This window comes from Astatotilapia calliptera, chromosome 6 (assembly GCF_900246225.1).
Source record: "Astatotilapia calliptera chromosome 6, fAstCal1.2, whole genome shotgun sequence".
Taxonomy (NCBI): domain Eukaryota; kingdom Metazoa; phylum Chordata; class Actinopteri; order Cichliformes; family Cichlidae; genus Astatotilapia; species Astatotilapia calliptera.
In genome coordinates, this window is record NC_039307.1 from 37,713,233 (window position 1) to 37,817,091 (window position 103,859).

The following is a 103,859-nucleotide window of genomic DNA, read 5'->3' on the forward strand; positions in this document are numbered from 1 at the left end:
AATTAAACCACAGAAAAACTCAAGGCAACTTTTCTTGCCTTGTTCATAAAGTACAAAACTGGCACAGAGGACAACCTTTTTTTTTTGTTTTTTTTTTTGTTTGTTTGTTTTTATACACAGTAAAAATGCAATAAAATTAAATTACATACAGAGGAGACAAAAGTTCTGTAAACCTTTCCCCTTTACAGCAAAGCTCAAATAAAATCAGTATAAAAACACACCAAGAAAAAAAACCAAAAAAAAAAAAAAAACCCACCAAGCCCACTCACCCACCCACCCTTTAAAAAAAATGTGCTGTAGTCTGTACTACTTTTTCTGCTTTTCTTCTTTATTTCTCAAAGGAGATGTTGGCTCTGCGTGGAGTCGCAATCTTATAATGCGAAAAGAGCGGCGGGAGCCGCTGAAGCTGGAGAAAGCGTCCGACTGAACATCGGCAGAAGGCAACAAACAGCAGCACAAAACCAGCAGAAGAAGAAGAAACATAATGAACAGGAGAAAGTTTGTTTCCTCTGAGCTGAAGTCAGACGTCCATAGCAGAGAGAAAAGGGGGGGAGGGAATTCAAGATATGGCGGTGGTCAGTTGATGATGTCATGAAGAGGGCTGGCCTTTAATAGAAAGTTTGGTAACAATGGCAATGGTGGCTTCCACCGTCCTGTACAGCATGTCCAGCGTGTCAGGTGGGGGGCCAACGCTCTGGAACATCTGTGAGGAGGAGGAGGAGTGGCTGCCACAGCCATCTGGACCCTCCCCCACCAGCCCTGATGGGAAAGCAGCATCCTCTGAAAGGGGTGGGGCCGGGCTGCTGCTGGTCTTAGAGCTCATCTCCTTCTCTTCCTTCACCTCCTCTGAGCAGGTAGACACGGCCTCATCCCTTCTCCCCTCCCGTTGATCTCCCACCTCGTCGTTCTCCTCGCGTGGCACCACATGTTGCTGCAGCTCAGGCTCCTCCCCCTGGACAAACCCCTCTCCCGTCTCCTGCAGCAGGGAGGAGGAGGAGGAGGAAAACGAGGAGGATGACGACGAAGAGCCCTCCATCTTTTCCTCTTTGGGAGAGGAGTCCAGATTTCTAGAGGAGGTGGGCATGGGGTCAGGAGAGGGCGGATCCTGCTCAGTGCCTGGGTCGATCAGTGATGAGGAATCTCGTGTTTCCGTGTCTGAGGTGCTTGTGGGTGTTAGCGCCTCCTGTTGGTCAGGCTTTGGATCACTGCAGGGCGGAAGAGTTGAAGAGGAGGTGGAGGCGGCGTAGAGCTGGGCTCCTCCATCTCCGGCTCTGTCGTCATCACCGCTCACCCTCCGCCGCTTCACCGGGGTCGCCCCTTCATCCTCAGCTGACAACAAACAGACTGTTACTGAAAGGAGCCACTATTCTACATCATTTACAGCACTGACTTTAAATTTTTCACAAAGTCTACTTTGTTGAGTCATACTCCAGATTATTCTGCCTAAATGGTCAACCCAAAGAAATGTGCTCAAATTGAGGTTGTGTTTTGGTTTAGTGATTGAATGGCATGTTATACCTTTGCATTTGTGGTCTTTGGCCTCCAGCTCTAGAGTGCTGCGTTGCTGGAGACAAGCACGACAGCAGCTCAGAAGCTCTTGCAGGGCTGGGAGGAAAGCTGGGTCAATGGCCTGAGAAGGCTGCACAGACAACAGCAACATCAATGCCCTCAGGTCCTGACAAAGAGAAGAGAGATCAAACAATGAGAAAACAGTGGCACCATGTATCAGGAGGACTGTTCTATGAGTGTGTGCATGCATGCATACAGCATTGAGCAGGCTGCTGGTCTTGTTAAGCTCCAGGCGATGAGCTGCCAGTTCAGGCTGCAGACTGCTCCGTTCACTCAGCAGGTTTGTCACCAAAACACCAATGAGGTTGGAGCAGCTGGGACCAGACAAAACCTGGACCTACACATACACAAATTTTTATTCTCCATTTAATTACAAATTAAAATGCAACATCATTTGGACAATCAGTACAAACTGGGTACAACCTTGATCAAATGTAGTGACTATTTAGGATTCCTACAAGAAAAGCTGAAACTTTTTATACCTTGTGCAAAAAGCAGTTAAGGAAGGTGTAGGCCACGTTGTTGTTCAGAAAGGTCCTCTCGTCCATTAGGATACATTTAATGTACTCGCTGAAGGCTGGGTCTTCACAGAGCAGCTTCACACACGTTTTAGCCATAACAGACTGAAAGAAGAGCGAGATGAGAAGGATTTACCATTGTGCTGCTGTCCATATCCAAAGAGCCCGAGTCTATTAACAAGGCCTGACCTTAAAAATGGTTGAAATGAGTGAAATCAGAGGAACGCAGCTGTACCTGTGACTGACAGAGCTCTGTCCACAGTTTGGGGAAAAGCGCAAGATGGAGGGGAAGTCCTTCATACGCTATCAACACACCTGAGAGGGAGGCAGAGCATTAACATGGAAACATCTATGTTTCTGTGCAAATTCATGTGTGCTTGCAGACAATTTACGGTTTGATCAGTATGCTATAATGATAACAGTGGAAATACAAACACGTACTTAGCTTGACAAGTGTATCTGTGAATTTCTCACAGTTGATGGCAACGCGACACAGCAAGTGAATGAACTTATGGTAGGACAGGAAATAATCCAGCAGCATTCGATCGTACACCTCATCTTTACCCTGAGATGGACACAAACAAATATTACCACCAACACCAAGCCTCTGCAGGTACTGAAGGTTTTCTGTTGAGGTTTCTTTTACTGCTGACACAAAACGATTTGGAGCAGGAACAGATAACCGTACCTTGCTGCTCTCCACCAGTGAAGGCAGCAGACACATGTTCAGCTCCGGTCTTGGAGGTCGGATGTTGTTTTTGGCTCCCATAAGTTTGAGGTTCTCTCTGCATGGCAGGTAAGGACCAAACGACACTGCACAGGGACAATTAAAAGTCAGTGAAAAGAAAGCCAGATTTTTAATTTAATCTGAAAGAGTTTAAGTAAAGATGAACCAGAGATTTTTAAAAGTCGAAACCACTGAAGGTTTTACTTAAAAACCTTTTGGATTATAAAAGCTTAACTTGAAGAACATCAGACAGTATATTTGTCAAATATGTACTGTTCAAACGGTGGATGATTATCATTAAAAATGGCTCAAGTTTCAAACACTGAGACAAATGTTCATGTAAGTAATCTCTGTTCTACTCTTTGGTTACCGTTTGATGTCACTGTGAGACAACAGGCCTCATATACTGATGTTTACCATTAATATTTTGTTGTTACCACGGTGCGTATGCTAGTAAATCAAAATTGAAAAAAGAAAAGAAAATATAGAAAAAGGTTTGGAAACAAAGCTGATATGAAAATGACTAACAGTCAAAAAGAAAAAGAACATTCAAGGAGAAGCTGTGACATCTAGCAATGAACGGCATCATGCAAAGCTACCATGTTCTTGGGGATCCATTTTAAGCTATAAAACAAGAATGCAAACCAAAAGAGGACAATCAACATGAATAATGAGGAGAAGACTTACTGGGGATATTGCTGTGGTGGTATGTGCAGTGGTTGTGTTGTAAGAAGGGGACTAGAGTGTGCAGGAAGTCATGAGGACTCAGCAGAACGAGTTCCTTCAGCACATCTGCAACAAGAACATCACGTTACAGGACACTTTCTAAAACTTCCAATTATTTCTACATCTGACCCGTTACATTTTTAGAGAGACGCAGATATGTATTCTGCTAGCCAAATTCTACTCTGTCTCAGCTGGAACAAAGGATGATTTCTGTTTTCTAGAGTTTGGCTACAATAGTTGCCAAAAATGTACACACAATCACACAGAGTCAAAAGTGTTCATAATACTCAATTCAATGTGATCACTGGTCTTTAAATTGTAAGGCAGAAACCCTTCAAAAATCAGACAATCCCCTGTGAACAAGCACTTAGTGAAGATTAAGAAGGAGCGCAGTAGTTTTTCCTTCCCACGCTGAGCTCTTTGGACTTTCCCATTGTTCTGAGCATTGGTGAGTCCAATGAATGCTGTCAAACAAATCTTTATCATCCTGGCAAAGACAAACTACCAGTTGTAGCCAATCACAATCACTAATGAGATCACAGGACTTGGCTTTATCAAGTTAGCACGTTGTAGGAACAGTTCAAATAAATGTTTAAAAGCCCCAAATTACCAGGACATACATGTCCATAATAAGTGTATATAAACATCTGACCTAACTTAATATACTTGAATGTTAGCTGGTGGGTTATCAAAGGTGAGTGTTACCCAAGCAGGCGTTGCGGAGCTCAGGTGGGCTATAAGAGTTCAGCAGAGTGAGAAGCTTGTGGGCAAAGTCAATCCTCTCCTGCCACTGGATCAGAGCCTGTTTCACATCTGGGTAACAGGAGAGAGAAAAAACAAAAGATCAGCACAAATACGAGAACACACATCTGCAGATATTTTACTCTAATACAGCCCTTTGTAACCAATGGAGTTGGTACACTGTACCAGAGCTGCTTCTTGGATGTTCAGAGTCAGATTCAGGGACATTTCATGTTCACTGGTTAAAGTTTGTGTATCATAATTTCTAAACACAAAAAAATTGTCATTTTATAGGAGCTAAAAATACAAAGTGGCTGAAGTTAAAGCTATCCAGAGATCAGAGCCAGCTGTAAGCCAGCAGCCTCGGCATGAGCAATGGAAGAAAAGAAAAAAACCAAAGCAGTTATGAGAAAAATGAAGACTATTAAAACGGTGAAGTCTGGTGAAATGATGCAAGTAGTTAACATTTGTATTTACTATATGAATCTGTAGCTGCCAAATAAAGAAGGATGTACAGCAACTCATTTTTTCCAGTATCAGAGCACTTTTGTTTCACTTGTATCTACTTGTTGAGCAGATACTAAAGTCACTGCTCAGTTTTGTTATGAAAACAATATTTCACATTTGCAGCAGTAACTGCCCAAGAAAAGTGCAATCAGTGCATCTCCAAATATGTTTCAGGCATTCGTTGTTTTCCTGACATCGTTGTATTATACTCAGTCGTACATAGCATTTGTATTTTATTCTATTCTATTGTGTACAGTTGATTCTTATCCTATTCCAGTGTTTTTCTAATTTTTGCTATGTAACTTTGCACTGTCCACTTTCTGCTTTAACAAAACACATTTCCCACCAATAAAGGTTATCTCATCTCATCTTCCCTAAGGTCACATTTTTTGCACATTCATTTACTTCATGCCAGACAGATCAACTCTTCTGTAGTGTAATGCTGTCCTGGGGTTTTATGTCTTAGTATGGTCATCTCCTTTTTAATGGCAAAAATCAAAGTAGTGATCGCACAACAATCATCCAACTAACCACACCTCTTTATGAACAAGAGCACAGCAACTTCAATTAATAAGACTAAAAAACTACCGGAGCCAAAGTGACACTCCTGTGCTACGAGTCAGTGTAGCTCACTGCTGCACTATTTCAAATCTGGCAGAATAACCACAAACAGCTTCTAGCTCTGCATACGTACTATCAACAAATTTCCCACGTGTGGGACTAATAAAGGTTATCTTATCTTATCAAGTGAAAACTGGAATTCACCTACAAAGCCTAACTTCTTGCTAACATGTTGCATTAACTACAGTTTCATTTTACAGCGCCACATCACAACAGCAGTGGCCTCAAGGGCCTTGATATTGTAAAGATCCTGCAATTATAGAGAAAACGCCCAACAATCACATAACCTTCTTTGGGCAAGCACCTGGTGCCAGTGGGAAGGACAAACTATTAGTTTTAACTGTTTAACCTGTGTTACTATTACATGTGTTCGCCCTGTTAAACAGTAGGGGATGGTGCACACCTTTGCGCTGCAGGTATGGCCTGGTGGCTTTGAGGACAGAAAGAAAGATGGAGAGCAGCTCCACCAAGTCTCCAGTGACGTGGCATGCTGTCGCCTCATGGTACATCATGTGCAGAGTGTTGAAGGACTGCAGGGAACAAACAAACAGTGCACATAGCTTTACTTATTAGATTTGGAAGGGTTAAAAAAAAAATGTAGTAAGCAATGAAATGCAAATTTTATTTTCATGTACATATACATATTTTAAATGCACTTGTAATATACTATATTTAATTTTATCTTTTTAAATCCAGATATTAATGATTCCCTTTGGCCTGTTTTAAATATAATGCCAAAAAAGGCAGATGATGCATGAAAATGAATTGGATTATGGCAGCATAGAAAGATGAGACGATAGCTTAATTTAGCAATTCTTTTTGTAATATTTAGAAGAGACCTGGATTGTACCTCAGTCATTAGGATAAGTCCTCTGTTGAAGACTACCAACAGTCGGTCCTCGTCATTCTCCAGCAGAACTCTGAAGGCACTGAGAGGAACAGCACAGAGAAAGGTCAACTTAGAAAGTAACGTCAGTAAACTTTCCAAACTCTGATACAAAATGGACAGTTTCTGTGACAAACATCTTCACCAGGTTACAAAAACAAGCTTCACAAGACCTTCAGTGATAAAAGTGTGTGTGTGTTCTTACCTGATAAGTGTGGTCCAACAGGAGCGCCCATCCAGACAGCGGAGGTAGCAGCTAATAGTGGTCTTCTTAAATTGTTTAATGTCCTCCACTTCCTCTTCCCTCATCTCAGCTCGCTGCGCCACAAACAGCTGCATCAAATTGAACAGTTCCTCCACTGCCTGCAGGGAGAAGCACATCAGCGGTTATGATTTTTACATTATCACAAATAAACATAACCAAGGCAAGATCTTTAACCCTTTAAGACCTACCATAGAACCAAGTCCGCCAGAGCTTACTTTATATTTTTACATGCTGTAGTGCCATTTTTGGGAGCATTTCAAGTTGCTATACATCAATACAACTGTTATAGCCCAGATTTTAATAATATGTCTGCATTAAGTCCATAGTAACTACATTAATTGCAAAAAAGTGCAATAAACTACAAAAAAATTGAAAATTGTTTTTGTTTTTTTTACATATATTTCTACTTGGAGAAATTTAAGAGGCTTATCCCTCAAAACTTTAAATACAAAAAAGTTGCAAAAAATAGAATAGAAATTTATTTTTAGTGTCTTCATAGTTTTATTTTGGAGATACACCATTTTTTATATACTGCAGGAAAAACGAAAAACAATCCTATGATGCAAATTTGCAAAGAAAACAGCATGTACATCAAAATAAACTATTTCCAGCAGTGCAAATCGAGTTCTAAGCATCCCAGAAACCATTCAGAAAAGCATAAAGTCAAACATGACTTATAAAAACACCAGTATAGGCTCTTAAGGCCTACAAATAAAAAACTACATTTTCCGCGAAAATGACGTCACTTCTGGTTTCGGCCAGGAAATGGTGGACATGCGATAGTTTGCGCTGACGTCTGTTTCACTGTGGGAAGTGTTACGAACGCTGATAGGATCGGCAAAGCGTGTTTCTGGAATATTATGTTTTTGTTCCTGCAAGAGCTTTTTATGCAATTTTTGCAAAGCTTTATGTGGAAGGAAACCGTGACCGAGGACAAGCTGATGGCATCAGATGTAAGTACAACTCCTCCGGTTTCATATGCAAAACAAATTATTGCGCTAGCTTACACGGTTGCAGTGCTACTGGGATTTAAAAATGGTTACGCAAAAAGGAGCGTGCCCGCTCCAACCGGCTTTAAAGGGTTAACAATTAAAGACTTCCTTTATGTTTTGCTTTTAGGTGGGGAATTTTCAAAGTGCTATGGACAATAAAGTCACATCACTGCTAGAAGTCTGACTGTCCTCTCACCCCTGGATACTGGCTGGCATGTGGAGTCAAGTTCTTGAAGGCCCACTGGATGTTTTGGTGTGATGCTAGTTGGCGGGTGAAAGCAGTCGACTGCTCGCAGCACATGCGCAGGATGCCATAGTAGGCAGGGAGCATGCCGCGGTTGAATAGCACCACCTCCTGGTCATCGTGGTCAGCCAAGATATAGTTGAAGGCAATGTTTTTGGTCACCACAGGGTTCTGCACCACTAGCCGGACGTTCTCCGGACAATCCACACAAACGTTGTACCAGAAGGACAGCAGTGCCTGCTTATTGTGGTTGGTTGCAATGGCTGGCTCTGACAGTTTCGGCTGAAAACGTGAAAGAAAAAAGTTCTAAATTCTGCACCTAAGACTCGGACACGCACATTGAAGTGTACAATCGGTACAAATCTTTAAAAATATCTTCGCAGTCAAAGAAAGATGTACCTGGAAGAGGTTCCAGAGGTCCATGAAGTAGCCAGAGAACATGAGTTTCTCCGTCTTGGAGATGAGGCAGTAAGTCATGAAGCTGAAATACTGCACCAGTTTGGTAGTACCATGAACACTGGCATCCACATACAGCTTGGCACGTCCCAGCAGCCCTAGCAACAGGTTGTAGACCTGGTGGAGAACCACGGTGGTGTCGGGGGACAGTGGGAGCTCACGGGTCGGCAAGTGGAGGGAGCGTGTGGAGCGGAACATCTGTCGAAAGGAGTTGCTGGGGATGAGGGAGACCAGGAGGTATGCAGCAGCTAGAGGGAGAAGAGAGAGTTAACTGCTATCATAAACAAAGGACTACTGTGGCTGCAGTGGTACCTCATGTTAATTTAAACATGTTGTTTTTAAAGGTGGTCTTTTCATTATTGACAGAATGCTCTGCTCTTATTAAACAGGCTTGAGTTTTTTTGGACTTGAATGGTCTCATAGTTTGCAGATTTTTTTTTGGTCATCTCAGACATCGCTCTGGTAGTCAATACAGAAGCCCAATCAGAAGAAATTTAGCTTACAGGGAGCTAAAACCGCTCATTTCGACAATGGATGAACTTAGTGCTGCAGCAACAGCCACTGTAAGACTAATGAGGAAATGTGAACCATGCAAATCTCTTTAACCATCTTTATTTAACCATCATATTTAATCTTGAGATTCTTTTCTGTGAGAGCCCTGGCTATTTTAAGAAGCAGGTTACACTATTAGTAAAGTTCTATTTACATTAACAATAAAGGAAGAATGTATATCTATATAGTCAAAGTAAAAATTGGGTTGTGTACACTAAAGGGCTGTTTAATTTAATAATTAGCATTTTTTTAAAAAAACTTAACGTTATATTTGTTTTGGCTTCTAAAGTTCTCAGTTTTCAGAATTTAATCCACCTTTTTAAACACTGGCACAATGTCTTTTCATTCGTAGTTGGTTTAACTCCCTGTTGAGTGTTTGTTAAAAAAAAGAACATGAAACTAAATACAATGAGACAATGCAGAGGCCCTTACACGTGCGGACTCGGGGATAGTTGTGTGCCAGCAGGAAGCGTTCTACCCAGTTCTCCATGTTCTGCAGCACCCAGCTGTGGGCCAGTTTGTTCCTGGGAGTCTGCACAGCCAGCCAGTCCAGACATTGGGATGGATTGTACTCAATCACCTGACAGGAGGCACACAGATGAGACAGCATATATTTAATAAGGACTTTATAAGCAGTATATTCATTTTAAAATGGCAATCCTAAACACTGACCTAATTTTTTCTGTTTGGTTTTATTGACTTTTGATCCTGCATGTGGTGCAAGTTTACTTTATTGATAAATAAGATGTAAACCAGTTGCAACTACATGTATGGATCTCATTCCATTCATCCATCTTCCACCACTTATCTAGGGCTGGGTCACAAGGGCAGTAGCCCAAGCAAAGAAACCCAGAAGCCCGTGTTCAAAGTCACATCCTCCAGCTCATCCAGGGGAACTCTCTCCAGGATGCCCTGGGCCTACACTTCAGGACCTTATCCTGGTAGGACATGCCCAAACCACCTCAGCTGGGTCCTTTCAATGTGGAAAAATCGTAACTCTATTCTGAGTGCCTTGCAAATGACTGAATTTCTCACCCCTCCTTGAGAGAAAGCACAGCCACCCTTTGGAGAGAATTAATTTCTGCTGCTTGTATCTGCAATCTCATTCATTTGGTCATATACGTGAGGGTGGGGACATAGATCAACCGATAAATCGGCAGTCTGTCAATCTCCTGCTATACTCTACTCTCACTCGTGAACCAGAAATACTTAAATTGATCTACTTAGTGCAGCAACTTGTCCCTGAGCCAGAGTGGGAATTCCACCCCTATCCAGCTGAGAACCATTGCCTCAATCTGCTATGAAACGCTTGGTGCAAGGTGGAAGCCCCAACCTGATGAAGCCAACAGAACCACATCATCTGCAAAAACCAGAGCTGCGATTCCGCCATCTGGCTACGCCTAGAAATTAGGGGCAAAGGGCAGCCGGAGCAAAATCCCACACCCACCGAAAAGAACGAGTTATTGCCAGTAATGCAGATCAAGCTCTCGCTGCACTCGTACAGGGATCTAATAGCTCCTAAATATGAGCCAGACACCCACTATTCTGTAAGGACCTTGTACAGAATCACCTGAGGGATGAGGCTCAAGTCTACAAAGCACGTGTAAACTCCCACATGACCCAGGTACATCTTTCTTTGACACATCCATGCATGGAATTATGGTTAAAAAACCCCAAATCATTAAAATAGTGATTTGGGGTTATAACAAAGCCAGAAACAGAAATTTTCTGAGCAACCTGAAATGTTGAAATGAACGTTGGAAGCAACTATTGAACTATAAACAAAGGAAACCATATTTTTATGCAGTATAGTTTTGTCCAGCCTAAAAGGATCAAATTTTGGCAAAGCACCAAAATTATAACTAATATTATTTCTAGTAAATGACATTTGATCAACTTTTTGAAGACCTGTATTTAACAAAACCCAGAGAGGTTTTCTTTTGATAATGATAACTACATATTACATTAAATCCTTTTATTAGATCTAAACAAATGGAAAATATTAGTGTGTCAGGGTTTACCTCCCAGATCCTTTGGAGAATGTAGGAAGCAAAGGAAGGCATCCCCGGAGGTCCACCCGCAAACTCCATCAACATTGTTAGCAGCTTGAAGAAAGGATTGGCAGCCTAACAGAATTTAAGGGGGGGGTCATGAAAAATCATTTTTGTATCACTACACCATATTTTTAAATGGTTTATTAAGCGTTATTACAAAGGCAAGTTAACAAACGTGAATAGACAGAAGTTCAGTTTCTATCTATTCAGGAAAACAAAATGAACAAAGGCTAGATTCGATTGTTTTTTCAAATAAAGATGATTTTAAGCCCAGTTTCATTTCTGTGGTGCTTACCTCAGGAGTCAGCTTTGCAATCGAGGTGAAGAGCATCGACACAATCTGCAGAGAGAAGCATTCAACATGAGAAAATTTAAATGGATGCATTTTACACTTGTATAGGTGGCAGTCATTGCAACATTTACTCAGTCCATTTCCTACAAACATACATGTTCAGCCAGCCGGTTATTATAGCGACAGAGGCTAAATATGAGGTTACAGGTCTGCCTGATGTTGATGCCATCTCTGATGTGCTGGAAGAGGAAAGGGAAGCCCTTCCCTCCAGTCAGCGCTGCCATGTCGCTCTGGGACAGAGTCAGATGTCTGGACAGAGAGGAGAGGAGAACGCAGTGGCTGCTTGAATGCTTAATTCTAATGAGAATGAATCTAAACAGAAAAATGCATGCATGTTGTATACTCGCACCTCTCAGAGCGAGACTGCTCCACCAGCAGAGCAATGAGTGCGATCATCTTCTCCAAAGCTGCAGGACGATATTTTTCTTCAGCCAGAGACAAGATGTCTTCTTCCTCGTCCTCCTCCTCTCCTTCCTCCTCTGACAGCACCTCTACCTGAGGCTGAGAAGGACGTTGGTTAGGTCCTTCTTATAATTAGGTCATGTCTTCTAAACACAATATAACTACAGGCTGGGTGTTACTTCATTTAAAAAAGACAAATAATATTACAAAGAAACAGAACCATTCAGATTAAATCTCTCTTTGATAATATTACTGTAAATAAATGAGTTGTGAAATATAAGCAGTGTGTAAGCTTACATTCTCAGGGCCTTTTGTTCCCATGTAGAAATGCACCATGATAGAAATGGCTTGTAGTGACAACAGGAACTGACTCTGTGGACACAAAACACAAAAAATATTAATTGTTTTTAACAAGGAAGGGGGAAAATAACCAAACCACATTTATGAAACTAAAAAAGGACTCAAAATCATGCTGTGTCAACTGTTAGCTGAGAAGAAAGACCCAAAGAAAAAGCAAAATAGTGTCAGGTTTCTTTTTTTTTTTTTTCCACACTAAGTGATTTCAGGCTGCAAAACTCAATTTACCTCCTCCTCGCCCATCTTGGCAAACTCATACAGAAAAGCGAAGTACTCAGTCAGGTGTTTGCTGTGAGGCTTGACGCCGTGCTCCATGATAGAGAGGAGGGTCTTAACAAAGCGAGTGACACAGGACCGGCTGCCGATATCCTCCACTGGCCCATCCATGTCGTCAGAGCTGAACAGACACAGGAGCAGAGGTTCTGAGACTGAGGTATCTAATGACACATCTAAACTCTTTAGTTCATGTGGAGCCACAAGTTTTTTTCTCAGAGTCTAGTGTGGCACAGACACTGAGTGACACGTAGCTCCTGCTTGGATCTGTGTGGCCATCTGATTTCACAGACACAACACTGTGTTTGTGCTGCACACCTTGCATGGCAAAAATGTACCACATGAGATTTAAGTGGGTTGTGTTGCTAAGCAATAAAGATAGCAGGGATGAACTGTAAAATTCTGGGCCAGTGTTTTAAGTAACAGTGTGGTCGATTTTTTTCTTATTTTTGCTTTATTTGATCTTTATCCCAGTAGGAAAAGAAGTAAAATAAACAAAATGATACAATCTTAAAGGCTTTCGGTTCCTTCCGAAAAGCGAGAAGAGGTTTTTGAATGACATTAACGCTATGTCAGCCTATTATACAGGGAGGCACTAGTCCCTCCTGACATGGGTGTCACTTAGCCAGCCTGTAAGGCATAATTTAGCCATTTCAATCAGCTGTGTTGGATCAAGGACACATCTAAAACCTGCAGGACACCGGCCTTTGAGGCCCAGAGTTCCCCCACCCCTGCGGTAACGTCTGGCGTAATGGCATTTAAGCTTCTGATGAAGTCTCGCAGGAGGCAGTCTCATAGTGAGACACGAAATGAATGCTATGAAAGAGAACTATCAGTGTACATTCAGTACCGATGCACGAATCGTCATAGGAGCGCACTTGCTGCCAAATGCAGTCATCCAGTTGGTCAGATCTATTATTTGGATAATAATAATAATAATAATAATAATTTGTCTAGTGAATTTACATGAACAGCTACATTAAGAATGGTTTAGTTGAAAACTATTTTTAATGCACAAAATATTTGCACAGACTTTGCATGTTCGGTGTGAAAAGGCCTTAATGGAAGACTTTGAGACTCCTAATCTTGGAGAAAATGTTTTGATCAGGGAAACCTGTCCCACAATAATGAGTGACATACCCATCCTCCATGCCAGGCTGCAGGTAGAGATGAGCATGAACTGGCCGCAACCTCTGGATAACGTGAATACACAACCTCTGGAACATCTGGAAGACAACAAATTAAAACAAGAAAATTTACATTTAAAAGTCAATTTAAAGACAAACTTCCACTGACAATAAGTTCAGAATGACGTAAAAAGAGTTACAATATAGCTATAAACATTGGGAAAAAATAAAATATAAGTACTTATGAGTCGTTTTGGTGTAGTACTGTCTCCTCCACCTCAATCTAACCCTTTTCTTAGAATCACACATCTGCCTGTGTCTTCGTTCACTACATAAATGAACCTTCTGTTTTTTCCCCTTTAAATCCAATATATCCACTGTCCCATATGTGCACATGTCTAAACATTCTCAGTCTTGCCTGTCTAGTTTTCTAATCTTCCACTACGTCGAGCTCTGCCTGTCTTTTAGGTCAGAGCCACCTTCTCCAAACCATACATCCTTTCACTCTTGCTGCTCTCCTTCCGTCGTGCCACATCATTTTTTTCCCCTTTAGCTACACAATTAGTATTTTTGAGCACATTAGTCCAGTTTCAGTATTGTGAATGTTGTTGTTTTTTGAGGTTTGTTTTGTGTACAGTGATGTTTTATGACTTGTCCCTGACCTGTCTGACAATCTGATTGGGACACTTTATTAGGATCTGCATCGGCCACCAGTTGTCATCAGCCATCCGGTCTAAAAACCACTGAAACAGAAAAATAATGATCAAAGGTTGTGCAAAAAAAAGAAAAAAGTTTATTCACAGTATCCATTTACTTTGCTGTAATCACCAGAATAAAAAAGGTTTAAAACTCAAACCTCGCAGGCGGCCTGGCTGTTGTTGAACTGTTTGGTCAGCAGTTCAATCCACTGCAGCATGGTGGGCTGGAGGTAGCAGAGCAGAAAGGATTAACAGTCTATCAGTAACTTCCTTCCTCCTCCCCTTTCTTTCCACTTATCTTTACAAATTAACAACACTCAGAAAATGATAACAGTGATAAGGATGAGTAGGGATGGGTATCGAAAACCGGTTCTTGTTGAGAACCGGTTCCCACTGTTTCAATTCCTTGGAATCGTTTGCCACTTTTATAAACGATTCCCTTATCGATTCCAGTCGCCCCGAATGACGTCATCACGTTGAGTAGCGTCTTTTACCCAGTAGGAAACACGGCGCCTGAGCGGCACAAACGCTCAAAAGTTTGGTTACACTTTATGAGAAAGGATGACAACAGGGCAACGTGCAATACTTGCAAAGTAGAGATTTCATCAAAGGGAGGAAACACTACGAACATGCAAAAGCATTTGCTCAAAAAACACGCGATTGCATTCAACGAATGTCGTGTTTTTGATCCGCTCCGGACTAGCGAAGCTCAACCCAGCAGCAGCGGTAGCGTTTCCACGTCCTCTCCCGTTAATACTGCAGGTAACTAATCAATTAGCATTGCACATTATGTTAGCGCGATTTACCTTATTACAAAACCTGCTATTACTGTGCGTTGCATTTAGATAACCATGATGAGAGAGACAGAGTCTGGCTCAGATGCTGGCAGTTCTCGCTGCAGTCTACCGGTAGCGTCTCCTTTCAGGCCAGGATAGACGAATGTCACCGAGCAGTGTCTAAGTTTGTGGTCAAAGGCTTGCACCCATTTGCCACAGCAGATGCCCCGATTTCACTTTGGTAAGTGAATGTGTTTAATTGTAGGCAGGGACATTACTGGATATTCTTGTGTAATTGCTACAGAATAATTTATGTTAAACTTTGTTATTGCTACAGGAGAATATTTATTTTATTATTTTACATATACATTTTTTTTCCTGGGGACCCTGTGACACCCCATTGAAGAGCCGTAGGCTGTGGATCTCTTAAGATCTCACTGTTGGGTTTGTAAGGCCATGTTACTCCTAAATTTCTATCTTGTTCAAAGAGAAGATATAAAATAAAGTTCTAAGCTAATCGACTTTAGTGTTCTCCTTTTAAAAAAAAAAGAATCGATAAGAGAATCGATAAGGAATCGAATCGTTAAACAGAATCGAAAATGGAATCGGAATCGTTAAAGGCTTATCAATACCCATCCCTAAGGATGAGTGTGCATTACCTTCTCCTTGGAGTGAATGAAAGTCTCAAGGACAAAGGATGTGCTGAGCTGCAAATGAAAGGGGAAAAAACAACAGTAGAAAAGCAAGTTTTAGTTAAACTAATTAGCATTGCAAATCAGTGACATCACGCAGCATGGTATAAATATTTTTAGAAAATGCGGTCAGTTAGAAAATAGATTAAAATAACATCTTTCTGAGTAAAAGATGCAGAAACTTTTACCCATTTTCATTTTCTAGATTGGGCTTCAGCCAGCTGTTATTCCAGTGTGTTTTATCCAAAACCCAAAGTAGCTAGGAAGTAGCTAGTTTCCTTATTTTAAGAGAGAACTGTTCCATTTTTAGTACTTTTGTAGTAGTAAAGTGAAAACAAAAAAGTCTTTTTATTTTAAAAAGTAATTCGCACAATTACAGTTTATACATTTTCTCAAAAATCCAGGTTTCAAGTCAATAAAAGCCAGAAAATAATAGCTAAATGCTTGTATTACTTCTCACCTTGGCAGTCATGAGGGAGACAGCTTTGGGGTCTGGCAGGGTGCTGGGGATGCTGCTGCAGAGCTGCCACATGAAGCTGAAACAATGACAAGTCGTGCCATTGAGTGAGTAGTGATCAAAAAGGCCAATAAGATGTGACCAAAAATACAAACTGATTTATGCTCACCCAAAGTAGGTGTGTTCAAATATGTTTTTATCCTGCAGAAACTGCATGTTGTCGTGCCAAATCCACTGAAAGAGAGAGTTGGACATTAAATGAGGGATTTAATAGGAGTAATGCACAGAGATCTGCTACGTTTAAAAGAAAAAAAGCACAGTCAGTACCTCAAGTAGATCAGGAGAGACATCAAAACTAAAGTCCTTCCCATTGTCATCCTCCGGTTCCACTCTCTTGTAGAAGAGCATGTAGGCACTGTGTGTCTGAAAGTTTGATTATCATTTCATTGTTACCTTCTGGATCAAACACAGAGGATAAAAACTACAAAAATGGACCAGAAATTCTCACCTTCTCAAAGGAGAAGTCCATAAACTTGTCAGTGACAGAGTCGTAGGTTTTAGTCTAAAAGATAAATAAAGTAGGTGAAATTAGAGATTACACGTGGAATTAAGTGGTAGTATTTATCTTGCAACTCTCGCTCATACCGTCATCTCTCCACCAAAGCACTCAGAGGCCAGCTGAGCTGAGTCAAAGGGTTTTACCTCTGCATCATTGAAAAGGTACCTGGAGGACAAGATAAACCTTTGAGATGGTGGCGTCCTATGACAGTCACTCACTTTTTGGGTTTAAAGACTGATTATTAAAACTTTAATATGCATCATCCATCACCATTTATTGTTCTTGTAGGCATGGGGGTTGACAATGTCCCGGATGAAGCTGTAGTAATGGCCGCCATCTGCTGTGCCCGTGTGCACAGTGACGCCAATGAGGTCATACTCATAGCTCTCTGTGACCTTTGCTTCACCCTCCTCTCGAAAACCTGAGGCCCATGGAAGGCAACACTTGAAGAGTCAATTACAATCATCAGTACACAATAAATGTCCGACTGGGTGAACAGAAACTAACCCTCTTTGCGCTCCCCTTTGCCCATGAGGAAATCCTCAGTGTAAGGCGTCATGTCGAGGCGCAGGGGGAAGGAGAAGTGGGTGTTGACCTTCTCCTTCATCATGGTCACCATGTTAAAGGTGTATCTCATTGTGTTGAAGCTCAGGATGCGAGGCAGTTTCTTAAAGCAGGCCCTGTGTAAAGAGACACAGTGAGACATGGTGAGACACTGTGTTGAGAGAGGGGCATTATTTTTTTCAGGATTTTAAATCGTTCTGACCTTTTCTCTGCGCGGACCTTCTTTCCACACTGTGAGCAGGTGTACATGTTGTCACCCTCCAGGGTGTCTTTGATGGTCACTTCATCCAGAGACTCCTGAGGAAAGATAACAAAGCACAAATACATCAAAGAAGGAAAAGTCTGCAGTGCACTTTGGTTTAGAGAACAAAAGACAAAAGTTTGTGTTTTCTCTCTTAGTTGGTAAAAGATGCATGTGACATCACTCCTTGTTGAGCAATGGCTTTTTCTAAACCCTCAAGATGAGCATTTAACTAATTTTGGGTCTGAATATGAAACTGATGGAAGCTGAACCATACTGCATCGGTATATGGTAGCAACCCTGCTTTATTCTTCTTTTTTATTCTAATGAGTATCATTTACATACAAGATTTCTGTATACAAAAAAACAAAACAAACAAAAATGGACTGCACTTTTCAGAACCATTGTGGTTTGTGCAGGACTGTTTATGTGGCAGAGGTTGATCTCCACTGAAGCTGTAAGAATCACAGGTGAGCTTCAAACTTGCGTAACATTTTCGCCCCACTCACATAGATGTTCTTCATGTCTGCCACCTGACATCTGACTGTGTAGAACTCCTCTGCAGTCTGACTGACATGGTCACAGTCCTGTGGGAGACACAGAACAGTGAGAAAAAACAATGGCAGAAAATGTACCTCACGCTGAGTCTGTGGAACCCTTAACTCATCTACTGTAACCTTTGTAGTTTTAAAAATAACTACATTTGTGTGAGGTATTAAAATAAACACGAAATTCAGCTGTGCTTTGTTGTTCTCAAAACAGTTTTCCTTCAATTTAATATTCCTCCTTTCAAAATCAATTCCCGCACTCACCAGAGACACCACATTGTTGGTGATGACACCTCCAAACAGAGTCTTCACTGTGTTTTTCTGTCAACGTAGATAATTAAGATACATCAGCTTATTAATCAACTTTAACATGTACTATGATGCCTGAACTATTACTCATGCTCTTAAAATTATCTTTAATATTGCATAATATTTGTGGTCATCATTTGTATAATAACAACATCTTATTTGGATATGTACTTTTTATACAAACAATCTACTTCTTAATATGTATAGTGCTATAGAGAGATTATTGTGATTTTCTGAATGGCAGAGATGAACACTAAAGGTTTTATGAAGATCAGTAATAAGTGGCACCTGCTCCAATCTGGAAATTAGTGTTTGAATCCTTTAAAGCATTAAATATATAATTTGTGTGTATGTAAAGATGTATGCTCACCAGCTCCTGGGACATCTCTTCTATCTTGGTGATGAGGTCGGTGAAGAACTCTGTCATGTCTTTCTGCTCGCCGGTGTTAAGAGGCTGTTTGTCCATTGTGTAGGTTTTACAAAATGGCCGGGGGTTGTATGCTTTTCTCTCACTCTCCTGAAAACACACAGATTAACACAGATAATCCATCTCACCAAACCTTCTGATTTTGCCGTCTGTGGTGCTCGGAAAAAAAGTCCAATCGTCCAGATCTTCAGAAACTGAACGGGTGTTAAAAGTTACTCTACTAGTGACTGTAGTTTTAAACAAATACGACAGACAGAAGGGAAGGACTAAAATCAAAACTCACCATGAGATATGTGAACATCTTCTGCAGCTCCAGCAGTGTTGTCTTGTGTTTGATATCTTCAGCGTACTGCACGCAAACACAGAGGGTGAGGACCTGTGTGCCATTTGAATTTTAATGACGTTATTGTAACAATCTTTCAGATACTGACCTTGGCAGTGAAGACAGCCTGGCGGGCCTCAGGGATCATATAGAGCTGCTGAATGGTAGAGGCCAGGTAGCATGTTGCTCCCAGGTTGGTCAGACCCACGAAGCGGCACTCAGCCCGGACGTCGTCATGGGGCCAGTAGTCCCACTTGTATGGAGCATGAGAGCCTAGAAGCAAAAGATTAAAAGAAAGTTTGAGTTCTGTGTCACACCTGTCCTTTTATTAAATTATTCAAACTGGCAGTTGCATTATTGCAGGGGTGTCAAACTCAAATACACAGTGGGCCAAAACTGGAACAAAGTCGCGGGCTAACGTTAATATTTATTGGGGGGGGGGGGGGGGGGGGGGAATCTTCCTCCAGATATAAGAATGAATCTTTTCTTATGGACTCAAACAGGTTTTGCTGAAAAACTGAATATGGAACAAGCAAAGCTTAATACTAAACTATATATATTAGCTGTATAATACCAGTAGGCCAGCTCTGATAGTCATTTGGTGTGGCTTCGCAGGCCAAATGTAATTAGGCTGCGGGCCAAAGTCTGACACCTATGTATTATTGGGTTGCAAATGGAATTTCCAACTCGCCCAAAACCTTTTCCGACATAATTACAGATGGCCTTAAAACAAACTAAACTTGGAGAACAGTCTGGTAATCTGGTTGTTAAAGCTATGATTAAAATTAGGCATGGTGTAAAAACATATCTAAAATTAAGTTTAAAATAATGATAGGATTCTGCACTTCTGTAGAGCTTTGTAGTTTCAGCTCATAGTGCTCTTTAAAACTCTTTCACAACAAAAAGTGTCCCAGTCTCTTCAGCATTAGTCCCAATTGTGGGTCAATGTCTTGTAGAAGAAGACTGGATTCACTGTGGCAAAGCTTACATTGAGTCAGATCACTGACCTAGAGGACTACTGACACAGAGTGTAGCTTGCATATACAGACAGAAACAGTACACAGAAGTAAAATAAACTACAGAAAGAGCACTACCAAATAAAAGTAATCAAAAAGTGAAGCTCTTCACCCTGCATGTGCTGAGACATGACCCAATTATGGAGCAGCCGATAGTTTTCTACCGAGCCCTTCACCGTCTCCACCAACAGATCATAGGCGGCGGCCCTTGCAGCGTGGGACTTGCACTTGGGCTGAGCACGGTCAACCAGACTGGGGAGGAGGAAGAGGAGGTTGTAGACATCCCTCAGAAACTCCTGCCCCTCACGGGAGAACTTAAAAGGAGGCTTGTGTTTGAGGACGCTGGTGGCAAGACGAAGGAGCCCTGTCAGGCCATCGTCTTCGATTGTTCCATCTTGTTGGTCCAAGATCTCACGGCTGGAAGTGAAAGAGTTATGTTTACATCAAAGCAGTATCAATTGTAGAAATTTGCCATTTGGTTTAATTTTAAAAGCCACTGCCATCAGTAATATTGTCAGCATGAACTTTCAGCAAAATGCAAACATCCTTTAAATCTTTGTATACGGAGCATAAAATTCAGTTTGTGACAATCAAACCTCCTAATGCAGTCGGCAAGATGTCGGGCAAGAGCATCCAGGTCCAGCAGGGTGGTCTGCATCGAGCCGGCCAGCGACAGAGAGGGAGAGACCTTCTGTGAGTTCAAACAGATCAATACTAGCAGCAGCTCAATACAAAAATCAAAACGTTACTACAAACTCAAATCTACTAAATCAACAGGTTGGTATGATCATCAGCATTGTGGTTTGACGTTCCCACCTGGCTCGCATCTTTAACGTGGATGTTATCGATGAGTTTGCAGAGCAGCCAGAAGTATTCCTTACAGCCCGTCCTTAACAGAGGCTCCTCTTCATAGTCTTCGACCTGCAAATATAAATGCACAGTTACTGCTTAAGAACATCCCAATGAAACGTTAATTCATCAACTCTTAAAGTCTCATGATGTGATCTAATAGAGTGCATGTCAGGTTCTGCTGCATTAAACCAATGTGAGAAACAAGGCTTAGTAGAAACAAACCAGATTCAAAGTAGCAAAGGTCAAACTGAGTCCAACGTTGCCTCTGAGGAGTACTGACAAGCGTACCGCTTCCAGTACTTTAAGAGGCTGAGCTACTTGAGTGCGAGACCTACCCTTAGTGGTTTGAGGGCCTGGGCGTCAGGCAGGAACTTGAGCAGTGTGGAGGCGGCGAGCAGCAGGAAGGATCTGTTGATGGACTCTCCTCCCTCCAGACCTGACAGAGACAACTTGTACAGGCCATTACATGCCTCGTGTCTCACTGCCGGCTACAAAGAAAAACAACGCACCTCAACAAAATGATGATAAAGTGAAGCATACTGACATGCTGATTAAACGACTAAAGTCTGAACCACAATCTTGCTTGTGCTCTACTGCCCTGCTGCTAATACGGCGAGGACCCGACAGAAGTATGAAACAAACTTGAAGCATTCAGGTATCAAACAACTGAATTGCATAAATTATCCTCAAAGAAATGTGAACTTGTCGCCCTCATCAGGCTGTAATAGTAATTACAAAAACAACTGAATTGAGTGTTAAAGATTTCTAAAACAAGTCTGGAACAAAATTCATGAACATTTTAACAGGTGTGACTGGGACCAGTTTAGATGTGAATGATTTTTAAAGTCCACCTGAGGATTAAGGATTAATATTTTTGACATCCATTGTCCCGGTAAAATGCTACTGAGAGCTCAAGAAAGCACAAAAATGATCCATCTATACGGTCATACAACATCACAAGACCATTAAGAAAACTTCTACCTTTTTATGGAGTAAATTAATATCTCTTGACTTGTGATGGAGCTGTGGATGTTAGACTCACCTCAGGAATCAGGAGGGTGAGTTTTTTCAGCCAGTCGTGCAGGTGGTCGCTGTCAGCCAGACTGGATTTCACTGTTGAAGAGCAGTGAGCCCAGCTCACCAGCAGCCACATGGAATAGTGAGTCACTGTGGGTAAAACATTACTGTCACACTCCACCAGCTTACTTCTTTTAACATTTTTAGCATGATCACCGTCTGAAAATGTAAAATCCTTACCTTCGTGTCGAGACCTGTGGTCAGACTGAGCCTTCAGAACTCTGCAAACAAAAACAAACAAAAACAACAACAAACATGTCAACTATGCTGTCCATTTAAAAGTAAAGAACACATTTTTGAGCTTTTGTATGGCAAACCTGTGTGCAAGGTTGTCATAAGTGTAGGCCACATTGATTAGTCGCTGGATCAGGTTGGTGCCTTGAACAAGGCTGAGGAACACCTGCGAACAGACAGAAGAGCCGATGATAAAGATCCAGAAGTCAGAAACGTCCTGTTGGCAGTTTCTGCTACAAAGCATTACAAGTCAGCTGGAATAGTTACTTCAGTCAGTCGAGGGATGTGCAGGCCTTTGCCATGATCTACAGTGGATTTGCGCGATTTGCCTGGCCATGCCCTTTTACGTTGGCTGTCGGAGAGGCCTGACCAGGAGAAGACATCGTGGTAGGCTAAATCCAAGTCTGCAGGGTCTACAGCAAACTGGCAGATCAGCTTCAGCAGGCAGGCCAGACAGTCCAGCAGCCACTATAGATAAAAGGACATCAAACCAAACACTTACTTATATTAGTCTGTCCAATAATATGCTCATAAAATACATCTACTATCTACTGAAAATGTAGAAAATGACAAAGGTAGACTAAACTGTCTCACCACTGTCCAGGATTCTTGGTCTTTGGGTTCGAGGATGCCCGAATTAAAAATTTCCAAAAGCAGCTGTAAACCTCCAGATGAAACAAACTAAAGAAGAAGAAGACAATTAAAGCCAGGATTGAGAGGAATTTGATTTCCATCCTGCTTGAGTTAGTGTTGTGCTGTACCTTGCAGCTCCAGGTGTTTTTGCTGTTTTCTATCTGATCCTCACTGGAGTCGTCCGAGTCTGGATACAGGTCACTATAGCTGCCCTGGGAACGAACAAGCAAGAACTAAGTAAAATAGTAATACTGTCACTAACACAATTTTACGTTTTTGAAACGATGATGCCAAGTTCTCCATGAAACACGCATTGCACTGTAAAAGCATCATTATTTATGGAATGTTTTTAATGCCGGCTTTAGTCCAAATAGGGGGAAAGAAACTACCCAAACTTTTCTGGATTTAAGGGCCAATTACTTTTTTACGTAAGTCTTGTATAGCTTTTTTCCCTTCAAAAATGAACTCATGATTTAAAAAATTATTTTTATATTTTCTTGGGTTATCTTTTTTATCAATTTATCAATCTGAAAAATTTAAGTGTGACAAATATTTAAAGAAAGGGGCAAAAACTTTTTTCACTGTACTGTACAGAGCACCCAGCATATTGATTTTAGTGACTTTACATTTAAATATATTTGGGATTACAAGTTGTACCTCAATTTAAAAAACAAAAGTGTCTACAGTCAGACTATAGTCGCAGTAATGGTGCTACCACTTAGTTAATTTGTTTTAACTCGACTCGTGTCCCTATATTAACATCTACAGATTCCACACTTGGCAGCGGATCCTGCGGACAGAAAGAGGCCATCAATCCTTTATCTGTCTTACTGTTGACTCTCTGTGGATGCGTCGATTGGGCTTTCCCAGAGCCTCAATGATCTCTAGAGCGTACAGCAGCTTGTGAGGACTTTTAATCCTCAGCAGCTCCTTCCAACACAAACCCTCGCCATTCTTCAGACAAAATAAAAACACAAAATTAAAAGCAAATTTAGTTATTCTATGTTTGTGCGAACAACAACAAACTCTTGAAGAGCCCTTATTTAAACAGGATGACTGACCGTATCATCTGAGATGTTCTGGAAGGCCTGCAACATTTTGGGACAGGTGGGAAGCAGCATGAGCAGCTCCCAAACTCGACGAGACAAATTCTCTGCGTGAAGGTGAAGCTCCTCGCATCGTGCGCTCTGAGTTTAACAACAAAACAAAACAAAACTTTAGTTAGCAGGGATGTTCCTGGTGACTGTCTTGATGCTCATCCAGGTAACTAAATCCCTAAAGGTTGATTCTATTCATCTGGACGTAGCGTTCTCAGTGGGAGAAAGGTTTCGTCACTCATCGAAGTGACTGAGTGAACAATGGGCTGGCAGTTCAGTTCCTTGATCATTAATATGCAAATTGTCATCACCATTGATCAACAAGCACAGATCAAAGACCTTGAATATCATTCACAGAGAGTTGGGGAATGGCTGCAATGGCTGGTGATTAATTTACTTGCAGATTAAACAGAATTTATGTCAAGCAGTCTGCGAAAACTGAAAGAAAATAGCCAAAACTGAGTACAGCCCTCATGGACAAAGTTAGGAAAGGACATATTCAAGAGCCTTAAGAAATCAATGATTCTGATCTTCCAAAATCAAACAGTGTTTTAACATTTTGTTATTTGTTATTTTATAAACACATCTGTACTGAATTTGGTTATGCTTTGTTCCAGTTAAATGCTTTTATATCTTTTCATGTTTGTCAGTTTATGTAATTTCTCCTGAACACCTACATGCAACGGTTCATTTTTTCAGCCAAAGAACTGTCGAACCCGTCTTACTTTCAAATTTGTCTGTTTACAACTTCCTGTCACAGAAACACGCTGACAATGCTGCCTTCAGGCGATGGAGTAACCAAGGATGACACCAGTGAGTAGTAGGTGGCAACATAACATCTTAGACAACATGGTGTTGTGCATTAATTAAATACAAATAAATAGTCTAGCATATTTCTAATACTAAGGCAAGAAATGTTAACCATTTTGCATACTTGAGGCATCTCTCTTACCCACAAATGTAGTTATACATGTGGATGAACATGACTGTGAACATCAACTAACATAAATCAAAGGTACACCTTAAAACAGTTTTCTGTGTTTCAGTGACCTCACCTCTCAAACTGGGTTTCAGTTCATACCTGCTCTTTTGCATTATTACATGTGGTCTAATATTATACCTAGTAAATACAATTTTCCATACATTTTAGCCAATATAACAGCCATATGATGTATACATCCCTTCAGGAGTTCTTCCATAACTAATACCCACCTCTGGGCTCTCCTGGACCTTCTCTGTGTTTGGGCTGGGTGGTTTGAAGCAAGCCAGCATCTCCAGCAGGTCGAAGAGTGTGGTGAGATGTGGCTCCTGAAGGAGCAGTAGCATAGGAATGTGCTCTTTCTGAGGAGGTGGAAGACAGGAGGCAGGCAATTGGATGCCCTCGCCCTTCCTCTCCCTCCGTGGAGCTCCCAGAGACACAAATACCATCTGGGATCAGATAAGAAGATGGTTCATAAAACTCATCTGCACTGAACAAATGTAATCAAAATTTACATGATTAGACAACAACGTTAAAAGATGTAAAACAATCTTTCAGACTTGAGCTGAACTGCAGTCTGTCCTACTGTTGGCCGTTTCTTATACAGAAGAGAAGTCAAACTGTTACCTGCATGTCTTTAAAGCCCAGCTCATGCAGAGTCTTCTCATCATAGTCTGTGGTAAGTTCATGACCAGAAGAGATCATCCTGACCGGTCCCATCAAACCACCTGCAGAACACGAGACAACATTTCACTAGCAGACTCACTCACACATTTACACACAAACAAAAGCAAGGGAGAATATTTTATGGAGGGACCTGACCTGGGAAGTCTCCTGGCTGCCGGCCACTCTGGCCAAATTCCTGCAGCTGAGCCTGATGGTTCATCTGCTCCTTCTGCAGGTTCTCGTACCAGTGGGTCACCTCAGCTCGCAGGTCAGCTACTTGGTCACTGGGATACATCTCAATGGTCATCTGCAGAAATATGTAATGGGTAGTGGGTCCAAACATTTGACTTGTACTGTAGAAGCACATTATAAGTATTTATGCAATAAGACTTATTTGCTTTTAATAAAGTGTCACCTTGTCAGGCAGGCCGGCGGGCTGACAGACGATCCTAAGAGGTAGAGACTGTTTGTCACTCAAAGCTTTAAGGTGGCTGCTGATTCCCGTCCCCTCGATCTGCCACTGTCGCAGGTGGTAAGCAAACCTGCCACAGACCAGAGACGAAACGATGTGCTGCAATACTGTTTGTTTGCTTTTTTTTTTTTCCCATATAAAATGATTTTGACCACTGAGTTTTTCATAATGTAAACATTCCAGGTGTGTGTACCTGCGCCGGAACGCCTCCAGGTGTGTTTTGAGCATGAGCAACCCCCTCTCAATGCTGGTCAGACTGGAGTGGGCATCCTTCTCCAAGTTGGCAGAAGCCATCAGGAGGCTCTCCATACATTTCCTTATGAACTCTTGTTCCTTCTCCAGTCCTGTTTTACCAGCTGGAGACACACAAAAGTAGAATTAATAGATTAAGATCAGCAATTTTTCAAAGTCTTCTTGTTCTTATTGGTACGGAAGAACAAAAACAACAATTTCATAACAAAGCATATGACTTCATCATAGTGCAGTGAGTAAAAACTGACCATTGATGTAGTAGGAGTTGATGTACTGTATAGCAGCGCGGCTGATATCAGCAGATTGAGCTCTCAGAGCGATCCCCCACAGCTGGTCCATCCCACACAGCTGGCGGCACAGACATTCCTCAATTAAGCATCTACTCAAATGTGTCTGAAGACAACATGTCTGATTACGAGCATCACATGCTTTTGTTTCCATTTACCTCACAGCTAGAGGCGTTGTCCAGTGCAGTAGTGGCAAGCCGGGCCAGGTTACAGAGGTGCTGAAAGAGGTTGAGGCCTGTCATGCTGATAGTCTCTGGTTTCAGCTGTGGCATCTGGAGACACACAGTGACATTAACAAACACAAAGTAGTCAACATCAACACACGGCTGCTGCTCGTCTGAAGCTGCCCAGAGGGTCGTGATTGTGCTCCACCCCAGCTGAGTTTAAACCCATCCAGTTGAATAAACGTATGAGAAATAGTCTGATAAATTCTGTTCCTGTTTTTTTTATTTATTATTTATTTCCAGCTCTAAACTATAAACCTGAGGCTACAGTCCCACACACTTACACAAAACCCTATTCTAATGAGGACACGCATATGATCTTTCTTTTAGTATTTAGGTATGAACACAAAGCGAAGATGGGGAAAAAAGCACAAAGAGACTTTAAAGGAATCGCCGCTGTACAAACATGAAGAGGTAGGAACAGTGGCTGCAGCCTGACTGCTCATCACTGCTTTTGTTACCCGTTGAAGTTCAGGGGCTGGCTGCTGGGCTGGGCTCTAACATCACTTTGTTCTTTTGACTAGCTTAGCATTAGCATGCTGTCTGTGTAAGTGGTTGCAAAGAGCTGAAGTTGTGTTAGCAACACATCATGCTCTTGTCCTCTTGTGTAACATTTCCACCCTGTAGACTGCCATACTATATGCACAACTACAGACAAACTTAAAAAAAAATCTAGCACAAGTGCAAATGGAGCTGATAAGAGCTCGATAGCCAGGCAGACTAACAGATCGCAGAAATTGAACTAGAAGACAACCAGTTCTTGTACAGAACCTGTATAGTGAAACCAAGAAAAGAAAAGAAAATCTTAATGCTATGATTCTTTTCCAACTGAAAAATTTCCTGCCAAATTAACGTTGCACAGCACAGGAAATAAAGGGTATTTTGTCAAACATTTAAGAGATTTATGGAATTAAATTTATGTCACAAGTTGTACACGAAACGGGCACAGGTTTTTGCCCCGTCCCTCCACTTTGGAATTATCTATAATTCCACAGCCATTCTTATTCATTACCCATGGGACACCCATAAAATTCTATAATCCACGGTCTTTTTACTACCTTCTCCAGGAAGAGATGTTTGTAGGTCTCCATGCCCATAGCATGCTGGTCTTTGCTGCGGACCTGGTTGAGGAACCAGTGCAACGCATCATCGTAACATTCAGCGTCCTCCACCAGACAGTGCCACAGAATGTCCACTTGCTCCAGACTCAGTCCTGACAAATCCAAACACCAAAATAATTACAAACTAGAGTTCAGCGATGTCAAACGCAGACCGGGTTCATATAACGCAGACCACTTTTCCCCCTTATCTTTGGGCTTTTGGCCATAATTATCTGCTTACGTTGCACATCCATACATAAGAGGCTAAGAGCTTCTAAAGGGGATTAAAAGGTAAGAGACACATTTTCTTTTATTATACGTAAACACGCTAAAAAGGTGGATAATTTTAGAGATCCCCAATGTAAAATGAAAGAACCCAACAAGAAAGGCTCAGAAATCAAGACTGAAATGCAAAGTGCTAAAGACCACGAAACTTTAAGAAAACACTTCACTCCTTTAAATTTTTTTTCCTCTTTTGGGGTGTAAAATATTCCTCAAGAAGTGAATGGTGTGGTGTGGAAACACAGCAGAGATCAGGGTTATGTTATGAAAACCACAGCTGTTATTTACTAAAGCATAATATGGACACCTCTACCTCTGTGCAACTCTCTGGATAGGTGCATGTCTTTTAAAAGCATCTTAGTTCACAGAGAATATTACTCTAGTACATAAATGGTATCGGAATCTTACTGAAGTGGTCGGGAGATCCCAGTGTGGAAAAGACACAGGTAAGGAACTGCAGACGGACCTGGACCTCTGCACTGTGACTGTACCTGCACAACACAGACGAGTTATGTGTCAACAGTGAAGAAAGTGAACTGATGTCTGAAGATCACAGTTTGCAGAAGCTTCCAACTGCTCTCTCAGAAGTATTGACACCAAGCACACTTCTGCTAACGCAGTCTTTGAGATGCATGTGTAAATAATTTAAATGAACAGTGGCTGCTATCATGGGCACTCCAGAAATATCACACTAGTGGGCAATTACAGTGTCATTAAAGGTTAAAGCAGGATAATAACTGCACACAAGGGAACATTAAGCAAAGCAATCAAATGGAACTAAAGAGGTGTTATGCAGATAATGTGAAGATAAAAATGAATTTGCTGGTGGACAGAATCATGAGACGCATCTTTGTTTTCCAAAAAGCAAAAACTCAAACACTTGGCTAGTCTCAACGAGGAATTGTAACACTGATGCTCTCACAACAAAAACTGAAATTTTAAATTGGGTACAGGAATTCCACTGTCAGCATGATTTTTCTGAGAAGTGACTTTAGTGTCCAATTCTTCCTAAATGTGGAATTATCAGGTGGAAGGTGCTTTGTTTTCTAGCCATAATTAAGAGAATAAAACTGTGACTCAGAAAGCTGACAAATTAATTACAAACAAGAAATGATAAACTGAAAAAGGAAGCATTGTTTAACTTAAATAAATGAACTAAGGTCAACCAATTTTTTTTTTTTTAAAAAGTGTGCATATATGAGTCTCTTAATTTTAATAAAGAACAGAAAGTATTCAATGACTACTAAAGTAATGTGGCCTAAAGAACTTCATAGAAAGATAAAAGTCATTATTAACAACTGCAAAATCAAGCGTCCCGTTAAGTACAGTTATAGAAGTTTATTGTCATTTCGTAGTGTTACCCAGCCTGAAACGAAATACTGTTTCTCACCAGCTTCTACAGTGCAAAAAGCAATACAGTTTAAAAAGAATAGGTTTAAAAAGAGCAGTAAAAGAGGCAGTAATGAATTGCAACAACAGTTATGGATAAAGAAATAACATAAAATCTAAGTTTTAAAACAAACTCAACTCACATTTGTCCGGGTAGCCAGCAGTCCTTTCACGGAAGGGGGTGGTTAAATTAGGTAGTGTGTGTGTGTGTGTGTGTGTGAGTTATACACAGTATACAAGGCAAAAACAGTTTGGACAGTTTCTAACAAGTTGAAAGCGAATATTTAGTATGACCAACTTTATTCTTCACAGCCTGAACTCATAATTTCTTTAAGTCATCATGAGGAAAATTTCTCCAGGCTTCTTGAACCACATTGAAAGGTCTGCTTCTGTTGTTCTTTATCACACTGTTGACAGTACCATTTTCTCTTGTCTTCCAAATCTCCAGTTTCCCCAAGATATATAAAGTTTCCAGCTAATAGCAGTTTGTGAATCAACTTGTTGGTGCAAAAGTGATATTTTATTCTTGTCATACTATCATGTCGGGCCTTTTTTGTAGATTCAACTGAAGAAATGAGAACAAATAATGTGCTTTTCTAACAGACAATTTGATACGAAGTTGTCTGTAAAGCCGACTTCACACCTTGAATTACAGCAGGTGCTGCTGTTTTGCTTGAATTATTTATATGTCAGTGGTAAGTGACTTAACTTGTTTCTGGACAGGAACAAAGATGGGATTGAGTGAAAAAGCAACCAAAGAATTTCAGAAAGACTGGAGAAGCTCAGGGAACACTTTAAAAAGAATTATGAGTCCGGCTTCTTGCAAGCAAAATATAAAGAAATAAAGGGAGACTCAATATTCTGTATAGTAGTGTCGATATGTAGTAGTGGTGTAAGACAGACTCACAGTGCAAATTTGTGCCGGTGTTCTCTGACTTCTTGGATGTAGTGTTGCAGGTTGTCGAAAAACAGTTTCATCATGTGCAGCTCCTTTTCAGCCCACCTGACAGAACCAACAACCAAATCAGTGCAAGGCTCACAAAACAAAACACTTCAATACTCATATTTCTATTTTTTTCAGAAAGACTCAAATATTTTGACTCAGCTTTGATGAGTCATGTAATTGTATCTGAAACTCCATATGGTATTTGACTTTTGCATTCTGAAGAAGTGGTGTAACTTACATGGTGATCCAATGAGTGTCATAGCTGGAGCCAAATTGCTGGAAAGTGCCAAAAAGTTTAGGGAGTAGACGCAAGGAAACCACAACTGACCTGAGAGAAGAGAAGAAGACAGAGTCCAGTTTTTCAAGATTCCCAAACGAGAATAATTACAAAAATAAATAAGATGAACATTTTAAATGCTCAAGAAATGATTATCTGGTGTTGATAAATCAGTAGTTTATCTATGCACAGGAAGCTACAACATGCAACCCTTTTTATGTGTGCACTGCAAGAACAGGTGCCTACCAATTATTCATTTTCAATACATTCAATCAGAGATAAGTCCTAAACATCATAAGCGTGTTGTATTTATACATTTATGCACCAATTTAAAACATAAATAAAGAGGTCACTCTTACCGGTGATGGGCCAAGTTGTCAAGACAACCCTCGATAAAGCGCATTCGAATCTGTCTGTCAGTGAACCAGCAGACCAGCGAGCACAGCAGTTTCTCAGCTTCATTGATAAGACCTTCAGAGAGATGAATCTAAACACACAAGCAAATTATAAAATGAATTTTACACAATCCTACTGAAGCTAGCTGAAGCACCATCTATCAACTCTGTGAACATAAAGCATTGTCTATAAGGAAATATTGGAGAAGTGGAAGTCGTACCGCATCTTCATCTTGTACCAGGTCCCAGAGCAGAGTGTTGCCCTTCTTACAAACATTATCCAAGTTGATGTCAGTCACAGCGTGGCTGCTGGAGTACTGATGTTTATGAACAGCTGGACCTGAGGGGATAAAGAGCATTCACATGGTCAGATTTACTACTATTATTATTATTATTGTTATAAATTAAACTGTCCTAGTTCCATAGTGTGGCCCACCTTGCACCAGATGCTCATGGTAAATGGAGGCCAAGTTGGGAAGGTGCTGCTGCAGGTGGGAGCTGAGCTCAGCATGGGAGTTTATCTGGACTAGCTCCTCCTCACAGCCCGATTCCTCCCCGTCAAAATCAGCCATGTTCTTCTCTGACTTCGCACTGACCTGAGAGCTGCTGCAGCTAACGTCATCAGCACTCAGCATGTCCTCCACCATGGGTCTGAGGGAGGAAAGTAGGGTTTATAGATCAAGGATAGACTGACAGGTACATTTAAAAGAGAAAAAACAAAAACACTAACATGTATAACTACAGAGAGTTTCCTAGCACAGATGAAATTTGTGATTTAAGACAAATATGCAAAATAAACACCGCAGTCAATAAAATGTTTTACATCTAAAACCAGCTTTAATACTACAATATGTGCTGGACATAAGCTGTACTCAGAAGGTAAAATCCTATACTTACCTATTAATATACAGTATATAAACACACAAAAATTGCTATATGCAGAATACCATGAATGTCCCTCCATTTCTACCCTAATTTGAAACTATGTGCTCAGTAGACAGACACTCTGTGTTAGCCATTCATAAACAGAAGTGTAGCAGTCTTACCCTTCATGATGGTGGTGGTGGTGATGATGATGGTGGTGATGGTGGTGGTGGTGCTGAGGGCCAATGAAACGACGGCAGTTGAAGAGTTCACTGCTCATGGCCTCTCCTAGGAAGTCCCCGGGTCGCGGGAGACAGGGAGGCTCCTGAGGTCCCTGGACAATCTGAGAAGGGCTGATATCTGGCGGCTGCTGCTGGGTCTCTGTCCCATCAGGCCGAGCAGATGACGATGCTGAACAAGTGTCAAGCATTCTCATGCGGCTCTCTAGAGACGCTGTCGCCGCTGTTACCATAATACCAGAAGTTTCTGGGTTGAAAGGGAGAACCTTGGATTTGGCTCCTCCCCCTGGGCCACTCGGCCCTGCCCCCTCACCAAGAGCATCCCCGGCTTTCCTTTTCCTTGACTCAGTCTGCTCCCGGGGCTCCTTTTGGTGCCCACCTTCAGCAGCTGAGCGGTTACCCTCATCTTCATCTTCTTCATCGTCATCATCCTCCTCCTCTTCGTCTTCTTCTTCATCCTCTTCCTCCTCCTCTTCCTCCTCCTTTAAGGCCTCGCTATCTGCCATGTCATCAGAGTGCAGCTCGCTGCCTGGGCTCCCAGCTGACTGGCTGGCTCGACTAGAGGCGGCTTCGTTGCTGGAAGCCTCGCTGCGGCCACTGCTGCTGCCTGGTCCGCTGCTGCCTTCCTCCACGCTGTTGGCAGTTTCATCTGAGCTGCCCTGCATAGACTCCTGAGGAAACAGCAGCAGCTCTTTTCACCTGGTTGTGCATTTTATGTTAACAACCTGGCTTTAATTAGACATTACAGAAAGACATTAGACAAAGAAACAGGTCATGGTATAAGATTTAAGGGCCTCAACTCCCTTCAGAATACGTCATTTTAATCATTTCAAAAACTGGACTGAAGTTTTGACCGAAAGTAAAAATTATTGTGGCCAGAAAAGTCAAAGTGACCTTCATAGTGCAGAAGGTCACAAGGATAGGACAGACTTCAAAACAATCATGACTGTTACAGAGGAAAATAAGTCAGCTGCTCTTTATTCTCTTGTTTGTATGGACGGGTACTTGCATACAACACTCAGCCAATCGTAACCACCTTCCTACAGCACTTTCTAACATTCACACACATACTCTAATAGATGCACTGGGGGCAACTTGAGGTTCAGCATCATGCAGACTGAAGTCAGGGGTCGATCCACTGACCTTCACATTGGTAGAACACCTGCTCTACCACCTGATCCTAGTTCATTGTGTCACCATATGTGCTCTATACCTCTGTGTCAGATAGTCTTTGCTGATTCCTCTTGCTGCCAGTCATCATCTGGTCATCCATCTCCATGTCGCTGCCTCCACTGTGTTGCGTGTCGCTATTGTCACTGCTGTCTGGACTTGCGGCCGGTGAACCTGAAACCACATTAGACGACAGACTGAGGACCGTGTATAATCCTGAGGCTCAATAACGCATCGACAGTCTGAAAGTGGAATTGACCAGGTCTAATGAAGATTCAGGAATTTATTGTGTAAAAACACCACTCATCCTAAAGTCATAACCAAACTGTACATATATAGAGGAACGATAACTAATGATGAAGATGCAAATATCTGGAAATCACACTGCAGATATCTGCAACTTAACTGTAGATATTGCCAATGGAAATCTGCAGACACGCGGCAAAAATGATGTCAGCTGTCCTAGAATCACATTATCAATTATCCCGACAGGTGCGACTGAGTATATAATCATTTTAGCCACTATTGAATGAAATTAAAAACTTGTTTCTTGCTTTTCTTTAAATCAAGTGGCAGGAAATCTCTTGGGTTGTGGAACATTTTGTATTTTGGAAGAAATTTTATCCTAAAATTATCGTTAGTGAAGAAGGCAGGTCCAGTTATAAAACCAGAAATTAAAAACTACATTTCTGGTAAACAGCCAGTCCCACAGCCAACTAATATAAAACATGTTGTCTTTAAACTAAAGCTCAGATACCGAAGTGGTAAGAAAAAGCCTCAAAAATATTATACTGTTTTTTGGTGGGGGTTTTTTGTTTTGTTTTTTTAAATAACAGGCTTCGTACTGAAATGCATGCACGCTGACCTTTCTTGTTGCCCATGGGGATGTTGGTGTTAAGCAGGGAGGCGAAGGAGCTTTGTTTGGAGAGCTGGGCTTTTGCTGCCAATGCATTATTCCAGAGGGCCTTAATCAGCATAGAGGCCAAGTACAGTGTCTGTCCGGGGAGAGTGGGGAAACACAGAAGCAATTCATCATAGCGACGTCACAACCACTTAAAGACAATGTTGGTGAAACTGTGCCCAGTGCTTCAACTTCAGAATGTTTTGTACCTGCTCGGTGTGAGTGCTCGGATGCAGGCCTGATACCAGGTTGAGGACATGACGGAGAGGCACAGGATCGAGGTTTTTAATGAGAGACGGGAAAAGGTCGTGGATGTAGCGGCTGCAATGTTTTAACTGATTTTTAAAAGAAAAAAAACAACAACAAAGAAGCTGTTATTGTTGTTAAACACAAAACGCCCACAATCTCATCAACTCATTGCAAAATACTGAAGGGAACATACTAATTCACCTGAAGTGTTTCCATGATTTCATCACAGTACAGTTATTATATATAACACAGGCTAAATATAATATTGCATTAAATCACAGAAGAATTTGAACCATTTAAAGTTAATGAAAGAATAAATAAAAATCAGATCAAGTTCCCACTTCATCTGCAGATGAAAAATGGCTTCTTTGCCAATTCTGACATTCACAGCAATGTATGTTAATGTGCAGTGTCCCTCTTAAATGCATAAACCATTTAGTGGCATATACACCCGTAGTTTTTAAAAGTTTTGTTCCCAGTGCTTCTGACACAGAAAAATCCACCAATACAGAAATACCAGCACCGAGCACTTGGTATGACTGATGTTTGACTGCAGGCTGCCCCATGATGGAGTGGAATAAAGCTGTACAGTCTCTCATTTTACCTGAGCTGCAGCCCAGATGCAGTCTATGTGCTGTGTGCTGAGCCGGCCCTCTGCAGCCAAGAAATTCAGGATCACTTGGCACTGTTTAATGATCTACAAAACACACATACACAAATGTAAATGTGCAAAACTGGGGGAAATGTTCTCCAGAATAGTTTTTTCATTTTTCATTACTGGAACCAAAAGTCTCACCTCAATGTGCAAATTTGGGCCAAATATGTGCTCCACTACATTGTTGTGGATCAGCCAGTCGGCTAGTTCCTTTGCTATGGACCTGAAAGAAAAAAGCAGAATCATAATACGCTGTGTGAACCATTTTATTTTATTTATTTGTTTATTTATTTATTTTTAGCCCAAACTGGTTTAAAATAGCACCACATCCTTCCTGTTTGCTTGCATTTATGGACAGGCATCTTTTTTCTTTACACTAACTTACGTTTCTGTGTCAGACACCAGGGATTCGTTGTTACACACATCGTTGAAGGTGTGCAGCTGATTCTGAAGAAACACAAACATGCCCCGCAATAAGTGAAGGAATGAAGCACAACCTGTCAAATTAATAACTGCAGCACCACTGGCTCATAGCTCTTATTTAACCATCTAGTGGACAGCATAGATAATAGATGTTTGTTTTTGATGTTATTTCCCTCAATTAGGAGTATACTTAGTGAAAGTATTCTCAATTTTAGCACTTAAACAGTTTGTTTGTTTTTAAACCTGGACTGCATTTACTTGTGTTCTTTCACCAAAAGAGGAAATTTACAGATACAACACAATTCATCCCTCTATTTCCCACCAAATATTACAGACATCTCCAATTGCTTAAATATTTTTGTGCAAAGTCTCATTTTGACAAAAGGTCCACAGAAAACTAGAATCAGCCAGACCTACATGAGGGTGTGAGAATGAGTTAAATCCGTTTGGAGTCCGACTCACTGTGATTTGGCTAAGTCCGGCCAATCTCATCGTGAGAGTGGGTGACATGAAATATTTGAAGGCAAGATCCAGGCTCTCCTTATCAAAGCACAGTGCGCTGTCCAGTGGTTCCTTCACCGTGCTCCACATCAGGTCTGCCATATTGCGTGCTGCGCTCTGTCGCAGCTCCTGGTCCGACAGCTTACACAGATACCTGCAGACGCATCCGACTGACAGATAAGCTACTGACAAAAACTTTTATGTTTAATACTCTCCCCAAGGGTTGTACAGTATTGCCAGCACTATTTACGTATTATTTTAAAAACCCACAGTATTTGTGACCACTCCCCCTCCTACATTGTACAAACTGCCCCCTCTCGTCAGATCTTTGAAATTCACCAATCATTACTTCTGAGAGGAAAAACAAAGGACCTTTAGGGTACTATTAAAACAAACTTGTCAGCATCCCAAAGCTAGAAAAAAAAAGTTTCATAAATCCTCCTCTAAAACAGCCAAGTTTCATTTTGAAGAAGAACTCTCACTTAAGGTTGGCTGTTTTGAATCAGACTTTTGTAGGCGTACGCTATAATTTTCCAATAAACAACTGTGCTGCTGACTCATTTACTCTCCACTCTGGATGGCTGCGTTTGTGGTTTTTAGAGGTGTAGCTTGGAGAGTTGCTACTGAAGTACTTTGTGTTCATTTAAATTAAAAAGAAATCTTTAAATAGAATGGAAAGTTACCATGATGTGAAAACTGTCCTAATTTGGGTTTTTGTTAACGTACCTTTTTATCTTTTAATTGTTATCATGTGAAACCACTTCTCTACTGTTTGGATGTGTTCCTTATGGTTGTGCTAATCAATCATTTTTATAGAGGTATACAGCACAGTCTGCAAGGCAGAGCTTAAAATATTCAAGCAGCTTTACAAACATTAGCATGCCAACCTACTCACAATAACAATACTAACACACTGATAATCTAGTAAATATCAAATACTGTGTTCACTATGGAAGTTTAACATGTGTTTAATTAGCAAAATCCTAATTGAAGTACACTGAATGCAACATTATTACATTTGCAGATTTTTATTTGTATACTATAGTATTAGGAAAAATATTGACTTGTTAAAGCTGGCTCCAATTTTTCACTCTTTGGTACAGAAAATGTTACCAAAGAGTTAACTTGGTAAAGTCGTATTTTTTTTGTTTTGTTTTTTAAATACAGTAGTTTATTTAGTTACCAAGCTACTCAGACAAAAGAGGCAATACGGTAGCAGAGCATCAGTCTGCCTACATCACATGCACTGCCAACACTCTGCCTCCTCTTGGGTCACGTGAAGAGACACTGACTGGAAGTCTGGCAACTGTTGCTATGGCAACAAAGGCTCTTCCTAGCAACAAATGTATGGCACTTTAACAAGAAGAGAAGAGGCTGCGCTGCCTGACTGAGACAAATGGCGAGCTCTAATGCAGAATCAACAACGTCTGGCTTATAAATAATAGCAAATCTTGACTTCTTCAGCTGGGAAACAAAGCTGGACACTGAATCTAATATTCAGAGCTTTGCAGACAAGATTAAAAATCTGACAGTACACAAGAATACTGCAGTAAGAGTGTTAGTGACTGTCTTCAGGTTCAGAAAGTGTGGTGTTCAACAACATGGCAGCTCCTGAGGCACTTACAGGTCTTTTAACCTGCACCTGAAAGCAAGTGCAACTGGTGAGAATCACCCGTCTCTGGCTGAGGAAGATGCTCTATGTTGTTACATGTTTAAAGCCAAGAATTGTGTGTAAACTCACCGTATCACATAGGTCCGGAACGGTATGATGTGTTGCATGACGGCAGGAATGTGCAACCATATTCGGATCTGTGGGAAGATCAAATACAATATGCGAATAATTAAACTTTTTTTTTTAAGTATAAATTTCAGCTGAGAATCTGCCTTGCATCTTAAACAGAAGTTCATGTTCAAAGTTGTGCGTTATATTTATTACAGGGACATTATAAAGAAAAAAAAGGCAGTTAGCCAAAATATCTTCAGTACTTGCCTCCAAAAAAAAAAAAAACTCAAACAGATTAACAATTTCATCTTAAATTTAGCAATTATCAAATTTAAACCGATCACAATTTACTGCTGTTACCACTATTATCCAAGTTGTTTTTAAACATACTAATTCGTATGAGAACTGGTTCTGCTAATCTGTGGTTTTTGAAATAACAGCAGCGGTTTAGATTGATAGCACTCACATTAGAAACTATGGTGATGAAGGCGTGGGCGATAGGGAAGGGGAGGCTCTCTGGAGTGCCAAACTCGAAGCACTCCTTCATCAGGGAGAGGCCGTGTTTCCCACAGAACAGGCAGACGTAGCGCAGCAGATGCAAAGGTACCTCCACATCCTGGACAAGAGTAGAGCAGGTTTACAAACGGTCATCCACTCAGAAGCTCATTTACCTTTTTTTCCTTTTTGTGTGTGTAATCTGAGCTAGCCCTGTCAACTGTGATGAAGTGCTGTTGCAACAGAAGACAAAGCTGTTGAATGCATAAAGACAGGGCAAAATGACTTTAAAGAAGCATCTTCTATTCTAAAGAATATTCACTGGTTTTGTTTCTTTGTGACTTAAAGACGACTGTGTGGTAAAAGTATACTGCTGTGCCAAACTCAGCATACTGTGAACTTGAGACTGAAAGTAGTGAATTAAAATAAAGCGTGTAAACACTTATTTCCTATAGGTATGAGTTACTTTTGCTAATAAAAACCAGAAAAGCCATTAGTTTCCAGATTTCCAGCTCTGGAGTTTTTCATAAAAATGTCTTCTTCAGGCCATCTTAAACCCTCTCCTCCCCCAAGCCTAATAAAACTTTATCATAGTGGCAAAGTGAACAAAGATAATCCAGGGACACATTACTTCTCTCTGGGGCACTGTAACATCATCTACAGGAATTCACAGCATAAGTTCCCAGAACAGCTTTAGTTTCATGTTGACAGTACAGAGCTAACACATGAGCTCATTTACAATGTTTACAACCCTTACAATGCTCATTTCAGAAAACAACGAGCTTCAACAGGACCCATGACCAATAAAACCCTGTTACCATGCATTTTATGAAGCTTAGAAATTCTCTTAATAATGTAAGCACATGTACGAAAAAACACAAAGAGAGCAGGAAACTGGGACAACACTTAGCTAAACAAAAATGTAACCCCCCCCCCCCAAGGACTACCAAAACAGTGACGTGACCACTGTGAGTCATCTGGTAGGAAACGGAAAGAAGGTAAGGACCAGGGTTACATGGTTAACAGTAACTGTACTTTAAAACTCAGTGTGTGGGGACTGTAAACCAATCAAAGATGGCATTCTCTCAGAGACAAAGGTAAGCCTAGCCCTAACCTTACCTATGTAACATCTACATATCAGAGTAATTGTATTTATATGGTCACTCAGTTAGCAGCATCTTATCTACAAACCATTCTGGGCACTCTAAGGGACAGATGAGACGGCTGTTTTCAACATGTGATGGTCATGATATTTACTTCACAGTAGGATATAAATATCATCTTGAGATGTTACTGGTATACATACATCTCTTCCTACTGTTATCTATGCAGCGATGAGAAATCTGATCTGCTGCTGCCAATTTTCCAAATTACATTTAGAATAGTCACGTGAGCTGACCCTCTGAAATCTGCTTTTGGAGGAAGTAGAATAACACTTAAGCAATTTTCTTCCAGGTCCCACACATTAGACTGGACACCTTTCATTACTCTTTTTCTGTTTAAAAAAAAAACAAAAAAACAAAATCATAATAATGCCCCAGTGCTATAATTCAACCACATCAATCAAAATGCAAGCGCGAGTGAAACAAAAGTCCACCACAATCGACAAGAAAAGATGTGACAATAAAACGTGACTCTCTTCACCAGACTCGTGACACTGTCACGGCATATACATGTTGTTCCCTAGGGCTGGGTTTTGATGACCGATTTATCGATTAAAATTGATTCTGGCTTGGATAACGTGATATCGATTCATTAAAATCCTGAATCGAAATTTATTTTGCCAGAATCTCAGGTGAAACGTCACAAAATTTCAACAACCACCAAACAGCTAAAACCGTAAATGTTAGCAGGAACACGGACTCTGCACAAAGGCGTAAACACAAAGCGCGGACCCGCCGACGCATCAGAATCAGTGAGATGTCGCCTTTCTTTAGAGTGCGCATGCGCCAACCAGCGTGCAGCCTGTTACAGTCGCTCCTGCTTTTCTCTTAGTTTAGCTCTTTTTTCTTACGTATTCTTTTTTTTTCTGACTTGTATTTTCCTCCGTTGTCTCTCTCTTACTCAATCATGTGGATTGAGAGAGTTTTTGTTCTTCTGGTGGCCGTGGAACTGTTACTTTTATCATGGAACGGGACCGCGGCACATCTCCTACACGCACGGACTGTTTACTCCAGAGATCAGCTGATCGCCCTGATGCCGGCCGGCTCGCTGGCCAGGCCCGCAGAAGTGCCCGCAGAAGTACCAGCTGAAATTTGGAGGAAAACACATCGGGGATGCAGAGGTCAAGGACAGAAGAGAAGAAAAAAGGTGACGGTGAGACAGCGGAGGCTCGAAGCGAGGAGGAGGTTTAAACCGTGTCTGCCGTCTATCGTGATGGGAAATGTGCGATCGTTGGCAAGTAAAATCGACGAGCTCTCAGCACTGGTACGGAGTCAGAGGGAATACCGAGAGTGTAGCCTGATGTGTTTCACCGAATCATGGCTGCACCAGGTCATTCCCGATGAGAATGCTTCCGTGGAAGGCTTCCACACTGTTCGGGCGGACAGGGACAGCATCGCTAGCGGTAAGCGTAAAGGAGGTGGGCTTGCTGTTTTAGTTAACAACCGGTGGTGTAACCCTGCCAACATAACAATCAAAGAAAGGATTTGTTGCCCGGACACTGAACTGTGTGCTGTTGGACTCAGGCCGTATTATTTACCCAGGGAATTCTCTCACGTCATCTTGGTGGCTGTTTATGTTCCCCCCTCTGCTAACCCCACAGCTGCATGTGACACTATCCACTCTGCCATAGCTCGGCTACAGACTCAGCACCCGAGTGCCTTTATTGTGATCTCGGGTGACTTCAACCATGTATCACTGGACAATACACTACCAACATTCAAACAATATGTGGACTGTCCCACCAGGGAAGAGAAAACTTTAGACTTACTGTATGCTAACGTCAAGGATGCATACAGCTCCTCCTCCCTCCCCCCACTTGGTAGGTCAGATCATAACCTGATTCACCTCACCCCCCGCTATGTGCCAATTGTGAGGAGGGAACCTGTGACCACCAGGACTGTCAGGAGGTGGTCAGAGGAGGCAATAGCGGAACTACAGGGCTGTTTCGAGGTGACCGACTGGGAAACACTCTGTGAGCCTCACGCCGAGGACATCAATGGGCTTACTGAGTGTATCACAGGCTACATAACTTTCTGCACCGACTCCATTGTTCCAGCTCAGACTGTTCATTGTTACCCAAATAACAAGCCGTGGGTGACTAAGGACATCAAAGCCCTCCTCAACAACAAGAAGAGGGCTTTCAGAGGGGGCAACAAAGAGGAGGTGAGGAAGGTCCAGGTGTTACTAAAGGACAAGATCAGAGAGGCTAAGGACAATTACAGGAGGAAGCTGGAGTGGAAACTCCAGCAGAACAGCATGAGAGAGGTGTGGAGGGGCATGAAGACCATCACTGGATTCAGGCCAACCAACAGCAGGGGAGCTGAGGGAGGTGAGAATAGAGCCGACGAGTTGAATCTGTTTTTCAATAGATTCGACACCACAGTGTCTGCTCCCACCCCCACAACCTCACCTGCAGTCAGCCTGGAATCCAGAGCCACACCACTGTGCCAGCCTCTCTCTTCACATGTTGCCTCCTGTGAGATTCCTGACACCCCTCCCCCACCCATCACCTTCACTCAATACCAGGTTGAGATGCAAATGAGGAGACTTCACTCAGGCAAGTCTGCTGGACCAGACGGAGTGAGTCCCCTTGTCCTCAAGACCTGTGCCCCCCAGCTGTGTGGAGTCTTTCATAAACTGTTTATGCTGAGTCTGAGTCTGCAGAGGGTCCCGGTGATGTGGAAGACATCATGCCTCGTCCCTGTACCAAAGACGCCTCGTCCCAGTGGCCCCCAGGATTACAGGCCCGTGGCACTGACCTCCCACATCATGAAGACCCTGGAAAGGCTCATCCTGGACCAGCTGCGACCCATAGTAAGACCACATCTGGATCCCCTTCAGTTCGCTTATCAGCCTCGTCTCGGAACAGAGGACGCCATCATCTACCTGCTCAATCGTGTCTACACCCATCTGGACCAGCCGGCGAGCACTGTGAGGGTCATGTTTTTTGACTTTTCCAGTGCTTTCAACACCATCAGGCCGACCCTCCTGGGTGATAAGTTAGCAGCGATGCAGGTGGATGCTTCTCTGGTGTCCTGGATTGTTGATTACCTGACAGGAAGACCACAATATGTACGTCTCCCACAGTGTGTGTCTGACAAGGTGATTAGCAACACAGGGGCACCACAGGGGACTGTCCTCTCCCCCTTCCTCTTCACCCTCTACACCACAGACTTCAGCCACTGCACAGAGACCTGCCATCTTCAGAAGTTTTCTGATGACTCTGCGGTGGTTGGATGCATCAGCAGGGATGATGAGACAGAGTACCGGGCTGTGGTCGACTCCTTTGTCACGTGGTGTGAGCAGAATCATCTGCAGCTCAACGTGGCAAAGACCAAGGAACTGATCGTGGACTTCAGGAAGACCAGGAAACACTTGACCCCTGTTTCAATCCAGGGGGTCAGTGTTGACATTGTGGAGGACTATAAATACCTTGGAGTACACATTGACAATAAACTGGACTGGGCTAAAAACACCACAGCACTTTACAGGAAGGGCCAGAGTCGTCTCTATTTTTTGAGGCGACTGAGGTCCTTCAACATCTGCCAGAAAATGCTGAGGATTTTCTATGAGTCTGTGGTGGCCAGTGCGATCCTCTATGCTGTTGCATGCTGGGGGAGCAGGCTGAGGGTCGCAGATGCCAACAGACTTAATAAACTGATCCGTAAGGCCAGCAATGTTGTGGGGATGGAGCTGGACTCCCTCAAGGTGGTGTCGGAGAGGCGGATGCTGTCCAAGATAAAGACAATGTTGGATAACACCTCCCACCCACTCCATGACATGTTGGTCAGTCACAGGAGCTCGTTCAGTGAGAGACTGAGATTACCGAAAAGCACCACTGAACGACACAGGAAATCATTCCTGCCTGTGGCCATCTCCCTGTACAACGCATCCACTTAACACACTGTTTGCTGCTACAACTACACATGTTTCTTTTCCAAATATTTATTTATAAGTGACTTATGTATGTATGTATGTATATATATGTATATATTGTACTATTCTTAGTTAGCGTATTGTCTGTCTTGTCTTAATGTTGGTTTAAAATGGAGCACTGTAACAAAAAATAATTTCCCCCAGGGATCAATAAAGTATTCTACCCGACGGACGCGGTCGGGGCTGAAAGCCGACAGCTCGCTGATTCTGATGTTTCGGCGGGTCCGCGCTTTGTGTTCACGCCCTTTTTGCGCTGATTCTAAAGCTGTTAGTTTGATCTCTCTCCAAACAATATTGACCGAACCAGCAGCAAAAGAAGATCCAAACTACGCTTCACATAAACATCGTCATGAATTCCCTCTGACTTTTGCTGCCACCTTGATAAAAAAAAAAAAAAAAATTACACTTCATGCACAGCTCTCTCTCTCTCTCTCTCTCTCTCTCTGTGTGTGTACTTGAAAAACAGTTTCCCGTCTAAAAATCCGTTATTTACAGCGCTGTCGGGCGATGTTTTTTTTTTTTTTTTCCTTTTACTTACTTCCGAAAACAAAGCCTCATTTCTGCTGTTCAATAGGCTTCTGAACAAATTTAAACTTTTTAAAATTATGCAAAATTTCAAATCGCTCAGCTGTGTCTCTAATAAAATCTCTGCAACTTTGCTCTGCTTCACTTCAGCAGCATCAGCTAATGTTCATATGTTGATTAATGGTTTTCTTTCGCTTTTGATCTACTGCAGAATATTTTTATAAAATCCCAGGCCAGGAAAATCACCTTCACATTTTCTGTGTTTTATCTTCAGCTACTTTGACACAAAGGCATCTGCTGTGATGCTCACACCTTTGATAAAGTCTCGCAAGTGTCAGCTTTCTTTTTATAGATATAAAAATATGGAAACGTACTGATGCATGATCTGAATTATAATATTTCTGACTGTCTGAGGCAAAATTTCCCCGATTCAAATCGAATCATGGATCGAATCGATTTAGGACCTTGTGAATCGGAATCGAATCGATTCTAGAAATCAGTGACGATACCCAGCCCTATTGTTCCTGTCTTACAGCTATTCCCAACCCAAGGCCTACACCTACCATCACCCCTGCCGCCCTCCCTCTAATGCCCTGGATGCACCACAGCTGTCAGGTTTGGAAGTAGAAGATGTGAATGCAGCTCTAATCAAAGAGTTTCAGGGTGGAACAAATGACAGAGGCAAAACTGCCACAAGAACAAGACAGCATGAGAAAACCAAGTACAATTTAACCATTTTGAGGATACAGCTGTCAGAACAGCTTGTAAGTCTGATCATTTCCCCCCTGTGGGAGGATCCAGTTAATTAACAGGAAACAACTTGTAACCAATTTAAAAAAAAAAAAGAAAAAAAAAAAAAACCTATGACAACGTTTGGTTCAGTGCAATAAGGATAAAGTGTATTTCTTACATTCATGTCACAGAAGGAGCCGAGGATGTTGCTTTCATGAGCCGATATGTCCTGAAATTTAAAAAAAAAAACGTGTAAGACCAAAATGAGTTTTAACCTAAAATGTAAGATAAGATAAGATAACCTTTATTAGTCCCACACGTGGGAAATTTGTTTTGTCACAGCAGGAAGTGGACAGTGCAAAAGTTATGAGGCAAAAATTAGAATACAATGTATTCTAATGTAGAAGATCAGTAAATACAAGTTTCTTAGTCACAGCCCACACTTGTCACAATCAAAGCATTTTTTAAGGTGCTTAAAGAGAAGAATGTGTTTTGGCACTGCCATCAGAGAAAAGACAATGCATCTGTGTTCATCATATAATCTCACATAATCTAAGAAGAAAAACACTAGGCAAAACATAGCCTTAAGAGCAAAACCATGTAAACTGCATAAATAGATATGGTATGACTGAACGGCCACATTTAATGTGGTGATGAAGCCAGGAGGTATTTGCTAAATGTGTCAGCCAATAACTAAACATAGTCTACAGTAGAGAAAGAGGAAACCTTGACCACTGTGGGTGTGGTGATGTGTCAGGTGTGTTATCCAAGACTCCTCACCTCTATGGTGGGATGTGTGTTGTGTTTGTAAGCTGTGTAGAGGGGGAACTGGATCTGGAAGATCTTGGCTGCACATAGCAACAGTTTCTCCCTCTCCTCCGTGCTCCAGGAGCTGAAGGGATCTTGACTGTCCTGGTTACTTTCAATGCCACATGCCACATCGTCCCCACTCCTGGATTCAATGCTGGCATCCCCAGATCCAAGAACATCTACTTGAGATTCAGCAGACTGGTTCTGGCCCTGATCCTGGGTCTGGGGCTTGTTCTGGTTTAGGTCTGGCGTATCAGCATCCTCTTCAGCCGAGTCTCTTTCCACATTCACAGGCTCGTCTTCACCAGGTGAGTGTGGCTGGGGGAGGGTGACAGGTGCGGTCTCACCTCCACTCCATTCAGACCCCGCCCCCTCTGCCCCAGATACGCCTCTTTTGTGAGTGTGGTCCTCAACGCTGAAGAGTCTCTCTCTCAGGCTGCTGATCTGAGCAATGACCAGGTTGATGAGGGCGTAGACTAGCTGGTTAAAAACCTCCAAATGCTTGTACTCCTTGAAGCAGCAGAGACATTGCCTGGATACAAAAAAAAAAAAAAAAGCACACATACAAAAAAAGAAGCAATAAACACAAAGGAATCAGAAGCTTAAAGAGTGCTCAGAGGATTGAAATTCCTTGTAGTATATTAAAAATGAACAACAAGTTTAGAAGTGTGAGGCCTTTTTTTACATTCCTCATGTTATTTTGTAATACCACTGTTTTTCTGCTATTGTATAAGAGAGGTGAAGGGTGATAGTAAAGAAGAAAAACAATTTAACAAAATATTTTATGTATTTGTTAATCTCTATTTATCTCTGTGTCATTTTGGCAATTTTGTAGTCATTTATGGATGCGCTAGATTTTCTTCAGTCGCTGGCTGTCACAGTGCAAGTATGAAAGGGGAGGAGGAGCAGAGCATACCGTGCTCATAACAGCTCATAGCACCAAACACTTCCAAATAAATGCCTTAATTCATTTAAAACCAAAGATGGGCAGAGGACCCCCAATTACAAAACAGTTATCCTACTGGAAACACAAAACAATGCTCTGGTAGACACTAGGGCTGCCACGATTTGTCGACTAGTCACGATTACGTCGACTATCAAAATCGTCGACGACTGATTTAATAGTCGACGCGTCGTTTGAAGCTTTGTAAGATCACAAAAGACGCAGGAATAAGTGGCAGGATTTAAGAGTGTAATAACGGACTGAAACAGAAGATGGCAGCATTGCATGTACAAGGATGTCAGCTACCGTTAAACCCCGAAGAAGAAGAAGAAGAAGCAGCTGTGTCCCAGAATTCATAGCGCGGCCCAGCGCAGTTTCCAACAATGGCGGCAGCTAGTTAGTTTTAATGTTACTCTTATTATTCTTTCTGGGTCACAAAATAAACGTTTAACATATTTTCAGGCGAGAATGTAGCTGTGTAAACCTCAAATATCTGCTCAGTTTATCAGGACACCACATATTTTCAAAAGCGCTCCGACGTTTTCGGAGACATCTGTTACCCACTAGCTCGTTAGCGAGCCGGGGGCTAGGCTCACTAGCGCCGTGAGAACACCGGACGTTTTCAAACCCACCGCCGTCTTTCGCTACTCAGGTTAAATATATATGAGTCACTTAGATAACTTAAAATGTTATTGTTTGGCTTTTTTTTTTTTTGTATTTTATTTGTTCCTGAGTAAATCGGTTTGGCTGAGATTAAAGTTATAGTTTTTACACAGCTGAATAAAAGTCAAGCAGACAACTGATTATCAGAAGTGTGAGATGCTCCAGAATATACTCCAGTGTCCTGTTATATTTTAGATGGCAAGGAGTTTATTAAACTTCACCGAAACAATCTGCAAATTTCATTAAAATTTAATAAACTATCATCTTGTCTTTATTTTTAGTTAGCACAGACCTTAAACACTTAAAGCTGTAAGCTAATGATAGTTATATAAGAGCAGATGCTGCTGGTGCAATAAGCTGTAGTTTTACGTCTAATGGATGATGATCTGATTAGTCGACTAATCGCAAAAATAATCGGTGACTAGTCGACTATCAAAATAATCGTTTGTGGCAGCCCTAGTAGACACCATCAGTAGACACCATCAGTAGACACCATCAGTAGCAAAAAAGAAAACTCTTTATTATGAGGACTCATAAAAGTGAGCAAAAAAAAAAAAAGCGGTGGGAATGTAGAAAAAATACCAAAAAAAAAAAAAAGTACGCTATGGAGCCTGACCAGTGACATAAACAAATAACCATAAATAATTAAAAAAATACAATAAAATAAAAATAAATAAAGGAAAGAAAAAACATGTTGGGTGCAAGAAAAAAAAGCCACTGTTGAAAGAAACCAAGTCTATAAAATCCCAGTAAAATAAATTTAAGTTTGTGGTTCAACATGACAAACTGTGGAGAAGTTCCAGGGTTATGAATACTTTTTTTTGTATGTCCTGTCCAGCACTGTAGCAATGAGAATCTCTGAATCTCTTATTCTCTGAAGACTAGGGCTGCCACAAACGATTATTCTGATAGTCGACTAATCAGATCTTGCATCCATTGGACGTAAAACGTACAGTTTATTGCACCAGTAGCATCTGCTCTTATATAACTATCATTAGCTTACAGCTTTAAGTGTTTAAGGTGCTAACTAAAAATAAAGACAAGATGATAGTTTATTAAATTGTAATGAAGTTTGCAGATTGTTTCGGTGAAGTTTAATAAACTCAGCCATCTGCTCCTTGCTATCTAAGATATAACAGGACACCGGAGTAAATTCTCACACTTCTGATAATCAGCTGTCTGCTTGACGTTTATTCAGCTGTGTAAAAACTATAATTTAATCTCAAGTTATCTAAATTACTTATATATCATGTTTAACCTGAGTAGTGAAAGACGGCGGTGGGTTTGAAAACGATTTGGTGTTCTCAGCGGCTCTAGTGAGCCTTGCACCCCGGCTAGCTATCGAATTGGTGGGTAACAGACGTCTCAGAAAACGTCGGAGCGCTTTTGAAAATATGTGGTGTCCTGACAAACTGAGCAGATATTTGAGGTTTACACAGCTACATTCTCGCCTGAAAATATGTTAAATGTTTATTTTGTGACCCAAAAATATTAAAACTAACAAGCAGTCGCCATTGTTGGAAACTGAGCAGGGCCGCTATGAATTCTGGGACACAGCTTCTTCTTCTTTGGGGTTTAACGGCAGCAGTCATCCTTCTTCATGCAGTGCTGCCATCTTCTGTTTCAGTCCGCTATTACACTCTTAAATCCTACTACTTATTCCTGCCCTTTGGGATCTTACAAAGCTTCAAACGGCGCGTTGACAATTAAATCGGTCGTGGACAATTTTGATAGTCGACTAATCGTGGCAGCCCTACTGAAGACCAATGCCTTTCTGAAGTAGACCATCACAGCTTTTGCTATACTGATCCACTTGATTCTCATATTTTATTTCAGCCTTTACTATTGTTACTTTTTTTTGCCTCCACCCATTTTGAGTTATTACAAATCAGAACAGACAGGACCGGGGGACAGGAAAGAGAAAGATAGAGGTTGGGAAAACACTTAATAGAAGGAGAAGGGAAGAAAAATAGAGGAGAAGAGGGATAGAGAAAGAGAAGACAACGAAAATCTGTTTGATCACCAGCTGAGAGAAAAAGAAAAAAGGCAAAAAGAGGACAACAGTGTCGGGAAAACCACAGCAACCACCAATATAAGCATCAGTAACAATAAATAATAAATCTTGAAGGAGCAGCATACAGTACTAATAATGCATGAGGTTTAGAGGCAGCAGCCAACCAAGACAGTGTGTGTCTGTGAGTACCTGTTTGTACACCTGTGTGAACACTTGTGTCACATCTGTGACTATGAGTGCGCTTATGTTCAGAAGATTTCTCCATGCAAGTATTTTCTAATGGTGACCCTGCAACTGCCTCTGTGTGCACACAACCATCAAGTCACTAAGCTCCTGGACCAGGCACCCAGGAATATTCTGCTTAGGTGGACAGGTGTCTGTCCCCCTCAGGGAAGACCTGCAACTAAGCAGGTAGCTGAAATCCTTCGATTAGATTCTCCTCAAACAAGTGTATTGACTGTCATGTTACATTACATTAGGGTAGAAGGAAGTTCAGCTTTAAATTTCTTAACAAATTCTAGAAAAATAAAGTACTTGTGAGTGGAAATAAACTGCTGAAGTATGAAGTAAAAGTATTGATTTATCAGGAAGCCTGCTATTTTAACTCTAGAAAGACTAAAGAATTACTCAGAGAACGGCACAAATCAGAAAAGAAAAGAGTTTTTGGTAGTGTTGGATGAATGATTTAACAACTCTGGGATGTTCAGTTCAATCACCAAATATAAGCAAATGATAAACTACAGTCCTTCTATATAAGGCACTTTTGTCATCAGCTGACCTCGACCATCACCCAGATTAGACCGTGTTCTTCTCTCACAAACGAGGAATGCTTCTCTTTGGAAATAAAAGTTTTCAGAAGACCATGTTTTGAATATTTATTTATCTAAGTGAAGGTTATCAGAGAATGGAGCTACAGATTTATTACAGCAAAGTTATTTTGATACCTGAGACACCAAACCAAAGGCTTCCATTCCTCTACCGCTTCACCGCCTTGCTCAAAAGCAGCTGAACTATGATTGCTGTTCTTCAACATGACTGAATATATGGGTATTCAACCCTGCAGCAGGCATATAACTGGAGGTTATGTAGCCTCTCCTCTCTGACGCACACACACACTTATTTAAAAGCCTTGTTTGTTAATTGTTTACAGTAATAAAGCATAAATCTACAAATACGGTACCAATGGGCCAAAAAGTCTGACCCACAGTGTAAGAAAAATACTACGCTGAACACCAACAAACCAACAAGAACAATTCAGCAGCTAGTGAAGGGATTCAATTTCAGATATTTCAATCTTACCAAAAAAGAAGAAGAAAAAAAACCCCACACCACACACACAATGAAGAAAAGCAGAAGCATGATGACTGATTTTCTGAAGCACTGACCTCTGAGTCCAGGAGCTGATGTAGCCCAGCACTCGGAGAGCATGTTCCTTCTTCAGCTGAAAGCTTCCTTCGCTGCTGTCTGCATCTGATACTGAGGAGAAACAGTACAGAATACTTATCAGAGAACAGCTAGACAATTCCCTTCGATTTACTACAATCAGAATCCAACCAATGTAGGATTCTTAAGGACGATACCAAGAGCAATATCCAACGATTAAAAAGAAAAAGAAAAAAGAAAAAATATGCAAGATATCAACTGACATTTTATTTTTCCTTTCAGACACACAAAGCATAAACACATATGCCAAACATTTGTTATTGAAGTTACTTATGAGTCATTAATATGATATGACAAAATGTAAAACTCAGCACCAAGTCTCCAACATCATAAATGTTATGTGCCAATGTATGAACACACTGTTGATGGATGCTACCATAATATTTTTGCTGACTTGATAAAACACCTACAGAGCACAAAAAGATCATAGTGAAGTTTCCCCACACTGTTGTTGGTCTTCTTAAGTCGCCTGTGCAAGTCTTTTGTGTGTGTGTGTGTGTGTGTGTGTGTGTGTGTGTGTGTGTGTGTGTGTATCTAATATGGTAAATCTGGATAAATTCAAGGGCAATATTTAAACAGTAGATCAAGACCCCCAAGTTTCCATCTGCCTTGTTTATGTCTTTTCTTTCTATTCTAAAATGTAAAACAATTCAAAAAATTAAAAGAGGAGGACAACATCAGAATACCACCTTTATCATTTAATTACCACTGAGTATTGATATTAGCTTAAAAAGGATTCTATCAGATTTGGAGTCCAGATTGAAACATGTTAAACACTGGCACCATACTTGGACTGTGTCTAAAGTTTCTGTCCTTGTATTCAGTTCCACCCAGCTCAGGGGATTCAAGTGCCTTCTGCTGAATTGCTGACCTCCTTTGGCAGCCAAAACAGACAAAAAGTGTCAACAATAAGAGTTTAATAACCCATCTCAGCAGGACTCCTCAATCAACCTGAAGTGAATGTCCTCAGCTCTGTATGTGAACAGAAACTCCTCAGAGGCTTCAGGAACAAGATCGAGCCCGCACTATTTCGAGATGGGATGAGGGATGTCATTTTGCTGCTTTCAGCTCAGCATGGATATAGATATAAAGCAGGAGAACACCTGCACTGTGTGATCACACTCCTCAGCAGTGACTAACATTCAGTCACACTGGAAGCATTTTAACACGAATGTTCCAGGTGTGACACTATAACACATGCATTTCAACTAAAATGTATTTTTGAAAGGAAACAGAGGTTAAATGCTATTGGCAACAATACTCAGCTAGGCTGTGACATTAAGGCTACGTTCACACTGCAGATCTTAATGCTCAATTCCAATTTTTTGATCGAATCCGATTTTTTTTGTCTGCTTGTTCACACTACAAATAAAATGTGACAGCAAACGCGCTCTAGTGTGAACCCTCAAAGCAGCCGCATGCGCAAAAGAAGACGTCACACACAACGCGCTCTGTTTAGACCCAGTTTCCCAATTTTGCTTTAAGTTATAAAGTTATTTTGTTATTTACATATGGCCAAATAACTACTATACTACTACTATCCTTATAGCTGTTTTAGAGAGGAGCAGTGCGTCTACACTGGATAGCCAGGAAGCCTTCACGATGTCTCCTCGGGCACTTCTCCTGCGCTGATAATTGCCGTCTGTCTTGTGTCAGTGACGTAAAAGACGGACTCAATGCGACATGGCCATTCAAACAGCAGTCGCTGTATGTATCGGATTCAGTACCACATACGAAAGTGACCCAGGTCGGATTTGAAAATATCGGATTTGTGCCGTTCACACTGTGATACCATGAATGGGTCAATATGGGTCAAAAAAGTCAGATTGATGCGCTTTCGCCTGCAGTGTGAACGTAGCCTTAAACAATGCTCACTTCGTACAAAAATGATCACCGACGTCATTACAGTCACTGGATATTCTCTTTTTCAGGCCACCCTCAGAAAACTCAGCCCAATCTATGTGGTGCCTACAATCATGCCAAATTTAATAATATAGTGAATAAAATATTGTGTTAACAATAAAACCTTTACCTTTGTGCCTCGGTATATTAGCTGATATTTTCAAAGATAAGTGTTTCAAGTTAAAGTTAAAATAAATTGGGTATATTCAGTCTTGATATTGGCAGAATGTCCCCCACTGTATCTCTTTATCTCTCTTCTTGTGCAGTTCTTCTGTTCTGTGTGTTACACAACACAGCTAGCAAATACTGTTATACCTAGTGGATAACGTTACATTAATCTTGTGCAGCATCACCATCTCTCCATCCTATGACTCTTGGTATTTACAGTCCTGTCAGCGCACAGCCTTCATTGGTAGTCATATCAATCTCTGGTTTTGAGGTTGATTATCACTGGCCTGGGTCTGAATGCCTCTTTAGTCAATCTACTCACCACTCAAAATGTCGAAGTGAAACTTATAAAGTTTGTTAACAATAACCATGGAGAAGCTAACCCTGGCCATCAGCGACATACCAATACAGCATCCCAACAATGATAAAGATGCTTTGGTAACCTAGCAACAATAAAAGACAGATGCTCTTTTTGAAAAACTGCTCTCTGTGGTCACAGACCCTTTGCTTGTCTATTAGAAATTAATCAATACTGCCATACAGAGGAATAAACCATGTAACTATGACTTTAGCAGTACAGCCCAATCCTAGATTAGAGTATATGACTGTGAGTTAAGAATTTGTGTGGTTCAGAATTTGGGTGTAAACATTTGCTTTCCATTTTACAGAGAGGTAGAGATAAACAAAAGCAATACTGGTGGCTTCTACAAATCACGCACACTGTAAGTGCCGCCTTGTCCTACGGCCCTACAAGGCGGTAGGACAAACTACGAGCACACTTCCTTCTGCATCTTCAACGTGATTAAGACAATTTTGTTGAGTTTCCTACCTACTTTCTTGAACCATTTTGTTCATTACTACTATTACTACTTAGAGCTTTCATCTAAAAGGCAAAGTGTCCAAAAAATTATTTTTTTAAGAAACCACACAGATTAGTTGTGTAAAGAAACATCAGTTAAATAAAGATCAGTGCAGTAAAGAGAGTTTCTGTTTCTTTCTCACACATACACATTGATGCAAATCTGAGGTCAAAGGTCACCCACAGTCACAGCATATGGACCTGCCCGTCTAGCTGACAGAGCTGTCACAGCTGACAGCACCCTGCTGGCGAACCATCCATCTCACCCCTACATAATGGTCACACTACTGTATCAGCTGGGTTGTAAAATCTTCTTCCCCCCCCCCTCTCCATTCCCTATAATAAGCCAAAGAAAAAGTTCAGCAGTTGCCATGGTGAAGTGGTGAAAGGCCAGCATCAGCAGTAATCTGTTTAAACCATGTGGAAGTATATGGCGTATCAGCACACAGCAAATATTAACCTTCATTTAACTTCAATACAAGAATAAAATGTGAGACTTCTTAAAAGAAGTTAAATCCACAAAACCCTTTGTTAGCCAAGTAAAACAGGCTCAATACTTTAACTATACGTTTACATGCATAGCCACCCTTGAAAAGGCCCGTTTTAATCCAGAACTGTGATGTATTACAGTAGCGTTGTGGTTTAGGTGCAGAGAGCCAGGTACTTTATCTACACTGGTAATGCACAGCTTTAGTCTGCACAAAATCACCAGCTAATTGTATTCACACACAGCTGGAGTTTAAAACTATGAGCCACTGCCAACATTAACATAACATTAGCTTACTGATCTTAGCTGAACAGCACAAGGTTCTATACTAAATTACAAAGCTAAAAGCTACAATACAGTGAATTATAGAAATGGGATCAACTGCAGCAGGCAAAACCTACATGTACTAAATGTCCATGGAACATAGCAGAGTGATGAGATTTTAAGGTAATTATAAGAAGATTGTGAAAGCTGATGTTTGTTTGTTTTTTAATATTTCGAGAATAATCAAACTTCTTCTTATGATAAGGTTATGGTTTCAATTCTTAATATCACTCCTTTCACTAGTATTGAACCTTAAGAGATGTGTGAACATCTAACTTCTTTGTTTACGAAATTGCACAAATGAGAGCTGGGCGATAGAACAATAACGATATGTATTGCGAAATAACTTTTTCTCGATAGAAAAGTTAAACCATTGTGATAGGCCTCATCTCTCCTGTCCTCAAAAAAGAACAGCCAATCCAAATTGACTAGCGCAGAGCCGAACCAATCACAGCCGCAGCGTCACGTCACGTGACTTGTTACGTACAGCACAAGTGCCAAGCCGCACATGTGTATTTGTTTGGGAAGCAGCCAGCCGCCGTGCCGCCCGGGTATTGGAGGAAATGAGTGTGCTGACTAGAGAAACATCAACCGAGCGTGACCGAAGGTTACCGAAGAGAAAACAGATGATGGTTCCAATGCCGGAGATTGTCGAACGGAAGAGCCATAGAAGTTCCGTAGTGTGAAGGTATTTCGGCTATTTCAAGTCTGACAAAAAACAGAGTAGCTGCACTGTAAATGTGCCGAAAGCAAGTCTGGAAATACAATAAAGCGGTGCAGCTCAATCTGACTGGAAGCGCTAATTCGTCATTCGGCTTTTGTCAGACTAAAGTAACTGTTACAACTGTTTGAAAAGCTAAGCTATACAACAAGGAGAGATTGAGAATTTCCTTTTAGTTCTCAGTTTATTTGATATTGACAAAAGTTAGTCAGTTTTGTCTGTTCTTCTGTAAAACAAACTAAGATTTATTTTTAGAATTAATATTTTGTTTCTAAGTGGAATTGACAATTTAGTCTGTTTTGTTTGTTCTATTTTGAAACTTAAACGCTTTAGTGGCTGCCTTTTGTGTAGTTTGCAATATTTGCCTTTATTTATCTGAAAAAGTCTCATGTTCCTTAAGTACATCTACCCTGTTGAACTTATTATGGGAAATAAATATTTAAATAAAAACAAGCTGCTGATTATTTCACATTTTACTTGTGAGCAACGGCACATTTAAATCTTACAAATATAGTTATTTGGCTTATATCGTGATAGATATCGTTATCGCCTGAAATGAAAAAAACATATTGTGATATGAAAAAATCTTATATCGCCCAGCTCTAGCACAAATTAGAGCCAATATGTTCCTCCTCTGCTTTGACTCTTCATAAAGTGTGAGCTGCTCTGCTGCTTTTAGCAGTCTGAGCCTGTTTCTCTCATTGGTAAAGAAAATTATAACTTAGCTTAAGCCAGCTTCTTGTCCCAGTCTCACTGATGTAGTCTGCTTTTTAAAAGCTCTGGGAAACTACTGGGCCAAATATTAAAACTATTATTAACACCAGTCTCACTTCTGGAATTGTGCCTGCTTACTTTAAACAAGCTGTGATGCAACCTCTCATTATACAAAACAAATTTGGATCCTTCTGTTGTCTCTAGTTTTAGGCCTTAGTGTTTTTTCTGGCTCTTAAATCAGAATAATACTGATAAGTTCTTACCTTCTATTTATTGTTTTATTAATTAAACCGTGTGGTGTTTTCTGCCTTATATAGCACTCTGTAAAACTATTGTGTTAAAAAATTTACCTTTAAATAAAATTGGATTGAATAAACTGGAAGTGAAGGGAGATGCAGAAATTGTAGTGACTCCAATCATTTGTCATATCTGTATTTTTACGGTAACATTTTTAAGACAATAGTGCATTTCCAGCTTTTGGGGAATGGTCTGGGTTTAGCCCTTTCCTGTTTCAACATAACAATGTCCCCAAAGGCAAGCCCACAAAGAGCAGTTTTTCTCACTTTGCTGTATAAGAGCGTATAGTTCGACCCCAGCAAGCACCTCTGGGATCGAATGAAAATGCAACCTTTGACTAGTATCTGTTCTTTAACTCGCACATTAAGGAAATATCTAGTATTGCATTGTGTTCTTTCATTTGTGCAATATTGCTAAAATTACAAACATCCTAAAAAACTAATCCATGTGACTTCTTCACATTAGCAGGCTGTTCTAAAGCCCCCAGAATACTGACAGGGTCTAGAAACAGATTACATAATACCTTCTCTTCACTGACTCCCTATTTAATCCACAATTGAATTTGAAATCCATAAAAACATATAAAGTCATAAATGATGATGAACCATCATATCTTTAAGATGTCTTGGTATCATATGATCCCAATGGAGCATGTTGCTCCCAGACTGCAGGCTTACATGTAATTCTCACATTTTCCAAAAGTTAGAAAAATAAAAATGCACCTAGTTGTTGCCCTGATTTTTCAGGCTGCTAAGACACAGACACAAAGTAAATTTTGGTATCACTGTTGTCCTTTTCAAAAGTCTATTTATACTTCTCTAAACTAAACCACAACTCTGAAGTTTTCACACTAAAAAAAAAAAAAAAGCAAGATCTCTGTTTTAGGGGTCCTAGTGTGGCCAATAGACATATACACTGCTGAAACCTAACAATTATATGAGTAAACCATTTGTGGATTTTAGTGCCTCATTTAACAGCAAAATAAACAACATGTGCTTTGGTTCCTCAATATGTAAGTATCTGACTTCTTTACCAGACGCCCACAGCAACTTTGAAAACAGCTCTTTAACCACCGTCCTGAACACACAAAACTCAGGTTATGTTCCCAGTTCAAAACTGTTCAACCTCTACTCATCAATGCAAATTTGCAATTTGGTCTGATCACTGACAATGAAACACCTTACAGGTTTCAAATGGCACGTTTGGCATACTGCTGTGAGAAGAGCAGCCTGGTCCTTAAAACTTATAAAAACCAATGAACTGATCGAAGACTGGGAATAGGAACAGGAAGTATAGCCCACCTGCCCCTTCACATATGTGGCAAAGTAGTAGAGACTGAAGTTCCTTGGATTTAACTTGCCCAAACCTTTGACTTGGACATTCAAAACCCAAAGCCTGGTCAAAAAAGTCCAAAGACTATTTTTCCTAAAATATCTGAAACAAGCACAGCTCTCTGAAAAACTTCGGCTAGCATTCAATAGAACCACGACTGACAGTATCCTTACAAACTGGATCACGCTGTGATACAGAGTCTGCACAGCTGCTAAGCTGAAGCCTCTACACAGTGTAATGAAGACTGCAAAGCATGTGATGGGGTTGGAACTCCCAAAGCCAGAAGACATTTACATCAACCATCTGTGGAAGAAGGCTGAAAGCATCATGTCAGTCACTTCACACACCCTCTATTTGATCTTTTGCCACCAGGCAAACGATGCAGATCAATAATATCCCATACAAACAAACTGAGGAACAGCTTTTTCCTGACCAGCTGTGGCCTTCGCCAACCCCCAATACACTACAATAACTTGCACTGCCAAGAACTTTAAGGACTATCCTTATATACCCTATATATACACACACATATATATATTCATCTTAATCTGGAGTAATAATCTATTATTATTATTCATTTATTATTGTTTTTTCCAATAGGATAGGCTCTCTTTTGCGGGATGCCAGTCTATATTAAATTTACTTGCATAACCACAATAAAGTTTACTCTGTTCTATTCTATGAAAGCAGTTAAAGGTCTGCCTGTGCATTTGTACTGTAGTATATTTCTAAAAGTCTCCCTAAAAGGAGTTTTTCCTGGCTATTATTCGGCTGTTATGACAGCATTCAATTGTCACTCATGTCTGTAGTGTTTTCACTTTGAGTAATACACTCCACAGCTAAACCCTAAATATTTGGAAACACACGCCGTAAAGTCTTCTTCTTTGAGAGATTACAGCTTGTCAAAAGGAAGTTATCTACATTATCTTCTGTTCCATTTTAAATATGATGTAGCACGCCACGCCGCAGTCAGTCTGTAAAAGGAGCTGTCTCCAGAGCCTCCAGCAGGAGCTTTCAATTCACAGACAAGTTTATGGAACAAGGGAAAACCGCTAACAGTCCGTCTATCAATTTATGTAAAGACTTTGAAAAATGATCGACTTTGTGTTAAAAATCGTTTTCCGATGAGTTTCGGACACCCGTAAAGTCCAGCAAGGCCCAGTTAGCAAGCCTAGATTAACGGCTAAGTTTTTAGCAATAAAAGCAACCTTGTATTTATGTTTGCTTTGCTTAAGCTGACGTTAGCCGTGAGGGTGACATGGAGTTCCGTGGCAAGACAAGAATGACCAACAAAACAAAGAAGAAGTTAAGCTAGTGTGCTAAAAACATTAGTAGAGAACAAATAAGCAAGCTACCGAGGATTAACGGCGTGCTATATGCCAAAATATGCGCCTCGATGCAGCCGTTAATTTGGGGGGGGGGGGGCTAGCTTAGTTGCGGCTAGCTTAGACTAACATTTTATAGACTTGGCCAAAACACACATAAGAAATACACATGTTCCTCTTCGTGTCAGCACTATTAACCATGGGCGTGTTGTGGAGAAGCAGGCCCATTCAGAACTGTGAATGTGGCCGTCTGCAAAACAATGGGTGGCAGCGGAGAGGACAGCTAGCAGACTGACCTGACAAACACATCAAACAAAGTCAGCCTGCTCGCTAGCTGCACTAGCTAACTTCCAAACCGGAGCAACGCGCTTTTTAACAACATCGACATCTTTCAAAATATCTTATGTACTCCCTGTCCAACAGATTTGAAGTATTTTAACACAAGGCTGTAATGTCATGCAGAAATCCGACTGAATTAATTAGATATTTGAAGCTAGAGTTTTGTGAGCAGTGTTTGACGGGCCCAAAACTGACTGCCAATGTGAAAGAGAAAATGGCATTTGTATTTATACCAAAGCAATGCTGTCTCACATGAAAATACTACTGCAAAATAAGCTGCTGAAATGTCATTGTTTCCAGTGTCTTATGGCTGGATGTAAAGGACAGCTAACCAAGAAAGCACACAAAGTTACATTTAGTTAGCCAACAAGCTAACATGCTTCCATCAAGCTTCAGTGGACAGCGATGCTAACACCAAGCAGCTAGTTCAGCTTTACGTAAATGACACGATTTGTTTACTTACTTTCATTTAAAACCTCCACCAGCTCGGCGCAGTTTTCACACATTGTTCATGAAGAGGCAAACTAAGTACACCAACTCAAACCATTGCACTGGAAACAGTTTTTGGCTGGCAGTTAGTTGTTTTGAGGATAAAAGGGCCCACTGGAAGGAGTAATTGGTGAAGGTTATTCCACTAAATAAAACCAGAAGGAGCAGTGAAGTGCAGAACGGGATTTGCATCCAAACGAATTTGATGTACACCAAAAATAAAGAGGCTCTGTAAGGAAGAGATCGAGTCAGTCTCCAATCTGTGCGATACTTCAGAGCGCAGGCAGAGCAGCCATGTTGGAAAAGGAGGGGGGGCGACACAGCATGGAGACCGTTCGGGACTTTACGTCCTCTCTCCACCGCCAGTTCGTTTTTCTTCGGCTGTCTCGCGATAACTTTCAAATGAGGTAATATTCACAACCTCTAATCACAATCTCAAGGGCAAATGGAGTGAAAACAGCATGTTTCCACAAAATATGAATAGTTGGCCCCTCTTTTTAGACAAACACGCTTTGTGTTTCTATATTGTTATAATTTAGGGAAAATATTTATTAAAATGTTAAGATAAGATAAGATAAGATAAGATAAGATAAGATAAGATAAGATAAGATAAGATAAGATAAGATAAGATAAGATAAGATAAGATAAGATAAGATAAGATAAGATAAGATAAGACAAGACAAGACTTTATTGATCCCACAACGGGGAAATTTTTGCGTCACCTCAGCTCAAGTACAAGTTCCTCTGTTTAAAAATTCAAATACCTTTTAATTCATTAGTTAGTTCATAGTTCATTTGGTTACTTTAGTTGAATTGAATTATTAATGTATTCAGTTCAAAGAGCAGAACATCACACTGTTCGAGCAGTGTCTACATGTGCTCTGTGCATTTATTCTACTACATTTGTGCATACTACTGTATACGTATTGTCTGATATTACAGGTTTTTCTGCGCTGACATTTAAATGTATGTTTATGAAATCACCTTAAAAACCTGGGCAACCCTCTTTATCCTTGTTTTTGACAGAAAAGCATGTTTATTGTTGTTTTCTTTGTAATGACATTAAATGGATCCGAAATATTATAAATGATTAATGTAATCATTAATCATCAATCATTCATGACTTGTAATGGAATATATATGTATATACAGGTTTACAAAGAACCATTTTCATGATGTATGGTTTCGAGACAGTGGTACCAACAAAAAGACAGGAGGCCGAGTTGGAGGTGGTCGAGTTGTGTGGCTGTGGCTACAATGTAGCTTGTCATCCCCAGTGTGTGAATGTGTGTGTGAATGGGTGGATGACTGGATGTGTAAAGTGCTTTGGGGTCCTTAGGGACTAGTAAAGCACTATACAAATACAGGCCATTTACCATTTACCATCCGACTAGGTAAGGCTGAAATGGTTTCAGCATGTGCAGAACTGGGATAGTGGATATTTTGGGGAAAAGATAGTAAATACAGAGCTGTCAGATAGGTGGAAAAGGGGAGGGAGGACCTCATATGTCTTTGCTGGGTTGGTGTGACAGAAGAGGATTATAGGGATAAGCTGAGATGGAAGGAGATTTTAGTTGGTCTCAGCTGTGTCCACCCCAAAAGGAAGCAGCTGGAAAAAGGAAGGCGATAATCTTGCTAACCCAAACCTTGATACTTTTGCAGTACAACTTTTATAGCAGAACCTATTATGCTCATCTCCAGCAATATATTTGTATGTGTGACCCTACTATAGTAGCTTTGCATTGATTAACAGCTAAAAAAATAATCCTTATTTATATTGTACTGGGCCTTGGGGCAGCTGTTTTCTTCCTTCCACCTCCGTTTAATCCAACTTTCCTCTGATTGGTTGACAATCCAAACACCTGCTACAGCCAGAGATGTACATTTTAGATGAACATATAAGGATTTCCCCCTGTATACAAATCCAAAAGTAGAAGAAAAAACAACCTGAAACAGAGAACTTGTTTTTTAAAAAAAGATCTTGGGTGAGCAAGGCTATGTGGCCGGAATGCAGTAGGCCTGGGTTTGAGTCTGACCCGTGGCCCTTTAATACATGTCTCCCCCCTCTCTCTCCCCAATTTCCTGTCTATCATCACTGTCTCTGCCAATAAAAAATCTTTTAAAAAAAGTACAAACTTGTACATAGGCTGACCAAACTATTTAACATGAATATTAGAGCAGCACTTAGCAAACACATCTGATCTCATTGGAAAGTCTTTTATACCTACACTGATATGGAGTGAGTAATGCACCAAGAACAAAAAAATGCTACATCGTTTGATGAAAATGATCAACCTACAAAGTGCTGCTTCAAAGACACCTACAAAATCAAAGTGAAAAAGTATGTGGGTAGCTGGTCCATTTTGCAGAAATTTCATTGCAGCAACTCAAAGTAATGCTCTGCAGTTTGTATGCCTGCCATGACAACATTGGAGAATGCACCTATCTGCTCCCCGAGGAGCTCCTGGACAGTCTTGAGGTGCAGCCTGGTGGCATCATATGTGTGGATGGAAACATAACATTCCACGTGTTGTATAAAATGTATATCAGGCGTGTGTGGGGCCCAGTCATGCTAGGATGCCAGAGTTGACTCAGTGTTGTTTTTTTTCTTTTTTTTTGCCTGTCCCGTTTGGCTCTTTTGCATCAGAATTGTTGTCTAAAGGCAAAGAAAGATGCCCAACGGATTTACTTTACCAAACTGACCATCCCAGCCTTGCCGTAATGGTCCATTTGATTCACCTTTTACTGTTCATTTTATTTTCACTTACTGAATACGGGACAGACTTGACTGGGGGAATGAGGGGGAGAAAGAAAGAGGGAAAGAGAAACAGCTGAGAAGAGGGACGGGGGAGAAGGGCAAAAGACAAAAACCAACAGAACGGGCAGAAAAAAAAATGCATATATCAATCACCTGGATCACCTGCTGAGAAAGAAAAAAGAAAGCAAGCAGAAGAGAACAAGAGCAACAGAACAAACAACATCCCAATGATATATGGGAATATGACAGTAAATACTAAATATTAAACATTATTGTGCAGCACATAAGATCAACAGAACACAGTGTGCTTTGAGGTAGGAGCCAAAAAGGGTGTAGTTTGTGGGTGTGATCACCCGTGAGTTGACTCAGTGTTGCTCCTGCAACGAAAGCAACTCATTAACCCCCTCTGCTACCTAACTGACCAGATCAATATTTAAAAAAAAAAAATGAATCTAGTTAATTTGATGCTATACTCAATTAAAAAGTGGTCATTTTTTGCGCAGGGTATATCACAGAAATCAAGTATAATTTATCCATTTTAAAATGTATAACAAAACTTGTTATTACTCCTTCTGTAGTATCAAAGAAGTGCTATATTTGGATAAATGTGCAAGTTGATTTAGTTCAACATCTCCAATGTTTCATATATGCGTGCTGCAAATAACTGACTGGGGCACCACAGTGGCTTTTTAAGTGTAGTGATTATTCACTTAAAAACTGCATCTCATCTGACCTATCAGTAGCACCTGAAGCTTATCTATTTTAGGTCCTTAAGGTTAGGCTTACAGAAAGAAGAGAATCATACAGAATGTTTTGTAAAAATAGCCAACTTTATATTTTCAGAGTACTAAGACAGCTTTACAAACAGGATGATATGCACGCACTCATCCAAAAGCAGAGGAACCGAAGCCCTGAATTTATCAGAAAGCCAAAAGAAAAGAAAAGAAACAAAACAACCACACTCAAAAACCAAAACAACAAACACAGGAAGCAAAGGAGTACAAATGGACCCCTTGAACATCACATTCGTTCTGCACAGTGCACATGGCACTTGTGAAACTGGAGCAATCTGTCACATAACCATTGCAAGTGTTTCAACATTATATATATATTACATATTAACAAGTGGGAAGGAAGTTGAAATAAGCATGTAGTAGGTTAAAAAATAACCATTACTTCTTACAACTTCATGCAGGTTTAAATGAATGCATGGCCAAACAAAGCTTTGACAGCAAGAAGGTAACAAAAGATGGCATGTTACATAAACAATGTATATAAAAGAAGCTGGTGGTGGGGAGGAATCTGTGCCAGAATTGGGGGTAGTAATAAGGGGCGATTCTCATTTACATATTGACAGAATTTGGTCGACATACAACCGAGTGCCGGGTCCCCTTCTCCAATTCTCTTCAACACACACTTGCACACAACCACACTTGGAAGGAAAACAACAGGAAATGTCTTTGCTCCCTGTTGAACTTTCTCCCTTCAGAGTTGGTCCGTAGGGGCTATGGTCACTTTAGTCGCACATCTCCTCTGGCAACTCATGGGGGTTGAGGATGCCGGGCACAGACATCTGGAGCTTGTGTTTTTCTTCCTGGGCTTGGCGCAGAGCTGTCTCTCTCTCCTCCAGGAAGAGGTCTGACGTGTCCTCACCAGCAAACTCCTGCAAGACCACACAAGTGGACGGTTTGGAAATTTGGATTCATTTGGGTGTGTTGTGCTCCTTAAACCACACAGTTTCAACACCAGTGCTTTTAAATTCAACTCTTCTACTCTTAAATTCTATTCTTCTACTAAGAAGCAGGTGTCTGCAGTGTTTTCATTGATGAATAATATCTTTATGCTCATGTAAATTTGAGCACAAAGGTTGGCATACTTTGGATCCAAGCTAAGAATCATTGCTCATTGACTTTTGTGTTGGCAAAGTCAATTTCTAGCTGACAAGTTTTTTTGGCCATTTTCTCACCTTGATCTGCACAAGGAAGTCCCTTAGGTGCTCCTTAAAGGCTGGGATATCCTGATTGAGGCTGAATAGACCCGTCACAAACACCTTCACCTGGGCACTGTAGATAAAACATTCAATGAGCCTCAAGTCTGGAAAGTACAACTTGTAAAACTGTGGTCAAAAATAACATCTGTTGTAATTCTGCAACAGTTTAATTTTTTGGCCTCATATTCAAGAAAAAAAGCGCCTTTCAAAACACTCAAGGACACTTTACAGAACAAATAAGACAAGCATAAAAACAGGAAATGAACACAATAATAAAACAAAGCAACTAAAAGTCCTGCCCCCCACGGTAATACAATGAAATGAAGGAACAGAAAGAAGAAGAGAAGAGGAGGATCTGAGGCACCGGGATGGGATGGAGATCTGTACCATGTCAGAGAGTTATGGTGGGGGGAGAGAGAATGAATAGCCTTAAATGTGTGGAGGAGTATTTTGAAATTAATACGGAGTTGAACCGGGAAGCAGTGAAGCTGCTTCAGGATAGGTGTGATGGTGAGTAGAGGGAGTCCTAGTAATAATACGGGCAGCAGAGTTCAAAGCAAGGTTCAGCTGACTTACTCTTGGAGGTGGGGGAAGGCTGTCTTGAGCAGGTTGGCGATGTACTCCTGGACATGTCCCTGATTGTTGGCTGGGCTTGCAGCACTCAGAGCAACACTAACTTTCCCCTCTTCCACCAGGTTAAACATATACGCCAAGATGGTGGCATGCATCGTTAATCCTAGAGAAAGGGCAGAACAACACGCTGGTTATTTAGTTACTGGCTGGTCTTATAAAAAAACTGGCTCCTGACTACACTGAAAATGGAGTGCTGCATCATTATTGTATTTATATAAAGGTCAAACTGAGAAGCCTTTATAATTGTGTGATGATACATTCATAATCTCTTTACCTGCAGTGTGAGATGTATCCGTGACCACAGAAAAGATGTGCTGCAGAATGTCACAGAAGTACGTCTGGTAGAAGCTCTGCGCTGCTGCTTCCTCTGCAGAAACATTCTGCAGGAGAGTATATAGGATCTGCAAGCCTGCAAAAGAGGATGCGACATCCTTTAGATCAGCAGAGATTTGAGAAGAATCTGCACTACATACACGTAAGGTCAGTTTCAAATTTTGCATATTACTTGATATTGTATTGTGTGGTATATTACTTTTATTTTGAACTGTTGTGCTCCATATTTCTATTCCAGCACTGCACTAGAATAAAAACACTAACTGTGCATCATATCTTCAGCTGTTCAATATTTTTATCCCATCCTTACTTATCTTATACGTAGTCTCACTTCATTTGTTGAAAAAGTTTAGATTCTCTCTCTTTTAAGCATTTTTATACCTATTGGCTGCCTCTTGTTAAACCCCCCCCCAAAAAAAACAAAAAAAAACTAAACTAAACAGGAACAGCTTGTGAACAGTTTATGGCTCATATGATCAGTCTCAGAGCTGATCACATTAGGGATACCCGATCTCAACAACATCACATCGAATCAAAAGCAGAAAAAAAGCATCTCCCTCTGTGTTGTCTGAACAATCTAACAGGGTTAGTGCTTTCAGTTCAGACCTGTGTCAGCCACATTTCTCATCGTATGCTTAAAAGCCCAGATGATGGAGTCCAGGATCAGTTTGAACTGAGCTGGGGCAATAGATAGGAAGGCTGGGAAGCACTGGGAGGTGGCAGCCTGAAGGAGGTAGAAGAAATGGGTTCTGTGTTCTGGAAATTCTTCAAAGTCCTACAGGCATAAATGGAAAACAAGGAGTTAAGAAGGGTTATAAACTGTTCAACTTTAAATTTTTATTCTATTCTATCAGATACAGTTAAATCAACTCAGTTAAACCTTGTTTATCATGTTCAGAGTGCACTCGAAGACAGCGTCAAAGATCATGGGAATTTCTCCGGTGATATGGACTCCCAACTTGTTCACAATGGTTGCCATGGTGCTGAGGACCTCAGGCTCCCGGGCAGCTGGAACATTCCTCTGGTAGTCTATGAGCACAGCTTCCAGCAGGGGAGGCACAAAGTTCTCTGCCACCTGAACCAAAGGAACGGCAGCAATTATGATGGGTGTTTCACACCCTCATATTTTATTAATCCTTTATTTATCCAGGTAAAAAATCTCATTGAGATTAAAAATCTCATTTCCAAGAGAGACCTGGCATCATGGCAACAAAAGTCACATACCACATAGGTATATAACATTTAAAACAAATACAATATCCCATACAAACATGTGTAAAATATACAATAACAGATCAAATTAAAAGTACATTAAAAACAATCACACTGAGTAAAAGAGCTGTTCTCTCGTTCCTTTAAGACAGATATTAAAAGATTTTGAATAACTCTTTAGTATAACACACCATTAACTACTGGAGCCTTAAAAATATAATTAGAAGGTGAAAACTGACAACTCCTTTTACAATAATTTACTACATTTACAGACATTTGACTTTAACCATGACAGATTTTAGTTAAGCGTTTCATTAACACAATTTTAACATTATTAATTTGCACTCTAGCTTCAAAATAATAATAGTGCCCATTTTCCAGAGACAGTGAAGGTTTGAAAGAACATGCTTTGGTCATACTTAGGGTTATAGCAGGGAAAAAAATCTAATTTAAGCTTCTCATTGTTTCTGAGGGGAAAAGAAACCCATGCTTACATGCAAAGCAGTTATTACAATTTTCAGTTTGTTACCTGCAGCATTTATTTCTTCATTGCTAAATAAATGCAGGAGGGGTTTTATATGAATTACTGCTCGAAACAGAAGTCTCCATAAACACAGATTTGAATCTGTTTCATTAGAGAACAGACTAGAGGAAACAAAACAAGGCCAGGCTCACCATCTGAGGGTCATTGGAGCGACTGACCCAGCCAGAGATTAATTTTAGCGTCTCTCTCTTTACGGTCCTCATACTCCTAATCAGAGGCTGCTTAGTCACCATCTCACCTGTACAAACGAGAAAAACCAACAAGTTTAAGTGGCTGACGTCTCCAATGAGCACATACTGAGGATGAATAAACTTTCAAGGGTTTCATCAAAAAAACTTGGCAGTAAGTTTTTGCACATTATTTTTTTGGTCAAAATTATTACTGTGATTTACTGGTTATATTGTCACAACAGTGATGCTGTGTGCTTGAATTCCCATTTCTTTACTACTGTAGGTTTTATGTGGTAAGCAGTCTAACAGTACTTTATTGATAAGGCTCAAACATTAGTCTGGTTAATAAATTGAGGGAGAGCCCATAAACTTACCATTGCTTTGGACAGCTGAGGAAATGTTTTCACTTAGACATTTGTAGACGTTGAGCATGTCCAGGTAGATGCGTCCTAGCTGGACAACAAAGGGATGGCCAACAGCTTTGCAGGCTCTGACGTTTGTCTTGAGGATGCTGCCCAGCTGACGCACCGTCTCCGCATCCTTCAGGATATCCACATTCTGTAGCACAAGTCCATGTTAAAGATTAAGCACACACTAACAAAACAGAAGTGGGCTGCAGGCTGCCTTATTGACAATGTAACAGCACTGGCACATTACATGGTTTCTCACCTTAGTGGCTTGCTGGATGATGCTGTCCCACACCTGATTAGGCAGCAGCATGTATTTCTCTATCAGAAGCTCTTGAACAGCCTGGTCTGTCTGAGCTCCAATCATGTAGCCCACTGCCTCATAAAATGTATGAACCTGCAGGAATGGGACTGGGCTTAATTCTAACATAGACCTTTGTCAACATGTAGGTTTGGAACTTAGCAAACGAAAAGTTCTACTGCAAAACACAATTTCCATCCCGTGAAAGTCTGACAGACGCACTTAAACCTATTTAACAGCAGAACTATAACAAAACCACGTGAATAAGTCCAGACACTGGGCAGGGCTCACCTGCTGAGGCTGCAGGTCACAAATGATGGTGTTGATGTTGTTCAGAATCTCATCTATAAAGGGCATCACCTCTCCCACCTGAACCTGCACAAAATGACGGCGGCACTTTTGGGCTATCTTGATGAAAGTATCACATGCCATGTCCTGAACGCCATCATGTGTCTCTGTGCGAGGAAAAAGAGAATAAGCCGAACAAAATCACAATAAGCCTTATTCATTGACAGCAGCCAATGAGATTTAGTGTAACAATGCTTTGCATCGTTTCAACATTCTCCTAACACCAAGCATCAGAAAAACACAAAAATTCAGCACAAAATATCTCACCATGCATAAACTCAAACAGCTTGTTGACGACCGTCTTGAGGAACTTCCAGTGGGCTCGCAGGAAGCGAGGATACTGACCCACGATATACATGATGTTTGATGCTATTATGGCCTTGTTGTCTTTGCCTCTTTTCTGCTCACACAAGCCAAGCAGGTCCTGCGATTGTAACACACCTAATCAATTTATATTGTTTGGTGTTACAGAGACTGACAAAATCTAAACATATTTTTCAGCCATACTGATGCCATACTGTGTTAATGACATGTGCTACAACAATGTATGTTTCACCTTGATGACAGTCACAAGGAACCTCTTTTCATCCTCCTCATGCATCGCTCCGCTGATGGAACCAATGGCCCAGCACAGCATGTTCAGGTTTCTCCACGACCACTCGGTGCCATTCACCTGGTTGTGAAGCTTCTCTGTCATGATGCGTTCAGTATCAGCATAGTCCAGATGAGTCAGATACACTGTGCACAAAGAGAGAGTTACTTAATACAAAGTGCCAATATAACCAGTAAGTGCTGCTGACCACACCATTTTAATAACAAGATGCCAGATCTTTTAATAAACCCATTTTTGGTTTTCATAAATTTAAAGAAAAAAAATTAATCCTCTTTGAGACCCCACAGGAGCAGCATACATTACTGAAGCATAAAATTACAACTGAAAGGTCTTAAATGTTGAATAACAGCCTGGTACATACAGGACGTAACTTGACAGTGAGAAAAACCACTGAAAACTGCACAATTAAAATATTTTATAAATATAAATAAGTAATATTATAAATATAATATTTTATAGTTAGTCACAAAGACCGTTAACAACTTACCAAGAGTCTCTCTCATGTTCTTATAAAGGTTGATTGCATCTGTGTCCTTCATAAACTCCCTGACCACTTCGCCCTGATCGTTCTCCACCACGAGCACTTCCTCTGGTTTGGCCATACGGCTCACCATCAGTAGACGCACCTGAAAGAAGACAGGGATATAGAGAGTCAGTTAGACACATCAGTTTTGTAAGAACAGTGTAAAAAATGCAATTATTTTGTTTTAGATGTTTGCAAGCATTTTATGCCATTTAAAAAAAAACATGACCAATAAATAATCATAACAATATGATTGTAATGCTGTTCAATATAATCATAAGTTGCATTTGGGACAAGAGTGTGACCTCTTAATCCACTGACATTTTGAGGATACAATCTCTGTGTGTGCGTGCGTAATAGCAGCCCAACCTGGGAGAGCACAGGTAGGTAAAGGTGTCTGCGTGGTGGGACATCAGAGAGCAGTGGAGTGCTGGAAGTGGAGAAGGGACTCTCTCTGTAGAGTTCAGCTGCCAGGTGGTTCCAGTATTCCAAACAGATCTTAAAGATCTCCGTCTCCTCCACTTCTGACACCAGCAGCATGTAGTGCAGCGCCTGCAGACAGGACAAAGTGTGGTGAGGCTGGACAACTTTAAATGTTTCAAGTCAACTGATGAAACAAAGGGATGTATGTCATTATTCAAACTTCTATCTATTCTTTTTTTAACGTGGGGGTTATTATGTCATGACTCTTCTGGTCAGTCACAGACTAGTTAAATTATCCTGTTGTAGGTCAAATGTGGTGGTCATCCACAATTACATAACAATGGGTTCTCCAACATCAGACGAAAATAAAGAACCAGCCAGTCAAGAATCACAGCTCTCACAGATGAGAAGCTCAAAAGAAGCTGAAAGAAGAAAATCAGCTGTCAAAGAAAAGATTCTGGCATCTTCATGGACTCACTGGAAAAAGTCTGACTGAAACAAAACACTTTACAGTGGTTTTATAAATGTTGATTTCTTGTGTGTAAAAGTAAGTGATAAGGATTCCATTTCTTGGAATCAACATAATCTCAGGTGCATTTATGAAGATGTTTCCTATCCTTAAAATCTTTGTGCTTCAGAACAGATATAGGACAACTAGGTCTTCTCAGGTCAGTTATTCGTTCAGTATGGATGTACTCAGTGCTTTAGTACTGACATTTGCAAGACAGAAAACTTTTATAACACGATCAGATGCAATACACTTCTTTATAGTGAGCTTTTTAAAGTCAAAAGATCTCAGGATATTCCTCACTTTCTTTAACCAAATGTGGGACATAGTATGCCCTGAATTTGTTGGTTTCAAGCATAATCAAGTAGTCTTCATTGGCTGTCCTATAAATATAGTATGAAGATAATATAATGGTACAGTTTGTAATTTAAATAATCTCCCTTTTACTTTTTAAGCAACTTCCTGATTTCCTGGTCCACTTGTCCTTAGCGTTTTATATTTCATAAAACAAACAGATAAGTTATGTTTACATAATCAAAATTAATGAGCCTTTTTATGGTTAAATTGCAGTACAGATTACTGATATTTCCTGTGCTACTCTCATTCTTCACAGTTCCCAGAACAATTAACTATCTATACTTATTTAAGTGGAAAAGAGAAAGGTCGACCATCCCAGTGTAATTGCTTCAAAATGTATACCATTGCAAAAGTGTAATAAGTAGGGATGGGTACCGGTATCGGCACCGGTTCTGACATAAACGGTAGTAACCAGACCAAAAAGCAGCGCACATTTCGGTGCTTTATTTTCCTGAGCTGTGATGCACTTTAGATTCTAGCCAATCAGTTTACGTTTCCGAGGATAGTAGGCGGGCCCAGGTACGTACGTTCTTTTAGAGCAGAGCTACAGATTAAAATGCCCAAAGCGAAGCGGTCAAAAGTCTGGCTGTACTTCACAGCAAAATATGGAAACTCAGCAGCAACAAGTGCTTTAAGCTGATACTGTGATACTGTCAAAGGAGGTAACACCTCGAATCCGATGAAACACCTGGCGACGCATAGCGTTTTTTTTTTTTAAAGCCGAAAAATGCGGCGTATTTGATAGCTTGCTGCGAGACCTCACACCGAGCACATCTACTGCGGGTGTGGTGCCTGTTATCGGACCCAGAGTTAGCAACATCCCCAAAAACCCGAAGAGGAGAGTCCTGGCCCCTAGCCCTGCCAGTGTAGCAGAAATGATGAGGATGATGATGCAGCAGCAGCCGTTCTTCTCTGCGTGAGTAGCTTAATGTTGTTCGTGTATAATTTACGTTGAGTAGGCTAACCACGTTATTACATTAATGCATGTAAGGTGAACTAGCAAACATCATCATAGCTACATGCAGCTGTCTTCTTGTTTGATGGCAGATACTCCCTTCACCCTGGCCAAAAAGGCTAAAATGACCAAAGAAAAAGTGGAAAACAGTTAAACATGAGAGGTTTTTGGATAAAGTTTGTGTTTTTTTCCATTGTTTAAGCACTGCTTCCAGCCAAGAGTGATACCATATATGCCCCATAGCTGCAGAAAAGGCTAACATTGTTATCTTTTTACAAAAAAAAACAAAAAAAAAACAGCTGAACATGAGAGGTTTTTGGACCAATTTTGTGTTCTCCATTCTTTAAGCACCGGTTTGAGCACCGGCACCGTTTCAAAAGTACCGGTTTGGCACCGGTATCGGATAAAACCTAAACGATACCCATCCCTAGTAATAAGGACAAAATGCATGAGGAGAAAAAGAAAATCTGGCAGTCACCTGATACAGAAAGGGATGCTAATATAGACAAAATGACTGTAAGCCACAACATGAGAGTTCAGGGTCCACATGAAAAAAGAAACAAACAAACAAACAAAAAGAAAAACAGTGAAAATGTTCTCGTTTGTGTTGCTGTGTTGTCCGCCTACCTCCATGAGTGTCTCGCGTAGGTTGGGCCTTTTCTCAATGAGCTGGCCATGTTCTTTGAGGAAAGTGCAGAGGAACAAGCTCAGATTCTGAATAAAGTTTTGTTCGTCATCCTTCCCATTGGCGTACGCCACTCTGATGTTTGTGTTTAAAGGCAGCATCTGGCCAAACAGCAAAAAAAAAAAAAAAGAGAGAGAGAGATTACTGCAAAGCCTTATAATTATTAATTTATCTTCAAAGCTTTCATTGAATCCATTTGGGGTTTTGTTTGTGGACATTGCATTTGCTGTAATCAAGTTTTATCTTATACTCAACTATGAGACCACTCAAGATTCAACTTTAATCTAAAACTAGAATATAAACCACAAAGTTATACCAGAAACACTGCCTGTTAAGGAATACTGGGTGATAACGTTTAGTATAGTTTCATTTAAGGAATGTTTTAATGAATATCATGTAAAGTAAGGACCAGGTTTACTTATAACTTTAGAAATGTAAAATTTTCTGGTAACTAAAGAAACCCTGATCTTATATTCATTACATTTTATAATCTTCTGTTCAGATAATTTGTCAGGCCACAGCTACGCAGAAAACTTCTCCATCTCATGCACTAGCATCATTTTGTTCTTAGATAGTCAGAGTGGAGCCTGAAGTACTAAAGTACATAGAAAAGTACTTAGTACAGAGACTCTGGAGAGAATAAACGATGACTTATCAAGTAAGAGTTTAAATGTTTGATAAAGTACAGTTTACCTATTGATAGACACTGATGTACAACATAAAATGGGCTACAACGAAACAGTTCTACAGTACAAATAAAGCCTATGACCTGACTTGCTATAGCACCATATGTCAGTCTGCTCAATGTTACAGACGACATAATATTCTTGTGTGTGAAACACAGCTGTGATTATTACATGATTCATTCAGAAAAGCCTGAGCTCATGCAATGGTCTCAGAAAGGATTAAACTCTTCACTTTAGCCTAAGGCACTCTGTACAAGCACATTCACAATACACAGCACAGTGAAAGTAGTTGGTTTTAAGGTGACTAAAAACTCTGTATTTTAATTTGTGAACAGAAAGTACTAAACTATCCACTGCTTCCTCTCATGCTTTGTGTATTTGGGCAGTTTTTGAAACTTATCTGCTGTTGTAAACAGAGCAACTCAGCAAAACTGTTGAATTCACACATACACACACTGAAAAACATTTATGCCCATTTCTGAATGGACTAAGGAAAATTTCTTACTTAATCTACATTTATTTTGGGTCTTTCTTTTACTGAGAGACTGACAGCCTGTGCTGCCTGTTGAGCTTTTGTGGAGGTGGAAGGTTGGAGATTTGTGTGTAATAACTCAAACGGTATTTGTAAGCACGTTGTAACACTGAGTGCAATTAATGCAAGAGGCACTCAATACTAATTGGGTCTGAGTGCATACCTGTTTGAGCTGGGACATGGTGAGGGTAAAGAGGTTGACAAACTGCTCCTCATACTGGTTCACGCTCACACCAGCGATCTCAGTCAGACATTTCAGAGTCACATTGCGAAACATGGGTACGTTCAAGAACTGAAAAAGAAAACACAGCAGGTCAGTGCTGACATGTCTATTTTTCTTGCTCCTATAATTTGTGATGAAGGAATGCATTTCTTACATGCATACAAGTTAGCTGGTTAACAGCCTTGACTCAACAACTATGATAGTGACAGACTCACATTTAGTCAGCTCAGGGCTCACAAAAATCGCTAGCCCCGGGACGTCGGGCTAGCGAGTTTTGTGAGCCCTGCAGCTGTAACCAGTTCAGATCAATTTGACGATTTTATGATCATTATCTAGCACCAACTGCTTTATATGCATGTATTAAATGACTGATTCCTGACCAAACCAATGACACAACGAGTTCTGGATTAATGGCGATATTTCCACAATATTGTTATGCATCTTTAGGATGAACCACCATAGCTCAGACGGTGGGATCCCTTTGAACTGATAAAGTTGTCAAAATTTAAGGTTAAAACCTTTTCGAAGTTTCTACTTGTAATTGATTCCATGTGCAAATCTGAGCATTTGTTCTTAGACACTTTGCGTGACAACATTAATTTAACTGGCCTTACCATGCCATGTCAGTGTTTTTCAGTATAACCAGACTCACAGACATACTGTATCACGCTGTATTAGAGTTAATTATTTCAAGTTTTATTTAATGAAAGAGTATCATCTGGTTTACCTTGTAGACCAACGTGCTGATGAGTTTCGTCTCAAAGATGTAACCTAAAGGAATCCAATTCAAAAAGCGGAGTAAAGTCTCCAGGGTAGCGTGGACCAGTGGGGCATTTTGGGAATTTTCCTATGGAGAAGAATTATACACATCAAATTGAGGTATTGAGACTTGCACAAAATGTTTTGAAAACAACTGCGAAAAAAAATTGTTTGTCTTACCATTACAAACTGGCACAGCTGGAATATTTGGGAGAACTCATTGCACATGCTGACAGGGAAAAGAGAGCGGAGTGTAAGTACTCATCATCTGATTTTTTTTTTTTGTTTTTTTTTTAAAGCTCTCACCCTTTTCCCCCAAGTCTAGCGGAGTCTACCGTGGCACCCAATGAGCCAAATGACCAACAATCTGGCTTTGCATTGACCAGATTAACAAATGGTAGTAAATTTTACATACTGCTGCTAAAACCAATTAAAGTGGAGTCTCACTCAGGATGTCAGAGTTCACAATCTTCCCAGCCTTCTTCTGGGATAATTGCTACATTTTGTTAACAAAAGGTGCAATCTTACATCTACACAGCTTTTTTGGGGGAATCATCAGTATACAAATGCATACAAATTACAATATAACCTGCAGGTTTTGGAATGCAGTATGACTGATCGAAATATGCAATGGAAACGCGAGAATGCACAACATCAAAAAAAATATGATATCTCTAACTGTGCCTGATTGGACTGAAAATAAAAGACTCAAAATCAACAATGAACAATATTTCTCCTTCTTTCAGTATTCAGTACTCAAATGTAAGACCTGACGTCCACTATTTGCTCGACATAAGTTATACAGTATATCAGATCAGTTACCTGTCTTTGAGATGCTTGGCCTTCACCTGGGTCATCTGGCCACTGGAGAAGTCAAACACCTCTTCACTGAGCAGTTTGAGGATGATCATGTTGTTCTGACAGAGGCTCTCACTGGTCCGACTTGCACCCACAATATCACTTATAAAAGTGGGCCAGTGTTTGGGCCATTCCTGCTTCAGGATCTAAAAGTCCAGAAATAGAGCTCATCATCAGCATCATTGCTTTATGTCAAACAATAATAATGTACACTATATCAAACATTAAATGCCTATTTACCTGTACAAGGATCATGTTGAGTTTTGAAATGTATACCCCCTCTTTCTGCAAATAAACATAAAAAAGGTTACATGTTATGTTAGCTGTTAACTATTAGCAACTACCCAATAGCCACATTAGCCATTTTTAATCAGTCACGTAACAGCTAGCAGACTATGGTTAGAAAAAAGATTAATAAATGGTGCAGGGCTGACTGGGTCATGGATAGAATATTGAGCAGTAACAGACTGGATTACGGACACATGGGAAACTAGATGGGTTGCTGGCTGTGCAGAGCAGCAGGGGAACAGTAGCTGAACAGTGGAGAGAATGTGACAAACTACTCTGAGCAAATTTTGGAGGTGAAGTGAAGAGCTGCAGAGTGAGGCAGGACAGAGTGAACACTGGATGAGCAAGAGGTTGCAGATCCGGTGAAGAGAAGGCAGATGTGTACAAGATGATATACTTTTCTGCTTTTGGAATAATTTATCCATGTGTTAATTATGCATTTCTTATTTTGTTGTTGCCAGCCATAACTTCAGTTTTGAAGTGCAACCAATCAGTGAGTGATTGGTTCAATCTGCTTCACAGTGAACACTCTTGGTTTTTTATCGTTTTTATATTAGCATAAATACATTATTATTTGTAGTTTTTCTATAATCCTCTTTGTCTTCAATGATTAAAAAAAAATATCTTGATATGTTAGGTATTCTGCAGTTGTACCCTTTATCTATTTATATGTTTTAAAATATATTTTAACTTCAGTCTATAATGAAATCTAAATCATTTGTAAAATTAATACATCAAGTTTTTCAAGAAATGATGTCTTTGCCATTACTTCTGTTGTTGCACAATGTGGTCAAACTTCCCTGTGGTATCAAAAATTGTGTCAAGTATTCTCCTGAACATCAGAACAGAGTTTGAAATTCTAATATCGGGACAACCCTATTACAATGACACGAGTATGTTTAAGTGCACCATATCACACAGGACACCTTACCTCCATGTTCGCAGGATCAGAAGAAGTCTTGATAATCAGTCCAACAACATACTTCTTGATTCCTGAAAACACAGACATGTGTTGTTCAGAGAAAACTGATTACACCTTTCAGACAAATAACATATCTGAGGAAGAAAACACACAGATATCCTGATTAATGTCATTAGGGTGATTTTTACCTTCACACTGATTTCTTGGAAGAATCTTCCAGCGTGTTTTGATGACTGTCTCCAGAATCTGAAGAGCATAATACTATTTGGGAGGGGAAAAAAGAAAAAAAAAAGAAAAGATGAGTTAGAGCTCTGAAAAAGACTCAATCCTTTCATCACGATTTACAAGCAAAAACAAGAGCTAACCTCAGGAGAGTCTTTGCACTGTCATGTCTCCACGGTGACCCCATGTGGACAGCTTTGTGCAGCCCAAAATTGATGACCCATGGTCTTTAGACATTGATATTACTGGGGCTGTCAACGAATATTCTAAATTCAATTATGTAATGGAATTCACAAAGTAATTAGACATTTAATTGTGCAAATTATTTGACTGTGGAAGGAGAACCCAGCAATGGCTGCGAAGGTGCAGCTCTGGCTGCGGCAGAGTTTAGATACACAGCTACTGGTGCGAGTGAGAAGTGACCTAATGTAATTAGTAAACGTAAGTGGATAAATATCAGCTACCAAAGATAAACACTATTAAGTCATAATATGCTTAATAGAAAAACCTTTAGCTTAAATGAATCTTTCAAGATATTTATATGGGTGTATTAACATAGTTGTCAGTAACAGGCTAAGGCCTAATTTAGACTTTTTCGGTGCATCCTACAACATAACCTACATAAGTGGCCAATTGTGCATGGTATAATATGTGTTAATTATCATATGGTTATATCCTGCTGTTTTATATATGGTGCTAGTAGATAAAAACAAAAAGCTGGGATTTCCCCCCTCATCATTTTAAAGTCCTTATTGATGCTTTGATTATTAATCCATATATTGAGATGATGACTGCTCTCTCATTGATAAACTCAAAAACTGCAGTGAAGAAGTTCAAAGGAATTCACATGATGAATCAAAGGTACTGAACAGGCCTTTCACAATAGCTGTGGGCTGCAACTTGTGGTTACATCTTTAGGGAGATGCATTTCAGGTTACACTGTAAAGTTTAAGAGATATTTGTGCTCATGACAGACTTCCCACTTAAGCTTTAATCCCCAGTTAGTTTAGATGTAGTAGTTTGTTTTTAAAATACACAAAGTTAACTCAAACTTGGTTTTACCTTTAATTTTTTGAAAAGCACCATGTGGTAATGACTGCAGAGAATTCACAAGCTAATTCTGCAGCAGTGACTTTACACCCACAGTCTTCAGGGAAATTTCTGATTTTGGTCAACTGATTGCAAAACAGTGGAACCTTAAATTTGCTGACTGATTTGGCTATTGAGAAAAGCTTCAGGCAGCACTGGTCCCTGATGGTTTGATTATGTCCTGTTATTTGTTCAAAAAGATCATTGCTGTTCAGCACATTGAATGCTTATTCTATATAACTTATAACTAATCATTTTATTCGGTTATTTTGTAATGTGCATTTATGTAACTTTCTGTTTAAATACATATACCAGAATATGTCTCTCACTGTACTACTTTGCCTTTTTCTGAGTGTGCAATATTCAAATAGTTGGAAAGTGTGTCTCTCTCTTTTTTCTTTTAAAGCAATAATCATACATGACCTTTGGTCAGTGTTGACAGGTAAAAAACTAATTGTAGACTTCAGCCACATATTTAGTCACTGTTCTTACACAAAATATATACAAGTGTGGAATTGGCATTGTTATAATAATTGAACTGTTATAAATGGACACATTAACCTTCAACACTTGCACCTCTCAAGCCCTACGAGTTAAGCATTTAACTCTCTTGCAACAGCAGCTGTGTGTACCTTAGACCAAAGACAAATAAGTGTGCATACTAAGCACAGTCTCAGAGCCATTATATACACAAATGGAGACAGTAGCAATGCCAAAAGAAGCCCAAAACAAACATTCTGACAGCACTGACAACTGAAGATAGCATCACAAGAGTCTTTAAATCCGTGATCTAGTAAAAAAAGGCACAGCATGTAAGGCTGTCAAAAACTACTTATTTAAAGATAGTGAAGCATGACCCATTGACTGTACAAGATATCCAGTAAACACTAGGTCAATCATAATGATTTCTCACACCTCACCTCCCTGAAAGCCTAAGCCTTATGTGGATAAAGCAATAAGCTTCAGCTCACATTAATACACTGGTCTTCAACAGTGTAATAATGTAGCTCGTCTAAGGCCCTAGCATTCCTTAATACATGCTTGTTATGCTCACACCTTAGTTTTCATGTTCTGAGAGAACTCCAGGATGGTGTCGACTCTCGTCCAAGCATCAGGGTGGTCCTTCAAGTTTGTGAGCACTTCCTGGGCTACTCGTTGCTAGAAAAGAGCAACATAGTAGCAGTGGGTTTAGAGCAACTTAAAGTATACTTCAATTTAACATACATGTATTTGCTACAAGACAAGCTCCCAAACCCATTAGGGACTTGAAAGTAGCACTGCTTTGACTGAAGGTGAAACACATAAAACACACCTGGGATCCAATGTCATGATACATGGAGTTGACAACATTGTCCAACAGATTTATGTCCAATTTCTGGCTGAAGTCCAGCAGCTGTCTGGCTGGGTGATCTGCCAACATTGTCATTTCTGCTGGCATAGAGATTCTGACAGGGGAAACGAAGCAACAGAAACCTTAACCCCAACTTTTCTTTGGGGGAAAAGTAACAAAAGAACTACCAAACACAAAAAAACCGCATCTGTGATTAAAATTTGCAGTACAAGTGCTAAAAACTAAGCCTTTTAGTGTTGAAAATTTACACTGTAAATACTAACACATACTAGATAAGTGGAACGTAAAAAAAATGGAATCGACAACCGATATTCTGGAGAAATAAATAAGTCAGAAACAGGTTATTCCGGTTTTGCCAGCCCCTCGTGGTAAAGTTATGACAGTCACTGAAACAAACCATAAACTGGCGAAACACGAAACAGCGCCGCCAACCCGCAAATACAGCATTCAACACACGTCCACTCAGATCCGTTTGCCACTATTGGGCGCAATTAAAGGTACCAGTTTACCAAGTACAATAACTTGTAAGACGTCTGAGTTCTATAACCGGTCATCATTACCAATGGTGGTTAGTTTCAAAACCGATACACCCTGACGTTAGTCTTAATAAGTTAATGGTGATCAGACGCGACTTACCTGATAGTTGGTGTCCGCTCGTCGAAAACTACTGATGGTTTTAATAATGTGAAACCGCTAAATACGATACAAACTAATTCGCAGCTTTATCTCATGGCACACGTTTACGTTACGCTGCCCTTAAAAGTCGTTAGCCAAAAGCTAATAGTAGCTTTCCTCGATTACACCAACAGTCGTAATTTAAAAATGCTGTCAAGCTGGATATTCATCGATTTTTTTTTAGCGATATATTAAAGAATATCCGACGTTTCTTGTCTTTAGCCACTCTGAAACATAATTGGTAGGCTACCAGTTACATCCGACCAGGCTAATAGCAACTTAGCGTGCTAATGGAAAAGTCAATGATTTAGGTCCGCTGGCTAATGTAACATCAAGCTAAGCTAACACCAGAGTTTCACGTAGTCAGACTTGGAGTCGTATTCCGGGTCACAAAGTAAAAATAATCTCGTTTTATTTCTGGTTCTGTTCGCACACACTGTTGGGAAGCAAAGATGTTTAAGTGCGTGCAAGTGTGCTCTTCCTCTAAGCTCACGCTTCCAACCACGGACCGGTTAAAACCGGTTGAGACCGGGATATTCATTCTCGGTGTTTCGACCCGCCGAGCGCCGCGTAAAATTTGGACTAAGCACCCGCCTACTGAGCATCTAATTGGTTCAGCCATTGATTTCGTCACGCTTTATCATGGGCTGTTTGAAGCTGTCAATCTGGCTCATCTCCCTCCCCCTGTTTATCTTCCACTCTGACCTCTGCCTAAGGCCCAAAGCAACAAATACTGAATTACTTAAATGCTTAACCAAATTACACCATTTTTAGTTCTTAAATGAGTGGCTTTTTTTCTACACGAGTCGTCATGATATAACCGAGGCCATGTGTCCAGGAATGCCAGTCAATGAAATATTTCACATAACTAGAAATCTTTTATTCTAAGCCAATACAAAAAAGGACAGCTATCGATTAAGTATTTATATATAACACATTTTGACGTGCTAAAAGAAAACATGCACATTTAACAATTAAATAATATAACTATCTGAGAATATACTCCAAACATTCAAGTTACATTTTGCTGTTTCTTTATTAAGTTTATTTTCAGTGATAGTTTGATTTAGTTGAATTTAGACACTGCTTAAAAAGTGGGAAAATGTTAAGAACTAAAGCAGTACATCACAACAAAAAATATGAACTATTAGTACTAATTCAGGACACATTCTGATCATGGAGTGCTAGAAAAGACCAGTGAAACACAAGGTTCTCCTAACAGGGCAAGTCAAAGTGTGTGTTGTGACAATGGCTTGTGGCTGTGTCTGAAGTTACTTCCTCAAGCATGAAATTTGTGTTACTGTTATGCTTTCTAGTAAGTAAAATAAAGTCGTTATCTTAAATGTATGGTAATGAAATCACATAATGCAATCATTCACATCTGTCACAGCCATGACACAAAAATGATAGAAAACTAGAAAAAATAGTGAGTTTCAAGGGATGAAACAAGACAGCTCAAGCTTGAAAGTCCTATAATAAAGAAACATTAACCTTTCACAATTTGGTCAGATTTCTCTCTCAGAGAAAGAACACATGATGACATTTAAAATATCAGTCCTCTGCCTCCTGCTCCTTAGTGTCAGCAGCATGTTCACTGTCTTCTGAGTAATTCTCGTGATCGTCTGAGTATTGGTAACTTTCATCAGAATAATGGCAATCATCCCCAAGACAATCCTTCTCTGTGTGGTGACTGTCTTGGTAATTAGACGAGACCTCGTCGCTTTCCTCGTCTGCTCTTCCTCCCTCCTTCTCGGCTGGATCATCCACATCATCATCCAGGAAGACTTTCCTATAGTGAACTGGTTCATAACCCAGGTCTGCTTCCTCAAGGTCACTAATTATTAAAAGAACATAATGAGTAGTGTACCGACTACTTATTAACAGATAGAATACTGAGTTTAGTAAGTTTGTAAGCGTCACAGATTTACCTCTGCTTGCTCTCGCTGGATGGAGACAATTTGGGTGAAGATCCTAATTTGCCTGCTTTACTGCTGATAAACTCCTCTGTCACGTCACATCCATGCAGGGTGTTGGTGTAGTGTTTATCTGCAGCCTGTTTGGCATTCCTCTGTTACAGCAGGACAAATTCAAACTATTAGAATAATTAAAGATGTACTGTAAAGAAGGAATATGTTCTACTTAAAGAACATATTCCATTTAATTACTTAAGAAGTAGTAAAGAAAGTAATATAAGTTAATGGCAGTCACAATTTTTATAAATATCATAAAATCATGATAAATTATGATATTTATGATATAACTCGGTAATAAGCAATAGTCATATGAACAAAAAATATATGATCATGAAAATATGGTGATGGAATAGGATGATGAACAGGTTGTTTGAGATAGAAATTCAAACTGTGGAATAATTCATATTTTTGTGCTGCTGTCATTTTAAACAAAAAGTTTACTTTTTTGACAAGAAATGCCACCTTGGCAGGACCCTGTTTTTGGGTACTTGTGTATGTGTGTGTGTTAAAATGTGTTAAACCAGGCCGGGTTTAACCTGATTGCTGTGAAACAGCTGTTTCACCCTCATTCAACCCCAGCGACTTTGAGTGACCAGAAGTTCTCGCCTGCCTGACTTTCACCTACCGGAAATAGCCCCCTGACTGTAACCCCTAGCCATGATCTTGAACTTCTCCCAGACCCATCAATAAAGTCATTTCAGAGAGGCAGGCTCTCGCTTCAGCCACTAAGAGACTGTGGGACAGTTTTGATCTGAATTTATGGCCTTCTGACGAGTTAAGTACGCAGAGTTTTTGAAATCAACCAAGACAGCTTTGCAGACTTTGCAGAAATACACAAGTCCTTACCAGCTGCTCCACAACTCAGTCTTGCTGGTCCCCTCACCACATTCAGGCGTATTCCCACTTACAACATTGCTCTTTCAGATTTTTTTTAATAAAATGCCAAAGAGCCATTTTTAACCTCCAGTAAAGAAGACTTTGCATTCATTTGGTCCCCAAATAAGGGTCCAATGTGGCATTTTTGGTCAAAAAAGTAAACCTTTTGGTTTAAAATGATAGCAGCACAAAAATATAAATTATTCCACAGGTTGAATTTCTATCCTAACCTCCTAAGACCCGAACTCTTCCACGGCATGCATTTTTGATTTCTCTTTGATATTTGGGCTGATTGGGACCCAATGAATGTAAAAACAAAGAATGACCAGATTTTTTTTTTTACCTGATTTTTGTTTCTAAGAAAAATGAGAACCACATATGAGGATATTTGTTTAAAATTTCGATAGAACAGTAGCAGTATAATGTCCTCGTAAGTGGATATCAGGCCCTTGTAGAGCAAAATTGAGTATTTTGGTCTAAATAACCCAAAATGTGATGTCCACATATGTGGACGCAGGTCCTAGGAGGTTAAACAGCTTATTCATCATCCTATTCCATCACCATATTTTCATGATCATACATTTTTTGTTCATATGATTATTGATTATTACCGAGTTATGAAATATTATAATTTTATTATAGTCATAAAAATGATGACTGCCATTAATTTTTATTACTTCTTTTATTACTTCCTAACTCATAAATCGTGGACGTAATTCACTGATTTGACATAAAGTACCAAAACCAGCAAAGAGAGGGGGAGAGAGAGAGAAAGTATCATAGTGATTGTCATAGTGTGATATTATTTTGTTGTTGGATACAATGTTTGTGTAATTATCAGTAGAATGAAGGAGTGAGGAGAATAGAGGGAGGGAGAGAGAGAGAGAGAGCGAGAGGACACACGGATTGTACAAGAGTGTGATAAGATAAGATAAGATAAGATAAGATAAGATAAGATAAGATAAGATAAGATAAGATAAGATAAGATAAAGACTTCATTTATTCAAAGGGAAATTCTTTTGTGAAGTTAGCTGGAAAAACAATAGTTATATTTCACCAAAAAGTTGAAATGCATTTAATGGATGCTTTGTGTGCTTTCCAGCAAGAAAAGATTTCTGCTAACATTTTACACATGAATATTTACTGCTTGGCTTCTTTGTAATTGTTCTTTCATCAAATTTAAAGCTATTTCGTTCTAATTTCCCTCACATTTTTAAATCTTTAGAGGCACATATATATCGTCATGATAAAACCCAAATGGTGTAGTAAAAGATGAAAGACAGCAGGTTTGTCATGCAGGTGATGATGTGATATGATGTGGCTATGTAGTGGTTACACAATCACCTGTGCAACTTGCTCCAACAACAGTGGCCTTCCTTTCACTCTCTCCTGCATTTCTTTGATCTCCTGCTTGTATTCCTTCCTGCGCTGAAGATCCTGTTTCCTATAAACATAAGAGTGCAGTGGATCATCTTTCTCATTAAAGAACATGGAAAAAGAAAAAAAGTGCATTTCCTTACTTTAAGACAAATATAAAACTCAACTTGAATGTACTGCATGGCCATAGGAACTTGCAACCAAGCGTTTCTTGCAAAAACCTGCTCAGCAAAGCTTAGAGTGAAAGTAGCGCTGTTTTCAGCATACCTGAACTCTTTGAGCTTGTTTGGATGGGTCTGTGAAAGAGCTAGGTGGGGGTCATTGGCCTGGGCACGTTTCAGAACTAGCCCCTGCAGCCTCTTCTCCCTTTGCATCTGCCTTTCCCTCCACCGCTCCTCCTCCTCCTCAGCCTTCTTCCTCTGCTGCAGCACCTTCCTATTCAGGTAGAAAATTTGGTCATGGATGTAGGAATGTTTACAGGTAGTGCAGGTAATTAAGCTTATGGGTGCAAAAACAAGCTATATAAGTGTATTTGGTTATAAGGGTTGCAGGGGAAGCTGGGAGGAGGCCTTCTTTTTAATCACGGAAGACAGCTGGTGAGGACTTTGTCTAAATGGGACAATTCACTGTCTCTACTAAAATGATGGAAGTTTTTGGTGCCCTAAGGTGGTACCTCACAGCCTCATGGCGCTTTTTTGTGGCATCTGTGACTTTGGCAGGGAGGACCTCCAGGCTACCTGAGAGGGATGAACAGAGGCTTGAGTTTGGCGTCCGGGTTGGCCCAGGGCTGATGTATGGCCAGCGCAGTGTTCGAGGGCTACTCTGCTCCTTCTCGATATCAGTCAGGATCCGTTCCCGGTGTGAGGAAATCTGTGATGTCCTCAGCTCAAATGGTTCACACGCAGTCGCAGGCTTTATCTCTTTTCGTTTCTCCAGATGCTTCTGGAAGCGCCTATAACTGGCATTGAAATCTGGTACCTCTTTGTTTATCTGCGGCCTGTGTGAAAAGCCATCATCCCCCCCGACTCCAGCTTTGACATCTTTGCGATTCTTCCGTTCACTGAGCCGTCGTTTGAGCATGCTCGGAGGCATGGAAGCATTGTGAAGCATCTCCTCAGCCCTCATCTGTATCTTGATAGACCGATACAGCTGCTCCTCTTTCATCTGCTCCCCTGATGCTGCTATGTAGACAGACTTTGGCACAGGCTTGGCCTTGAAGGGTTTCACTTTCTCCTGATCAGATGGTTGCAGGTGACGTAGTTGTCTCTGCTCCTTCTTCAGCCGCTCCCGCTCCAGGAAGCTGAATGGCTTCTGTATGGTCCGGAGATGCTGCTCTTCTCGCTCTCGCATGGCTCGCCGTCGTTCCTCGTTGCGCTCTTGTAGCTCATCATAAAGTGGCAGGTGAATGTGTGCAGGTACGGGGCTGGCACGGAACTTCCTCTGACACTCTGTCAGTTCTTCCAGTTGCCGTCGCAGCTCTATGTTTTCCAGTTCAATCTCTGAGCGTGTCTTTATGCCTCGCTTTCGCTGCTCAGCCTCACGTAGTGTCATCTGGAAAGGTTTTGGGACAGTTACTCTATCTTTCCGGTGCTCCCGCTCTCTATCTTTATTCCTCTGTTTCTTGTGCCCTGTTCTCTTTTGTGGTTTATTTTGGTCACTTGTTAGACTGCGCAGCGAAGCAGAGGACAGGTGGGCATGATAGGGGGACAGCTTAAAGTCCTTCCACATATTCTTGATGTGCTCTTTGGGGGAAAACAGTATGCCTTTTTCAACATTGTTGCTGGTAGTTTGATCTTCATCTGAGGAGTCTGAATGCCCAGAGACCCATCTGAGTTCAACAGCAGAGTGAGACTTCCTCAAATGACAGTGTGAAGCTGTAGCAGTAGCATGAACCCACGGCAGTCTAAAAAAAAAAAAATAGAAGAAGAAAAAACAAACTTGAACAAAAGTCATCAATAATAATACCAATTATTCAATTTATTAGTTTTGTTTAAGAAAATGCTGTGAAAAATGTCATTCACAATTTCTCAAAGCTTATTTTGTCCAGTCAGCAGCCCAGAATCTAAACAAATAAATTCCAACTATATAAAAGCCTCATAAAATTCTTAAAATTGCCAAAAGTGTCAATATCACTGGTTTATTGTTGGATACAAAAGTTGTGTGCTTTTCTCTAATCAGAAAAGGACTATGGTCACAGGTTCACATTTGCATAGCTTCACTATATGTTTTATGGGGTTTTTGTCTGTTTAGTGTTGTTCCAAAAATTCTTTACATACAGAAAGACAATGAACAAGTGTTTAGTTCCTTACATAATATTGAACAAAATCCACCCACCTCTGCCTTCCATCCATCACTGTCATATCTAATGGCTCCATGGACTTGAGCTGCAGCTTTTGGCGATACATGCTCTCCAGCTCTGCCATGGTGTGCAGGTGGGCCTTCTTCAGTTCCTCCAGCTTGCTGTAGTACTCCTCATTGGAGAAGAAGATTTGACTGAGGTCGAGGCGATCTCCTGCTGCTCTATAATTGTTTATCATGAAAGGGCCTCCTGTCCCAGCGTAGTCCTCATCACAGTAATCAGAGCCTGAGTCCTCATACTCCATCTGAAATAGTCACAACAATCTCATACTGCAATCAGCAGCCATTTTATATCTAAATATAATAAGTGACCAAAATACACTGCACTTATACACTGCCCTGCGACAGACTGGTGACCTGTCCAGGGTGTACCACGCCTCTCGCCCTATGGCAACATGGATAGGCTCCAGCCTCCCTGCAACCTTGCATAGGTGGAGGAAGATGGATGGATATGCTGTTCCAGTGTTGGATGCTTATGTTAAATATGATCAAAGTTAATAATGAGTCATAATAACAATAAAGAGGTCAGGTAATGTACAAGTAACCTCTGTGAGCCACATGAGATGTTTCCATTCTCGTTTTGTTTTTGGCTCTGTGTGTCAGTGATAGGGGATATCCTTATCTCACCAACACTTTTACTGTGGGTTCAGATGCTTCTTCCAGCTGCTGTTTATCTCTTCAATTTGCAAACGGCAGCAAATCATGAGAAGGTTTGCTGGCTTATTAGGGAGAGGAGCTAAAACAGCTTGTTTCAGACAGAGGATGGACTGAGGGGCTGTATCAAGTCCCAGTATAAGATGAATAGGTAATATCTGAGTGTGAATCGTGCAAAGCTATTCTAGAAGAGTCCAAGAGGCAAAATACAGAGGTGGAAATGACCAGAATAGGTCATCATTAGATAACTTTTTGAACAATATATGTTTGGATTCAGTATATTAAATGTTGCATGGAATAAATATACGAATTGTGAAGCTGTCACGTTCATCCATTTCATGTTCCTACATCTTCAAACATAATGGCTTAACCACCACTCATTGAGCACTCCTCCAGGACTAAGCCTATTATGCTGTCACAGCAGCGACACTGACCATATGTTGAGGCACGACAGGCAGACACACAATTTACATCAGGTGTCTGCCTTCACAACTTTTTACTAAATTATCAAGATCCTTGATGGAAGAACAGCAGAAGATGAGTGATTTTAGGATTATACACTAAATGTGACATCTGATAATGTGGCTGAGATGGAAGTCCACAAATAGTATGCTAAACAAATTAAACAGATCAAATCCCTTCCACCACACAGGCTGACCTTAAACTGTCAACGGCCTGTTGGAACCAGATCAGAAACAGTGTGTGGCTTACTTCACAAAGTAAAGTCTGGATAATAATGGAGAAAAAAAACTTTAAATACAAATAGCCGATTCTACTCTGTTCAGACAGACAGTTTAAACTTAATATTTAAAATACAATGTCTCAAATTGTAATATGTCAAAGATCCCAGTAACAATAAATGTAAAGGTCTGTATAGAATGACCGGGGGTCTATCTATGTTAAATTACTATTACTAAATTATTATTATTATTATTAAAAATAAATTTTAACAATTGTCGGAACAATAAATTACTTTTTTTGCAGGATTAAAGTATTTACAGTGACTTAGTCTGCAATTTTTTCTCCAGCATGTAAGTAATGCACTTTCTGTGTGGATTTTCCTCCACCATTGAGGAAAAGGAAACATCTAAATTAACTATCTGTAAATTAACCAGAAAGCTACGGTTCATGTCAGTAAAAGGGGGCTGGCAGGCTGATTATTAGGGGATTTTTAAACAAAAGGCAGGTGTTGTAATTGATAATCGGAATCTGTACACAACAATTAAAACTCAGTAAAAATTACCTCTTTCTCGTAATCCCGGTTGTCGACGTGACCTGTAACCATGCACGGCAGGACTCTCTCGCGTTCATACGAAGCTAACGGCGCTTTGGTGTGCGGGTCTACCGGCGTTTTCAAACATGAAGTAACCAAAACGTTTTTCCGGTGAGCATTTGCCATGTTTTTGTAAATGTTGCTTTTTATTTATTTATTTTTTTAAGTTGCGTCACAAAATCACTTGTAGTAAGAGTACTCAGTCGAGATAACAAGCTCGCTCTCTATCCACATGCAGGTAGCAAGTGAAGCCCTTAGCAACAGAGAAGCTTGGTTGGGAGGGAAGTGACGGAGAGTGGCAGGAAATGAAAAGCCTTGGGCTCCATACAAATTAAAAGCACCAGAATTTGTGAAACGAATAGTTGAACAAAAAAAATAATGTTGCAATTGCCTTAATGTATTGATTAATACTATGACATAAGTTATGGATGTGGAAAAATTAATCCTCCAGAAGTACCCTTACTCACAAAATTGCAGTACCCCAAAATAAATTTTAAGTCTAAAGATATGGTTAAATCTTAAGTACTTTGCATCTGTGATGCAGATTACTTATACAAATTAGCTAGAACAATACATGATTATTTTTGAGACTTATGTTCTTGTCTGCTTTGCGTGATGGATATTTAAAAATAATTCCTTTTATTTGATTCAGTGGTGAAATTTAGCAGTTATTGTTATTCTTAACTGTAATCTTCAGTGTGCAAGTTTGCTACTTAGACATATGACAGGTATCTTGCATGCTCTGATTATACAGATTAACAGAAACAAGACAAAAGGCCAAGATGTAAAGGTTCAACTTGCTTTAAAAGATATAATCACACAGACAGGGAATGAATGTCAACAAAAAAAAAAAACAAGTTGTTTTTTTTTTTATTAAATTATGCAACGTAACAACTACAGTGGAAATCTGAACAGAATGGTGTTAACAGAGTCCTCTGATCCCTTGCAGTGTGAGCAGGCTTGGTGACAAAACTCAATGGACAGACCTATCGGGTGTTCACCTGCAACAAGAAAACACATTTCCACTGGTTTGAACTGTAATCTAATAAACTCAGATTTTGCAAAAAGCCAAAGGTAGTATACAAGAAATTATCTTAAAATAATTTCACTTTAAATGTTTAAAAAAAAAAAAAAAAAAAAGATTAAGTCTTACCACATCATCAATCTTCAGGATGCTACGGACCGTCTCAGTGGCCAGTGTCAGTGCACTGATGGAGACCAGTAAAGGCTGCACCACCAGCTCCTCAAGGATGTTGGAGATCCCTCCCTGTTGCACATACAACAAATTGTTTGGTGTGTGTCTTTTGTGTCTAACTGTTCACATTTCAAAATTCATTTTACACTGACATTCAACAGGAAAAAGAAAATTAATGCACTAAAAAACAAAACAAAACCCCACAAAAAACAAACAAACAAGACAATAGTTTTATTGGAGAGCAACTAGAGAACATTTTTATTGGATAAGTAGCTTAAATATCTACTTCTGTTAGCAGTACCTTCTCCACAAAGTCAGGCTATGCTAACTTTAAAAAATAAATTAATAAATTAAAAGATCAACCTTGCGAACGTTGATGCCAGCCATCTTGTCTCCCTGTGCGTGTCTGTTACGGAGCTCCGTCACAGTGGAGATGGGGTTCAGGCCAGCATTCTCGGCAAGCGTCGATGGGATCACCTCCAGGGCATCAGCGTATGCCCGCACACAATAGGCCTCCATGCCAGCCAGTGTGCGTGAGTACTCTGCCAGACGCACAGCCAGCTCAATCTCTGGAGCACCACCTCCAGCAATGAGAGCCCTGAGAGACAGAGAAGGCAAAAATGCAAAAGCCATTGGAACTGATCCTATTACTGAGAGAAATTAGGATCAAAATAAAATAATAACAACCAAAAAGACATTTTCAAAAAAGAATACATCTGTTTGAATGCTCTCCATCAAAGTTGCTGAAGCAACCCATTGCGAAAATAATGGCGAGCTTTCCTAAATACTGTTCCTCTGTTTGTTACGCTCCTGCAGGATGCGTCAGTGCAAAAGCGCCTTTGTCAGAGGGCAATCGTACCTGTAACTGTATCTAAAGGTGTTCTTGAACAGTCCAACTTTGCCATGTGAGCCAGCATGGAGGGGTATGTTTTCAGGTTCGTTAAGAATTTTTTTAACAATGAAATTTACTCTTCAGAAATAACTGACTGACCTCTTCTTGACCAGGCAGCGGATGACACACAGAGCATCATGGATGGAGCGCTCTGCCTCCTCAATCACAAGCTTGTTGGAGCCGCGCACCACAATGCTCACCGTCTTCCCAGGGCTCGTGCAGCCTGTGATCTGCAAAAAGTGGCAAGCGAGGCACAGAGTTGTTTCAGCTCATTTTTTCCTCAGCTGCAAGTGAAACATTCTGTGTCCTTTAACTCAAAAACAATCAACTGAGTTTCTCTGAGCAAAGACTCAACTGTACCTTGACTAGTTTGCCGGACCCATCCAGATTGACTTCCTCTGCTAGCTCTGCAGTGCCAAGCATCTCTGGAGTGAAGTGGTCGATGTGGGCGATGGGCTTGGTGCCAATAGTCTAAAGAAGGGGTGGGGGCTTCAGTTAAATGGTGTGCAATGCTAAACACAGTTGTCAAAACTAAATACTTGCTCACAAGTTAAAAGTGTACAAATCTTGTTAACTGATGATTAGTTTCCTATAAAATTTTAAAAAGTATAAAGTGCTGCCAAATGTGATGTAGATCTATATATGTCCATTAAATACTGTGTGAAAAACAGAGAAGCCGTGGTTCATTTGACAATACTAACCTTGCAAATGAACTCGATATCCTCTCTCTCAATCTCCTTCACCACCATGATCTTCATTTTGTTGAGGAAGTGCAGGGCGAGGTCACTAAGAGCATCTCTGTTACATGACAGTTAGTTGTTAGTGTGACAGATGTTTCGTGTATCAGAAGAAGACTGAAATGCATAGCAGAGTGTGTTTTTCTCGTGTCCTTCGCTCCCTGCATACCTGAGGATGGATTTCTGGATGAGCAGCACGTTGCAGCCAGCCTTCTTAATCTGTTTTACCAAGTTGAGGATGTAAGCACGCTCCTCCCGCAACACGCGGTCCATTTGGGCGTAGTCTGACACCACGATCTGGTTGTCCATCTACATGCCCCACAAAAACCCAACAGAAGGTAAGAAAAAGAAGGCTTTTCCTGAAGGAATACATAATGGTTCACAAGAACAGCACTGACAGTGTTTTCTATCTACTGAAAACAATGTCTTCTCTTCTGTATGACTGGAAAAGGAGCAACGATAGCAGTTGAAGCAGTCAAAACTGTAGCAGCAGTTCACTGTTACAATCTGAAGCTGAGCATAAAAAATAAGGCAGAAAGGGTTTTCTTGTCAGCAGATATTCATCAAGCGACTCACATCAGTCTTGGGAGGGGACAGACAGAACTGAATAAGGCCAATTTTGGCCTTTTCCACTCGGGTCACACCAGTGTTGGCAACTCTCTGGGTCAGCACAAGGCCGTCTACCAGCTCACAGTCATCAATGGTGCCTCTAAACACACAACACACACGTGATTAAGCCTAGCAAAAATCAGAAGAAAGTGCTTAAATAAGAGTAGAAAAACAAACAAACAAACAAAAACACTCACCCAAGCTTCTTGATGATTTTGATGTCCTGTAGGTCGACACCAGTGGCTGTGGCTGGGTCAATGACTCGCATAACAGCATCCACACTCATGGGTGCCAGCAGGTTTGAATACTGTGACACCACCTTGGAGCACAGTGACGTGGTGGCACTGTTGAGCAGCGTCTCACGGTCACTCAGCTGCACTGGCTGGCTCATGCCCGTTAGCACCTCCACGCCCTTATCGACTGCCTTTTGGAACGACTCCGAAATGATGGTGGGGTGGATACCTGGCAGGTGAGACAAGTAATTAAACGGGCTCAATTGTGCTCAATTAAAGGTTCATGCTGTTATTCTTCAACTTTTCCAGATACACAGCTCAAAACGATCCTTATTTATCTTGTATTGGGCTTTAGCGCCATCTTAAGTTCATCTGCTGTGCAAAATAAGCCTTGCAAAGTAAAGGGAGTCAACATGTCCAGTGCGTGAATTCAAAATGCGCATAAAAACAAACTACAAGATACAAAAAAGACAGAAATAATTCTACTATTACTCTTAAAAAAAGAGAAAAAAAATTAAGCTGTAGCATCACTTTTTCGATTTTTCAATCCCCTAAAGCACTCACCTTTCTGCAGCAGCTTGGAGCAGGCATCCAGCAGCGCTCCAGCTATCACCACCACAGAGGTGGTGCCATCACCAGCCTCAATGTCTTGGGCTTTGGACAGTTCCACCAGCTGAAACACATTTGGTTCAGGCCATATGAGTTAATCGCCGAATTAACAACAGTGTTTGGTGTTTAACGAAGCTTAAAATTATACTTAGAAAGGGAGCACTCATAGGTCCGTTTTAGTTGCAAAGCTTCTGTGCAGGCTGCTGTAACGTACCATTTTAGCAGCAGGGTGGAGCACCTGCATCTGCTTCAGGATGGTGGCCCCATCATTGGTAATGGTTACATCACCCTTCTCATCCTGGATCTGAAACCAAAAACAACAGCCATCGTTTAGATACAGGTGTGATGAGGGGCCTGGGTAAAGCCATCAAATCTGTTCACTGACCATCTTGTCCATGCCTTTGGGGCCCAGGCTTGTTCTGATGGCATCTGCAACAGCTAACAAACAACAAAGGGATGGATGAGAACACAGGTAATAACCAAGTCAAGCAAATTCCACTCATCTTGCATTTTAAAAAACAGAAGTGAGGACTAATATTCAAGCTTCTTCTTGGTAAGCACAGCATATTCATGTTTATGAACTAATGAAAACATTTCAATATCAATATCATTGATATAGCAGGAACCTCTATGTTGTACATTACCTATTAAAATCAAAGGGATCTTACTGAAAACTACAAACATGCGTAATCTAGTTCAGCTGACAGCTCAGCAGCATTACAACCCAACAATGAAGAGATTGTGCTGAATCATTAGCATCCTGTAGCAAGTGCTCAGTAGTGCTTTTTTTGTTTTTTAATTAAACCCTCAAATTATTATATTATTATTCATGTATTAATTTGCTTCTTTTAACTAATCTGGAAAAAGTAATACAAGCACCCATAATGGTTTATTCAACATTAGATAAAGATGTTGGATTCTTGTAAACTATTAACTGACCATTATCTGTTATGGCCGCTGTATTGTATTTATATAGCAAAGAAACGCCGTCAACTATAATGAATGAGATTTGGACTAGGCGGAAGGTACCGTCTATAGGACCAGGAATAACGGTGCCCAGCAAACAAGCAGAGCAGGTTGCTGTACAAACCCTGAATCCCATATTAGCTGCTTGATTAACTATGATTATATCAAAATACCTTTGGCGGCAGAAATGTTACTATAGCGAATCTGCGCCGGTTTGTCGCGGTCCACATACGCCCCTCCTTTGTTTTTGCCTCCGTTGGAAAGCTTCGGTGCTGCCATCGCTTCAGGCATCTTGACTTTATAATCGATGGGAAATGTTTAGGGGAGTCTTCAGAGTCAGACTAGTGAACTCCGGCGCTGAAACACCACAGTTCGGCTTCGGATGGACTCAGATTAAGGAGCCGATACCAGCACCCTAGTTAGAAGCTTCCAGATCGCCGGGTGCTGCAGCAGAAGGAAGGACCCGGCTGTCAAATTACCCGGCGCTTGGAGATGACGTTTGCAGACAGTAAAGATTGAGTATAGAGAACCCAGAAGTTATTGATTAGGGTTTACTGTAATTTATTAAAACAACATTTTTATCCATGTGATATCAATAGCATTTGCTATCACCTATGAACTTAAGTTTAGCCCTCGTCTTGTTGCGAGAGGCAAAATTTTATCCTGAAGCTTCTCCTCTTTTGATTAGTTTTGTCTGGAAGGGCTCAGACTACAGGAAAGGGACCCTCTATTGACGAACGTGCCTTACGAATAACTGATCATCACTGTTCATAAAAAACACTGTTCTGTCAGGTAAGTTTAATTCTGCTGTCACCCATAAGAGGTTGTGTAGATTGTCTGTAGATTATTAAAACTTGTTAGCTAGCTTAGAGTATCAGAAAATTGAAGTGAGCCGTGCTGGAGCTGCAGTTGTTGGATTGCACAGGCGTGTTTAAGATGATTAGCTGCAACAGTCGTTTTTTTTGTTTTTTTTACACAATCTCAGTCTTCCGATGGCACAAAATTCTTATAATTAATAGTTTATGGTTATTTTAAGATGTAAAACTTTTTATTGTTGGTTTAGATTTTTTGTTTTGTTGTTTGTTATGTGTAGACATAGCACTGGTTCACCCGTTGAGTTGGGAATATTTAATAGATCCGTGTTAAGTAGCTTAGCAAATAAACATTGTATGAACATGGTTAGGTTCAAAGGCTGGACTAAAAATGCGAGAAAAAGCAGCCACTGCCCAAAGAAACACCTTGAAAGCCTTTCAGAAAATAACTGAATAACTATTTTTCGAGATCATTTTAAAAATTACAAGACGTTCTTGCGCCTTGGGTACAAAATATACAGATATTTAGGAGTAGCTCAAGAGTTTTGGGCAGCACGTTAGAAAGCTAGGACCAGTGCACTCTGGGAGGATGTTAACGCTTCCTTAAACATATTTGCTGTGGGATCTGGTGAGATGGAAACTGCTGGTTTGAGTATCTGTTCAGACGCTCACACGTGCTCTCTCTGAGATTTGGGGGGGGGGGGGGCTTTAATGTGTCTTTTTTCTTTTTTTTTTCTTCTGTTTTTTTAACACTATCTCTGACAAACATACGTATAACAAACAGGAACATGACTGCACAAATATTTGGAGCACTAGGTCTGAGAACAGCTGTGTAATGGCTCTCTACAGGCTGAACAACAGTCACAGATCTGCACTGTAAGCCTGTTGATGCAGTGACAGACAGCTGTTCTCCCACTTCCTGGAGCAAAAGCTGTGTTGCCTTTTTGTGTGTCAAAATATGCCAGACAAAATACTTCTCTAAAACAAAATGTGAAAATGTCCAAATGGTGAGAAAAAAAACTCATAGTACTTACAGTAAAAGTAAAATGAATCAGTTTATTATCTAACTGGAAACTGTGTGTTTTAACCATAACCAGGAGTTTCGATGTTCTCCCCTTGTTTGCGTGGCTTCTCTCTGGGTACTCCAGCTTTTTCCCCACAGTCCACAGACATCCAGCTGTAGGTGTGAATGTGGGGTGTTAATGGTTGTCTGTGTCTCTGTTAAACCTGCATCAGGCTGGTGACCTGTCCAGAGTGTACCAGCCTCTCGCCCTATGGTAGCTCAGATGGCTCCAGCCTGGATGGATGGTGTTTTAACCACAGTTAGATATATGCATGCTTATTAAATAAGATTATTTTCATGTGGTTTTTCATGCAGTTTTTTCTGTCTTTCTTTCTTTCTTTCTTTTTTTAATACACCTTATAATAAATATCTTGACACATGCTCAATCATCCAGGTGAGTAAATCCCAAAAGTTGATTCTGTTCATCTGGACGTAACGTTTTCAGTGGGAGAAACAGAAGAACATCATATCAAGAAGACCCTGAGTAAATGTGGTTATCCCAGCTGGACATTTGTCAAAGCTGCGATGGCACCCAAAGAAAGCTCCAGCTGATCCAGGAGAGAAGGACAACTGTTGCCTAAGCAAAAACCCTTAGTGATCCCTTATGTGTCAGGGCGTATCGGAACGGCCCAAATTTCCCCGTGTGCAACAATTAAAGGATCATTCTATTCTAACAGCTGAGATGCATTTTTTTCTCAGCACTGCATCTCTGTGGCTTTTAAACCCCAAATCACACAACACCAAAAATTGGTCCACCCCAAGGATCGTGTCCCCCGACACAAACAGAGTAACATAGTGTACGCTGTTAAGTGCCAGGAGGATTCCTGTGATTTATACATCGGGGAAACCAAACAACCTCTGGCTAAGAGGATGGCACAACACAGAAAAGCCACCTCGTCAGGCCAGGACTCTGCAGTCTATTTACACCTACAGGCCAGTGGACACTCTGGATGTACACAGGGAGGAATGCTGGTTTGAGCGCGGAGTCAAGGAGGCCATTTACGTGAAAAGGGAAAGACCATCTCTGAATAGAGGAGGGGGAATAAGGGTACATCTGTCACCATCTTACAATGCTGTGATTGCAGCCATTCCCCAACTCTCTGTGATGGTACTCATGGTCTTTGATCAATGGTTATGACAGTTTGCATAAATAATGATCAAGGAACTGAGCTCCCAGCCCATTGTTCATGCAGTTTTCAGTCATTGTGCAAATGCACTGTTTATAAGGTTGGGAAACCTGCAGTCAGCTGAGACTGCAGAAGTCACTTGGATGAGTAATGAAATATTTCTGCCACTCAAAGGTGAACACAATCAACTTTTTGGGACTTGTAATAAATAACACACAGTATTTACAAAAGGCAGTTAACATCTGCAACATTTTAAGACAGAATAGCCATTTATCATGCCGAAATGTTCATGGTTCTCCTTTTGCACTCTGCAGTCATGCTGCCCCTGAAGGAGAAGGATAAACCAATCATCCAGAAGTTGCTGTCAGCTGGCTGCTGCGCTCGCTGTGTCCTCAGATTCTGCTGCGTGAGTGTGCAGGCGGCCTACCGGAAGCAACCAGAGGTGAGGCTCATGCTGCAGACGCCGCTTTTATACCTGCTATATTCTTTAATCGTCATCTTGTTTAGAAATTATTTGTTGGTTTGTTTGTATCGTGGCTTATGCAGAGAGTTACAAGGAAGAAAAGATTGTGAATACTTATCTTCTTGTTTGGGGAATGTATGCTCTCGTTGTCGTATTCTACAGATTTCGTCAGTTGCATTAGTAAATATGTCAAAATACATGAAAGTTCTAATTGCATTTTCTTTGACCTGACACAGGAAACACTTAAAGAACTTCAAATTTTCATCAATGATACAGAAAATGATAAATGTCAAGATTCAGTAGCTCTAGACTCCAGAGATGATTACAAGTCCAAAGATGCTGCAGAATCAGAAACATCTGAAGACCCTCCCAATAAAAGAGCAAAACTGGAGACCAGTATAACTGATGTTCAGTCAGAAGAAGAGGCAGCCGCTGTGGTCAAATCAAAGGATGGGGACTCACGTGTATGTGTGGTGTGTTTGGGAATCCTGCAGGGACTATGTGGTACAACCCAGGCGATAAAGGTGTGTGCGCTCGACAGTATTCACTGTTTCCATTTACACTGCCGTCAGTGTTAAACTGCTGTTTCTGGTGTGTGTTCACAGATAGCAGAGGCAGTGAAGGCTGGAAACTACGAGTTTGACACACTGGTGCTGTCTGTGTCTCTGCCCGCTCAGCTCTGTGTCCGCGAGGTCAGTATGGTTGTGTGTGTGTGTATGAACCATGCTTACATATTTTGTGAGGACCAAAAATTGGAATGGTACTATACTTGTGGGGACAAAGTCAATTATGAGGATAAAATGCTCGTCGCCACGAGTTTGAAGACATTTTTTTAGACTTAAAATGTGGTTTTAGTGTCAGGCTTACAATTAGGTTATGGTTAGAGTTAGGCTGAGGGTTAGGTGTAGTAGTAATAATAATGATAATGATGATAACACATTTTATTTAAATGCGCCATTCAAGACACCCAAAGACACTTAACAGTAGAGTAAAAACACATAATAGAACAAAGAACAATAAGAACAATATAAAATACACAATAAGTTCACAGTGAATAAGCAAACTTGAACAGAGAATCAGTGTTTCTTATATTCGGGGTAGAGAGTTCCACAGGCTGGGACCAGAGCAGATGAAGGCTCTGCTTCCCATGGTGCTGAGGCGGAAAGAAGGCACAGCAAGTGCAGAGGAAGATCAAAGTGAGTGGGCAAAAGAGGTAGTGCTTAATAGGTCAGAAAGGTAAGCAATGTTATGAAGGGCCTTGAAGGTGAACAGAAGAAGCTTGAATACTATTTGGAACGTCACAGGGAGCCAGCGACGTTCCTGAAGGACAGGAGTGCTGGTAGGAGGGGTTCTGGTAATAATGCAGGCAGCAGTTTTAAACCAGTTGAAGCTTATGGAGGGATTTTGGAGGGAGACCATTGTAGAGATAATTACAACAGTCAGTGCAGGAGGTAACAAGACTATGAACAAGGATTGATAGAAAGGGGTTAATTTTGCATAGATGGAAATAGGCAGAATGGGTGAGATCATTGATGTGTGATTGACGTAGGAGACGAGGTGAAGAAATGTGACAGTGTTGACTTCCCAGCACAAGTTAATTTGAAACAACCATTACTTAAGGCATTTTTGATGTCAACATTCTAACCTTTGTGGTTTTTGTGGATTTTTTTTCTGTGTCCTTTGAGTTTTGGGTAATTGAGATGGATGTCTTGGTACTCGCAATATCGTCCATTTGGTACTTCACAGTTTTTCACGTTATAAGTTCATTTCCCGGCATTCATACATATCTGTAATATTTTCACTGGATGTTCATTTGTATTTATTGCTTATGTAAAATATCTGCGCACTGTTTATGACAATTTCTTTTAAAATACTGCAGCACTCCTGTTGGCTCTACGTGAAGAAGGAAGTGAGGTAAAGTATTTGTCACCTACGTTTTGAACATCAGTCGATGTACAGTCAAGAGTCACAAGGAATCAGATGTTTAATTTAATATTTTCAGAGAAAAGGGCTTAGTGCTCGACAAGGACGATGTCATCCAGGTCAAGGAGGCCTTCAAGTGGATCATGCAGGGCATGGTTACCAAGGAGCTGGGGGGCATTGCTGTGGTTACCAAGGTCAGCCCGTTTGAGGTCAGCGTGGAGTTCACTCATCCAGAGACAGACGCTGACTGCCACTTCCTGTGAGTCCTGAACTCTTCAAGATCACATGAAATTTCTGAAACAGCTCTTGGTGAAGAACATGAAGTTGGAGGGGAAAGGAAATATTTCTGAATTGCTAACATAAAAAATGACCAGTAATAATTAAGACATATCCATTTAATTTAGAAAAATCCATTAGAAGGATTCACAAATTCCCTGAATTTCAAAAGCTAAACTGATTTTAGATTAAAACAGGAACAAGATGTGCTCTGAGTTTTGAAATGTAAAAGATTTATGGGTTAAACAATGTCCTTTTTACAGAGCTGCAACATGTCCTGACTGCTTCAAGCCCACCAAGAACAAACAGGTGAGGAAGCAGAGTTTATCCTTCAAAATAATCAGGACGACTAGTTTGTCTTCATAATTTAATTGAAAGTTCAGTAATAATGTATACTTTATTGATCCCTGTGGGGAAATTCCTCTCTGCATTTAACCCATTCACTCAGTGAAGCAGTGGGCAGCAGCGTGTAGGGACGGTACTTTGCTCGGGGGTACCTCAGGGTAGCCGTTTAGTGGATTCGAACCCCCGACCTTCCGATCACGGGGCCACCACTCTACCTACTGAGCTATCCCTGCCCCTGTGTGAATCTGTATCTTCTCTCTGCAGTCGGTGTTTACTCGGATGGCGGTGGTCAAAGCTCTGGAAAAAATACCCGATGCCAAATTTTTGAAGTAAGGATCCTCTTCATCTTTAACGAGTAAAAAGTTCTATGGAATGATTTTGAAATGACATCTTTTATTCCTTCATTTCCTTTCTCCAGGCACTACCCCTGTCCTCCAACGCAGCCTACCAGCAGTTGCAGCCCTCAGGTCCAGTGTCTGCACGTGTCTGTGTTTGTGGCAGGTGACGTAGGACATTAAGAACATCTGTTTGAAATGTTGTTGTCTAAAACTGACAGCATAATAAATAGCATAATGATGTCTCCTCGTGATGTTTAGGGAGATACAACAAGTTCTGTCGCAGCCTACCTCAAACTCCCTGGGTGATCGATGGAGAGAGGAGGATGGAGTCTTCAGTGGAGGAGTTGATCGCGGCGCCTATCCTCTCTGCCTTTAGAGCGGATGGTGAGACCACAATCGCAGCTTAAATGAAGACAAGCACAGTTTTTGGGGGTGTTTTGGTTTAGTTTGGGAGCAGGTTCATTTTAAACGTGAGCCAGCTTGACTTTTAAAACCAGAGATTTTGTGACACTTTTTCAGTGAGCAGATTTTAAACTGTGTAATAACTATTGTACATTTGTTCATGTTTATTTATATTATTACTGTTTTTTTTTTTTTTTCAGCACATGACACGTGACTTGCCGTAGAATAAAATCTTTATCTCTGTTTTCGGGGTTGCAGGTTTTAATTTCTCTTCATCTGGCAGAGAGGATGTGGATGTCAGGACTCTTGGGAACGGTAGGATTTTTGAAACTTTAAGATTTTGTCAGTTGTGAAGATTGAAGAACTGTTTATTTTATCGGGTTCATTGGTTCGATTTGGCAGGACGTCCATTTGCGATGGAGCTGCTGAATCCTCACAAATCCAGATTCAGCAAAGAGCAGATGAAGCAGCTCCAGGAGGTACAGATGTGTCCTTTCACTCCGTCCATTATTCTGCAGTCACTTAGTTGCTGAACTGAAGGTCTCAGCAGCAATATAAGAGTTTCCTTATTAAGCCTGTTTTACATTATGAGAAATGTTGCAGTGACTGAAAATATTTGAATTCAATCCCTGGGAATCTCTTCTCCCTTAATTATTTTAATTTGTAATATTTTACTTCAGCCAAGAACATCTTAAAACACAGTTATTTTCTTTCGTTGTTTAGCATTTTGTTAAAATGAGTTAGTCCCTGCATTTGATTTGAAATATGTTAAAGTTGTATATAAGTAAGAACTGACTTTATTGCATAGTACTTTTTTCTTTAGAGCATAAACTGTAATAAAAGATGGACATGGACACCTTAACATCAGGTATTGGTTTTGGCATTTTGAAGAGTTGACATTAACTCTGTGGAGGTTGCCATGTTAGGATTTGGAGCAAGAAGTGAGCTTATTTGGATTAGCGTTGTTGCTAGCAAGCTTGATTATTGCTTGCTCATGTGACCCTTTAATTAGCACTATGTAATAGGAAAAATATGGAACTTAAGGTACCAAAATAGAAGTGCAAACCTGTTGGACAGGCTGTACCACACAGCAAAAACCTAGCAGAGGGGGTCAGTTCAATCAATCAATCAGTGGTGGTAAGACCTATCAGATCAGTTATAGCTACCTGGGTTTACCACACCTGTCAATCTTAGCCACCACACAACTATAGAAATCAATAATAAATTCAGATGGATTAGATATTAAAGGCATTTGGGATCCATACATTCCATCCATACACAAGGTTGTAAAGGGAAAATATGTGTTTTGCACCACAGTGTAAATTTTAGCATTTTAACGTGAGAGTTTGTAAATTTGCAGTTTTGGGCAATTGGCAGATCCTTTTTTTTCAGCCTCCTAAAAAAATGCTTGTTTCAAAGTTAAGCTGACAGAAATGTGCGTTCACTGATGCAAAGACTTTAGGCCTGCTGATATCATTTTTGTTTTGTTCTTAGACCATTAACCAGTCGTCAGACAAAATCAAAGTGAGAGACCTGCAGATTGTTACCAGGTGAGAAAATGACTCATTCTTGGGAAAAGTGCATTTGTACAGCGACATCTCCAACATATGTGAAAGACTAAGAAAGTCGTCCATGTTTGCTGTCTGTTAAATTGCAGAGAGGCTATGAGTCGCATGAAGGAGGGAGAGGAGGAGAAGACCAAGTCATATACAGCTCTCGTGTGGACCCAGAAACCCATCCAGAGAGAAGACATCTCTTTTATTGATGACATCAAGGTCTAGTTGGTCTAATTCATAACCTGTTGAAATTGGAGTGTTTTAACACTCAAACATCAAGAATCAGCAGTGTGACTGTTGTGTGTCTCATCAGGATCTGACTCTGGACCAGAAGACCCCTTTGAGGGTTCTGCATCGACGGGCGCTGGCTGTCCGACAGCGAGCCATCCACAGCATGAGCACTCGCTTCCTGGACTCTCATCATTTCTACCTACGATTGAAGACGCAGGCCGGGACGTATCCTCACTTTAAATGGCACATCTGTGCGATGATGAATTATAACATTGCACCGGTCAGTCTGTTGTTAATTGAAACGATAAGCTAATAGAATATTTTACCCTGAATTTTATCTGAAACCTGCAGTGAGACAAAAAAGCTCCTTAATGCTCCGCCAACAGTTACATCAAAGAGTTTGTCCACGGAGACTTCGGCCGAACGATTCCCAACCTGTGCCAGCTGCTGAAGACTGACACAGACATCCTGGAACTGGATGTGGAGGTGGGAGAAAGTCACATCTGTAAAACAAATATTCAAAAAAGCAAACATATGTTTGCTTTTTTTATTATCATACAGAATATAACTGTCACTGTCTTTTCTGGAAATGTTATGTCCCTAAATTCCTACTTGTTGAATATGATGTTTCCCTTCTCAGTCTGTGGATGTGGACTGGCCTCCCCCTGTGCCAGAGTGAAAGCTGCACTGCCACGCAGACGCTGCTCTTGTCCTGTTTCTGAGAGGATTCGGCTTGGACTGCACTGGTTCCATCTGCTGCTGGATTCCTGTTAGACCACAGTGCTGAACTGTCAGCAAACGGGTTCTGACAGTTGTGGTGAAGCCATGACGGTGCTTGGAGGAGAGGAAAACACAGTTCTCTCGGTTGGCTAGTCTGCTTTGTCTGGATTTATTTTTCATCTTCACATCATCGACTGTGAATCTTGAGTCTGAAGTAATTTAATAAATAATAGTGCCCTTGTTCTGTTTTGAGTTTTTTCAGGGCCAAGTGGACAAAGTAGTTTGTATGTAAAGATGAAAAACACGCTCCTTCTATTTTTGTGTACATACTGGTGCTTATTTGCTTTCAATTAAAGTGTATCAAAAACTATCATTTGTTCCTTTGAAGCAGAATGTCAAATAAGACAGGCTAATGTGTAAAATGTAGTTATAAAACCTAAAAAAGCTCTTAAACCTAAAACATTTTATTAAATTGTATTCTATTTTTTCTGTATTGATTTTGTTTTCTTTATTCTTTTTAAACAGACTTACCAAATTTAGTAGTGGATTAAAAATCAGATAAGGGTAGTATGATAGATGTATATTTTTAGTTGGAGTGGCTGATGGAGAGTTCGTTTGGATGCAGATGTGATGCTGGTGATCAGTCTGCATCACTTCCTAAATGTTGCTAAAACAAACAAAGGCAGCAGAATTTAAAACATACTTTTAAAGAGTTGGATCTTAAAGAAGAGGTCAGAGGTCCAAATAATGTTACAATTAGAATCTCCATCTCCTATGTTGTCAGTGCATGCTATGGCAGTAAGAAACATTTTAAATTGCTCTGTGTAGCATTATTAGGACTTTGACCTTGAAGGAGAGGTCAGACTACAGGACCACCAAACCCTCCCCCGCATCCTCTGATGTCTCCTTCCTCAACGAGCTCAACAACCCCACAACCAC

At 40.6% G+C, this 103,859-nt stretch overlaps 5 protein-coding genes across 10 annotated transcripts; 1 reads left to right on the top strand and 4 right to left on the bottom strand.

The window, feature by feature from the left end:
• Window positions 1-283: 283 nt before the first annotated feature.
• On the bottom strand, window positions 284-59,890 carry usp34 (ubiquitin specific peptidase 34). 2 transcript variants are annotated; one of them, XM_026172054.1, is made up of 78 exons: window positions 59,522-59,890; window positions 50,533-50,623; window positions 45,498-46,059; window positions 44,896-44,946; window positions 38,332-38,481; window positions 37,884-37,951; window positions 36,104-36,296; window positions 35,604-35,665; window positions 35,360-35,441; window positions 35,168-35,260; window positions 34,524-34,649; window positions 34,279-34,408; window positions 33,457-33,587; window positions 32,187-32,914; window positions 31,577-31,791; window positions 31,362-31,480; window positions 31,105-31,232; window positions 30,707-30,796; window positions 30,430-30,525; window positions 28,542-28,624; window positions 27,810-27,964; window positions 26,686-26,799; window positions 26,489-26,588; window positions 26,182-26,344; window positions 25,932-26,058; window positions 25,673-25,823; window positions 25,478-25,578; window positions 25,084-25,299; window positions 23,836-23,961; window positions 23,606-23,728; window positions 22,903-22,986; window positions 22,736-22,822; window positions 22,409-22,609; window positions 22,225-22,307; window positions 22,088-22,128; window positions 21,873-21,997; window positions 21,166-21,318; window positions 20,795-20,899; window positions 20,575-20,630; window positions 20,091-20,395; window positions 19,072-19,235; window positions 18,924-18,989; window positions 18,584-18,730; window positions 18,169-18,225; window positions 17,866-17,943; window positions 17,318-17,412; window positions 17,059-17,231; window positions 16,822-16,972; window positions 16,638-16,716; window positions 16,501-16,554; window positions 16,320-16,415; window positions 16,162-16,226; window positions 15,996-16,071; window positions 15,503-15,550; window positions 14,226-14,291; window positions 14,032-14,112; window positions 13,383-13,468; window positions 12,198-12,366; window positions 11,910-11,984; window positions 11,560-11,711; window positions 11,306-11,459; window positions 11,154-11,198; window positions 10,826-10,930; window positions 9,237-9,384; window positions 8,196-8,500; window positions 7,749-8,078; window positions 6,501-6,658; window positions 6,260-6,338; window positions 5,813-5,939; window positions 4,246-4,353; window positions 3,502-3,606; window positions 2,776-2,900; window positions 2,529-2,652; window positions 2,323-2,402; window positions 2,052-2,192; window positions 1,766-1,906; window positions 1,519-1,675; window positions 284-1,329 (listed from the first exon to the last, which is right to left on the bottom strand). In XM_026172054.1, the coding sequence occupies exons 1-78, from the start codon at window positions 59,562-59,564 to the stop codon at window positions 590-592; spliced, it is 11,007 nt and encodes a 3,668-aa protein (XP_026027839.1). In that variant the 5' UTR covers window positions 59,565-59,890; the 3' UTR covers window positions 284-589. The 2 variants fall into 2 exon arrangements, with proteins under 2 accessions (XP_026027839.1, XP_026027837.1); XM_026172052.1 differs by having other exon boundaries at window positions 20,575-20,669.
• Window positions 59,891-63,116: 3,226 nt separating this feature from the next.
• xpo1a (exportin 1 (CRM1 homolog, yeast) a) lies at window positions 63,117-80,497 on the bottom strand. Its single transcript, XM_026172055.1, has 25 exons — window positions 79,874-80,497; window positions 79,199-79,331; window positions 78,943-79,044; window positions 76,764-76,836; window positions 76,585-76,646; window positions 75,606-75,650; window positions 75,330-75,511; window positions 74,688-74,736; window positions 74,476-74,595; window positions 73,689-73,817; window positions 72,250-72,408; window positions 69,749-69,931; window positions 69,344-69,482; window positions 68,800-68,981; window positions 68,511-68,667; window positions 68,187-68,350; window positions 67,857-67,991; window positions 67,562-67,745; window positions 67,149-67,255; window positions 66,142-66,336; window positions 65,868-66,036; window positions 65,203-65,337; window positions 64,872-65,031; window positions 64,272-64,368; window positions 63,117-63,968 (listed from the first exon to the last, which is right to left on the bottom strand). The coding sequence occupies exons 2-25, from the start codon at window positions 79,322-79,324 to the stop codon at window positions 63,822-63,824; spliced, it is 3,201 nt and encodes a 1,066-aa protein (XP_026027840.1). The 5' UTR covers window positions 79,325-79,331; window positions 79,874-80,497; the 3' UTR covers window positions 63,117-63,821.
• Window positions 80,498-80,929: 432 nt separating this feature from the next.
• Window positions 80,930-89,207, bottom strand: fam161a (FAM161 centrosomal protein A). The gene is made up of 7 exons (XM_026172056.1): window positions 88,394-89,207; window positions 86,473-86,741; window positions 84,812-86,041; window positions 84,406-84,573; window positions 84,106-84,205; window positions 81,841-81,980; window positions 80,930-81,746 (listed from the first exon to the last, which is right to left on the bottom strand). Exons 1-7 carry the CDS (start codon window positions 88,547-88,549, stop codon window positions 81,464-81,466), a joined length of 2,346 nt encoding a protein of 781 aa, XP_026027841.1. The 5' UTR covers window positions 88,550-89,207; the 3' UTR covers window positions 80,930-81,463.
• A 69-nt stretch (window positions 89,208-89,276) lies between these two features.
• On the bottom strand, window positions 89,277-94,041 carry cct4 (chaperonin containing TCP1, subunit 4 (delta)). Its single transcript, XM_026172063.1, has 13 exons — window positions 93,838-94,041; window positions 93,084-93,136; window positions 92,913-93,002; window positions 92,654-92,762; window positions 92,054-92,318; window positions 91,824-91,956; window positions 91,417-91,556; window positions 91,212-91,308; window positions 90,871-90,981; window positions 90,610-90,740; window positions 89,982-90,216; window positions 89,577-89,690; window positions 89,277-89,424 (listed from the first exon to the last, which is right to left on the bottom strand). The coding sequence occupies exons 1-13, from the start codon at window positions 93,953-93,955 to the stop codon at window positions 89,410-89,412; spliced, it is 1,611 nt and encodes a 536-aa protein (XP_026027848.1). The 5' UTR covers window positions 93,956-94,041; the 3' UTR covers window positions 89,277-89,409.
• pus10 (pseudouridine synthase 10) lies at window positions 93,108-103,290 on the top strand. 5 transcript variants are annotated; one of them, XM_026172061.1, is made up of 18 exons: window positions 93,128-93,170; window positions 94,353-94,456; window positions 96,981-97,108; window positions 97,366-97,653; window positions 97,735-97,821; window positions 99,009-99,043; window positions 99,132-99,311; window positions 99,592-99,637; window positions 99,938-100,002; window positions 100,092-100,174; window positions 100,270-100,395; window positions 100,672-100,728; window positions 100,816-100,892; window positions 101,908-101,963; window positions 102,071-102,188; window positions 102,283-102,425; window positions 102,587-102,686; window positions 102,841-103,290. In XM_026172061.1, exons 3-18 carry the CDS (start codon window positions 96,983-96,985, stop codon window positions 102,877-102,879), a joined length of 1,626 nt encoding a protein of 541 aa, XP_026027846.1. In that variant the 5' UTR covers window positions 93,128-93,170; window positions 94,353-94,456; window positions 96,981-96,982; the 3' UTR covers window positions 102,880-103,290. The 5 variants fall into 5 exon arrangements, with proteins under 5 accessions (XP_026027843.1, XP_026027842.1, XP_026027846.1 ...); XM_026172060.1 differs by lacking the exon at window positions 93,128-93,170 and adding an exon at window positions 94,110-94,172; XM_026172058.1 differs by lacking the exon at window positions 94,353-94,456 and having other exon boundaries at window positions 93,108-93,170; window positions 102,283-102,480.
• Window positions 103,291-103,859: the final 569 nt, after the last annotated feature.

Coding starts and splice junctions, on each gene's coding strand:
- cct4 (XM_026172063.1), bottom strand. CDS start 93,955: ATGCCTGAAGCGATGGCAGCACCGAAGCTTTCCAACGGAGGCAAAAAC. Junction 90,982..91,211: donor ATATCGAGTTCATTTGCAAG/GTTAGTATTGTC, acceptor CCCCTTCTTTAG/ACTATTGGCACCAAGCCCAT. Junction 89,691..89,981: donor CTGGCATCAACGTTCGCAAG/GTTGATCTTTTA, acceptor TATGTGCAACAG/GGAGGGATCTCCAACATCCT.
- fam161a (XM_026172056.1), bottom strand. CDS start 88,549: ATGGCAAATGCTCACCGGAAAAACGTTTTGGTTACTTCATGTTTGAAA. Junction 84,206..84,405: donor AACAAGCTCAAAGAGTTCAG/GTATGCTGAAAA, acceptor TTATGTTTATAG/GAAACAGGATCTTCAGCGCA. Junction 81,981..84,105: donor TGTTGGAGCAAGTTGCACAG/GTGATTGTGTAA, acceptor CTGCTGTAACAG/AGGAATGCCAAACAGGCTGC.
- usp34 (XM_026172052.1), bottom strand. CDS start 59,564: ATGTGTGAAAACTGCGCCGAGCTGGTGGAGGTTTTAAATGAAA. Junction 35,442..35,603: donor CTGGTGTCTGACACAGAAAC/GTAAGTTAGTGT, acceptor TTTTTCTTTCAG/GTCCATAGCAAAGGAACTAG. Junction 35,261..35,359: donor GCCCAAATTTGCACATTGAG/GTGAGACTTTTG, acceptor TGTGTTTTGTAG/ATCATTAAACAGTGCCAAGT.
- xpo1a (XM_026172055.1), bottom strand. CDS start 79,324: ATGCCAGCAGAAATGACAATGTTGGCAGATCACCCAGCCAGACAGCTG. Junction 68,668..68,799: donor TCCTTGTGACTGTCATCAAG/GTGAAACATACA, acceptor TTACAATCGCAG/GACCTGCTTGGCTTGTGTGA. Junction 65,338..65,867: donor GAGAAATGTGGCTGACACAG/GTCTGAACTGAA, acceptor CCTCTTTTGCAG/GCTTGCAGATCCTATATACT.
- pus10 (XM_026172057.1), top strand. Junction 97,109..97,365: donor CCTACCGGAAGCAACCAGAG/GTGAGGCTCATG, acceptor GACCTGACACAG/GAAACACTTAAAGAACTTCA. Junction 100,893..101,907: donor AGATGAAGCAGCTCCAGGAG/GTACAGATGTGT, acceptor TTTTGTTCTTAG/ACCATTAACCAGTCGTCAGA.